The 121,896-nt window shown below is 41.0% G+C and overlaps 1 protein-coding gene across 1 annotated transcript; it reads left to right on the top strand.

Annotated features, from left to right (window-relative positions):
- Nucleotides 1-2,031: 2,031 nt before the first annotated feature.
- LOC308618412 (angiopoietin-1 receptor-like) lies at nt 2,032-113,013 on the top strand. The gene is made up of 23 exons (XM_081236212.1): nt 2,032-2,292; nt 46,178-46,489; nt 59,988-60,098; nt 60,963-61,115; nt 64,597-64,728; nt 65,429-65,569; nt 68,272-68,400; nt 71,458-71,609; nt 73,578-73,722; nt 78,931-79,092; nt 80,877-81,011; nt 84,713-85,000; nt 86,722-87,021; nt 95,062-95,216; nt 96,746-96,956; nt 99,532-99,642; nt 101,958-102,148; nt 102,696-102,809; nt 107,451-107,521; nt 108,490-108,530; nt 109,419-109,515; nt 111,059-111,158; nt 112,007-113,013. Exons 1-23 carry the CDS (start codon nt 2,241-2,243, stop codon nt 112,079-112,081), a joined length of 3,378 nt encoding a protein of 1,125 aa, XP_081092338.1. The 5' UTR covers nt 2,032-2,240; the 3' UTR covers nt 112,082-113,013.
- The last annotated feature ends 8,883 nt before the right edge of the window (nt 113,014-121,896 follow it).

Raw genomic sequence — 121,896 nt, 5'->3', positions numbered from 1 at the left:
GGATGATGCGGAAGGATGAAGCTGGACTGCTTTTGTGGATAACGGAGGCAGGCAGCGCAGGAAAGGACTCAAGGTAGCAGCACATTCAGCCCAGAAGAACCAGGAGGCAGCGAGAGCAATGACAGCTTCCTTGTTTGCCCATCAAGCACAAACAGGGGAAGCTGTGCCTGGGAAGGCAGGTGCCCTGGGGTTGGTTTGTTTCCAAGGTCTTCCTTCCACTGCTGCTCCACATAGCCTGGGGCCGGTGGACCTCACAAAGTCCCAGATACAATGTGCTTAAGTAGAGCACTTTGGTGACCCTCTCAGGCTTTCACAGTGACGGAGATACAAAGCTAGCGTCTTCTTTGAACTGCCCAGATGAAAGGTCCTAGGAATCAACCTGGAGATGCTGAGAGTCGGACAGTTTAGTCCTTTAGGCTATGAGGTGTTACTATCAGAAGGGAAATTAGTCATATCCAGTCTAAATCCTTCACTTTGCAGTTGAGGAAGCCATGGCCTAGAGATGGGAAGTGAATGGTCCAAAGCCTCACAGGCAGATCATGGCAGAACTAAAACTAGAACCCAGAATCCCTGACTCCTAGTCTGGTTCTTTACGATGCCAAACTTGAAGCCATCTCATAGGAATAGAGAATGGCATTCTGGAGGAAGCTTTTAGGACCGAAATCAGAGACAGAATGGAAAGACGAAAGGAAGTGAATACGTTAACACAATTAATGAAAGCCTTCTATGAATTAGACACAGTGGCAGGTGTTCTTACGGATTTTTAAACCTCATTTAATCCTCTCAAAAATCCCCTTGATGGAGAGATTATTGTCATTTTATAGCTGTTGAAACTGAGACTCACAGTTTCAGTAACTTGTCTCAGACCACACATGGCTGAGCCAGTATTTGAACCCAGGTCTGCATGAAAACACAGCCTGAGCTTTTCTACCTCAGTTGCCTGGAAACATCAATTGGTTCTTGAGATCATCACTGATTGATAAAACCTGGGACAGAAATCAGGCAACACTAGCAGCATCTGCCTTTTCCTGTGGTGAGTAGGAAAAAGGATCACACAACTCTTTCCTCCGGCATGAAGGTGAGGTGATGACTGAGGTATCGGCTCTCTATGCTAAGGTCAGAATTCGTATTTTGGTGAAATTGTCATCTGGATAAATTTAGGGTCTCTGATCTCATTGTAGGTATGGTTACCCCAGTGGTTATTTTCCTTTCGGCCTGTGTACTCTCTCTGCTCTTATGAATAATATTTTTATCCCAATCTAATCACTTATAGTATTTGGTTTTTACACAGGTTATTATTTTTTAAATTTTGGATACAATTTTCTTCTGAAAGTAAGTTGGCCAGTAACCACGAAATCCCTCTTAGTATTACTAAAACCCTTCTCTGCCAATTCTTTAAGAAATTAGATCATCTTCAGATGAATTGTTAATAAAAAATTAACGCGATGGCCAGTAGCATGGATATCTTTGGGCTCTTGGCCAAAAGATAAGCCATCTGTGTGTAAGAAAACAGGCTAACAATTTTGGACTCTGGTCTCTGTGGCCACTGTGAGCATTGACCTCACTGTTAATTACCCAAATTAATTGTTTTTAGGGGTTGTGTTCTCTCATCACGAAAACTTCTCTTCCCAATTCAAACCATGTGGGTTAAAACAAGAAAACAAAAGCCAAAACTGCTCCCCACACCCAAAAGCGCCTTCTGTCAGGGCTCCCAAGTAGACCCGGGAGAGCTGTTAGAGGGCTGAGAAGGGCCAGTCATCAGCGCATACCATACATAGGTGGAGGGCTTGTTATTCTCAGTTTCCCGCCTAGGAGAGGATACCCCTATTGTTTCTGAAAGTGCTGACCAGGACCCACACTTCCAACTAAAATTCCTCTATCCCTCCAACAGCAGCAAAAGCAGCAGCAGAAGCAACTGCAATAGATAAGTGTTTTGATGAATTGCAAGATGGATAGGGCTTACAGTGCCCCCAGCCTTGCTGATACCAAATGCCTTTAAGATACAGCTTTTCCCATCCTAATCTACAAAGGAAACAGGAAAAAGGAACTTAAAACTCCCTGTGCTCAGACAGAAATGAGACTGTTACAGCCCGCTTCTGTGCTGTTCCTTCTTGCCTCTGACTTGTAAACAAGACCTAGTAGGACATGCGAATGGAAAGTCACAAACCTCAGGGTGTTTGAAAGGATCCTTGGGACCTCATGCACATCTGTGGAAACTGGATGGAGAGATTTGGGGAAGCATGGATTCTTTAGCTGGTTTAGTTCTCTATGGAGTCAGCTTGCTCCTTTCTGGTAAGGTTTGGCTTTATTATCTTTAAAAAAATATTTTTAACAGAGTTAATGATTCTGGGCTCTCTCACCAATGCTTAGTGCTGGTTAACAAGGGGCAGCTGAGGCACAGGGACTGTTTCTCCATGAGTCTCCATTTAATATATGTAAGGATTGACATGGAAAGTCCTTGTGGTATGAACTGATTTTTCTAGAGTTTCTCTTCTGGATTATTGCCCGCTGTGTTAGCATAGACTATGTGAGGACTGATTAGGTCACTTTATTTGAAGAGACACGCTTACCATAGTGCCTTATTTTACTGTTCCTCATTCTAGATTGTTTCCTTACTCTATAGAAAAAGAAGAAACCTGGCTTTACCTGCTTCAAAGAAAACCTTCAGTCATTAAAAAAAAATCAAATTCATGCTGAGAATGATTCAGACCCACTTAAGGCATTGTACAGATTGTCATTTTTAAATGAGAACAAAAATGCTTTTCTATAAAGATTTCATATTTGTATCCTATTTTAATCAAAGCAGTCAAACGCTAGGCTTTTTGGTTTTTATCTTATAGCTGGGGTCAGGGAGATTAAGGCTATATAATTTTTGTTTTATTTAAAAAATATTTGGCACATAGTAATTTGTAAAGTCTTTATTGGCCCAATGAAATGAAAGTTTAGGCAGTTACCCAGATCACTGGGCACAGGAGAGTAAGAAAACCTATTGTGGGTTTAAGGAATGGTTGGCTTGAATGTTTTTAGATTTAGGTTGTCTGTTGTTCAGACTCTCTAGATGGCGGCATGGCTTATAGTTCACTCACCCTATGGGATACCTATGAAAGTGATATCAAATCACGAAATACAAATAACAACTATAATGGCCATCAATCTCTTCCTTTCAGTTTGAAAGCATTTGAATTATTGTAATGAAAATAGAATCGATATAGGGAATGAATTTGGGAAAATTTACTGAACTTAATGGTGTAGGCTATATTATATTAGTAGAATTTGATCCAAGTATACATAAGTATCTGCTAATTATTTTATATTTTTCATATGTTTGCAATATTATATTATTAAATAGTCAAAAAATTAATCCAATAAGATAACAGAATTCCATGTTTGTTTATAGCTCTTCAGTTTGTTTTCAGTGATCAATTGAGGATTTAATAATATTTTAAGACTAAGAATGTGTAAACTGCTGAAAATGAAAGATTATCTGAGATAGTTTCAATATTTATGTAGAAATGTTTTATATTCATGTAGAAATGTTGATTTCTCCAACAATATGCATCTTTAAGCCAAATAGTTATCATAATTCCATTTTCGGTTTGCTTTTTTTCTGTATGACATTTATCAGTAACATGAAATCTGGAACTGCTTCTACATCAGGGATTATAGTCATGCAAAGCCCAGGGGTCCACAGCTGCTCTGAGATACTTTTTAGGTTAAATAATATACACACACAGAGACACACACACTCTGTTCTAATTCATCTTTTTTCCCCATAGTGACCATGTTATGGCACTTTGCAATATAGGCTTAGAAAAGATGTCATAAAATCAAACAAAAAAGTTATGTGGCAAAATAGTTACTCTGTGTATAAACCAAAAGCACAGCACTAACTTAAGCAGGGTGAAGCCCTAAGAGAGGGGTTTCGTGCTCTTGTTGAAAGGAAGGGTAACACTGGCAAGGTTGGTTTCTGGAGTAGGTCTGTTGTGCTAAATCCTAACTTAGATTTTCCATCTAAGCCTCCGTGAATATGAATACTGAAGGCCTGATAATTGCAACAACAAGAATCCGGCATGATTATATCTACAGGCATAGGATCCCATTCTTCAAACCAAACTCCACTGGTAGACTACAGTAATGGAGCAAGGGGCTCATGACTTATGGATTTCTCTCTCTAGTCTAGTGGATTGTTCGTCATTCCTTTCTTCTGAACAAATAGAACTGAAAAAAATATCACATTTGCCTCAGTGAAGGTGACTCTGGGTGGTAGATGCTAACCCATAAAAGGGTTGGAGGAGGTATGTAGTTTTTAGAAGCCTTCCCTCAAATCCACCTAGATTCTGGTAGATTCCCCTCCCAATAGCAGATCATGGCCAATACCAGCTAAGAAACAAGTTCTAAGAAACATACTAGATTTTCCCTACTCTCTCATTCTCACCAAACCAGGTTGCTCTCCCAAAGAGAAAAACAAAATAAAACTAATCACTCTTTCTGCTTTATCATAATATGTCCTTTGTGATCACACACTGATCCAATGGGAAGCAGCATGCCTTCATGCCTCTTTCCTGTCTCATTTGACATTTTAAGTAACAACCTGGGTTCAGAGATAGTGAATATCTTGTCTGGAGTGGCAGAGGAAATTCAGTTATAAGGTCAGGGAAGTGGTCCCAGATGGAACCTCCTGATTAGGGTTGGTCTTAGAAGGCTATTATCAAGTCTGAGTAATCAAGGGTGGAGGCGTAGAAGCTGGGAACAGAGACACACCTGGGAATTATTCTCAGAAGGAGGAGTTTTGCTCTCTTCACAGATGCTCCCTCCTAAACATTGTTTTTGCTGGGAGCTCTCAGCATTTCCCTTTCAGCCTTACCCTGGGAGAGCTTCCTTCAAGAGTCTAGTCCTTCTAAGACATCTCTCCAGGAGGGAAGAACTCTTCTAAGTTCATCTCAGAAGACTACACTATATCCTCTGGGGGATTCAGATGGGTGGGGTCCAGTTTTTTCTGACATTATCAATTCATCTCCTGGAGCTCTATTCCTAAAAAGATATGTGTGTGATTGTGTCACCAGCTTATTCCCTGTAGATGGCTTATTGGTAAGAGCACAGAATCAGGATTCAAATAGATTTGTCTAGGCTGGAAGGGTGAACCAAACCCAAAAGATAAATAGATAAATGTCAAAATAGATAAATGTCAAGTTATGCATTTGGATTCAATAAATAGATGACGTATGTTCAATGTGAGAGAGACCTGGTTTGCTGAGAGTTCTAGTGAATGACATCCAAGTTTTGGTGATACACAAAATTTGATGAATTGCAAGGAGCCAATTTATAGGCGCCAACATGTGCTTTACTTGCTAAAAAGGTAACACATAAGCTGTAACCGTTTGCATAGTAGAAATATAAGGTCAGAATTAGAGGTGGTAATCACTTCAATCTGCTGCTCAAAGCACATCCATTAAACACTGAAGACACTGAAAAATTTGACAGCAAACATAGTAGGCAAATGGGAAAGTAAGTGCTTTAGAAACTTTGTCATATGGGAACATTTAGTCAGGAGAGAAGAGATGAAGGAGCAGCATTTTCATGGGTTTCCACATAGCAGACACCATAGATTGACACTGTATTTTGTCAGGTCTAGGATCCAGGGGTGGAGGGAGTTGCACAAAAGACAGAGTTTGGCTTTGTTGATGGAAACCTAAAAATTGGATCACTGTCCCCCTGGGGAGTGAGTTCCCACACTGGAGAGGGTTCGGGCATGGGTTGGGTGAACGATAGTCTTTAGGAATGTGAAAAGAAAATCCTTTTCATTTCACTACCTGTGGCTCCTCACCGACCACTTAGCAGGTGGATAAAGGTCAGAAGAGCCACCAAGATCTTTGCCCACTGAAATCAAACTGAGTTTGTTTTCTGAATGTGGACCCAGATATGGTCACTTTATGCTGAATTGTAACTCAGTTAACATGCCTTAGGAGAAGAAAAACCACATGCACTTGTGCTATTATGACTCACTTTTGAACACTGCTTTATGAGGCTGAGGTGGATCTCATCAAGAAGGCAGGAGAAGGAATTAAGAGTATGGATTGTGAAGTCACACACCTGGGATTAAGCTCAAATTGGATGACCATGGGCCAGTTATTTGATTGTTCTAAAGCACAGTTTTCTCATCTTTTACATTTGAGAATACTTTTTTCCCAGAGTTGTTATAAGCATCAAGTGTGATAATGCATGTAAAGTACTCAGCCAGTAAGAACTCTCTTAGTAAGTGAAGCTAGTGTAATCAAAAGAGGAGTGTTGCTCTGAGGACCATTGGGCTCATTCAAGACCAGCCTAATCTTTTCCAGGTGTAGGGGAGTCACTTATGACTCATAGAAGCATTCTCCTAAAAGACTTCAGCATAAGCCAGTTTCTCAAATTTTGTGCTGATCTCTCCCCACTTGACAAGCCAGAACACTTGGCCTACTCTCCAGTGCTTTCCCTCCCCATCCCTGCTCATGGCTCTTCTACTTCAACCAGGCCCATCTCCACCATCTATGCATACTTTCCCCTTGGCTCTTGTTCATGCTGTTCTATCCATTTGGAAATGACATCCACCATGTTCAGTCTGCAAACAAAATTCAACTTAGTTTGCCTAGGCCAACTCTTCCTCGTGTTCTTCCCCTAATTCTGAGTTCCCTTCCCACACAGGCTGTGCCTTTGAGCTTTAGACACATAGATTTAGCCCAGTTAACCTCTAACATTGTTGACAACAGATACTATTTACTTCTTATTCTCCGTAGTGCATGGAGTTTAATATGCCATAGTAAGAAAATTTTGGTATACCATGGCAGACCTGAAAAAAAGAGGGAAATTGTTTGTTGTTGTACAAAGGGCTTTTAAACATTGAAAGGATAACAATAATAATCAATTTCATATATATTGCAAGTAGTATTCACTCATATCTTAAAAGGTTGGCTTATGTTAAATATTTGGTGTAAATAAGGTCAAAAGAAAATCCCTTTTTTCCCTTAGGTGTGAAACATAAAAGATATACTCACGAAAGTGGGTTTAACAAGATTTTACATAATATTAGGTATTGTATGATTGTTGAATATTACTTTAAAGATACACATACTTTTATTCAATAGACATTTATTGAGTTATTGCCCACCTTTCATTCATTCATTCACTCACTTAACTATCATTTCAATCAATGAAGACATACTGAGGACTTACTTTGCACCAAGTACTGTACTGGATACTAGGAATGAAAAAAAGGATGAGTTATTTTTCCCCTTGCTAAACTCACATCTTAGTAGGAAGGATGACTATAGGCATATAAATTGTAAGATGCTATGATAAATAATGTAGTAGGGGTATATCAAAATCTAGCTTTTCAAGAGCTATAAAAATGTTTATTGGCTTCAATAATAAAAGCAACTTTAAAATCCAAATTAAACATAAATGGCTAAAAACATATAATGCCAACTTCATTAATTGCTAAATTTAGTATGAATAAAATTTATATTGAAAATAATCTGTAGGATAGATTTTCCTCACTTTGCAAGAACTCCTAAATAATAATGAATATTGCCAAAAATTATGGCTAGTGTAGTTATGAGTTACTCGTAGCCAAATGATTTTAAAACTAAGTAGATAAAAAGGAAAAGAGAAGAAAGAACTTCCCATCAGAGGGAGCAGGTGGTGTGAAATAGCTGGGCAAGCTCAGGGAAGTTGAGTAAGTCTGGAATGTAGGGAGGAGGTGGTGAATTAAGATTGGGTTCAGATCAGGAAGGGCCTCATAGGACATTTTAAGTCATTTGTACCTCTTTCTGTACACATGGAAATTTAGTATGGTGTTTGTTCTATCATATCTGATTTATGTCTTGGAAAATTCACTCTGATAATAGTGTGAACTATGTATTGACATAGCAGAGACTTAGGCCTGGACCCATTTGGCTTCCCAACACTCCAGGCAGGGAGGCTTAGATGAAGAAGGTGTTTGAAAGTGTTAGGAGGTGAAACTGTAGGGACTGGTAATTGGTTATATATTGGAGGTTGTGGGAAGTGGGGTGAATAAGCATTGCTCCCGGCTTCTGGTTTGGGTAATGGTGTTGCCATTCTCTGTGTTGGGAAACATGGCAGAAGGAACTGCTTGATGACAGGCTGGCATGAAGCAAATAATTATTTTGTACATGTTGATTTTGAATTTCCATGTTAAAGGTGGATATTTAGCAAAATTTGGCTCTCTGGGTCTGAAGCTCAGAACAAGAGGGTCGGGCAAGGGATTGAAATGTAGAAATCTTTGTTTATGGTAAGCGAAGACATGGGTTATATACCAAGATTTATGTGAAAGGAAGAGAAAGAGCAGAGAGCCAAGGGTTCTATGAAGAAGCAGTCAGGGAGTTGCCAGGGGAGGCAAACCCAATCAGATTCCTTCCCAGAGATTTCAGAGAATTGGTGTTGTGGTAGCTAAGGAAGGAGAAAGTTTAAAGAAGGGGACAGTAAGATGGGGACAGCAGAGTGACAGCCTCTGGGCTTGGCATGGGGGCACCAGACTGCAGGTGGGTTATTTTACAGAGAGCCAGCTGCACTGACAGCATTACCGTGCCGGAGCTGGAAGGATGTCAGAAGATCAGCTAGCATCACTCCCAGCTTTCAAGAAAGGCAATGTCTAAAGTTGCCTCCCTTATTTCTGGAATTTTAAACTGATAACCCAATTCCCACCGGTCTAGCCAGACTATTCCTCAACTCGTATCACACGTGCAGAATGTTTTTTAGATTGAGCCTTGTCTGCTTTCCTCTACATCCTTCCCCCACTGCCTCCTTTTGTCCCTTCGGGACTCTGACCATCCTTCTCCCTATGTTTCTTCCCGAAGGCTGCAGGGGCAGGTGTGGAGACATGGATCTGCCAGATGGGCAGAGTCCTGACTCTTTTCAACACATCTGTTGATTAGAGGGAGTGCGTTCCCACTGCCTAGTGGTGCCATGTCTAACATGGTACGCACACACATACGTAACAAAGAGAGGGAGAAAAGCTAAAGATGAGCAAAAGGAGCCCATTAGGCAGCCAGCTGAGGGGCATGTGGGTGGCTGCTGTTTGCTCTGCCTGCCCAGGGCTTGACCAGTGAGGTGTGTGTGGTGGTCACACCCATCTCAGCAGATCTGTCAGCTTTCCCGCTTTTGTTAGAGGGTGATATCATGCTTCCTGGGGGGAGCGCTGGAAGACAATGCTCGGCCACTTTCCTCCAGATACAATAGGCGGAGTCAGGAAGGCAGTATTGACATTGCTGGGGCTGGGAAGGCACTCGCTGCTCCGTGGCCGTCAGATGGTGAACCAACTTAACCTTGGCACACAGGGCCTGGGTTGTGCAAGGCGTCTGGCTCCAGAGCCAAAGGGGACTCCACCCTGGGGACAGGAGTACTTTAGACATCTGGGAGTCTGGGATGGGCTTCGAATTCTGATCCCTGTGTCAAAAACAACTGCAAGACAATAATAGTACCAGGAATAACAAAAATGGCTACCATCTTCTGAATGTCGCTATGTGCCAAGTGTTTAATATGATTTTTCAAAATTCTTCTTCTTTATTTTATTTTTACTTTTGTTATTATTTTTGGCCGCACTGCGCAGCGTGCGGGATCTTAGTTCCCCAACCAGGGATCGAACCTGTGCCCCCTGCAGTGGAAGCATGGAGTCTTGACCACTGGACTGCCAGGGAAGTCCTAATATGATTTTTAATATCTCACAACAATCTCACACAATAGGTATTATTATTTCTTTTGTTTTGTTTTAAAAATAGATGGTGAAACTGAGGCTCACAAAGGTTGTGACTTGACTAAGGTTAAAATGTTGTGGACATTCATTATTTGGGACTGCCTAACATTCCTATTTTTCAAAAACCACCATGCTTTCCCTCCATTGATGGGACTGCCAATCACTGATCAGAGTGTACTGTCCATCTGAAGAGAGCAGTTGGTTCAGATGGAGGGTGCATGACTCAATAGGGCCACATAGACTCTTCTCTGGGAATTTATGAGCAAGATGCTCTCTTTCTTCAGTGAGGACACTGTTTACCTGGAGCCGCCAGCTTCCCTTGGCACTGGAAGCTAGTCTTTGATAGGAGAGAATGATGACAGAGACAGAGAGAACAGAACCCAGACAGGCACTCTGAAATTATCTGAGCCCTGGATCCAATGTTTTTAGATTGGAGACCCATCCCTGCCCCTTCCAGTTATGGGAGCCAGTTGCCTTTATTTGCTTGTGCTATTTTGAGTTGTTTTCTATCTCTTGAAAATGAATAGTCCTCAGTGACCACACGATCTCCGTAGGAATGATGGCGGCAAGAATTAAACTGAGGGCTTCCCTGGTGGCACAGTGGTTAAGAATCCACCTGCCAATGGAGGAGACACGGGTTCGAGCCCTGGTCTGGGAAGATCCCACATGCCGTGGAGCAACTAAGCCCGTGTGACACAACTACTGAGCCTGCGCTCTAGAGCCTGAAAGCCACAACTACTGAAGCCTGTGTGCCTAGAGCCCATGCTCCACAACAAGAGAAGCCACCGCAATGAGAAGGCTGTGCACCACAACAAAGAGTAGCCCTGGGTGGGAGGGAGGGAGATGCATGAGGGAAGGGATGTGGGAACAGATGTATATGTATGACTGATTCACTTTGTTATAAAGCAGAAACTAATAAAAAAAAAGATAAACCAGAAAATCAAAATAGAAGGATGATGAAGTAACTAGTTTTAAGTAATAAAAACCCTGAAAGATCAGAATCCAGAAAATTAGATTCCGTCTAAAAGGCTATAGAACCTGGAAATCAGAATACAGGTCTAATCATGGCAGTGGGCTCTTTTGCATTTCCTGCTGAACTAGGATGGGATTAAATTTCTAGATATTTTTTTCAAACATTTTATTATGAAATTTTACAATATACAGTAAAGTTGAGAGAATTTTGTAGTGAATACTGTGTAATTACCATCTGGATTCTACCATTAATATTATACTATACTTGGTTTATCACATGTCTATTCATTTCTCTATCTAATCATCAATCCTTCTTATTTTTTATGCATTAAAAACTATCCTAAATAGTTCAGCATGCATATCATTAACTAGAGCTAAAGATTTGCTGATTTTTTTTAAGTTTTGAATTAAAATTATATACAATGAAGTACAAAATCATAAGTGTAAATTCTCCAGTTTTAACAAATGCTTACACCTTCATAACCCAAATCCCTCTTAATATATAAAACACTACTGTCCCCTGAGACACTTCTCATAATTTTTAAGAGGTTTTTTTGTTGTTGTTGTTTGTTTTGGTTTTTTGTTTTTTGTGAGTTTTTTTGGTGAGGGGAGGATGATAGAAGTGTTGACACTTCAGTGTGGTCTGATTACAGCTTAAAATAGCTAGAAAAAACTTAGTGGTGGTCCTACACCAAGGGGGGAAAGTAGCGGCAGTGGTGGTGTGATGAATTGGGAGATTGGGATTGACATATATACACTAATATGTATAAAATGGATAACTAATAAGAAGCTGCTGTATAAAAAAATAAATGAAATTCTAAAATTAAAAAAAAAAAAAGAGTAGCCCTAGCTCGCTGCAACTAGAGAAAGCCCACGCACAGCAACGAAGACCCAACGCAGCCAAAAAAAGTTAATTAATTTATTGATTTAAAAAAAAAGAGTTAAACTGAGAATGACCTGAACCCAAATCCTGGGCTCTTTCAAACACTTCACTGTGCTCCAACTAGTGTTTCATGGTCACCTCAGGCTGGTTTCCAGAAAACGAGACTGATAACAGTACTTATTTGTGTAGTTTTAGGGGAAGATTTTTTTTTTTAAGAAGATGTTGGGGGTAGGAGTTTATTCATTAACTTATTATTTTTTTTTAAATTTTTATTAATTAATTAATTTATTTTTGCTGTGTTGGGTCTTCGTTTCTGTCGCGAGGGCTTTCTCTAGTTGTGGCAAGCGGGGGCTACTCTTCATCACGGTGTGCGGGCCTCTCACTATTGCGACCTCTCTTGTTGGGGAGCACAGGCTCCAGACACGCAGGCTCAGTACTTGTGGCTCACGGGCCTAGTTGCTCCGCGGCATGTGGGATCCTCCCAGACCAGGGCTCGAACCCATGTCCCCTGCATTAGCAGGCAGACTCTCAACCACTGCGCCACCAGGGAAGCCCTATTCATTAACTTATTTATTTTTGCTGTGTTGGGTCTTCGTTTCTGTGCGAGGGCTTTCTCTAGTTGTGGCAAGTGGGGTCCACTCTTCATCGCAGTGCGCGGGCCTCTCACTATCGCGGCCTCTCTTGTTGCGGAGCACAGGCTCCAGATGCGCAGGCTTAGTAGTTGTGGCTCACGGGCCTAGCTGCTCCACGGCATGTGGGATCCTCCCAGACCAGGGCTCGAACCCGTGTCCCCTGCATTAGCAGGCAGACCCTCAACCACTGTGCCACCAGGGAAGCCCTAGGGGAAGATTTTAAAAGATACTACTTAAAATTACTTAGTATGGTGTGGGTACATGATGAGCACTCAATAAAAATCAGATGTTCTTAAATTGTTTACTTCTAAACAAAGCTGGAGGATCTTATGTCACTTTATGCCAATCTTTTCAAAGCACATCTCCATCCATGAAGGCAGGCAACTTCTATTCTATGCCAGATGGAGCTCCCTGGCTTCCCTTGGGATAACTCAGCATTGGTACCCTAAGCCTGGCTTTGTCTCAGGGACAAAGAGAGAAAAACTTAGAGCTGTGCGTTCTTGGGTTTATGCTAAAAATCTGGAGTGCAGGTGAGGGAATTCTTTCCCATGGCCCTACCAGCTGGCAGGATGGTGCTCCCGACTTTTCTCCTGCCAGCCCCCAATTTCCTGTTTTCTCAGGTCTTGACTAAACAGAGGCTCTAGGATGCTTTGCCCTAGATTGTTCCCACCTCATTTATTCCAAACCTATTAACTCCTAGTCCTTGAAAATTTTCTGTGGCATTGTCAATTCCCAGTGCAGTGTGGTTCACTTCAGACCAAGCCCATTATTGAATTTTTGGACCCATCCTGGAGTGCATGTGTGTATGTGCATGTGTGCGTGATCATAACTCTGCCCCTATTTCACCACCATCTTGCCTTTAATTCTTTCTCCTCTTAGTCTCAATTCCTCTTTGTGTCCAGCACCTCTTGAATCTGGAAAGCACTTTCTAATCTACCAGAGTTGATTTAAATACCCACCTATTTTGCTATTCATTGCTACCACTCCAGAAGCAAAGAGCAGGGTGGCAGTGGTAGTTGGTTGTGGTCAGCAACTTTTCAGGAGCCAGTCTTGCCTACCTCACCAGGCTCTTGTGATTCTTAGTCTCTCAGGCTATACTGGAGGTGTGTTCCAGTCATTCCAGGATCTTTTCAGTTTCTAAAACTACACCGTCAAGCATCCAGGCCTTTGTGTACACTGTCCCTTCTGTCCAGAATATCCTCTTCACTTTCTTTTCTTCACCTAACTTATTCATGCTTTGAGATTTATATCAAGTGTCATTTCTTCTAAGAAGTCTTCCCTAACCTTCTTGCATGGATTAGGTCCCTGCCTTAGCCTGAATTCCACCAAAACAAACAAACAAACAAACAAAAAACCCATGGTCTGAGGCAAAGGCATATGTGCAGGTAGATTATTGGGAGGTGATCCCAGGGAGCAAGAGTAAGGGACTAGTGGAATGGAAGTGAACAAGCATGTGTTATCACGTTGGCCACTGCCTCAAATGCCTGGTGCTCCAGACCTTTTGAGGAGCCTTATGAAATGAGACTCAAGGACAGTCATCCATTGCTCTCCTCCCCTTTATTCAAGGGTCATATAGATGCAAGAAGCTGATAAGCTACTGCTGGGGTCCTATGCTGTTGTGCCAGAGAAAGTCCCAAGGGAGGAAGTGAGATATCCTCCCATGGGCTCTGTGTGAGCTACTTTGATATTATACCTGCTCAAAGCTTGTGGAGGTCTGCTCAGCTGTGGCTGCAGAAGTAGCTGAAGCAAGACCTGGAATGGGGAAGATCTGCATTGGTGCCCAAGAGGTATTGGATACAGGCACCCTTGTGCTTGTCTCTGCCATAGTACTTAGAATATTAAATTACAATTTACAGTTTACTTGATGGTTTGCCCACTAAGCTATGGTCTGTGTTTTACATATCAGTAAGAGAAATGCTTTAATAAATAGTTTTGCATTGGATTAAATGTTCTGACCTAGTGCTTTCCTAAGTGTGCTACATATACTATTGCTGGCCTGAAAGATGATTTAATGTGGTGCTTGGAAGAACATTTTTAATTATAAAAATTATTTGTATATATAGATGTATGTGTGTGTGTATCATATCAATCATGTAATTTAATGAGTATTTTGGCATTATTTGAGGCTAAGGAAAAAATAGATGAGTTAATTTAAAGAGAATGGTTAATAGAATAATTGTACAAGTCTCCTGTAGACTCAGCAAGAATCATGAAAATGATGTATTCATCAGTGCAGTTTAAGGGACACCGCTCTAACTGAATGAGAGAGCCAATCCTTTTTAGAACTCTGTTTTGTGTGTGTGTGTTCAAATAAAAAATAGAAAAGTAATTTGGGCACATAATTAATACTATCCTAGTGACATGGACTAAGTGGAAGAGAGTCTCTTGGTGATCAACCTGTCTCAAAAGACTGTCTTGGACTCTAGTATTGCTCCTCTCAGGAAACCTGGAAAGTGGACATTTATTAATAAATTACAGACAAGACCTAGTTTACATGTTGGGCATACTGAGTGTTCCTCAAAAAAGGCCCAGTAGTCAGCCAGCAAAATAGTAGGCAATGCCCAAAGTAGAGGAATGGATAGGTCAGTTATATGCATTCATTCAAGCTAACATTTACTGAGCTCTTTCTGTGTTCTGGGAATCTGCTGGGCATTAGAGTTACAAGCATGGTTAAGAGAGGGCTCTGACTTCAGGTGGCTTTTAGTCTGGTGGGTGAGAAGCTCTGCTCTGTTAGAGGCAGAGAGTGCATGTTGGAAGCATCGAGGCTGGAGGGAGTCATTCTGGAAGAGAACAGGGGTCTCACTAAGAGGGTGACATTTGAGAAGGATGAGCAGAATTACACTTTGTGGAAAAGCAGGAGTGGAAGTGAGGAGGAAAGTTATTCTGGGCAGAGGAAAAAGCATGGAAAATGAGGAATAAAAAGTTTAAGAAATGTTTGTGCAGTGGTTCTATGTGGCTACCCTCTAGGGTACAGGGAATAAAGCTAGGGAGGTGGGCTGGGAAGAAGGTAACTTGGTTTGAGGTTGGCTGAGTGGGCAGGGCCAGAGTCAGTTATGGGAGTTGTCAGGATATAGGATGAAGCTGTGTGAGGGAATGGCATTGCCCAAGAAGAGGACAGAGGGTGGTTCTGGGAACACCTCTGTCAAGGGGTGATGCAGGTGGAGGAAGAGGAAACTGAAGGCATTCAAAGAGATAAGCCAAAGGAGGAGGGAGTTTCAACTACGTAAAAATTTACAGAGGCAGGAGCCAGCGTAAGGAGAGAGACTAGAGAATTTGGCAATTATTGTTGCAAGGCATTTTCAGTGGGTGGCAGGGCTTGGGTTGAAGAGTAAGGACGAGGTGAGGAAGTGGAATAAGTAAGCATAGATTCCTTTCTGAGAGATGTCCCATGTCACGGCAGCTTCCTGTTTCCATGTGCTTTTCTGTAAGCCTGATTCTAGGGTGATATGGTAGGAGAAGGGGTGAGGTCTTCTCTGCCATTGTTGGTTCAAGGTGCTAGGAAAATATGCTGAGGTTTGAAGGAAGTAGAGAAAAACCTCTTCCATCACCGACATTCTCTCCTTCCCATGGATGTTGTCCCCAAGTTGCCTGAATTAGATAATTATTTTAATTTCACAAATACATGGTAATGGAGGTACATGGAGGTGCCACACACTGTTACCTGGAATGAGGTATATTAGAATGGTCAAAGACTCAAAAGATGATTTAGTCCAGTGTTACTGAATTGTCTTCGCATAATACTAATTCCAGGAGAATCACTGAATCCCCCCCCTTTTTTTGAGTATCATGTGGAGCTAATGTTTGATACCTTAAGAAATGCTGGTTTGATTCAACCTGCTCATTTTATAGATGCCGACACTGAGGCCCAGGGAGTTCAGCACTTTGCTCAAGCTCACTCAGCTCATTAGAGGCTGTCTCTTCACTTTAACAGAGAGTGTGGAAGGCAATATAAATTAGAGCTTAATGCATGTACTGTCTGGTCAGACTGCCTGGGCTTGCATTCCAGTTTTATCATTGAATTGGTTAGCTATTGCTGTGTAACAAACTACTCCCAGAACCCAGTGGCTCAACCAACACTTATTATCCCTCATAAGTCTTTGTGTGATTCACGGCTCGCCTCATCTGTGTTGAGCACAGCTCTGAGGTTCTGCTTCAGATTGCAGCAGCTGGTGCAGCTCTGCTTCTTGATGCACATGTGGGGGTTGTCTGGGTGACTCTGCTCACATGTGTCTCATCCTTCTAGGATCAGCCCAGGGGATGTTGTTCTAATGGTGATGTTAGAAACACATCACCATTAGAAACAAAACAGCAAGTGAGTCTTCTTAAGGCCTAGGCTGTGAACCAACACACTGTCATTCCCAAAGTCAAGGTTCGGGAACTACACTCTGCCCATGATGAGGCCAAAGCAAGGGTTCGATACAAGGAGGGCTGAAGAGTTGGGGCCAACAATTCGATCTACTATAGCCGCTACTAGCTTTGTGCTGTGGTGCAAGTTACTTGACTTAACCTGTAAAATAAGCATCATAATAGCACTTACCTCTTGGGATTTTTTCGGCGGGGGTGGGGTGGTGGTGGGGATTAAATGAATTAGTTCATGTAAACCATTTAGAACAATACTTAAATTTAAATATTAGGTAAATATTAAGATTGTTACTAATTTTATCCATCCACTCATCACCATCCATGGGTGATGGAGGATATTTGGGGTGTTTGCCACCGGAGCAGCTATGGAAGGGTTAGGGTTGACTTGATAAACTGGCTCAGCATCAGCCATTCTCCACTAGCAGAAGGGCTCAAAGGAGTGACCTTCTGAAGGTCCTCCAAATCACTCATCTCTAAATTCCTTTCTTTTGCTTACAAGTGCTTAAACGGCAGCATGGGCTGGTTTTGTGCTGCTTGGTTCTCCCAGCCCCCTTCACCCTGTGTATCTCACACCCAGAGTCAGCAGACCTTTTCACACAGACCATCTGCCAAGAGGTGTGGAACTGGAGCCAGAAACACACAACAGCTGCAGAAGCTCAGCCATATTCAGAGGCCTGTAGTAATCTCACAACAGTCCTAGACACAGCCCTGACCACTGCCTGACTCTAGAGTACATAAACCATCAGCAGAGTGTAATTCCATCGTGAGTAATACATGAATTCTGCCAGCTGCTTCTGGAATCAAACAAAAAACAGTGTTTTTGCCAGCTGGAGGAAAAAAATCACCGTTAATTGCATCACTGTCTTCTCAGGAAGGCTGGGAGAGCCAGTGACTCAGGCTAACTTCTGCTAGAGGCCCTCTTCCTCTCCTAGAGGTCACTAACTGATGGAACTCATGGTTTACAACCCTCACCAAGCCCCTCTTTCATCTTGACCAGGTGGTGTTATGAGCACCGACTCTGGGGGCAGATGAATTTGGGCTGGAGCCCCATTCAACAATGTGATAGCTATGTGACCTCAGGCAAGTCATTTTCACCTTCCTGTGGAAGGGGGATAATAATGTTACCGCACTAAAAAGTTGTGAAGATTACATAATACATGTAGGTCAAATGCTTAGCCAAGTGCAGGTTCATAAAAAACGCTCAATGAATATTAGCTATCATTATTTCTTCTGTATCCCTATGCCACTAGCTATTGCTCCTAGGAGCATCCTGTCTCCAAGATGCTGTATAAACATTACTATGTTCCATTCCATCCCATTTCAACCTATCTCATTTCTTCCTAACCCATTCTAGTCTTTAATATTTTTTGAGCTCCTACTCTTTGCCCAGCCCTAGGTCAGCAAATATAAAGTCCGTGCTGCTACGGAGGTTCCTGTTGGGATGTGAGTGGCAGATAGACATATAGTAGATTCTTGTTATTCGTAGTAGTTGTATTCTGTAAACCACCAAAACTGGGTTAGATTTCTACTAGTTGCAACATTTTTGTCACCTGATCAATACATAACCCAGTTTTGTGTTTGTTTCTTTTGCCAAAAAAAGCATAAAAATGTGAAAAAGTGGCACCAAATATACCATCCAAAGGACACTGGTTTACAGTATGAGAGCCCAGTAGAGCGATGCGTTGTTTCACCTCAGTCTGGAACAGATGCATCTGCGGACTCAGGGCTTTCCCTGCTCTGCACATGTGTTCAAGTGACTGGGAAGGCACCGAGAGTATGGATTTTGAGGTTGTAAATAAATTATAGGCAAATTCACAGTATGGAATCAACAAATGATGAGGATCCACGGTTGATACAAATGCCTAAACAGCTCAAACTGCAATAACATTTCCATGGAAGTACAGGGGAAGCACAGGAGAGAAAGCAAGCACAGATTCAGTCTGGGGCAATCAGGGTCCTCTGACTGGAATCAGACTTTCAAATGCAGGAGGGCGATTCTGACAGCAGGCAGTAGAGGTGGAGGCGTGATGGGATGGAACCATGTGGCTGGGTGCAGCCAGCTCAGCCAGACGGGCTCATGGGTGCAGGATTTCTGCCCCTCCAGCACTATACTGTGTAGCCCAGATTTGACTGGATGGCCTCAAGCCTTTTCTCACCCACATCCTTTTAGAAACAAGACTCAGTACTCTGAGACACCAAACAAGGTCCTGAAACGATCCAACTTTGTCGATCAGCAAGTAACAAAGAGCTTTTGGTGGGTCAAAGAGGATGATTTGTGTTGTCTAGTGTGCAGAATAATAAATTCACGAGTAGATGACTCTGGTCCTCTGGCTAAATTCCCCTCCAGCTCCCAGCCTCCTTGTTTCTCTTCCCTGCCTTCCTCTGCCTCTACTCTTCCAGGCAATTCCACTTTCACTGCCATTTGCATACACCACTGCAAAACAACAGCCAGCTAGCCAACCGGACCCTTCTCCTCTGGAATCTTAGCAGAGGCCCTGTATTGTTACTCAAGCCTGGCTTTTGGGAGTTTTTACTACCCTCCATTCCCTACTCCAAGGGAATTATCCAAGTATTCATCCAGTAAAATATTTCCTCCATATTTTGGCACAAGCAATAAAGAAGTACGAGGTCCCAGATGAGTTACCACTCCCTAACACTGCCTCTGCCAGTCATTCCTGACAGAATAAGGATTTTCTTGTTGTGGACGTATGACTCATGGTTTCTGCAGTTTTTAAAGAGCCTAGTCCAGGTTGTAGCCACAGTAGATATTCAATAAATTAATAGATTTCTGCTAATCTGATGCTTTGGGGGAAAAGATACATTTTTGTCATGTTTTCTTCCATAAAACTGATATGTAATGTTAATTACTGTAGTTTTCTTATATATTTCACAGCAAGGTTTTGTAGTGTTCATCACATTAAGTTCTAAACATTTCTTCCTAATAATTCTCATCAAAAGATATTGTTTTCTAGAACCTACAAAAGAGTGGATATATGTATATGTATAACTGATTCACTTTGCTGTATAGCAGAAACTAACACAACATTTAAAATCAACTATACTCCAATAAATTTTTTTTAAAAAAATGGGATTAGCATATACTGGTCTACCCTGAGTTTGAGGGCCAAATAGAACTATTTGTGAAGATGCCTGTAAATGATACATACAATAAATATAAGATAACATTTAAAAAAAAAGATTGTTTTCAAAACTTAACAAAATAATTATGAATTTTATCATGAAGAATGAACAGGAGGAATAGTTGAGAAAGTTCTGGGGAAAAAAAGAGAATAATGTCTTGGGAATAGCTCCACTAGATCTTAAGGCAGAGTACAATAGTGTAATAACAGTGGGGTACAGTCCAAGGGTATAAGCACACACATCAACAGACTGGATAGGCCAGAACCAAATCTGAGTTTATATAAATTTTTTTAAATAAATTTATTTATTTTTATTTGTTTATTTTTGGCTGCGTTGGGTCTTCATTGCTCCACGCAGGCTTTCTCTAGTTGCGGTGAGCAGGGGCTACTTTTGGTTTTGGTGCCCAGGCTTCTCACTGTGGTGACTTCTCTTGTTGTGGAGCACGGGCTCTAGGCACGCGGGCTTCAGTAGTTGTGGCTCTCAGGCGCTAGAGCACAGGCTCAGTAGTTGTGGCTCGCGGGCTTAGTTGCTCTGCGGCATGTGGGATCTTCCTGGACCAGGGCTCGAACCCGTATCCCCTGCATTGGCAGGTGGATTCTTAACCACTGCGCCACCAGGGAAGCCTATATAAAATTTTAATATCCTATAAAGGACACAAATCAGTGGGGAAAGGAATAATAGCTCTTGGAAAATTAGTTTTCTGTTTGGAAAAAAAGAATTGTTTCAAAAAACCATCTGTTACCATATACCAAATTCCAAATGGATTAAAGAGTAAATGTAAAAAAAATCAAGCCATCAAAAGAAGATGGAAGTGAATATTTATTGACTTTTCATATGGGAAAGGCCTTTTTAAGTTTAAAAACAATGGAAGAAACCACAAAAATAGAAATCAATACATATAGCTTCATAAATATGTAAACTGTTAATCCAACAATAAGCAAATTAAAAGGCAAAGAACAAAAGAAAAATACTTGCAACAAATATGGTGTATAAGAGATTAAAATATTTCCAAAAAAGAAGCTTATTGGAATTGATAGAAAAATATCAAAACATCAATAGAATAAAGAGAGGAACAAATAATTCACAAAAGGAGGAAATGCAAATGGCTAATAAGCATGTGAAAAAGTTCACCCTGTAAATTAAAATAAAATCAAAGTAAGATACTATTTGTGTATATCAACTTAGCAAAGTTTAAAAAACAAAAGAGAATACTTAATAATGCATGGCTGGGGTTAGTTAAATGTTCACTCTCATACACTGTAGCTTTTTAGATAGAAATGTGGCACTGTAAAGCAAAATGTTGTAATAAGATCTAAAATATTATCATAGGATTAAGTAAAAATTCAAGATAAGAAATTGTATTTGCTTTTTACCATACAAAAAAATTATGTATGTTGGTTTCTGCAATTTCTCTTTATATATGTTCTGGGAAAAAAAGAAAGGATATATATCAAAATGTTAACAAGAGTAACAATGTTCCTTTCTAACCATTTCTCCTTTCTCACTATGTTTGGATAGGCCTGATCTGGTGTTTTAAGAAGGATTTCATAATAAGGAGATATATTTTAAAGTAATTTATATTCTGAATGGTCTAAAGGACCATTAAATATATTATTTTTGTGGTTTTAGAGATATTCTGTTGATTTTTATTATTAAGTTGTTATCACCTAACAGGATAAAAATAAATATTAAAGGACCCATATTTATCAGGACTGCAATCTATTTTGAGTCATAAAATGTTTATGACTGTAAAGATGTTAATTAATGCTGAGTTATTACAGAAAAGTGATTCCAGAAACAATCTCTTCCTTGGACATTTTTATTGGGACATGTAGATGGCTTATTGAAATAAGGCCAGGAAAGACAATGAGAAATGTTTCTTTCACAGTATTCAGTTGATTTTTAAAGTTTGGGAATAAAAACTACTATACAGATTAAAACTCTGGGTAGTTATTCCAAATTATGACATTTGCTTTAGCTTCCTTAAAGATGCATATTTTTCTGATCACAAAAATAATTCATGTTCATGTAGAAAAATTTGGGTACACAGAAAAACATTTTAAAAATACAGCCACTAGGGCTTCCCTGGTGGCGCAGTGGTTGAGAGTGTGCCTGCCGATGCAGGGGACACGGGTTCGTGCCCTGGTCCGGGAGGATCCCACATGCCGCGGAGCGGCTGCGTCTGTGAGCCGTGGCTGCTGAGCCTGCGTGTCCAGAGCCTGTGCTCCGCAACGGGAGAGGCCACAACAGTGAGAGGCCCACGTACCACAAAAAAAAAAAAAAAAAAAAAATACAGCCACTATAGTTAACTCGACACACTTCTTAATGATATATATATCATATCTCTCTTTCTCTCTGTATATATATATATGTATGTATGTATGTGTGTTTGTATATATACACAGAGAGAGACAGGGAGACAGATTTGATTGTTTGGTTTAACATCTGTTAATTATCGTCTTTAAACATAAACCCAGTTGTGCAAGGTCCCTTTGTCATGGGAAGTGAAAGAAAAATAAAGGTCTCAACCACGGGATCATTGACCATAAGCCAGAAGGGACCCCATGGAAAGTGAAGTCACAGAGCTAATCCAAGTCTTCTGATGCTGCCACATTACAATCAAGTAATGTCTGAAACAAATACTTTCCTCTTATCCCTGGACCTCTTCTCATTACTTGACTTAACCCTGAGAGATGGAGTGAGGATTCAGGGAAGTGTGAGGGATGAGGGTTTAAGTATCAGAAATGGGATTTGAGTGTCATACACACACTCTTTGTTAGTAAAGAAAAGCTATTATTTGTCAATAGAGAAAAGAGTCATGGCTTGTTTTTAGGGTCATGAAATAGTTGGGAATGTCCAAGAATGCCTGGTATCAAAGGGCATCTTTCAACGTAGTGTGACTTCTGGCTCTGTCTTTAGCTCTCCCGTCACCATCTTCCTTATCAACCTTGGGAGCCACAGTCAACTGAGATTGAGTAAGCTGAGGGATGCAGCCCACCACTGCTCTCCACAATCTTCCACCATGGCTTCCTTTGTAATTTTAGTGGCCATGTGACATGTCCACACCGGAGAGCCAGTGTTCTCAGCTTATTGCTGCTCTTTGGTATTTATATCAAAACTAATTACCTGAGTATGTCTGATTTTCTACAAATCTCCCACTAGACTGTAGGCCAGTGGCTTTCACACTTGTATTATAGAGCTCTGGGTGTTCCAAGGAGGTGCCATGCGGCTGCCATAGCTGGTGAGGGCGCGGACTATGCCTGTCCGTCTCTGGGTCCTATGCCTTTACTTTGCCCCAACTTCACCCAGAGTAACTCTACTCTATTTAGTTCACATATTATCTTCTCTATGATGTGACATTCATTAAAAGTATGTCTTTGCTTAAACAAAAGCACTTTAGGGAACTGCTGGCATAAGTTGTAGGATTTGCTCTGGCAAAACAGCCCAGAGCTGGGAGTGATAGACCGGTATCCTGTATGAGGAATTATTGGCTAAATCAGTAGTGGCTCAAAGTACAGTTTTTGAAACTGAAGTATGAGCTGTGGCAAGCTAGTTTGTTTCTTCTATTTGTTGTAGACTGGAAACAGGATAATCATGCCTGTGTAAAGGCTGGTAAGGTGTTGACTGGAGGTTTGAGACTCTTCTAGGAGTGAAAGGGATGCATCTTAAGTCATGAACTTTATAACATTGATGTTTTGTCAGTGTTATGTTGAAGTTTGTTTGCTAGAGAGCAGAGTTTTGGGTGGATGAACTGTTATTGCATGGATATTAATATTATGTATACTTGAATTAGAGAGTTAGCATCGTCTCATTTACTCTGTGAGATTTACTGCCTATAAACCTGAAGTTTGGGAATTCCTTGGAGGTCCAGTGGTTAGGGCGCTTCCACTGCAGGGGGTCCGGGTTCAATCTCTGGTCAGAGTACTAAGATCCCGCAAGCCTTGTGGCAGGGCCAAAAGAAAAGAAAAGAAAAACCTGAAGACGCTTGGGGGAGACTATTGAATGTGTGGTTGTTTCTTTTTAAGTTGACCATTGGAGTGTTCCTCCCTTTCAAATGATAAAATTTTGAAATTAGCCACACTAGCCTCAGCAATCAGGTTTTAATTTCAAGTACACACAATAGAGCAAACATTCTGGCTTCCTTTGAATACATTGTACATTCTACCGTCTAAGAACTAAAGTCAGTTTAATCCAATTTTTGACTCCTCTAGGAGCCAAAATTAGGAGAATCAAAAATTCTATTTGAAACCTAGGACTTTAGCAGATTAGTCACATTTTAAAATTCTGAATCCAGGGATTTGGGACTTCAGTTTGTAGAACACATGGTAAATCTTGTTTCCCACTGATGACTTTAGACTATAAATGTGTGTCGTTTTTAGATGGAGTCAGATTTCATCATTAAAAAAAACACAGATTAAAATTTTATGGCCTCTACTAGAAGTCAAGTCCATTTGAAGAGCTAACAAGTTAAGAGGATGGAAGCTTTAGCAGTGCAGCCCAGAATGCCAGGACTTGGATGGAATGTAGTTCCCAGCGTCCAGAGACCAATCAGGCTAACTGAGCTCATTTCTTGCCCATGTTTGTGTTGCTTCTCTGGTGTGTTACTACATGGAAAAAAGGATGTGAAATAAATTTTAAAAAGAATCCTTGTCCTACTCCACCATTATTGTGCTGGGTAGTATTCATTAGCTCACTCTCGGGACCTCATTTCCTTTGGATATAAGATGAAAATAATACCCAAAATGTTAGCTTTTCCCTGTGATTAGCTCTGCAGGCAGGATCACACCTCAGGAGGATACAGTTGTGACTACTTTGCAGAGGAGCAAACCTCTCTTCATTAGTCCCACAACTTTAGAGAATCATAAATCATCATCATTATCATCACTGTTTATTGACTATTCCACTATTTGCCACACACATCATTCATAAAATTTAGAAAAGATTTTTTCATAGTGTGTAGAACTATACATTTATTAATCCTCAGTGAAGTGCTTAGAGGTAAGTATCATCACCTCCATTTTACAGATGACCAACCTGAGGCACAGAAGGCTACGGAATTTGTATATGGTCCTGTATTATACAAGTAATATGTGGCAGATCTGGGGTTCACACCCAAGGTGATTGATTCCCTAGCCTCTGACCACATGCTGCATCTCTCTGCTGCTCAGCCATGCTAAGCTTCCCGGCACTCCAGGACTGCAATGTGATCTGTTCTGAGATAAATATAACCCTGTGCAGGGCACATGGACACACAGAAGGCAGTTTTAACACCTCAGTATGATGAAAGACACTACTGTAAATCCAAGACTTAGTGTGTAGAGCACAAGTCACTTGCTTTCCTTTCAAAGAATTCAATTTTTTAAATGTTTATCTTTTAACTTCGTGTATACAATATACCACCATCCAGAGATAGCCACCCTTAACATTTTCTAGATAAGATTGAATTTTATATCTCTCCCTGGGGAATTCAAATGCCCTCCTCCAGGTTTCCCCTGGAATTCCCAGTGCACTTACATTCCCATGGTTACCTCCTACACTGAGCTCTGGCTTCAGTTTTGATTTAAGTAAACGCATGCACTCCCTTGCTCACTTCTACACGTGTGGTCTCTGTTGAACTTGGTATCAGCCTCGACATGTAGCTCAGCTTTTTACTTCAATTAAAAATAAAAATGGCAACAATTTTTTCTGCATGCAGACACACAGGTGCAGACAGACACAATCACAAACACAGAGACATGCAGACAGATAAGGCGTTGTGAGTATAACGCACTTAACTCCTGAGTTGAGAAAAAGATGAGGTTTGCACTGTGGCAATCCAAACAACTCCACCACGAATATCACACTAGCCTATTTATTAAAGTCCTTCAGCTGCCCATCATACTGCTTGGCCTTTATCTTTTCTGCTCCTCTTTCCCTTTGTGTCACTCATTGGGTTTATGTTAAATTTATAAATTAATTTAGGAAGAATTATCAACTTTCCAAGATTGTGCTTTTCCACTGAAGGATACAGAACATCTCTCCATGTCTTTAAATTTTTTTTGTCCTTGGTAAAATTTCATAGATATTTTCATATAAGTCCTATACATTTCACGTTGGGCTGTTAAGTAATAAGTGATATCCTAAGGCAATTGTGATACACTAAACCATTCTTGCCTTCTGAGGATAAACCCATAGTATCTATAGAAGATTCATTTAATAAACTGCTGAACTGATCTGCTAATATTTTATTTGGGATTTTTTGCCTTTTCACAAGTGAGATAAGGAGTAGTTTTCTTTTCTCAACTATTTATTTTATATTAGGTAATAGGATTTTACTAGCTTAAAAGAATTGGTACCTTTCTATTAAAAAATTTTTTTTGTATTACATAAACTCATCAGCAAAACCAGCTGGCCCTGTGAATTTTTGATGAGATAATTCAGGCTTCATAATTTTGAGTTTAAGGATTTATATTTCCTAATCATTATATATATATTTTTCAAATTTATTAGCTGAGAATTATACATGAGATTTTCTTATGATTTAAAGCATCTTTTCCACAAGAGCTATTTTACTTCTTGTTTTACTCTCAGTTTTAGTTTCTAAATAGATTTTAGAGGCTTGCTGTTGTAGATTTTACCCACACCAAGGACCAGCTCTCAGAATTCTCATTTTTCTATTTTTAAGTTTATTAATATTCTTATTTAGCTCTATTTTTTCTTTCTCCCTGACTTTCTTAAGTCTTGTTAGTTCTTTCACAAACGTTTCCTGAGTACATTTCTTGGTTTTTTAAATACTCATTAACAAGAAAAGTATTTAAAGCTATAAATTTGTCTCCAAAAGTAGTTTTGGACTCATTGTAGCAGTTTTGAAAGTAGGGTTCTTAACAAATCATGTGCTTTTTAGTTATTTTTTTTTTGAGAATTAATGATTATTTAGAATACTGCTTTATGATTTTTAGCGGGTTGATTTTCTTTTTTGTTGTTGTTCAATGATATGTTGTTAAACTTGATTTATTGTGTGTGGTGTGGGATTGTTTTGTTGTGATTTGGGATTATTGCAAAGACAGTTTCCCTTTGTTGGACTTCACTGAGGGGGGTGTGTGTGTGTGTGTGTGTGTGTGTGTGTGTGTGTGTGTCTAGGATAGCATGAGTTACAGCAGGGCTGATATTCCACTGTGTTGTACTGGTTCATCTGTACCAGCTGTTAGAAGAGTGAAGTAATTCTGTGCCATCTGGTAAATAACTGCTGCTTGGGTCTCCTAAGTTCCCCTTGACCTGCTACTTTGGCCGCCTAGGTCACTCCCTCAGGACCTCTGGACCGCTTCACAATTCAGCAACTAAAGTGTTAATATCTGGCCCATCAGGGTCTTTCAGAACCTTTTCCACTACCCAGATCAGTGTTCATGGGCCCAGGTTGCTAAATATTTTGAATATCACCTCTGAGCCATGCCAAGCTTAAGTTAAGCAGGTTCGACTATACCTGTTTGATCTAAAAGATCTACAAATATAAAATAGTGCATGTGATTTCAGTTGCCCTTTCACTTCATAGACAGCTTGGGCCCTGTTCTGTGGCTTCTCATGCTCCAGTTGTGACCCCCGTGTTTGGAGGTAAATACTTTTTGTGCTGCCTGGTTCCTGAATACCAGCCAACTGCTTTATCTGGTTCTTATCCAAAGCAACAGTGATCTGTCCCAGTGCTGGAGGAAAACCTAGCTGTTATATTTGTGCATAGAAGATATACTTCCACATTATCCTTCATGACCGATTTAAAGGATTGTCAAGAGTAGTGTCATGTATACACAATTTTTACCTTTGCCACTGATCTTTAGAACTCTCACTCCTATTAAATGTGTTGCTCCATTGGATATACTCAGTTTTGATAAGTACTGCAGGAGTGATTGGGGGAAAAAAAGACGAATTCCGTATTTTAATGTATAGAGTTATATATATCTGAAAGATAAATATATAACTACACATATGTCTAATTATTACTAAATTGTAGTTTGATTTTTAGTCAACTTCATTAGTCAAACCAATTTTTTAAATTAGTTAATTTATTTATTTTTGGCTGCGTTGGGTCTTCGTTTCTGTGTGAGGGCTTTCTCTAGTTGTGGCAAGCGGGGGCCACTCCTCATCGTGGCGTGCAGGCCTCTCACTATCGCGGCCTCTCTTGTTGCGGAGCACAGGCTCCAGACGTGCAGGCTCAGTAGTTGCGGCTCACAGGCCTAGTTGCTCCATGACATGTGGGATCTTCCCAGACCAGGGCTCGAACCCGTGTCCCCTGCATTAGCAGGCAGATTCTCAACCACTGCGCCACCAGGGAAGCCCCATTAGTCAAAATTTGAGAGAGGTGTAAAGCACAGAACTATTGTGCTTTCCTCACATTCTTTTTGCTTTTACCAGTTTTTTTCTGTATTTGATTCTATATGATTTATAGCACAGTGATGCATAACCACTATGCTTTCATTATGGACTTTACTTTTTATTAGTGTAGGTAATAGGTTTTATCCCATTCCATGCCTTCTATCCACTTGGCTGAAACTAATACTGTTACCTTTGTTTTCTTCTCTTTCATCATTTTTTTCCTTTTCATTTCTTGATAAGTTCTTTGCCCATATCTTTGTTTTCAAGGTTTTGTTTTAAGCATCATCTTGGAAGGTTTCATTTTTTCTGAGAGTATTTGTCATTCTATAGGTGATTTTAAATATCTTTAAATCACAGATAATATGTTTAATCTTAACATCTGACATTTGGTTTTGTACTTTGATTTTTTTTATACTTTCCTGCTGTTTCCTTTTAGTCTTTTATTTTTTCCTGTCATTTGCTTACTTGGTCTACATTTTGTTTACATTTATCTTCTCTAGTCATTTTTGACGTATGCATCCTGTTTTTTATTTTATTAGTGGTTTACCCCTATGTTTTTAAAAACACTCTTTAACCTATACTTCTCTGTTTATAACAGTGAATAGTGAAACCATACTTTGAACATCAGTGTATCAGTGAGGAACTCAGCACATGTTAACTTTCTCTCCTCCTTCCTTTTCCCTTCAAATTCTTTGCCACCTTAATCAGGAATTTAAGATACAAGTTAATTTTTACAGCATATATTTTTAATTTTAAGAGGAATTTCTGACATTAAAAATATTTTAACAATGAAAATTCATTTTCTCTATCTAATCCTATTGGTCTTTGTGGTTACTAGGTGCTGACAATAGGTAGATTGACAATCTTGGTTAGCACTGTAGGTATTTGCAATTCTCTCTCTCTCTCTTTTTTTTCCCCCATGTCTTTAGGGGAAAGTTGAGAAAGGCTACATCAAAGGTGCTAGTCAGATGTCATTTTAAAGCTGAGATCCAGACTTCATTATTAAGATATACATTTCCATTTCATGATGTAGTTAATTAAATATCACCTCACATTTGGTGTATCTTAAATTCCTTCATTTTCTTTCATTTTGTTCATTACAAAAAACAGGTGTAGTGGGTTTGAATTTTCAGTTACAACAGTCTGCCAATTTGAACTTCATTTTTTGAACTGTGCAAAATAATAGAACATAAATTCCTATTACCATTGAGATTTGAATTGAATCTTGGAAGAGATTAGAATTGAACAGGTAAATATATGTAGGGAAGGTCATCCTCGGCAGAAGGAACAATGTCATCAATGGCTAGGAAAGGAAAGCCTGTAGAGCGTTTGGGGCTAAAGAGACAATGGCACCAAAATTTTGCAGGAGTTCAAGTGAGAGAGAATGAGGGCGTGAAAAGGAGTTGAATGTGGGAGATAGTACTGAGCTAGAATGGGCAGAATATGGTGATTATCCAACCACTGTAAACAGTGAGGGAGAGATAGTTGTTGACAATAACTCAGAGTTTTCAAGCATCTGTGGTTAGAAAGATGGAGACGTCAGAGATCAGGAGAGAGAGAAGGTGAAGAGAGGGGAAGATGCCGAGTTCATTCTAGACATATCGCAGTTGAGACGCCTACCTAGGTGAGCAGGAGGCCTGTTTATAACCTGTTTTATAGCTGGGAAGAGGTTGGAACTAGAGACCGAGACTTGGAACAGGTGATAACTGAAGTCTTGGGAGTTGGTGAGATCATTGTGAAAACGGAAATGGAGTCTTCCATAGTGCTGGTCAAGCTATAATCTCTGGGCTAAGGCCATGGCCACTTGCTGAGTCTTGGCAAGGAAGATGAATGGGAAATTAGATCCAAAGGAAAACTTCTATTTGAGATTCATAGGCTTGCACTTTTCTACTGGGATGATCAAGGTACTAAGGCAAATGTATACTCAGTCAAACAGTACATACATATGAAGAACCTACTGTGTCAGGCTCTCTATCAAGGAAAAGGAAGACATGAGTTCTAACACTGTTCCGGATGTTTTACATTTAAGATCTCATTTAGTCATCACTGTTGCTTATTTTGTCTAAGTCGGTTTCCTCATCTGTGATATGAGATATAAATGAATAATTCATATGGTCATTGTGAAAATGAGGTACAACAATGTATTTAAAGTATCCACAAGGTGGTAGGTCCTTAATAATTTATTGCTCTTATATTACGACTAATAATTTTAGGAATTATTTATGTGTAACTGACACACTGCTGTTGAAAAGCAGAACTAGCAAATACTTAATAGCAGTGATTTGCGAACTGTGCTTCTTAAAGAAATAGCCTGTCTAGGGAGGTGCCTGAGGAGCTGTGTCAAGGGTCGGGGGAGCAGATACCAAGCTGGGCTCCTGTCTCCCTGCCGAGACACAGGAAGCATGGTTTTATCTGGTTAATTCTCAGACCTCAACACAAAATTTCATTTACATAAAGGGAACGACTGAAACATGAACGATTCTTGAAACGTGTGTAGACCAGAAGGTACAAGGGGAAGGAGTGGTTCTCAAACCCTGATAGAGCAGTAGCATGAGAAGACTCCCCACCAAGTTGTGGCTTCTGTAGATGGCTCAGTGGGGTGGTGGAGACCTGGGAGAATAAACACCCTGATCACACTCACCTACCACCCTCCTGTCTCCATCTGGATCCCCCTTGTAGCTGAACCCAGCGGGTCACAGGTAACCTCCCTGGCCCCAGAGCTGGGTGGAGGAGGTTGGAGAGCAGCTGGCAAAGGGCACCCCTTGTCAAAATGAAGAGAAGAAATGGAGCATGTCTTGGGCTTAGAAAGCGAGACTCTTACCCGAGGACATTTACATTTTATACTAACTTTGACTTGAAAATGGACCCAGCCTATGCCAAGAGTATCTGACACAAACATGTAATGAAATTCCCTCTTGGCTTTCATGGTTTTGGACTGTTTTCCCTCAAGTGACTGCACAGACAGGCTCTGTCTCCTTGCTGCCAGAAAAGTCTCAGTCGATCTTAGATTGTCTACTTGGGAAGATAAAGGAGGAGCTGTTTTCCTAAGCCATTAGTGATAAACTCCCAGGCAGCTGCTGTATGTAGGATCGTGGCCTGTCACACTGCCATGCCTACTAGATATCTGTGCAGTCTGTAAGACAACAGCCTCTGCCCTGTGGCATCTGGGAGGCTCCCCAGGGTGTGTGAGAGCATGAACCAAGCCTTGGAGGCTAAGCAAGTGTTCGCCAGTTGACGGGGAAATAAAAGAAGCATTGGAGGAGGGCTCATGCAATGCAGATAAGGAGTATGGCTTGTTCAGATTCCAAGGACGATTCCTTGAGAAGAGCTCCCAACATGTTTGGAATGATGTCATTGCCACTGCGGCCCAAAGAGATGACACTAACTATGATACTCAGGGTTTCTCAAGAAGCCTCTCTTAACAAAGACACATAGATTAGCACCTCTTGAGACATTCAGGCCTGCAGTTCGATAGGGGAAAAACTGACATAAATTTTATAGTTGGAATTCTACCTGGCAAATGCATCTGTAGTTTGGAAGTATGCAAGATTTTTTTTTTTGATGGAGGGGAGGGAATATGGTTTCACAAGCTGCTTCCCAAGTAGGAGACTTCCAATCACAGAAATAATTCAGGTAATGCCCAGAGGACAATAGATTCCAGAATTGTAATAAAGGAATTCCTAAACTAAATGAAATGAGACTAGAGGGTCCCTGAGCCCTCTTTCACTACTGAGTTAAGATCATGACCCCATTGATTAGTCAGTGGTGGGGGTGATGCTTCAGAATGCAGAGCTACTGTCCTGCTCTAAGAGTAAAGTGAAGCAAAGTATAAGAACTATAGACTGTGCAGAGAGTCACTTTTTAAAAAAATTTTTATTGGAGTATAGTTCTCACTCTTATTTATTTTTTTAATCAATGTATTTATTTATTTATTTAATTTATTTTTGGCTGCGTCGGGTCTTTGTTGCTGTGCGTGGTCTTTTCCCTAGTTGCGGCGAGCAGGGGCTACTCTTCGTTGTGGTACACAGGCTTCTCATTGCGGTGGCTTCTCTTGTTGCGGAGCACAGGCTCTAGGCACGCGGGCTTCAGTAGTTGTGGCACGTGGGCTCAGTAGTTGTGGCTCACGGGCTCTAGAGCGCAGGCTCAGTAGTTGTGGTGCACGGGCTTAGTTGCTCCGCGGCATCTTTCCGGACCAGGGCTCAGACCCATGTCCCCTGCATTGGCAGGCGGGTTCTTAACCACTGTGCCACCAGGGAAGTCCCTAGTTCTCACTTTGAAAGACGAGGGAGAAAATGTAAGGAAGGTTCTCTTGTCCAGGGACACAGCGGGAGGCCTTTGGGCTATGTCAGTGGTCTTCCCGAGGGTTAGCTGGCAGAGGCCCATGGAATGATGGCTTGTGTCCATCTCTGAGTAGCCCCCTCATCTCTCTCTCCAAGGCTCCCTCCACACCACCAAGCTGGTTGTGAAACTGCTTTTCCAGAATCACTTGCATGTGCAGAGATTTGGTTTCCTGTTAAGGTCAGTCCTGTAAGAAAGGGGGCAGCAATCAAAGGATTTTAGAAGGAAACACAGGGAATCTTCCTTAGCTCATGATCAGCCTGTTTCCTGCTCATGTGGGTTTGAAGTGTGTGGGAGGGTGGTCACACAGCAGGACACAAAGCCATTAGAAGTTCTTCCTTCTTTGGGTGCCTTAGCTCCAAGATGACTTAAAAATTAAAAAATTAAAACCCTTCCTCTGGGGCTGACACAGACCATCTTTTCATACAGATTCACTTGATCAAACTGGCTTCATGTCATGCTAATACAAATAACCCTTTACACAAATGTCAGTGATTTAGGGCTTCCCTGGTGGTGCAGTGGTTAAGAATCCGCCTGCCAATGCAGAGGACATGAGTTTGATCCCTGGCCCGGGAAAATCCCACACGCCATGGAGCAACTAAGCCCGTGTGCCATAACTAACGAGCCTGTGCTCTAGAGCCTGCGAGACACAACTACTGAACCCACGTGCCACAACTACTGAAGCTCACATATCTAGAGCCTGCGCTCTGCAACAAGAGAAGCCACCACAGTGAGAAGCCTGCGCACCGCAACAAAGAGTAGCCCCCACTCGCCACAACTAGAGAAAGCCTGCGTGCAGCAATGAAGACCCAACACAGCTAAAAATAAATAAATAAAATAAATAAATTTTTTAAAAAGTCAATGATTTAGAGGTTATTTTCCCATTTTACAGATGAGGAAAATGAGACAGAACATCAAGACCGAAGCTCTTAACTACTCCACTATCCTGTTGATGGTGCCAGGCTAGTAACAATTGACAGAATTGTCACTTGGGTTTAAGATGTACTACTTTAACTATATATAAAATAGATAATTAATAAGAACCTACTGTATAGCACAGGAACTCTACTCAATACTCTGTAATGACCATATGGGAAAAGAATCCAAAAAAGAGTGGATATATGTATATGTATAACTGATTCACTTTGCTGTACACCTGAAACTAACACCAGATTGTAAATCAACTATACTCTAATAAAAATTAATTTAAAAAAAGAGTCAGTAAACAAAGATCTTTTCAAGAAAATTTATATCAAAATTTAGTCAAAGGGGGCTTCCCTGGTGGCGGAGCGGTTGAGAGTCCACCTGCCGATGCAGGGGACGCGGGTTCGTGCCCCGGGTCCGGGAGGATCCCACATGCCACGGAGTGGCTGGGCCCGTGAGCCATGGCCTCTGGGCCTGTGCATCCGGAGCCTGTGCTCCACAATGGGAGAGGCCACAGCGGTGAGAGGCCTGCGTACCGCAAAAAAAAAAAAAAAAAAAAAAAATTTAGTCAAAGGAGCATTCTTGGACTTATAATTAAAATTCCAAAAAGAAAAAAAAAGATGCTCTACTTTCAATTACTGTTGAATTCTTCAAATTCAACTTAAATATATTAAAAATATGCACAGTCTGTCAAACACAGTTCTTTGTGCTAGGAGCTAGAGATGAACAAAATAGAGGTCTTTTCTTCAAGGAGCTCACTGTCTAAGGAAGGAGACAGATGTGTAAATAATTAAGCAAAAAACTGCCACTAGATTGATTAGTTGCATGTGTTTTTATAATAAATAAAAGTCTTCATTTTAATATTACAAAAGATAGACAATACTAAATATGTAAAACAATAAGTGAACATCTGCCTTCCTCCTCACCCCACCCCTGATCCCTAAGCCTGGCAATTTCATTAGCCAGAAGTACCACTACTGGTGTGTGACTTTTAGGCTTTTCTCAATATTTTGACAAAAATGAGATCAAACATACTGTTCTGCATCTTTTCTTCACTTAATATATCAAAGGTATAATTCCATGAAACATAATATTCAATTAAATGTATGAACCATCATTTATTTAGCCGTGCTCCCATTCATGAACTTTGTGTTGTTTCCAGTTGAGGCTGTAGGCTGCAGTGAATATTCTTGCCATATCTTTGCATATTTTTTTAAAATGCTTGGCTATTTATGTATGTATGTATGTATGTATGTATTTATGGCCGTGTTGGGTCTTCGTTTCTGTGCGAGGGCTTTCTCTAGTTGTGGCAAGCAGGGGCCACTCTTCATCGCGGTGCGCGGGCCTCTCACTATCGCGGCCTCTCGTTGCGGAGCACAGGCTCCAGACGCGCAGGCTCAGTAGTTGTGGCTCACGGGCCTAGTTGCTCCACGGCATGTGGGATCTTCCCAGACCAGGACTTGAACCCGTGTCCCCTGCATTAGCAGGCAGATTCTCAACCACTGCACCACTGAGGAAGCCCCTCTTTGCATATTTTTATTGGTAATTATGGAGGATACTTTTTTACTATAATTTTAAAAATTAATATACAGTTAAGTTATGTTGTGTGTACAGCTTTATGAGTTTTAATGCAACTGCCACCACGTTAGAATAGAGAACAATTCCATCACCCCCTAAAACCTTTTTTGTGCTGCCCTTTTTAGTCACATCTCTCCTACTCCTAATCCCTGGCAACCACTCATCTGCTCTTCATCCTTATAGGCTTACCTTTTCCAGAATGTTATATAAAGGCATTCATACAGTATGTAGCTTTTTTATATTGGTCCTTTTACTCAGCATAATACCATATTGTTGCAAGTATTAATAGTCTACCCCTTTTTATTTCTGAGTAGTATTCCATTGTCTGGATGTACAACGGCTGTTTATGCATTTGTCTGTTGAAGAACATTTGGGTTTCTCCAGTTAGGGGTGATTATGAATAAATGGAGCTGCTATAAACATTCACTGTATGAACATAAAGTTTCATTTCTGTAGGGTAAATACATAGAAGTGGGATTGCCGGGTGATGTGATAAATGTATATTTAACTTTATAAAAAAAGATTAAACCATTTTCCACAGTGACTGGACCATCCATTTTACATACCACCAGCAGTGATTGAGTTACAGTTGCTACACATTCTAGCTAGCACTTGGTGTTGTCAGGGTTTTTCTGAGCCTTTCTAATAGGTGTGCAGTGGTGTCTCACGTGGTTTTAATTAGCATTTTCCTAGTGGATAATGATACTGACCATCTTTCTGTGTACTTATTTGCCATCCACATATCTTCTTTGGTAAAGTGTCTCTAATCTTTTGCCCATTAAAAAAATTGAATTGTTTGTTTTCTTACTGTGAAGTTTTGAGAGTTTTAAGATATATTCTGGATGTAAGTTGTTTGTCAGCTATGTTTTCTCCCGGTCTGTAGTTTGTATTTTGATTTTAACAGTGCCTTTCATAGATCAAAGTTTGAAATTTTGATAAAATCCAATTTATCAATGTTTTTCTTTACAGATCACAGTTCTGGTGTCATAGCTAACAACTCACTGCCTAACTCCAACATCATGAAGATTTTTCTCCCATATCCCAAAAGTTTTGTATTTTTACATTTTACATGGTCCATTTTCATTTAATTTTTGTACAAGGTGGGAGGTTTTAGTTTAGGGCTCTATTTTTTTTTTTTTTTGGCATATGGATGTCCAGTTGTTCTGACACTATTGTTGAAGAGACTAATCTTTCTTCACTGAATTGTTAGAAGATGCATTTTTGATATGAACCAGTGTAATATGTGTATAGTTTAATCATTAAAAGAGTGGGTTTTGAAATCAGTTTGCCTAAATTTGAATCTCAGTTCTACCACTAATTACTTGTATGACAATGACCAAGTATTTAACCTCTTTTTGTCTTAGTCTCCTTTTCTGTAAAATGAAGATAATCATAGTGCCTATTCCATAAGGTTCCACGAGGATTAAGTTATTACATGTTACACACATGGAAAAGTGCCTGACATATAATAAATGCTGAAATAGGGTTAGATTTTATGTAACTTTACAACTGTAGATTTGCAAGCATGTCCCAGAAATGCATTTCCAAGGAATATTGGAAATATTGTGATCATTTTTTCCAATTTATTACAGTTGCCTATTTGTTTATCTTCCTCTGTGAATTACTACTGATTTATTAATTTATAGAATTTACTTATGTATTATACATATTAACTCTTTAAGTTTTATCTATAACAATATTTTTCCCATTTGGCCTTTTTATCAATTACACCAACGGTGTAGACCTTCCTGTTTATCTGCTAGCACTAGATATTATGACCCTCTCTATTGTTAGTTAATTTGATAGACAAATAATGAGATGTCCTTTTAGTTTGTGTTTCGAGATTTGTAGTCAAGTTAATTATCATTTCATATGGTAATTATTGTATCAGTTAATTTTTGTTGAGTAACAAGTCATCTGAAAACGTAATGGTGAAACAGCAAACATTTATTATATCTTAGATTCTGTGGGTCAGCTGGAAAGTTCTTTGATCTAGGGTGGATTGGCCGATCTCTGTAGTCAGCTGATGGCTTGGCTGGGGCTGGATGGTCTAGGATTGTTAATGCACATATCTGGCAGTTGGTCTATTGGGCCTCAGCTGGAATGGCTCATGGCTGTATCATGTGGTCTCTCATCCTCCAGTAGATTAGTCTGGGCTTTTCCTCATGGTGGTCTCAGGGTCCTATAGAGCAGTAGGAGGGGCAGGCCCAGGGGAAAAGCACTTTTAAAGTTTCTGTTTTTGTCACATTTGCGAATGTTTCATTGATCAAGGATAGTCTCATGGCCAAGCCTAGATTCAAGGGGTAAAGAAGTAGATTTCACTTCTCAATGGAAAGAAATGCAAATTATTGTGACCATTATATTTCAATCTACTGCAGTTGGCTGTTTATTTTATAAAAGATTTTGGAATTTTCTATAGTGCAATTTGTCAGTGTTTTCCTTTATGGATTTGTGTATATTCATGCCTTTGGATGACCAGACTGTAAGCTTCTTGAAGGCAGAAACCATATTTTATTCTTTTCTTCATCCACGGAAGGCAGCATAGGGCCCAGCTCATAGTACTTATTAAGTCAGTGCTTATTGAATAAATTCACTCATCGAAGACCAGGCTTGCTTGCTTGCTTATTTATTTATTTATTCCTTCATCAGCGATTATTGAATAGCTGTTATATGCCAGGCACTGTGCTAATTGTTAGAGATACAATAGTGGACAAAGGGCAAAATAGAATTCTCTTGTGGTGTTTAGAGTGAAACGTTGTGACTGGTAATGGAACTTAGTGAGACATGGGTTCAAATTCTATTTGTCTGTTGCTGGGCATATTACAGAACATCTGTGAGTTTCTTTTTTTAACCTATAGAATGGAATATAAATCCCTTCCTTCAAGTGCACAAAGAATTCAAGCGCACAAAGTTTGTAAAACACCTTGCATAGTACCTGTTACGTAGTCTATAATAAACAATGTTGTCTTTCTTCCCGACACGGTATAATCTGAAGCCTGCTGAGAACACTCGCCCTCTTTCTTTGTCAGTCTCTTAGAAATGATCATAGTCCTGAACTTCTCCCATTACAGACTCACTTCTTTGGTTTGCTCTTCTGATAGTTCTCAGAGTTGTCACTTTAAGCTATTCTTAAATTCTTATTCTTATTCTCTTTTTTGTGCAAGCAAATCAACCCAAATTGCCTTCCTTATTGGGATCTGGAGAACAGGGAACTTAGGAGTTAAAGAGCTTGTTGAATTCTGTCTTGGACGATAGAGATATTTGGTTGTGGGAGTGAGTATGTACGTCTGTGCACATCTTTTGGCAGCAGAAGGGAGAAGGGAACTTGGCAGGTGATTGAAGCAGAAGAACCCAGAAAGAGAAGGTGGCCTGGCTCCAAAGATGGATTCCTCTCACACCAGAAAAATTTGCTGGCAGTGGACAAATACGATTCAATTAGAGAGCATCCCTCTCTCGGGGCGAAATGATAGGAAAGATTATAAGGCAACATTGTAAGGCTTGCGGGGATTTATGAGGTGGGCAAACCTCATTTCTGGGAATTCCCACTCTCTCTGTCCTGTACCCTTCCCAGCTTTTTGGCTGCCTCTCCTCAATGTCTTTTCTCTCTTGGCCCAGTTTCTGCCAAGCTCCAGGATTCTTCAGGTACCATCCTGTCAAAATGATGAACATTCCAAATTCCCTCACATTAAAGGTTTGTCCATTTACCCTGCTACCCTGGGGTGACAGAAAAGGCCCTGGGGAGAAATTCACACTTGAGGGCTGGCTTTGCCATTAGCCTTTGTGTGACCCGTGGCCAGTCTCTTTTCCATGGGCCTCAGTTTGCCCTTTATAAAGTGTGAGGCTTGCACCAGCCAATCTCTAAAGTCTTTTCCAGTTTAAACAATCCTTGATTTGATGGTGCCATGCCTCCTCCAGCCCCACCTTACAGAAATGGAGTTTTGCATGTAAGTGTGCATATGTGCTGGGCATTTAGTGAAGTCTCACTCTGTGGATGTTGGGTCTACTCCTGTGTAAAATAAAAACTTGCTTGCTAACTGACTGGTGGCCATCCTGATGTTCTAACTAGAACGTGCGGCATTTATCCTGGATGGAAACTTTCTGGCGTTCACGGAGTGGGGGGGTGGGATGCTGTCTCCTCCAGCAGTTGGACGAGGGTCCTGTTTGTCAGGGGGGCGGGGATGGGAAATGGGCATGCCCTTGGGGCGAACAGGCTTGGCGCAACTCCTGAGTGAGAGCAGTTTGTTGTGAGGGAGACCCAGCCTAGTCATATCAAGGGTGTCCTTGTCTAACTCCCAACTGTGCATGTAAAAAGTTAGAAACTTCCTTTGGTTATTTCCAGGCTTGTGCATGTTGGTATCTTTTCGTTAATTGCCCACTATCTTCTGGGAAGGAAATTTGAGGATGAAGTTATTGCTCAGAGACTTATTACATACATAAAAGTATCCTAGAAACAAACAAACAAACAAACAAAAGATTAAAATATTGGAAACATGCCTGGGAACGGGATTTCTTCTGGGAACACAAGAAGGGAGAGGAGACGCGAAAAATACTTTAACATAGAGTTGACACATAGAAATGGTGCCAGTAGTTCTTAGAATCCAATAAAAAGAAATTAGTGTCAACTTTAGGATGTTGACATTAACCAAGAGAGGACATTCTAGTGGTGAGTCCTATTAAACACTTACTCATTCTTCAAAATCCTGCTCAGTAGTTACCCTTTGGGGGAAAACTTTCCTGACTCTCTTCTCATATCCCTTTCGCTTTGTCCTGGTAATTCCAACTCTCCTTCAGGCCAAATGTCGCTTCCTCAGGGAGCCTTACCTGATTCACAAACCATTTCTCCTCTCCAGCCAAGTTTGATTAAGTTCACGGTTATGCTATCCCATTAGCACCTTATAATTCTCTCTCATGGTACCTATCATGGTTCCAGTGTTATATTTATTTATGTGATTGGTTTGCCATATCTGTCTTCTACATTTGCCTGTAAATTACGTACGGGTTGAGATCAGATCTGTTTTATTCATTGTTGTGTCTTCAGGGTCAAATATAGTACCTTAGCACATGGGAGGTGCTCAGTAAATTTGTTAACGGATGAGTAGACATATAAATAATTTAATGAGTTGTTTTTTTTTAACTGAAGAGAATTCTCCTCTTCTGGACACCATAAAAAATAACTAAACTAAAATCCAAACAGTTCCACCAAATAATCTTGGATAGTTTTGGGGATGTCTTTGCTTCTTTGCTCATTGTCAGGGCCTTGATTTCAGAAATGCTTTTGGCCAAGACCTTATCAGTTCATTGCCAATCCCCTGATTTCAAAAATACTTTTGGCCAAGTTAGTGCTCATTGCCATTTTACATATTTAGACTCTAAGATATCTGCTGCTGTTGGGAAGGTGAGACAACCAAGGACACCTTGGAAAAATTTGAAACATAGTCAGTACTAAACTTCCAAGAAATCATACAGACAGTCGTTCCGAAGATGTGATGCCTTATTCCAAACACATATCAGTGAAACTCCACCCAACACCACAATTCTGCGGTAATAAGAAGCACAAGGGAATAGCCACACTCTGCAGTAATTTAACCTGCTTTTTCCGCTTAGCTGGCAAGTGCTTCAAAGGTTGGGGAGCTGTGTTAATCAGAACTTGCCTCTGCAGCTGTGCTGAACTTGAATGTGGATGGAGGGGCACAGCAGACTAATTGGAGTCAGCACCTTGTGAGGCAGGGACATGTATTTTCATTGATACTTATTCATTTAACCTTTCATTTTCTCCATCTGTAAAAGTAAAATTGTTAAAAGTGATGACCTTTGAGGTTTTATATGTTTTATTTAAGCAAATTCCTTTCTCCCAAATGAAAATTTATGTGGAGCCGAAATATAAAACAAACAGATGAAAGTTGAGCTGCTCAGTGAGAGTGTGTGTGATTGGCTGTCATCCAAGCTTCTCATTAGGGGCTTTTCCAGGTAGGACCTTAGCAGAATCAGAAGTCCTTATAGGGTTTTTTGTGTGTGTGTTTTCTAAGAAGGAGTTACGTGACTCAGTCCCAGGTCTGTCGTGACTGCCTGGCTCCGTTTTATTTTTGGTCCCTGTCAGCCACACCTGGTCCATTTTCTATATTCTTTCTTAGGGGATTTCTCTTATTTTTACGTTTCCTCAGGGGGTGTTATTTTAGTTTTACAGAAGCAATACTGAGTATAAGAAAATCTATATGCAGGGACTTCCCTGGTGCTCCAGTGGTAAAGAATTCACCTTCCAGTGCAGGGGACGTGGGTTCGATCCCTGGTTAGGGAACTAAGATCCCACATGCTGCGGGGCAACTAAGTCCACGCACCACAACTACTGAGCTGGCGCGCCTCAATGAGAGAGAGAAAACCCACACACCACTAAACCACACCAACTAAAGAGAAGCCTGCGCGCCACAACTAGAGAGGAGCCTGTGCGCCTCAATGAAGATCCTGCGTGCTGCAACTAGGACCCAATGAAGCCAAAAAAAAAAAAAGAAAAAAAAGCTACTAAAGTTAAAAAAGAAAGAAAATCTATACTCAAAAAGAAGATTTAAGCAGCATTTTGTGTTCACCACAATGAGATTTAGTGAGAAAATGTTACTGCAAAATGTTAGATGCTGTTCAGTACAGCACACAGAAAACATAATGAGCAGAACAATGTTGTAGGATATTGTTATGCTTCAACTGTGATGAACAGTCATTTGTTAACCCAATGGATGCTGTGCTACATTGGCCAATATCTCCTTACAAACAAGAGACACTTTTATGCAAATATTGAAAAGTGTTTGTGAGATCTTTGCTGAGGAAAAATAATATCAATCCCCAAAGCACGTTAAGATGTATGAAATTCCATATGCATCTTACTTACAGCAGACTCTTAGTCTTGATGTTAGAAGTGTGAATTGAACTAATTAATGAAGTTGATTCAAGCTCTTCAGGCTGTGGTTGTGGTGAAACAACTCAAAACTGGTCTGCAGTAGGACTTGGAGAGGATAGTTTTGTAGTGGAAGAAAAGGTGTTGGTTTGGGGACGGATAGCTGTGCAAGCCCAGGTGGGCTCTGTCTCTTGGCATTTATTCTCAGGAAAATGTCCCCAATAGCAGATTCCTGGGTAGCATCAGTCACGCAGTAGCAGTTACACCTTTCACTGTGCCAGTAGCAGAACCCTTTTGAGAAGCCACAGGCTAAAATTGTACCTGTGGCAGGAGGGCCTCTGCTTCTTTCTTCTTTTTGAAAGGTGAAGTTTGGCCACTCTCCTCCTCCCTTTTCTTATATTTTATTTTAACCAATTTTTTTCAGCATTGTGGAGTGATGTCACATTTTCTATTACTAGTCCAAAGTTGAGAGAAAAAGAAAATGCGTTATATGGATGTGATCCAAAAAGATTTGGAGTGAGTGTAGGGATAAATGATGAGAGACATATATATTTCTCTGGTTCTAGATTCCCTTACAAATGCACCTTTTTAAGGGAAGAGCAGTTAACATTTACTTTTTTACATTTAATTTTTATGTGTAGATAATATTCCAATGGTTCAAAAGCATTGTATACATTACGTATACAGTGAAAAGTTCCTCCCATCATTATCCCCCCAATGACCTCATTCTCCCCTAATGGGTCACCCTTGTTCTTAGCTTCCTGTATCACCTTCCAGAAATTCCCTGGAGCATATGCAAACAAGAACAAATACTGGTTCTTGTTTTAGGAAAGCTAAACAGATGATTTTTTAAAATTCATTCCAGGAACGTGGTAACTATTTCTTCCTGTATCTAAAACTCATGTACAAAATTCTTCTGATATTTTAGTGTAAGTGGCAGTACAAAGGTCAGAGAACTCATGGGTGGAAGAGTGCTTCCTGAAACTGACATGCTGAATAAGGGTAGCAAAGTGTAGTGAGATCCAGACTCTCAGAGTATACAGTTTCCCTTTCTATCCCTGAAAGTAAAGGGAGAGAGCTGGGAGGAACAAAAGGAAAAAGAAACGAGACCCATACCTAGAAATAATTTACAGATGCAGTGTGGTTGTCTTTTCAAATCAACTGCTTTTTCTATTATTTCCTAAAGTCACTAAATAAACCACAGCCAGTGCTAATGCAGTTTGGTGAGTTCAGAGCAGAGCCCTTGGTTTTGGCAAATCACTCAGCTGGCCGTAGAAATGGGGGTGGATCCCACCGGAGCTGAAAGAATTACAGTGTTTCCTTCCTCTTGATGACTCTCTCTGGGAACATGCCTGGAAGGAGTGAGTGTGGGAGATGAGGTGGTGCTTACTCAGAGGCAGGGCTGGATGTGTGTGTGTGTGTGTACGGGTAACTGTGCTGTGGTGTTATTTTTGGAGGCTGTAATTCCACAGCTAGGTTTCCTAGCTCATTCTCTCTTGTGATGCTTTTCTTATCCTAACCTCTGTTCCCTCTCTTGAAATCCTAAAGTTAAACCAATGAGGCTAGAAGCAAGATAGATGCTTGAGGGTCAGGCTTGGGAACCCATTCTACTCAAGATTTCTTCCCTCAGCATACTGAGTTAATATTACAAGAAAAATATTGCAACACCAACTCCTACTTACATTAAGACTTGACTTTGAAATTCTTCCTAGTGAATCAGATAAAAATGTAGCTCCTAATAGGATTATCCTCAAAACATCACTGTATACATCAAATGTTGGCAAATGCTATCAAAAAAAAATTGTATGAGGACTTCATGGCAGGCACAGTGCTTGGCATAAGTAGGTCTGGTAAATGAATACCAGTCAGCTCCAAATCCTCAGCAACCACTGATCACCTTTCTATAGCATTTTGTAAAAGCGTAACATTTGCTTTCCCCCCTCATGAACTCAGTAATTATCAAAACAGTCTTTTAAATATGGGCAAAGGGGTCAGTTTAGACTCAGAAGAGCACTTTCATTTTTTAAAAAAAATTTATTGAAGTATAGTTGATTTACAATGTTGTGTTAATTTCTGCTGTACAGCGAAGTGATTCGGTTATACATATATATATTCTTTTTCATATTCTTTTCCATTATGGTTTATCACAGGATATTGAATATAGTTCCCTGTGCTATACAGTAGGACCTTGTTGTTTATCCATCCTGTATATAGTAGTTTGCATCTGCTAACCTCAAACTCCCAACCCTTCCCTTTCCCACCGCCCGTCCCCCTTGGCAACCACAAGTCTGTTTCTGTTTCATAGACTGGTTCATTTGGGTCATATTTCAGATTCCACATATAAGTGATATCATATGGTATTTGTCTCTTTCTCAGTTACTTCACTTAATATGATAATCTCTAGGTCTATCCATGTTGCTGCAAACAGCATGATTTCATTTTTTATGGCTGAGCAATATTCCATGGGGTGTGTGTATATATATATATCACATCTTCTTTATCCATTCATCTGTCAGTGGACATTTAGGTTGTTTCCATGTCTTGGCTATTGTAAATAGGAGAGAACTTTCATTTTTAACCTCATTTTTCAACAAGTGGGAGCCAAGTGAATTGGTGAAATTGAATTAGATCTGGTATAAAATGTGTCCATCTGTCCGTCCATCCATCCATCTAGCCAACAAATATTTATTAAGTCCTCTATATGCTGAGAATAGGTAGAATATTCATATGTAAATCAATGCAAATAAAACAGCTTCAATTCTCATCCTAATGGAATGTATCATCTAGGAGGAGAGAGATCAAATAAAATAATCACAGATTGTGGTAATCTTTATGAAGGAAACAAATAGGAGGCTGAATTGAGGGTGGTGGGATGAGAGTGTGTAGATATTGTAGATAAGACAGGTAAAGAAGATCTCCACAAGATAGGCATTTAAGCTAAGACTCCAAAGGATGAGAGAAATTAGCCATGAAAAGTATGGAAAAGAGCAGAAAAGAGCATTCCAGGCACAGGGATCAGCATGTCCAAAGGTTTTGAGGTAGGAAAGGGCATGGTATAGCTAAGGAACTGAAAGACCAGTGAGAATTTGAATTCCAGCTCTGACTTCAATAGCTGTGGAAGATAGAATAAGCCACTCAATCTTTTGAGCCCTAATTTCTTTCTATTTAAAAATGAGATAATGGTGCATACTCCCAGGAGAGAATTTGATGAATATTAAATGAGATAACATGGAACCTACTTGAATCACTTTACATCTACATAAAGGTCCCTGAGACTCCAGTAGCCCTCATCACCCGCTGTGCTTGACCTTTCTAGTCTCCTGATCATTTTACGTAGACTTGAGAATCAACCATCACTGGAGCCAGAAAACAACCTACATCCCTGGTATTTCCACATTCACCAAGAGGAGAGAATAGCCACAGATTCCATTTGCTTATCTTTGAAACTTTGGAAATGAGAAGAGAAGGGGAAAGAGGGAGAGGGAGAGAGAGAGAGAGAGAAAGTGAAATGAGAGGGTTTTCTTTTTGTAAATGTGCTTTATCACTTAGGAAATAAATCTTAAAAGTCAGGTAGCATTTTCTTTTTACATTTGGGAAGATTTGAGGTTTGGGGCTAGGTGTTCAGAAAACAGAATAAAGAGAAATGAAATAACGGTCATTGAGTACCCTGTATATTGCAGACACAGTGCTTGGCAGGTTATGTAGTTTACCTCATTTAATCTTTACAAGAATTCTGCAAGACAGGTCTTATTAGGCTCATTTCAAAGATGAGGGTCAGAGGGAAATGTAGACTTCACTCAGTCCCTCTCTTACCTTGTGGAATTTAATATGGAATCAGGCAATACTTTGATAATGATGAGAGTCTATAAAGTTAGCATATGGTGTATGTCATTGACATATTTATTTAGAATAGTTTATTATTGGGATAGAACCACATTATCATTAATTGATCAATAATTAATGATAAATAATGATAATTATTTATTCAGTTCATGATAATGATAATAATGCCATTATCATGAATTTGTCTCAATTCAGCAAACACTGAATACTTAACTATGTCTCAGGCACTGTAGTGTGTAAAGACAGCTAGTGCACATCTTGTTTTGGGAATGGAGAATAACTGATAGTCCATTACAGCTAGGGTGTGCAATGGGGCAGGAGTGGTTAGCAGGGTCTAGGTGATGCAGAGTCTTGATGCCATGCTAAAGAGTTTTGGATTTTGTCCAATGAGAGATAGGTACATGATCAGAGTAGCATTTTAGAAAGACTGCTCACACAGTTATTTTTAGACAAGGTTTTGTAAACACCAGCTTATCCTGTGGGGCCATGTTAATAACCTTCCTCATACATTATGTTCCCTCTTTTCCTTTTAGCAACAGTGGACGGTGCCATGGACCTGATCTTGATCAATTCCCTACCTCTCGTGTCTGACGCTGAGACATCCCTCACCTGCATCGCCTCTGGATGGCACCCCCATGAGCCCATCATCATAGGAAGGGACTTTGAAGCCTTAATGAACCAGCACCAGGATCCACTGGAAGTTACTCAAGATGCAACCAGAGAATGGGCTAAAAAAGTTGTTTGGAAGAGAGAAAAGGCCAGTAAAATCAATGGTGCTTATTTCTGTGAAGGGCGAGTTCGAGGAGAGGCAATAAGGATACGGACCATGAAGATGCGCCAACAAGGTAACATGCCCTTTGGTTGTGGGCAGGTGAGGTCCACTGAGCCGCAGACACCCGCCCCTTGTCTTGGCAGCTGCTCACTCAGGCTGGGTATGAGCTGCCTGAGAGCATTAGAGATAAGAGATCATCTAGTCCAACTCCCTCACATACAATCCTTTCACTAGACCTTGTGCCTAGTGCATGAGATGAAATGAAATATATCACATGTTCTACTAAGGGCTCCATGGTCCTGATGGAGATATGAACATGTTACGTGTATATAATATGATTCACAGCAATGAATACAAGTGTCCACCACCAAACTATGGGCTATTTGGAGTTTTCCCATTGATTTTTCATTTGATTCCTTATTTGTTTTCTTGGCCTCTGAGTATTCTTAATGGAAGTTAATGTTTTCAGAGGAAAAATAAGGTAGAAATAAAAAATTAAGGGAAACATCTCTCAATTTAATTAGTTACTTGGCATAGTGGTTATCTATTGACATAGTAATGCTGTGTAACACACAACCAAAACCACAGTGATAAGATGTACACGGTGATATACAGTGATAAGCCTTCATAGCTTGTGAGCCTAAGTCAGCTGGGTTGATAGGTGGCTGATCTTGACTGGGCAGCTTTCTCATGTGTATGGATATTGGCTTATTAGGTTGGCCTTGGTTGGGCTACCTTGGCTCTGTTCCACGTGACTGTTATCTGTTAGCAGGCTAATGTAGATATGTTCTCATGGAGACAGCAGGGGTGCAAGAGAACAAGCAGAAACACACACGGCTTCTTGAAACCTAGCCTTAGTACTGTATACTCTCACTTCTGCCTCACTTTTATCGCCCAAAGCAAGTTGAACAGCTGAGCCTAAAGTCAGAATGGGAGGGTATTACACAATTACATGGCCAAGAGTATGGATACAGGGAGGGATGAAGAATTGGGGCCCTTTTTTCAGGCTACATGATTTAATTTTAGAAGTTGAGTACCCAGGCCCAGCTCACAGAACACCAGAACTTTTGAAGGAGGACCTTGAGAGCCTTCTGTAAAGGAAGAGTATTACTCCTTTCTATGCCTCACAAAGCAGTGATGTGATGGAACCTTTCTCCCAAAATAGAAGTGGGTCCTAAGCTGTATCTTTAGGCCAGTCCACCACACTCATGGCAGTTGGAGGAAATGTCATTGTAAACATTATTTAATGACTCTGTTCTGCCCTAAGGCTCCCAAGCGTGGACAGGCAGGTAGACTTCTGGTGCTCTTGATGCTGTCTACTGGGAAGAAGGTACAGATTCCAGCAGAAATGACCTCTCCCTGTTCTGACGGAAATGATCTGGCCCCTCACCCTCAGTCCCTTTCTCTGGGTTGGTTATAACTAAAATGAAGGGGTCCTCACCAAATTAACATCATCATAACCACACGAGACTGTGGCCTGAGGATGTGTCATTTCATGAGACAATGACATTGTGAGCTCTTTAGGATTTGATTTTTAATTGTAAAACTGATCCAGATAAATAATGCACCTCTGCACATTTCTGATTGTCAGCTTTTTTTTTTATTAGTCTCTGCTTTTCAACAAAGTGAATCAGTCATACATATACATCTGTTCCCACATCCCCTCCCTCCTGCGTCTCCCTCCCTCCCACCCTCCCAATCCCACCCCTCCAGGCGGCCACAAAGCACCGAGCCCATCCCCCCGCGCCATGCGGCCACCCCCCACCATCCATCCACCCCACGCCCGGCAGTGTATACACGTCCATGCCTCTTCCCCGCCCCGTCACAGCCCACCCCCCCATATCCCCAAGCCCACCCCCAGTAGGTCTGTGTCTCTATTCCTGTTTTACCCCTAAGTTCTTCATGACATTTTTTTTCTTAAATTCCATATATACGTGTTAGCATACGGTATATGTCTTTCTCTTTCTGACTTACTTCACTCTGTATGACAGACTCTAGGTCTATCCACCTCATTACAAATAGCTCAGTTTCGTTTCTTTTTATGGCTGAGTAATATTCCATTGTATATATGTGCCACATCTTCTTTATCCATTCATCCGATGATGGACACTTAGGTTGTTTCCATCTCCGGGCTATTGTGAATAGAGCTGCAATGAACATTTTGGTACATGTCTCTTTTTGAATTATGGTGTTCTCAGGGTATATGCCTAGTAGTGGGATTGCTGGGTCATATGGTAGTTCTATTTTTAGTTTTTTAAGGAACCTCCATACTGTTCTCCATAGCGGCTGTACCAATCCACATTCCCACCAGCAGTGCAAGAGTGTTCCCTTTTCTCCACACCCTCTCCAGCATCTATTGTTTCTAGATTTCTTGATGATGGCCATTCTGACTGGTGTGAGATGATATCTCATTGTAGTTTTGATTTGCATTTCCCTAATGATTAATGATGTTGAGCATTCTTTCATGTGTTTGCTGGCAGTCTGTATATCTTCTTTGGAGAAATGCCTATTTAAGTCTTCTGCCCATTTTTGGATTGGGTTGTTTGTTTTTTTGCTATTGAGCTGCATGGGCTGTTTATAAATTTTGGAGATTAATCCTTTGCCAGTTGCTTCATTTGCAAATATTTTCTCCCATTCTGAGGGTTGTCTTTTGGTCTTGTTTATGATTTCCTTTGCTGTGCAAAAGCTTTGAAGTTTCATTAGGTCCCATTTGTTTATCTTTGTTTTTATTTCCATTTCTCTAGGAGGTGGGTCCAAAAGGATCTTGCTGTGATTTATATCATAGAGTGTTCTGCCTATGTTTTCCTCTAAGAGTTTGATAGTTTCTGGCCTTACGTTTAGGTCTTTAATCCATTTTGAGCTTATTTTTGTGTATGGTGTTAGGGAATGATCTAATCTCATACTTTTACATGTCCCTGTTCAGTTTTCCCAGCACCACTTATTGAAGAGGCTGTCCTTTCTCCACTGTACATTCCTGCCTCCTTTATCAAAGATAAGTTGACCATATGTGCGTGGGTTTATCTCTGGGCTTTCTATCCTGTTCCATTGATCTATCTTTCTGTTTTTGTGCCAGTACCACACTGTCTTGATTACTGTAGCTTTGTAGTATAGTCTGAAGTCAGGGAGCCTGATTCCTCTAGCTCTGTTTTTTGCTCTCAAGATCACTTTAGCTATTCGGGGTCTTTTGTTTTTCCAAACAAATTTTTGAATTTTTTTGTTCTAGTTCTGTGAAAAATGCCAGTGGTAGTTTGATAGGGATTGCATTGAATCTGTAGATTGCTTTGGGTAGTAGAGTCATTTTCACAATATTGATTCTTCCGATCCAGGAGCATGGTATATCTCTCCATCTATTTGTATCATCTTTAATTTCTTTCATCAGTGTCTTATAATTTTTTGCATACAGGTCTTTTGTCTCCTTAGGTAGGTTTATTCCTAGATATTTTATTCTTTTTGTTGCAATGGTAAATGGGAGTGTTTTCTTGATTTCACTTTCAGATTTTTCATCATTAGCGTACAGAAATGCCAGAGATTTCTGTGCATTAATTTTGTATCCTGTAACTTTACCAAATTCATTGATTAGCTCTAGTAGTTTTCTGGTAGCATCTTTAGGATTCTCTATGTATAGTAACATGTCATCTGCAAACAGTGACAGCTTTACTTCTTCTTTTCCAATTTGGATTCCTTTTATTTCCTTTTCTTCTCTGATTGCTGTGGCTAAAACTTCCAAAACTAAATTGAATAAGAGTGGTGAGAGTGGGTAGCCTTGTCTTGTTCCTGATCTTAGTGGAAGTGGTTTCAGTTTTTCACCATTGAGGACGATGTTGGCTGTGGGTTTGTCATATATGGCCTTTATTATGTTGAGGAAAGTTCCCTCTATGCCTATTTTCTGCAGGGTTTTTATCATAAATCGGTGTTGAATTTTGTCGAAAGCTTTCTCTGCATCTATTGAGATGATCATATGGTTTTTCTTCTTCAATTTGTTAATATGGTGTATCATATTGATTGATTTGCGTATATTGAAGAATCCTTGCATTCCTGGAATAAACCCCACTTGATCATGGTGTATGATCCTTTTAATGTGCTGTTGGATTCTGTTTGCTAGTATTTTGTTGAGGATTTTTGCATCTATGTTCATCAGTGATATTGGCCTGTAGTTTTCTTTCTTTGTGACATCCTTGCCTGGTTTTGGTATCAAGGTGATGGTGGCCTCGTAGAATGAGTTTGGGAGTGCTCCTCCCTCTGCTATATTTTGGAAGAGGTTGAGAGGGATAGGTGTTAGCTCTTCTCTAAATGTTTGATAGAATTCACCTGTGAAGCCATCTGGTCCTGGGCTTTTGTTTGTTGGAAGATTTTTAATCACAGTTTCAATTTCAGTGCTTGTGATTGGTCTATTCATATTTTCTATTTCTTCCTGATTCAGTCATGGCAGGTTGTGCATTTCTAAGAATTTGTCCATTTCTTCCAGGTTGTCCATTTTATTGGCATAGAGTTGCTTGTAGTAATCTCACATCTTTTGTATTTCTGCAGTGTTAGTTGTTACTTCTCCTTTTTCATTTCTAATTCTATTGATTTGAGTCTTCTCCCTTTTTTTCTTGATGAGACTGCCTAATGGTTTATCAATTTTGTTTATCTTCTCAAAGAACCAGCTTTTAGTTTTATTGATCTTTGCTATCGTTTCCTTCATTTCTTTTTCATTTATTTCTGATCTGATCTTTATGATTTCTTTCCTTCTGCTAACTTTGGGGTTTTTTTGTTCTTCTTTCTCTAATTGCTTTAGGTGCAGGGTCAGGTTGTTTACTCGAGATGTTTCCTGTTTCTTAAGGTGGGATTGTATTGCTATAAACTTCCCACTTAGAACTGCTTTTGCTGCGTCCCATAGGTTTTGGGTCATCGTGTCTCCATTGTCATTTGTTTCTAGGTATTTTTTTATTTCCTCTTTGATTTCTTCAATGATCACTTCGTTATTGAGTTGTATATTGTTTAGCCTCCATGTGTTTGTATTTTTTACAGATCTTTTCCTGTAATTGATGTCTAGTCTCATAGCATTGTGGTCGGAAAAGATACTTGATACAATTTCAATTTTCTTAAATTTACCAAGGCTTGATTTGTGACCCAAGATATGATCTATCCTGGAGAATGTTCCATGAGCACTTGAGAAAAATGTGTATTTTGTTGTTTTTGGATGGAATGTCCTATAAATATCAATTAAGTCCATCTTGTTTAATGTATCATTTAAAGCTTGTGTTTCCTTATTTATTTTCATTTTGGATGATCTGTCCATTGGTGAAAGTGGGGTGTTAAAGTCCCCTACTATGAGTGTGTTACTGTCGATTTCCCCTTTTATGGCTGTTAGTATTTGCCTTATGTATTGAGGTGCTCCTATGTTGGGTGCATAAATATTTACAATTGTTATATCTTCTTCTTGGATCGATCCCTTGATCATTATGTAGTGTCCTTCTTTGTCTCTTCTAATAGTCTTTATTTTAAAGTCTATTTTGTCTGATATGAGAATTGCTACTCCAGCTTTCTTTTGATTTCCATTTGCATGGAATATCTTTTTCCATCCCCTTACTTTCAATCTGTATGTGTCTCTAGGTCTGAAGTGGGTCTCTTGTAAACAGCATATATATGGGTCTTGTTTTTGTATCCATTCAGCCAATCTGTGTCTTTTGGTGGGAGCATTTAGTCCATTTACATTTAAGGTAATTATTGATATGTATGTTCCTATTCCCATTTTCTTAATTGTTTTGGGTTCATTATTGTAGGTATTTTCCTTCTGTTGTGTTTCTTGCCTAGAGGAGTTCCTTTAGCATTTGTTGTAAAGCTGGTTTGGTGGTGCTGAACTCTCTCAGCTTTTTCTTGTCTGTAAACGTTTTAATTTCTCCATCAAATCTGAATGAGATCCTTGCTGGGTAGAGTAGTCTTGGTTGCAGGTTTTTCTCCTTCATCACTTTAATTATGTCCTGCCACTCCCTTCTGGCTTGTAGAGTTTCTGCTGAGAGATCAGCTGTTAACCTGATGGGGATTCCCTTGTGTGTTATTTGTTGTTTTTCCCTTGCTGCTTTTAATATGATTTCTTTGTGTTTAATTTTTGACAGTTTGATTAATATGTGTCTTGGCCTATTTCTCCTTGGATTTATTCTGTATGGGACCCTCTGTGCCTCCTGGACTTGATTAACTATTTCCTTTCCCATATTAGGGAAGTTTTCTGCTATAATCTCTTCAAATATTTTCTCAGTCCCTTTCTTTTTCTCTTCTTCTTCCGGAACCCCTATAATTCGAATGTTGGTGTGTTTAATGTTGTCCCAGAGGTCTCTGAGACTGTCCTCTGTTATTTTCATTCTTTTTTCTTTATTTTGCTCTGCATCAGTTATTTCCACTATTTTATCTTCCACCTCACTTATCCGTTCTTCTGCCTCAGTTATTCTGCTATTGATCCCATCTAGAGTATTTTTCATTTCATTTATTGTGTTTTTAATCAATGCTTGATTCATCTTTAGTTCTTCTAGGTCCTTGTTAACTGTTTCTTGCATTTTGTCTATTCTATTTCCAAGATTTTGGATCATGGAAATAGAATCTTGGATCATCTTTACCATCATTATTCTGAATTCTTTTTCAGGTAGACTGCCTATTACCTCTTCATTTGTTAGGTCTGGTAGGTTTTCATCTTGCTCCTTCTCCTGCTGTGTGTTTTTCTGTCTTCTCATTTTGCTTATCTTCCTGTGTTTGGGGTCTCCTTTTTGCAGGCTTCAGATTTGTAGTTCCCGTTGTTTTTGGTGTCTGTCCCCAGTGGCTAAGGTTGTTTCAGTAGGTTGTGTAGGCTTCCTGGTGGGGAGGGCCTAGTGCCTGTGTTCTGGTGGTTGAGGCTCGATCTTGTCTTTCTGGTGGACAGGTCCACGTCTGGTGGTGTGTTTTGGGGTGCCTGTGGCCTTATTATGTTTTTAGGTAGCCTCTCTGCTAATGGGTGGGGTTGTGTTCCTGTCTTGCTAGTTGCTTGGCATAGGGTGATCAGCACTGTAGCTTGCTGGTCGTTGACTGAAGCTGGGTGCTGGTGTTGAGATGGAGATCTCTGGGGGATTTTCCCGCTTGATATTATGTGGAGCTGGGAGGTCTCTTGTGGACCCGTGTCCTGAAGTTGGCTCTCCCACTTCAGAGGCACAGCACTGACTCCTGGCTGCAGCACCATGAGCCTTTCATCTACCCGGCTCAGAATAAAAGGGAGAAAAAGTAGAAAGAAAGAATTAGTAGAAGAAAGAAAGAGAGAGAGAGAGAAAGGAAGAAGGAAAGAAAGGAAGGAAGGAAGGAAGGAAGGAAGAAAGAAAGAAAGGAGGGAGGGAGGGAGGAAGGACGGAAAGAAAGAAAGGAGGGAGGGAGGAAGGAAAGAAAAAGAAAGAGTGAAAGGAAGAAAGAAGGGAGGGAGGGAGGAAAGACAGTAGGGAGGGAGGAATGAAAGAAAGAAAGAAAGAAAGAAAGAAAGGGGCAGAGGGAGGGAGGAAGGGAAGGTAGGAAAAAAAGAAAGAAGATAAAGTAAAATAGAATAAAGTATAAAATATAGTAGCGTTATTAAAAATAAAAAAGTAATTATTAAAAAAAAAAAAACGGACAGATAGAACCCTGGGACCTATGGTGGAAGCAAAGCTATACAGAGAAAATCTCACACAGAAGCATACACATACACATTCACAAAAAGAGAACGGGGGGAAAGCAATCGAAAATCTTGCTCTCAAAGTCCACCTCCTTAATTTGGGATAATTCGTTGTAAAAAAAAAGGAAAAGTGGAAAAGATCTTAAATGTTGTCCTCAAAGTCCACCTCCTCAATTTGGGATGATTCGCTGTCCATTCATGCACTCCACAGACGCAGGGCACATCAAGCGGACCGTGGAGCTGTAATCCGCTGCCTCCAAGGCTGTACAGAGAGATTTCCCTGTCTCTTCTCTGCTCTCACAGCTCCCGGGTCTCAGCCTTGAACCTGGCCCCGCCTCTGCGTGTAGGTCGCCGGAGGGCGTCCGCTCTTCCCTCAGACAGGACGGGTTTAAAGGAGCCGCTGATTCGGGGGCTCTGGCTCACTCAGGCCGAGGGGAGGGAGGGGCACGCAGTGCGGGGCGGGCCTGCGGCGGCAGAGGCCGGCGTGACGTTGCACCGGCCCGAGGAGCTCCGTGTGCTTTCCCCGGTAAACCGTCCCTGCGTCCCGGGACCCCGGCAGTGGCGGGCTGCACAGGCTCCCTTTTGGGGGGTCTGAGGTCTTCTGTCAGCGTTCAGTAGGTGTTCTGTAGGAGTTGCTCCACGTGTAGATGAATTTCTGATGTATCTGTGGGGAGGAAGGTGATCTCTGTGTCTTACTCTTCCGCCATCTTCCTCCGGATCCTGATTGTCAGCTTTTTATATAGGAATCTGTCGGTTTTTTAGATTACTGGTTCTCAAGGTTAAAAATGCTTATAAAATCACCCTAAGGGTCTTGTTAAAATGCAGACTCTGAGTCAATAAATCCTTGGGGAGAGTCCTGAGATTCTGCATTTCTAACAAGGTTCCAGGGGATAAGATGTTGCTGGGCTGAGGACCACAAAAGCTTTGAGTAGCAAGGGGTTAGAGTCAGCCCCTAGCTGGGGTCTACCTGAAAATATTTCTTTGAATTTGCTAATGGTGTAATTTAAAAATTTGAAGGCAGCAAGCTTGTTTTAAGGTCAAAGTGATAAAATCATTATTCCTCACAAATGAGGGAAAAGGCCCTCTTAGCAAAACTATAACATTCACCTTTAAATGGCATCAGGCGAGTGGGAACAGTGCACAACAGAAATTCCCAGGAATGCAGCTCTCTGATGAGGGAAGAGAGGTTGAACAAAGGGATGTGAGGTGTGCCAAAGCTATCGTGGCTGAAAAGTCGGCTCTGTTATTTTTCACATGTGTCATTTGGGATCTGACTTGTGTAAAGAGTTATGTCCTTCTGCTGATATGCCCACATTCTGAATGAAGATGATCTGAGATTTGTGCCCCAATGGTCCCACAGGATTGACATGAGAAGTGCCCTTTCTGGGCTGTCCTGAAAATGTATAAATAAGAATCCGTAGAGCAAATTAAAACAGAATATTGGGAGTCAAAAACCAACCGTAATGATCCCTCCAAAGTGAGAGCCCAGGTCAGCACAGGTAAAGCATAGTTTAAGTTCAGTTAAATGAGGCTAAGGCAGGCATGGATAGTGAGGAACAGTGAAGAGAAGATGGCTTTTAGACTCAACTTCACCTGAGTTTAATTCTTCTCTACCACTTAGCAGCTGTACGGCCTTCAGCAAGTTATTCAATTTCTTTTGGTCTCCTTTTTCATCATCTGTGAAATGGGTATAATAATATCTTCAAAAGCATCCTAGGTTTTAAATAAGAGTAAGATGGTATATACAAGAAGCCAGCTCCCATGAGTGTAAGATTTGATTTACACAGTAGATATGTGCCTGAAAGCTCACTGTAAAGTGAGGCATTGCAGGACAATTTACATAATAATAACAATAGCAGTTTGTAAATAGTGGGAATAGGATTTAATGCCAAGTGGTCTGGCTTCAGAGTCTGTATTTATTGCACTACCCTCTCTATACCCTCTCATTTACTTTAACCACCCACCCCAATTCTGAGCACTTGTTTTTTTTTTTTTTTTTTTTTTTCTTTTTGCGGTATGCGGGCCTCTCACTGTTGTGGCCTCTCCCGTTGCGGAGCACAGGCTCCGGATGCGCAGGCCCAGCGGCCATGGCTCACGGGCCCAGCCGCCCCGCGGCATATGGGATCCTCCCAGACCGGGGCACGAACCCGTATCCCCTGCATCGGCAGGCGGACTCTCAACCACTGCGCCACCAGGGAGGCCCTGAGCACTTGTTTTATAAAGTACAACAACTCTAGTTGAAGCCCCCCAAAGCAAACTAGAGCACAGAGATATGGCAGTGGAGGTTAGTCAGACATGGGTTTGAGCCTAGCTCTGCAACCGCTGGTATAACCCAGCGCAAGTTACTTACGTGAAATCATAGTTTGCTCATTTGCAAAAATAAATGGGGATAGAGATTTTACCACGTACGTTTGAGAATCAAATGAAATCACCAACATTATCTGGCTCACAGTAAATGTTCAGTAATTGTCATTATTTAGTGCCTTGGAATGAGCAGTAATTTAGCGGGACTATTAATTTTGCTACTCAACTGTGGAAAATGTTAATATCATCTTTTAACATAATTATGGAGGTTTAGACAAAATAGAAAAATAGGAAGTACCTTCTCTCCTGTACTTGAATAACAGCATCATCTCAAGCTGTTGAACTGATTTTCTTTTGTTGACCATCCAATGGCTGAAATATGGTGTAAGGAAAGTGCTATTCTTTATGGTGAGTCAAGAAAACCTCCAACACTGTGTCTTCATGACGCTCTTAATTCCCTGGTAAAACATCACGGGAACTCAGGAGTGCCTGCCTAGGGACACAGCAGGATAGGATAAACATCACTATATCCCTGCTTGCTGCTGACTCGTGCATCTGGGGAGGAAGTGGAAAATCCATTTGAGATGTGCCAAAACACAGCTTAAATTGGCTCACATACTCCAAATGGCAAAAGGGATTTTTATCAATGGCATCATCCAAAAAAGTCAGAAGCAGTTTTTTCAAACCTCCCTGCACATTGCATTTGGGGGTAGGGAGGTATAAATGAAGTTTGGAACGTTTTCACATCCAAAGATCTATTACAGAGTGTTCCATCAGAAGAAACCTAGGTTATTTTTCTTCCTCTTTTTGTTTGAGAAATGACTTTGCTTTAAGAACATCCAATTTCCCAAACATGATTTGTGAAGTTGACTGAGAGGAGCCATTTGTATCTAAATAACTCAAATGAGCATGTTAAATGTATGAAGAAAATAGGAAAATTTGAAATCAGATTCATTCATCTATTCTTTCATTCCACAAGTATTCTTAAACCTCTGTTCGTGCCACACATGGGCAACACAATGAAGTTAACATTTCCTGAATACTTATTATGTGCCTGACATCTCCCTAAGCAATTTTCTATACATTGCTATGTAATTTAGTCATTACCAAATGCATATCTGATGAGGACTATTATGATTTCATATTAATAGGTAAGTCTTATAACTATTGTAACTTAGAAGCATTCATATCCCTGGTTTCCCGTGTTGGACCTGGGAAGGTAAACTTGGGTCTGATCCCTGTGCTGCCTTTCAAAACCGCCATGAGCCTACCCTCCTGGAATGCTCAGCCTAGTATGAGTGGGGCTGTAATGGGGAAGGGCAGGGTATATGTAGGGCAGTATGACAGCACTTAACCTGGACTCCAGGATTGTGTAAGGCCCCTGGAGAAAGTGACATCTAAGTGGAGACCAATGAATGAGGAGGACTTGGTGAGACACAGGGGAAAGGAAGGAGCAGAAGAGAAGGGAGAAAGTTCATGACTTGGACGTGAGTGATCACGTGATCTGTTCGAGGGACTGAGTACAGTTCAGAATGGCTGGAAGTGAGAGGTAAGAATGCCGGGCCCAGAGTAGGATGGCTCTGGATGGCCGATGTCTGGAACAAGTGTGGAGCTCTTGAGTTTGTGTCTCAACTTTCACACTTACTGTTAGGAGGCACTGGGAAGGGACTTGGTCACCCTTAACTCCATCTCCACACTGACAGACTGTGGATATCTGGTCTTCACAGGGCTGTTATGAAATTATACAAAATAACAATGGACATAAAATGACATTATTACTCTCAGTTTTTAATTATCATTAAATTAAAGGAGATAACCGAAATTTAGCTCAATTATTTTTCATCCATGAGAAGTGTCTTTGTTTATAACTTTTACTACCTTCTAGTTTCTTCTCCACCGTTTAAGGAATAAGTGAATTGTGTTCATAGTTAAGGTCTGTGAGTTAATTAATCAATCCAAATGATCTCAAGCAAGTCATCTTCTAACCTAGGCCTCAGCTATCTCATTTATAAAAGAAGGTGTTATATCACCTATGAAAGGCCTCTGGAGCTGAGCTACCTGCTTCAAATCCTGGCTCTCCTGTGAACTTGCTGTGTAATCTTGAACAGGTTACTTGACCTCTCTGGACCTTGATTTCCTCATTTGTAAAAGTAGGATAATTGTAGTGCCTATCTCCTAGAGATATTATGAAAATTAAATATGTGTGAAGTGCTTAGAACAATGCCTGGTCAATAGGGGCTTATTGTTTTCATGATCCAGTTGAGTCACATGACTATCAGTCTATGCGTACTGTGTATACAAGTCAGACTCCTGTGTCATCAGGAAGCCCAAGGTGCAAGGCTGGCTTGTGGATGTGCTTTGTTAGTCCTCAGCAGAGAACGATACACCTAGAGTCATGAATGTGGGAGGTGGCCAGCTGGGCGGCAGGGGAACTCTGGTGTGACTGTGTTCCGACACCCAAAACAGGGAGCTTAAGAGGCGCAAAGTCTGAAATAATAAAAAACCACAGAATGGGGAAAAAGTAAAGCCACACTGGAGTTGAGCCGAGTGGAGAATCTCAGTTCCTTTTCAGAATACAATGCTGAGCGAGAAGTCCCACGGTCAGCTAAACAATCTTCACACAAAGGAGCAGAAAATATAAACAAACCACAGAGAAAGGAACAACAGCCTGAAATGGTCAGATAGTTCTCACAGGAGCCTAAGGGCATGTCGCAGAGAGCAAGAGCTGTTCGGTTAGATTGCTAAATGAAGCGCCTCCTCAGGTGAGAGGGAGCCCCGGAAAGTGGCCCCTGAGGTCCCCTGCCTGCCTTCCCTGCCACTCATGGCCACACTGCACGTGTCACCACAGCGGTGTGGCCTTTGTTTATATTTGGGAAGGATCCTAACCTCTTCTAAGCACCCAGGGGTTTGGCATACATCATTTACTATTCCTAACAACCGTTTAAGGTAAATACTTTTACTCCTAAATTACAGATGAGGAAGCTGAGGTGTTCAGAGGTGAAATAACTGGGTCAAAAACGTTCGGTAGGGCTTCCCTGGTGGCGCAGTGGTTGAGAGTCCGCCTGCCGATGCAGGGGACAGGGGTTCGTGCCCCGGTCCGGGAAGATCACACGTGCCACAGAGCGGCTGGGCCCGTGAGCCATGGCTGCTGAGCCTGCACGTCCAGAGCCCGTGCTCCGCAACAGGAGAGGCCACAAGAGTGAGAGGCCCGTGTACCACAAAAAAAAAAAAAAAAAAAAAAGGTTCAGTAAGTGGCAGAGGGTGGCCTTAAGCCCAGGACTGTCTAATTCCAGGGCTCACGGTGCTCTTTGATCTCCACCACTCTCCTGGGTCCGCCCCATGTCACTATCTGCACCACGGTATCTGTGTGAGAGTCTTCCAGGGCACTGTGCCCAGGTCAGCAGGCGCTGAGGAAAACAAGCAGATGTACCTAAAGCTCAGGTCCTTCTGAGCATGGTTCAGAGGCATCTTCTGCCTTCACAGGGTAGCTCTCTAAGCTCTCATGAAAACCAGCTGACTCTTGCCAAGCAATAGGCCTCATCTTCTGATTCAAGGTTCATTTGTTCCTGGAAAAGATATATAACCTCATTTTCTCATTTGTTTTTTCTCTCTCTTTTAAAAGCTTCCTTCCTACCAGCTACTTTAACTATGACTGTGGACAGAGGAGATAATGTGAACATATCTTTCAAAAAGGTATTGATTAAAGAAGAAGATGCAGTGATTTACAAAAACGGTGAGTATGTGTTTTGTGTCATTCCAACACTGTTGTATGAGACATCAGATAGCATAAAACATACTGGGTCATTATCTTATTGCAGTCTTGGGGGCAGATATTTGAAGTAAAGCTATTATGATGCAAGCTAATCAGATTCTATGATAGAAACTGTCTTAGGTAACGTGTTTGGTTACTTAAGTAAATTAAAGTGGAGATTTTTATACATATATGAATGCACCTACCTACATTGTACATTTACAAATACACAATATGAACTATGAACGTACAAGAAAATCCCATCATGATGTAATACGTGGGGTCTCAAATTCTGCCATGTAAAATGGGATGCTGTTTGATTGCAAGGCTAAGGAAATGACCAGAGTGAGCCTGGAAAGCCAATTGGCAGTGGTTCTGCCCAAAATCTGTCTGGGTCTGACTACGGTTTGGCACCACCTGGTGGCTGTTGCCTGATGCCGCTGAAATATTGATGGAGACTCTTCTGAGTTCTGTGGATGAATGACTTACAGGTTGGAGTAGTGATTCTAGTTATCTCTCAATTGATTAGTTGGCAAGTTTACCTGACATTTTCCCCAGCTTTGTCGGTTTGCCTTTCCCTGCAGAAGATGAAAATTTAGGCTACCCTCACCTTCATCTGTTTGGTGGTAGATCCTATAGACTAACCTATCTGCTCCAACACCATACTTTTCTCAACTTTTGGGAGCGCATTCGATAGTTCAGCCTTTTCATTCTTCTCCCCCCATCTAATATGCTAGAGCACATTTTCTGTATCAGGCCAGGGAAAGCTGATCAAGTGGAGGGGGCAGACAAGGAAACAGCAGTGTTTGAGTGTGACCCATTGTTCTCCACTTTTCTCCCTTACAGGTTCCTTCATCCATTCAGTGCCCCGGCATGAAGTACCTGATATTTTAGAAGTGCATCTGCCTCATGCTCAGCCCCAGGATGCTGGAGTGTACTCGGCCAGGTACATAGGAGGAAACCTCTTCACCTCGGCCTTCACCAGGCTAATAGTCCGGAGTAAGTGATGGTGTGGTTGTTAGGATTTTTAGTTGGAAGTAGCAGAGACTGACTCTGGCTACTTAAGCAAAAACCAGGGATTAGTTGAAAGTATACTGAAGACTTTAAAAAATTGATGGAAAAGCTGATAAGCAAATTCCAGAAAAGATCTTCCAGGGAAGATCTGGGGCTCAGCACCGGGGAGGGAGGGTGGACTTTAGGATGCTACCATGACCCTAACTTAGCTTCAGTGATGTTTCTTTTACTTCTAAATGCTGAACTCTCAGGATGAACAATCAGATTGGCCAGACACGTGTCAGGTATCTACTCGCCTAGACCAGTGAGCTATAGACAAGGGTGGAGCCACATACTACATACAGAATGGTAATCACTGTGAGCTGGACAGTGTCCCCCAAAGGTGTCTGCTACAGGGAGATGAGTTGGGCCTTCTGGGTTGGCCTAATATCTAGTTAAACATTAAGTCTCCTGTAAATCCCAACTTTCCAGATCGTTTAACTCTCAAATGTGATTTCTGTTTTCAGGTTTGGAAAATGCAAGAGTTAGAACTGGTGTAAACTTCTCCCCCATTATAACTATCAAAGTGGGTAGTAACTGTCACCAGTGGTTTTTACAAAAAATTGATCTATAGAAAGCAAAAAATTTGCCCTGAATTTTCTCCGATTATGTTAGGTATTCATGAGATTAAATGTTCAGGCCTTCAGGTCTAAGTACTAGGGATGCCCTGTCATTCCTCTAATGATTAGCATCGCTAACTTGTGAAGAGTACTTATTTTGCTTTGCATTATATTTATGCATTCATTCATGCATGCAACAAATCCGTGTTGATTATAAATCTCTGCCAGGCATTGTGTTGGTGTTGAGAATACAAGGATAATAAGATGAATCACTGTCCCTGGGGTAATTCCCAAGCAGAGCAGGTACATACATAAATAGATAAACAGATACTGCGATATGACAATAGACATATGAAAAGTGTGGTTCATCTAGTTTGGGCAGGTGAAATCCCCTTTCATTCCTCTCTACTCTCAGACTGGCAAGGACACAATTTGCATTCATTTCATTAAGATGGTCTCTCCAGTGTGATATAGCGCCATGTACCAGGGGCACTCAGAGTCTGGGCTAACTTGGCAGATTTTCCAACAATATCAAAAACATCAAATGTCGATATATGGTAAAAGGTTTAAAGCTTTTTTTTTTTTAAATGACAAAACAAACATGACTTATCATAGATTAGAATTTTAAATTTCCCTGAAGTTTTAAGATAAAGCAAAAGACTTCAAACACATTTTGATCTCCAAGTTGTCTCCTTTTCAGATGGCCAGAAGCATATTTATTCTCTTTGGCTCTTATTTGAATAAAACTGTTTGAGAAGCACTGCTAATATCTAAAATCATTCTAAGAAAGTTTGAGTTGGGCCACAACCATCCTATTTAAAAGTACTTCCTTCCATTTGACCTCTGATGTTTACTAAAAAATGAGGTACAGGGCTTCCCTGGTGGCGCAGTGGTTGAGAGTCCGCCTGCCGATGCAGGGGACACGGGTTCGTGCCCCGGTCCGGGAAGATCCCACATGCCGCAGAGCGGCTAGGCCCGTGAGCCATGGCTGCTGAGCCTGCGCATCCGGAGCCTGTGCTCTGCAGGGGGAGAGGCCACAACAGTGAGAGGCCCGCCTACCGCAAAAAAAAAAAAAAAAAAAAAAAAAAATGAGGTACAGTTGAAGGCATTTGTCCATTTCTCATAGCTGTAAGGTATCTCTCCAGGTACATTTGAACCCTAGGAATAGTCAGTGCTTAAAGATGTGTATTAAAAATCATACTGGTTATATGTGTAGGATTTCTTTTCGGCGTAAATTCTCTCCATGGCAAAAGATTTCTCGAAAACATTTAAGTTTATAAGATTTCTCTCTGTATGCCACGGATCTATGGTTTCCTAAAATACAAAACCACGAGGCTTTTGAAGAAAATAACAGAAGCCTAACTGCATACTTGTTGCTTATCAAGGAACTCTTTTCCTGCCTTCTGCATCCCTAAGAGATCACCTTAATTATTTCCTTGAGCTTAATCCCTTCCTCTTTCCCAGGATTAGGAGTGAAGCTGGGACAGGTCTTCAGATAGGTGCCGGGTTAGAGACATACTTTAATGTAACAGGAGAACCCCTTTCATCTCCAGTGTCTGCTATCATTAGTTTTCATCATGTGAAGATAATCTGTGGTCTGGTCTCAAGAAATCACTAATTGTGAAGAAGTATTTTTCCCTTTATATATTAAGGCATGTAAATATTAGCTTTGAGACATTTTGTAGCTTTATCAATTAAGTGGTTGCCTGTAAGCCTGGGTCTGTGTTGACAGTCTTCCTGATTATTTTAGAGAAAATACTGATAACTAGGAGTTCTTGCCAAAAATATTATAAGCTGTAGGCACAGGTCCAAGTTTACCACCGTGAGACTAATATTCAGGGACAAAGACATTAGTTCCTTTCAGAAGAAAAATTAAACTAAATTCCTGACCACAAAGGGTCACCCTACCCCGCTCCTCCTGGGCTTTCCTTATCAGAAGGTATCCTAAATAACAATCTGAAATCACCAAGTGCTGGAGAGAAAGAGCCAGGAAATATGAATCTAGAAGCATTTTACCATTCTTGTACTTTCAATTTTGTATCTTGCTTCATTTCTTATATGTTTTCTACCTGAAAAATATTTGGGGGCTACTAGCTCCTGCTTCCCCTTTTAGCTGTCTTCTGTCTCCACATTCTTTATTTTTTTAATCTTTATTTTATCTTGAACTATTTACAATTTTGTGTTAGTTTCAGGTGTACAGCAAAGTGATTCAGTTACATATATACATGGATCTATTCTTTTTCAAATTCTTTTCCCGTTTGGGTTATTCTCCACATTGTTTACACTGGAGATTCCCAAACTCTGGCATGCCTCAGAATTATCTGAAACACTTGTGAAGCATAGGTTGCTAGGCTACCTCCAGAGTTTCTCATACAGTAGGTCATTGATGGGAGTCTGGGATTTGCATTTCTAACAGATTCCCAGGTAATAGTGATGCTACTCGTCAGGGGTCACACTTTGAAAACCACTGCTCTTGTCTCTAACGTAACTGCAGCTCTCCAAACATGCCGTGTTTTCCTCCCGACCTAGCCTTTGCCCAGAACACGCTCTCCAACCTTATCTTCTTTGTCACTTAGTGGGTCCTGCAGATTCAACGCACATACCACCTCCTCTGAGAAGCCCTCATTTATGCCCTATTCCAACCCTAAGGCAGAATTAGGTACTTCTGTCTTTGTCGTTATCATTATTTTCTATCACATGTCTGTCTCCCACATTGGACTCTTAGCTTTTAGAGGGCAGAGATTGTGTTTTATTTATCTTCGTTCACCAGTGCCCACTCACATGACTAACATGTATCAGGTGCTCAATAAAGCTTTGGGGAATGAAGTTGCTCCACTCACCATAGTCTTGTTTTCCTTAAAAAAAAGGATGTGAAGCTCAGAAGTGGGGACGTGAATGTAACCGTGTCTGCACTGCTTGTATGAACAATGGGATCTGCCACGAAGATACTGGAGAATGCATTTGCCCTCCTGGGTTCATGGGGAGAACATGTGAGAAGGGTAAGTCAAAAGTGCTTGACGAGGGGCTTCCCTGGTGGCACAGTGGTTGAGAGTCTGCCTGCCGATGCAGGGGACACGGGTTCATGCCCTGGTCCGGGAAGATCCCACATGCTGCGGAGTGGCTGGGCCCGTGAGCCATGGCCGCTGAGCCTGCGTGTCCAGAGCCTGTGATCTGCAACGGGAGAGGCCACGACAGTGAGAGGCCCGCGTACCACACACACACACACACACAAAAATGCTTGATGAGTAACCTGTGGATTTAAAAAGCCATTGTTGCCGGAGCTAGAATTTTTAGATCTGGACGCATTTGAGAATGGAAGCTAAATGGCCTCTGTGAGCCCATATGGTACCTTTGAGTAAATTCCAAAAAGGTGCCCTTTCTTAAAGGCTCTTTATTGTCAACCACTGAAAAGTTGTAATAAGTGTACAAATCTACGACATCTATGATGTGAACGCCACTCCCTAGGTTTGTGCAGTACGCAAACTGTACTACTGGGGGTTGTGCCTGCAGTGTCCTCTCTGTGAGGCAGTTTCATTATCTCTAAAATGGGCCATAAGGGTGTGTTTACACTGACAATTCCACAGCTTACATTGGATTATTTTCCATGTTCACTGGTCTAGGAGAGACCCTTAAAAAGAAGAATCTTGCATTTCAAAGGGCTGCCTATTTGCCTCTGAATCATCTTTTTCTCACCCACAGCTTGTGAACTGCACACGTTTGGCAGAACTTGTAAAGAAAGGTGTAGTGGACCAGAGGGATGCAAGTCCTATGTGTTCTGTCTCCCAGACCCCTATGGGTGTTCCTGTGCCACAGGCTGGAAGGGTCTGCAGTGCAATGAAGGTAGGCACCAGTCACACCCCTAAAGAGAAAAGGTTCTAGCAGGTATATCAAGGAGATCCAGCTTGCTGGAAATCATTGTTTAGGACATACCTGGACTGCTCACTCAACTGTCTATTGCTGAATTACAGGGTTTTGAATCAAAGATATCTTCATCCAAAGTTAATTATGCTTTCATGTTAAGACTCTGGACCTCATAGAAAGTGCTCCTTATATACATCACCTGGGGATCTTATTAAAACAGATTCTGATTTCATAGGTCTGGACTGGGGCGTGAGGGTCTGCATTTCTAACAAGCTCCGAGGTGATGCTCTTGGTTTTCAGACCACACTTTGAGTTGGAAACCCATAGAAGATTTGTTATCTTCAGTGCATCATAAATATCATTGCTTTTAGGTCAGATCCAGGTAGGATTTGGGATTTGAAAATCGAGGAAGTTAAGGTCTTATCTTCCGTGGACCTTACACAAGCAGTACTAACTTCACCTACTCGAAGATTCCTTCTACCCTTTTTAATATATATTTTCCCATTTGGTGAAGCTCAGAGGTATGTGTTTCCCATCTACTTTCCAATAAGCTTTTCACATCAACTATCACACAGTAACTTAACATGAACCTGTGGCCAAATATGCTAGACCTTCCCTAATGAATGCTAATCTGGTGAATTAGGCAGAGCTCAATGGTGTTTCAGTATTTGCCTCACAAAATCAGCTTTTTCCACATCTGGCATTCTTGGGAGCTGTGATGGGGTCTCCAGCCACTTGATAACAGTGCACTAGGACAGAGCAGTTCAGTAGAAATATAAACAAACCACGTATGTAATTTAAATTATTCTAGTATCCACATTAAAAAAGTAAGAGAAACAGGTGAAATAATTGTAATATTTCAGTTGAAATAATTGTAATATTTCAGTTAACCCAATATATCAAAAATATTACCATAGCAACATGTAATCAATAGAAAAAATATTAGTGAGATGTTTTACATTCCTCTTTTCATACTGAGTCTTTGAAATCTCAATTTGGATTAGCCATATTTTAAGAGCTCAATAGCCATCCATGGCTAGCAGCTACCATACTGGACAGCATAGCTCTAGGGGCTTAGAGTAAGAGGACAAAGAGGAGAGTTACACAAAAGTAAGCTTCAACTACCTGCAAAACCTCACTCAGTTCCTTCTAAATGCTGTATCTGCCCCCTGTGGAACACTGAGGGAGCCTTAGCTGTAGAGGAATCCCACATGGTCTCAGAAATGTACACCTTAAAGTAAAAGGTGCCTCCGAGTAGGGGTAGATCCAGTTCCTCCTTAAAGACTATTAAAAAATCATACACAAATTTTAAAAAACATGTGCATATATGAAAACTTTGCTAGGCCCCAGAAGGGATACATGCACGTGAGGAGTCTAGAACATAAGCTTCATTAACTTCATGGTGAATATGTCTCTAGACCCAGATTTATAGGAGTACCTTTATTAACATCCCAGTCCACATCTGGCTCAAGAAATCACTAAGATTTTATGAATTGAGATATTTTAGTGTTCTCCCAGACTCCTTCCTTGGACCTACAATTACATGTATGTTAGACCTTTTGATATTGTCCCTTAGGTCCCTGAGGTTCCAATCATTTATTTCTTTTTCCCTATCTGTATTCTTCAGACTGAATACCTACTGATCTAGCTTTAAGTTCATTGACTCTTCTGTCATCTCCATTCTGTTGCTACATCCCTACAGTGAAATCTTTATTTCAAATATTATGTTTTTCAATTCTAGAGTGCCTTTTTGGTTATGTTTTAGAGTTTATATTTCTCTGCTGAAATTTCTAATTGTTTCATTTGTTGTGAGCATATTTTCCTTTACTTCACTGAGCATAGTTATTGTAGTTGCTATTTCCAACATCTGGTTCATCCAGGTTGGTCTCTGTTGATTTTCTTTTCCCTTGGGAATGGGTCAGACTTTTCCATTTCTTCTTATGTTGATTGTATTTTGGGCATTGTGAATATTACATTGAGGAGACTTGGAATATGATATATTTCTCTGAAGAATGTTGATTTTGTTTCATTATGTCCTATCAGGCAATCAGCTTGGCATGACTCAAACTGCAAACTCTGACTCTCAGGCATCAACTCAAACCCAGTTCATTCCTTTTAGCCTTAGCTGGGTTGCTTCAAGTCTGCACTTAACATGTGTGGTTCTGGGGTCAGCCAAAGATTTGGGACTTCCTCCCTCTGGCTCTTCCTTTCTAGATTTTCCCTCTCACTTTCCAGAGGCTGTAGTTGCTTTGACTCTGTCCTCTAAGATTCCTCTGTCTGTAAGACTACAGGTTTTCTTTGGGGTCCTAGCTTCCCCACATAATGTCAACTGTACCAACCATTAGACTAAAAGCTGAAAAATGGGGAGCACACCATTCCCATCTTCCAAATTTCAGTTCCCCTCAGAACCTGCATGGTCCCCTCTGTCCCTCCTCCCATCACTCTTCAGTGCTTTCAGGTAGTTGTTTTTAAAATAGAGTTGTTATTTTTGAGAAGGGTGACCTGATAGGAGCTTATTCAACTGTCCTGGAAGCAGAATTCCTCAACCCTTTAACTTCTTGGTAATTCAGATAAATAATACTACTTGGTAGCTTGGAGAAAAGAAGTAAAACTAGCCACCTATAGCCTGAGTTTTCCTCCTTCCCTATCTTAACGCTGGTTTTTGATGTCTTTGTTTACAGCATGCCAGCCTGGTTATTATGGACCAGACTGTAAGCTTAGGTGCAGTTGCACCAATGGGGAGATGTGTGATCGGTTCCAAGGATGCCTCTGCTCTCCAGGACACCAAGGGCTCCAGTGTGAGAAAGAAGGTAAAGCAAGGTAACACGGTAGTCAGGGCCAGGTTCAGCATGTCTGAACCAAGCTTTCCTGGCATAATTCTTGCCCCACTAGCCCAAGATTCTTAAACTCCTTCTGTTTCCATCCTGAAGTAGGGAAGAATATATACCATGTTCTAAAGGACAGCTTTCTGAATCTTTTCTATGGACTCTCACACTGGCCTTTCCACTACGGAATAAACCATATGTTCTTTGTAGCACATTAAGTGATAACTGGCCAGCTGAGAACTCTGCCTTTTGCTTTTGCTCTCTTCTCTAGGACCAGCCTTTTCCCTGGATATCCACAACAGTGGAAGAATTATGTGGAATGGATTTGGATAAAAGATATTTTTAAAAAGAAAGATATAATGAAAGGAAAAAATGAAAAGTATTATCCTCAAAATGAAGTTTTAAATAATTCTAGTTCAGAATTACTGTAGGGCAGAAGTCAGCAAACACTGACCCACAGACCAAATCTGGTGTACAATTTCTTTTTAATAAATTTATTTTATCTATTTATTTATTTTTGGCTGTGCTGGGTCTTTGTTGCTGTGCATGTGAGGCAAGCGGGGGCTACTCTTTGTTGCGGTGCATGGGCTTCTCATTGCAGTGGCTTCTCTGGTTGCAGAGCATGGGCTCTAGGCATGTGGGCTTCAGTAGTTGTGGCTCCTGGCTCTAGAGCTCAGGTTAAGTAGTTGTGGCGCATGCGCTTAGTTGCTCTGCAGCACGTGGGATCTTCCCGGACCAGGGCTCGAACCCATGTCCCCTGAATTGGTAAGCGAATTCTTAACCACTGTGCCACCAGGAAAGTCCCTTGCGTACTTTTTTTTTGAACAGTTTTATTGAGGTATAATTTTTATACCATGAAGTGTTCATCCCTTTAAAACGTAAAATTGGATGCTTTTACAGAGTTGTGCAACCATCACCATAATCTAGAATGTTTTCATTTTACCAAAAGAAAGTGTGTACCTATTAGCAGTAACTCCCATTCTTTCCTCCTCCCAGCACCTGGCAGCCATTAAGTTACTCTCTGCCTGTACAGATTTACTTATTCTTGATATTCCCTATTCTATAAATAGCATCACACAATACATAGTCTTTTGTGGCTGGCTTTTCTCACTTACCATACTTTTTTTGAGGTTTATCTGTATTGTAGCACATGTCAGTATGTATCTCATTCCTTTTTATTGCCCAACCATCTATCTGTTCTCATAAAAAAAAATTATTGGAATACAGCCATGCCCATTTGTTTACAATATATCGTGTAAGGTTGCTCTTACACAACAGGGTTGAGGAGTTACCACGGAGAACATATGGCTTGCAAAGCTGAAAATATTTATTATCTTGTCCTTTCAAGAAAGTTTGCTAATGCTTACCCTAGAATATACTTTTTAAAATCTGAAGAAGCATACTTTCAAAATTTAAAAATAATAAACATATATTACTTTTTCAGTCAAATATAAATAACATATGTCCAGTGAAATCTACACTCAGAGTAATAAGACATTTATGGTCTTCTGCCTGTGAGTTTTAAAACTCAGAACAAATATGTGGGGAAATAGCAACTGTTTTCTCAAAGGCTTTAGCTTGTCAGCTTTATACTTTCTCCTCTTCCCCAGCGTTTGGACTTTGTTACAGGGCGGGAATCTGGGAGGGTCTAGGAAGGGAAGGAAAGGCTATGGGCCAGAACATGGATTGAAAGTGGGCAATAAACAAGCTTAATGATTTGGATTTTCTGCACCACTTCCTCCTTTCTGTTCCAAGGCTGATGTTACAAAAAGTGTGAGAATCTCAAACTTAGAACCAGGTTCCGGGCTTCTGGGGAGCAGCTCCCTTTCCCTCACACCCTCTTCCACCCTCTAGCTGTTCCTCCACCCCCATCCAGCTGCAGAAACTGCAAGGGGACAATGAAGGAAAGATATGGTGTGAAAATGTCAAAGCACGTTGAAGAATTCCGATGGCAATAATTATGTAGGCTGAACAGTCTGGCAAATTTTCTAATCACAATCTCTCCAAGTCTGCAGATACATCAAGGAATTATCTTTGTGGCTATTAGATCTTTTTCCCTCCTGTTCCATACACTTCACCTGTTTCATTCGAGGCCTGAGAAATAGGATATCAATATAAAATATCAATATTGATGTGTTTACCTTGACCCACCGCTGATATGGAACAGCATGTAGGTGACTGCTGTTCTTTTTTGCTGGAAAGGACTAAGCCACTTTTCCAATGTTTCCCTTATTTGCTTTAAGTGCATCTCCGTCTCCTACATTCTTTACTAAGTGTTGGACTGTTTTCAGTCACGTCTTACATTTAGTTACACATGTTCCAAAATTCTCTAAGACCTTACAGTTCAGAATAAAATTGTTACATTTCAGGATTATTCATTCTCTACTCTGCAGATAATAAGCAAGGGCTCCTGATACCTTTGTTGATACCAGAGACATTTTTTCCTTTCCATATTGGCAGCAGTATTTTTTATTTGGCTATTGATGGGAAATTGATTTGGGGGAGTCTTATTCCACTTTACTTCTTCAATGTAAATGTGAATATAATTAATCATCGGCCACTTGCAGACTTCCCAATTAATGAGACATCTCTCAGATATCAAAACTTGACATATTGTTGATCGGCAGTATTGGGGGCTTGCAGAGTGAAAGAAGAACTAGTTTTTGTTTTTGTAAAAAAAATTCCCTTAAAAAGCAAGAGGGGGAGTGGACAGTAAGATCTGCAGAGATGTGGTGCTGATGATTTTTTCAATATTGAGACTGTATCTCCTAGGTCCACTGAGAAAGTACATCATTATGGCCAAAGAGTGTGAATTCTGGAGTCATAAAGATCTGAGCTTGAACCTGAACTCAGAGCCTCAGTCTCCTCATCTTTAAAATGGGAATAGCACCCACCCCGCAAGTTTATCATGTGATGATAAAACAATATAATATTTGCCAAGTTCTTGCCCAGTGCATGACTTACTAAACGGTAGCTACTTTTATTATTTCTATTTCTGCTGTGTTAAAGATTAGATTTCACAGTGCTCTTTCCTTCATTCAGGCATGCCAAGGATGACCCCAAAGATAGAGGATTTGCCAGATCACATAGAAGTAAACAGTGGTAAATTTATCCCCATCTGCAAAGCATCTGGCTGGCCGCTGCCTGCTAATGAAGAAATGACCCTGGTGAAGCCAGATGGGACAGTGCTCCATGTAAGAGTTATTCTTTTTCTTTTCTTCTGTAGAACAAATTATAGCCTTTTTATAAATTGAAGTATAGTTGATTTACAATGTTGTGTTAGTTTCAGGTGTACAGCAAAGTAATTCAGTTATACATATATATTTCTTTCAGATTCTTTTCCATTATAAGTTATTACAAGATATTGAATGTAGTTCCCTGTTATACAGTAAATCCTTGTTGTTTATCTATTTTATATATAGTAGTTTGTATCTGCTAGTCCCAAGCTCCTTATTTATCCCTCCCCTTCCCCCTTTTCCCTTTGGTAACCATAAGTTTGTTTTCTAAACCACAAGTTTGTTTTCTATGTCTATGAGTCTGTTTCTGCTTCATACATAAGTTCATTTGTGTCATGTTTTAGATTCCACATATAAGGGATATCATATGATATTTGTATTTCTCTGTCTGATTTACTTCACTTAGTATGATAATCTCTAGGTCCATCCATGTTTCTGTGAATGGCATTATTTCATTTTTTTATGGCTGAGTAATATTCCATTGTATAAATATACCACATCTTCTTTATCCATTCATCTGTCAATGGACATTTAGGTTGCTTCCATGTCTTGGCTACTGAAAATAGTGCTGCAATGAACATTGGGGTGCATGTATCTTTTCGAATTGTCGTTTTCTCCAGATATATGCCCAGGAGTAAGATTGCAGGATCATACAGGAGCTCTATTTTTGGTTTTCTAAGGAACCTCCATACTGTTCTACGTAGTGGCTGTTTTCTTAATCTGACCTCCTTAGACTACTAGATATTTTCAGTGTAGCACTCACCCTGCTAAAGGCTGGATTCCATTCATGGCTTGCATCCTCCTAAGCTAGGGTGTTGTTAGCTTTGACAGAAAGCAGAGGAGAGTTCAGCATAATCCATTTGACTCTAGATAGACCTGATCCCACACCTCCACTCCAGAACCTGTGACCCACAGACTCCCTTCGGTCTGAATACATACCCTGGGTCTCTGCCTCTGCACTTTGTCCTCACTGTTGGTGTCCACCACTGGTTAGGGTGCTATCACAGCGGTCTTCTTTGCTGGAAAGGAACAAGCTACTCTTCCGATACGTTTCCCTTCCCTGTCCCAGCAATCCCAAAGGCAGCAGAGACAGGAACTACCTCAAATTTCTCTGTGTCACAAGTGATCTTCAGGAAATGGATGTATTTTCTTATCTAAGATTTTGAAATAGTCATCTTATTTTTCTCTCAAAGCTGACTGAAAATCAACTTGACCAGAAGGCAGATCCAAATGACCTCTTGAGGGCAGGATATGTAGAATGTTCACACATCAGATGTCCCTGATTCCACTCAAATAATCCATTAGGTAGTAGAAGCCAACTGACAGCTTCCAAAATCTTGTTGGCGTATCCACGCGTCAGTGGAAGTCACAGCTACCATCTAGTGAGGGCTGACCATACTATACACATCTTACTTTACATTACCTGTCCTCTTTTTGCAGAAGTGGAAACTGGCTGCGTGAAGTTAAGTAACTAAGGAATTGGTCAAAAGTGGCAGAGCTGGGATGTGAACTCAGGTCTGTGTGTCTGCCGAGCCCTGACTTTTTCCACAATACCATACTCGGCAGCCCCTCAAACACTTTAAGAAGCCATTTTGTCTTCTCACCCAACCATCTCTGTATTGGACCAGAAAGGAACAAATGTTACCAGAAGCAGTTTAGAAGGACTTAGACTCTTTGCTTGGAAGTGTTTGCCCCACACTCCCAAACACATAAATACAACAGCAGGATCTGCGAGGGCATCAATCCAACGTAAACTTTCAGGGCTACTACAATAGCTTTGGAAATAAGCCAATGCTTATACAAGCATTGCAATGATCTTCTTGATCTCCCCTAGAAAACTCCTTATTTAACAATGCGATGGGGTCAGTGTTAAGAACCTTTGTGTTTATACATATCTAGAAGCTTTTTTTTTTTTGACCTTTCCAGCCGAAAGACTTTAACCACACGGGTCATCTCTCAGTGGCCACCTTCACGATCCACCGGATCCTGCCCCCTGACTCAGGAGTCTGGGTTTGCAGTGTGAACACGGTGGCTGGGATGGTGGAAAAGCCTTTCAACCTTTCTGTTAAAGGTAAGGTCCATTTTCCAGGGAAAGAGGTTGTAAACTTGATGGTGCTGTGTTTATGTATCACTGGGTGCTGCTTCTAAACAGAAATGCTCTCTGACCACTAAAATGCCTTTTGGATGTTCTCCAGGATACTAAGCCTTAAAAAAAAATTATGTGCATTAAAATGGAAAGGAGGGATTAAGTTTATGCCCTTTGGAGTTACATAGACCTGGGTTTGATTTTCATTGCTAACAGCTAGTAAACTTGGGTGTGGCCCTGAGCAAATGAATTTGACCTCTCTGAGCCTTTCTTTATTTGTAAACACAGCTTAGTTTATCTACCACTGAGGGTTATTGAGAAGATTTGTTAAATAGTGGAATTGTGTCTGGCATAAAGTGTCTGGTAGTGATTTTATTTTGTAAAAAGTTTAACCTTATCATTGTCGTGACTTCCTATTCACTGTAGAGAATAATTTGGAGAATCTTCATTTTGAGGACTACTCACTTAATATGAAGCCCAGGCTATGCTATACAATTAACATGAATGATTTTCTCCCATATTCAGAGTTCTGAATATTCTTCCTACTATGAATTAGTATTTCAAAATTCAGAGTTATTCTAAGTGGATGCGTGTACCTTTGAGGCGTGCAGGGAAGAAATAAAGTGGAAGTAAATCCAAGTTAGCTTGGTTGGTGTACAAAGATACAACAAAGAATTTTAAATTTGGAAGTTACTTTTTAATCCATTTAGACAAAAACACCTAACAACTCTGTGGTATATACTCTAGAAAGGCACTGAGCTAAGTGCTTATTCATCTTATTTAAATTTTATGAGTACAATGTACAGTAGTATTGTTATCCCCACTTTATCTTTCAATAAACAGGTTCAGAAGGTTTAGGTGACTTGTCTAAGGTAACACATCTGGCAAACAGCCAATCTTAGTTTTGAACCTGGTCTTGACTCTAAACCCTGCATCATCTTTTGTAGATCATTTTGCTTTCTGAGACTCTTGTGTTACAGATAAGGAAGCAAGATAACAGAAGCTGATTAGTATGTAAACTATTTCACTACCTGATTAGGAATCTTTGGGTGATCCCAGAGGTAATTTCTGTAAATGAACTGAATGTAATCACCCAGAGCATAATTTTTTAAAAAAAGGTCAAGAATAGTAGGAGCATAAATACAGCCTCATAGAGTTGGATTCTCTGCCCTGAGAACCCATATAAAACACCTCAGAATCTTTAATATTTTTTTGGATTACTGGAAAATCCCAGATCTATTTTATTCAGTAGAACATTAACACGATCAAAATAATTTCTTACATCACACATGTTCTTGGAAGAAAGGAAATGATATACAGACAAGACAAATTATGTTATTTTTAAGCTTCTTGAAATGTTTGCTGCCCATAGAAAGTAAATAATAATAAGTAAAAAGCCATGTTGCTAAGATTCAGAAGAGGTACTGATTCTAATTTTATTTATTTATTTATTCATTATTTATTTATTTATTTTGCCGTACGCGGGCCTGTCACTGTTGTGGCCTCTCCCGTTGCGGAGCACAGGCTCCGGACGCACAGGCTCAGCAGCCATGGCTCACGTGCCCAGCCACTCTGCGGCATGTGGGATCCTCCCGGACCGGGGCACGAACCTGTGTCCCCTGCATCAGCAGGTGGACTCTCAACCACTGCGCCACCAGGGAAGCCCCTAATTTTTATTTTTTAAATAAAAGACACAGCACACAACATCAGTGCACAGAAACCTCTCTAGTTCTAAGTCACTGATGCCTCTTCACTGTCATATTGACATATAAAATGGAAATAGCCATTAGGTAAATTAAGCAGTGTCTTTAATCATAGTATTTAAAAAATATATAGATACAGAGATACAGTTGCCCTTCAGTATCTGTAGGGGATTGGTTCTAGGACCTCCCTGTATACCAAACTCCATTGATGCTCAAGTCCCTTATATAAAATGGCATAGTATTTGCGTTCAACCTACGCACATCCTCCTGTATATTTTGAATCATCTCTAGATTACTTAAACAATAGTCCCCCCTTATCTGTGGTTTCACTTTCCACGGTTTAAGTTACCCACGGTCAACTGCAGCCCAAAAAATTAAATGGAAAATTCCAGAAATAAACAATTCATAAGTTTTAAATTGTGTACTGTTCTGAGCAGCATAATGAAATCTCACACTGTTCCACTCCATCCTGCCAGGGATGTGAATCCTCCCTTTGTCTCGTGCATGCCACCCATTAGTCACTTAGAAGATGTCTAAGTTACCATATCATCTGTCATGGTATCACAGTGCTTACGTTCAAGTAACGTTTATTTAACCTAATGTGATGCTGGCAATTTGAATATTCCCTTACTGTGCCTAATTTATAAGTTAAATTTTACCATATGTATGTATGTATAGGAAAAAGCATAGTGTATATAGGGTTTGGTACTGTCTGCAGTTTCAGGCATCCACTGGGGTCTTTGAATATATCAACTGAAGATAAGGGGGACTATTGTAACACCTAATACAATGTAAATACTATGTAAATAGTAACTATAATGTAAATACTTTGTAAATAGTTGCTGGCACATGGCAAATTTCAAGCTTTGCTTTTTAGATCTTTCTGGAGTTTTTTAAAATTTTCCCCCTGAATGTTGATCTGCTCTTGGTTGAATCTGCAGATGCAGAACCTGAATACAGAAGGCTGACTGTACTAGACTTTACTACCAGAGTACATACTGGAGCAACCACTTTGGAAAACTGGCAATATATATTAAAGCTAAGCATACACCTACACTGTGACCTGATAATTCTACACCTAGGTTTATGCTCAAAAGAAATGAGTGCATATGTTAAAAGCAAATACACTTCAGTAATGTTCTGAGGAGTTTTATTCCTAATAGCCCAAATATCCATCAACGTTAGAAAGGATAAGTAAATTGTGTTATATTCACATGTAATAGTTTGCTAGGGCTGCTGTAGCAAAGTACCCTAGACTGAGTGGCTCAAACAACAGAAATTAGGGGCTTCCCTGGTGGCGCAGTGGTTGAGAGTCCGCCTGCCGATGCAGGGGACGCGGGTTCGTGCCCCGGTCCGGGAAGATCCCACATGCCGCGGAGCGGCTGGGCCTGTGAGCCATGGCTGCTGAGCCTGCGCGTCTGGAGCCTGTGCTCCGCAACGGGAGAGGCCACAACAGTGAGAGGCCCGCGTACCGCAAAAAAACAAAAAAAACAAAAAAACAGAAATTAATTTTCTCGATGTTCTGGAGGCTAGATGATCAAGGTAATCTGACCTTGATCTGAGATCAAGGTGTTGGCAGAGTGAGTTTCTTCTGAGGCCTTGCTCCTTGGCTTGTAGACAGCTGTCTTCTCCCTGTATCTTCTCATGGTCTTCCTTCTGTGTGTGTGTCCTAATTTAATCTTCTTATAAGGACAACAGTCATATTGGATTAGGAATGACTGTAGACCTCATTGTAACTTAATTTCTTCTTTAAAGACCCTATCTCCAAATATAGGTGCTGTTTATAGAGTGCAAGGGAGAAGGGAACAAGTCAAAAGAGAAAAGTGATATTGGATGAGGTAGGAAGTATCTAACGTGTCCCTTAATGACCCCTGCCTTGTGGAATTCATGACCTTGTGTAACCGCTTCCCCTTGCATGTGAGCTGGACCCAGCAACCCTCCTCTCATACAGGAAGAGTGATGTGCAGGGCTGGCTTCATGGGATTATGACCTGTCCACACAGGGCCCTGCACTTGGTTTAATGTTCTGTTGTCTTCAACTTGAAATTTTATCTTTGACTTTCGTAAGTGAAGTCCAGTGACACAATGGAGTGTGCGCATGAGCAGAAGAGATAGACTCACTATCTGTCTTCTTTCTTGGCCACCCCATTCCCATAAGTGTTCTTGATGACCCAGGGCACAGGATTCTGGTGGACCTCTGATTCACAGGAGCTCAGTTAAGACTCAAAGCAAGTACAAAGTTAGTTGGGCTACTTCTACAATTGAATAAATGGGGATACTGACAGCCTGACAAGATGTCCTTTCCTTTCAAACCAGAACTTGCTTAATATTGTGGACATACTATAAATCTATTTATATACTGTGGCCCTTAGGAAGGCCACAAACCATTGTAATATCCAAGAATTTTTCTTTCCCCAAGAACCAATTTTCACCTTGTTGGGAGTGCTTTTTCAGTCCCATTGGGAATACATGGTCTTTGAGATGGGTAGATGATTCTGGATTATCTGGGTGAACCCACTCTAATCACAGGAGTCTTTAAAGACTGTCAGAAAGTGATCTCACAATGGAAGAAGGGTCAGAGACACATGACTTTGTTGTCTTTGAAGATGGAGGAAGGGACCATGAGTCAAGGAATACAGATGTTTTTTAGAAGCTGAAAAGAAGGAAACAAATTCTCCCTTAGAACCTCCAGAAAGGAACACAGCCCTTGTTAACACCTTAATCTTAGCCCGGTGAGACCCATGTCTGACTTCTGACCTCCGGAGCTGTAAGAGAATAACTTGATGTTGTTCTAAGCAGAGAGAGACAGACAGACAGAAGGACAGACTTAGTCTGGTGGCCTAGTAGGAAGACTGGTATTCAATAATCACACCAAATCACTAAGAATAATAAATTCTGAAAATTGCAGTGAAGGAAAAGGTTCTGTGGAAGGGTGTGACACGTGAGCCTAACCAAGGTTCTGGGATAGCCCCTGTGAGGAAGTCACATGAGAGCTGAGAGATGAATGATGAGTAAGAGTTAACTGCAGAATCATGGGAAGTCTACACCATTCCTTGCAGGAGAACAGCCTCAACAAAGAACCGGAGACAGAAAGGAGCCTGGTGCGTTGTTAGTTGAATGAACTGAAAGGTCACTGGGACTGGAGGGTATTAGGTGAGGGAACGAGGAAGCTGAAGAGGAGGCAGGGGCTCTATCGTCCCTGGCAGGTCTTGGTATGAATTTTAGATTTTATTTGAAACATAGTGGAAACCCATTGAAAGGTCTTGAGCAGAGGAGTGCTCGTATTTTAAGAAAGCACTTTGTGGATAGTGAGTTGGAGGGGCAAGAGCAAACCAGGAGATCACAGAGACGGCAACTACATGGAACCTGAGCAGAGAACGCTAAGAGGGCTTTGTTGGGAGTGTAAAGGTACTCATCCTCTACCCCCATCTCAGAACAGCAGTAAAACCCCAAAGTGTAAGGACTGATCTGATTCTTGACACTTTATTTAGTTCTTCCAAAGCCCTTGAATGCCCCAAACGTGATTGACACCGGACATAACTTTGCTGTCATCAACATCAGCTCTGAGCCTTACTTTGGGGATGGACCAATCAAATCCAAGAAGCTTCTCTACAAACCTGTTAATCATTATGAGGCTTGGCGGCATATTCAAGGTAAGGTTTGGAAAGGAAAGGCTCCAGCTGGAGATGGGGCACCACGAAAAACTAATTTTTCCCCAAATATAGAAATCCTCTCTCCCAGTCTCAACCCTCTACCCCAAGGTAGGGGCTGTAGCAGTGGATTCCATTTCAGAGTATTCAAGAAGGAGTTGGGGGGCAGGAGGTGGTCCTCTGAGTTCTGGGGCTATCTTTTCGGAAGTCATGATGTAAAATGGGACACAGAACACGCCTGTGTCAGGAGTTACTATCTGCATCAATATTTTCTTTCCAGGCTTCTCTGGATCTCTAATCCCTTTTTGACTCTATCTTGCTTGGTCACGGTGAAAGATACAAGCTTATGCCATGAATATGGTAAGAGGAAAATCCAGGGCCTGCTGGAAAGGCAGAGACTTAATTTGCTTACATCTGAAGGGTGATTGTTCCTGCTGTATCAAGTTTATTGTTTTTAGTATTTGAGTCTTGCCCTGCCTGCAGGCTCCTAACTCACAGAGGTTTTGAGAGGACTTTGGACCAGAGTGTTTGGGCTGTGGCAGGAAGAGGAGAGGATGTGGGCAAAGAGAGGTACATGCCCCTCCCCCAACTTTTGGGAAAAACACCCCAAAATGTAATAAAATGTCAAAAGTTCATGCAGTTAAATTTATTTATTTGTAAATTAAATTTATTTTGAAACACAAATGACAGTTCTGTTTGTTGCATGATGATGTAAAAATCACATTTTTTAAAAAAAGAAAGCTGAGCATCATCTATTGAGCCAGCTGCTTTAATTGCACCATCTTATAGCGAGACCTGCCACTGTCATGCTTGTAGGGAATGTGCAGCCCTCCACCAGTACTTTAGTCTCACTATGCCTGTGACTTCCTAAAAAGCGCCCTCTACCCATGAGATGTCGATAATCAAAGTTACAAAAAAGGAGAAGAAAAAGAGGGTTTTTGGCTTAATAATACTAGCTGATTTGGGTATATTGAATAATGTCTTGGTATCATTACTGAGCTCTTCACATTCTTTTAAAGCTTCAGCCAAAATTCAGAATCCCAGCAACATAAGGCTAATTTAATGGATTGCTGTTTCTGTTGTGGATGGCTAGGTCTTTTTAAAAAAACATGGTGTTAATAATCCATCATCTCTTTGTGGACATCTATGAAGTGGTCTTCTAAAAAACCTTAAACACAGTCCAATACGTTTTCTTACCGACTAGGAATTTATCATATGGTAAGGCAAAAATCTACCTTTGCAATATCCACGGAGAAACAGGGTGGCAAAATAGAATAGCTAAGGAGAAAAGAAGCATATGTCATTTGCTTATGGGATCTATTTTCAAGTACTTCAGAACGCTTCATTTGTTATGACATGAGTGTCACAAGTTCACTGTCTAGTCCTTGTAAGCATACCGTCAAGGGTCTCTTCTCTTGATAGCTTGATTGCCATCACTGTAAGTACTTGAAAACAGAAGTTATTTAATATTATTCTAATTGAGTTTTTCCTCTAAATCTGATTGGTATTCCATATAGTTGAAGATTTGCGTGGTTTTACTCTACAAATGAAAAGACAAACACACTAGAGCAGAAATGTGTAAGTGGCACAGAGATACTTACATGAAAAAGCCTTATTTTCCTTATATTAGGGACACTGAGGCCCTGAAGATGGGATTGCCTCTCTGTTCTACTCAGACATTGTATTTTTAAAAACCAAACATTAGTTCACCTCACAATAACAACATTCCAGTTTAAAGAATGTAAAAGATTGCCAACTGAAGTTTCCTGAACTTTCCCTCTTCTCAGTGACAAATGAGATTGTTACCCTCAACTATTTGGAACCTCGGACAGAATACGAGCTCTGCGTGCAGCTGGTCCGGCGTGGAGAGGGCGGGGAAGGGCATCCTGGACCCGTGAGGCGGTTCACAACAGCTTCCATCGGTCAGTTGAAGCAAACAGGCATTTATTCAGGAGCTGGGTGGGTGGGGGAGGAAGGGGAAAGAGGAAGGAAGACCAGGAAGGGTGGTGGTGGGTGAGTGGGATGGTGGTGGAAAGGGGTTTGCTTTTGAATGGGTGGGAAAGTGACAGGAAGGCTAGCAACTTGGAGCCAAACCGGTCCTTTATTTGGGCTGCACTCCTGGTCTGTCTCCCTGGGGGAGGGGGTCTGCAGCAATCCACTGGGACAGAGAAGGAAGCAGATGACCCTTCAGGAAGGCAGGGACATCCCTTAGGAGTTGGGATTTACTTAGCAGCAACTGTGCTCCGTCTTGGCTCCCGAGTTTTACCACCAGCTTCCTGTTTCCATCTTAAGGGCCCAAGACAGGCTCTTGCCGCATACATACTCCAGAAATCCCAGTTTATTTACTTTAAAAAGTAATTTCTAGTTTTTCGAAGTCATTCACGCACATAGTGAAAACATCAAATAGAATGAAAGGCTTTTACCTGTAGAACAGCAGTTCTGGGCTTCCCTGATGGCGCAGTGGTTAAGAATCCACCTGCCAATGCAGGGGACACAGCTTTGAGTCCTGGCTCTGGAAGATCCCACATGCTGCGGAGCAGCTAAGCCCGTGTGCCACAACTACTGAGCCTGCACTCTAGAGCCTGCAAGCCACAACTACTGAAGCCTGTGTGCCACAACTCCTGAGCCCACGTGCCACAACTACTGAAGCCCATGAGCCTAGAGCCCGCATTCCACAACAAGAGAAGCCACTGCAATGAGCAGCCCACGCACCGCAATGAAGAGCGGCCCCCCCTCGCCGCAACTGGAGAAAGTAGAGTCCCAGAGTGGTTAATAACTTGCCCATGGTAATGCATTGGGTACATTGCCATACTAGATCTTCAGACTTGATATCTTTTTGTTTCTCCTGGGAGAAACAAAATATCCAGGTATTTTTTACCTGGGAGTCCAAAGGCACGATGTCCTTATCCCAGTTGATGAGTTTTCCTATTTTTAGTCCATTTACTAAAAGCAGAAGGATATGGAATGATTTACTGAGAAGCTAGGAAGAGCATCAGGCTCTTCTGCAGGGGTTGTGTATCCCTAACAGAGACTCTCCCCTCCACACTCCCCACCTAGGGTGCATCTGACCAGCAGCATCCTTAAAGAACCAAATGAAACTCAGTAGCTACTCTGATGCTTGTAGAAGCATTGCACAAGTAAGGAATGGCTTCCTGGGAACCCACCAGGTAGTAAATACCAAAAATAACACTGGAGACTACGTATGACTTAGAGCATAAAGGAATCTCCATGACTATGATCCAAGGGGCCCCTAATATGTCATCAGGTTGCTGCTAAAAGGCAAATAGTAGTTAATTCTCTCTTAGAGCAGTGCTGATGAATCAAAAGGGGAAGGCCATAATCTGACTCAGATGGAAAGTGTTTATGGAACAGAACATCAAACACTTCACAGACCCGTCCTGTGCTGTCTTCAGCTCTCAGAATATGTTCCAGCCAGGATGTATTTAGAGATGTCTTGGAATATATTTCAAAGTAGTTCTCAGGGGTGGGCGGGAAGGGAATTCTTGAAGGTTCATCTTTTCCCAGCATTTGAATTTTGCTGATGTTTGTTTTTAAATTCATTTGGCAGCTGCACTATTTATAAATGTGTTGGTTGAGTGATAAAGGCTGGGAAGGCCAGGAGGGGAGGGGAGAGAAGATACTCTGAACACATGGCAGAGAGAGGGCAGGTTGGGAGGGGTGAAGGGTAAGTCATGCTCCCAAAGGGAAGGAAATGACCATTTATGGGCTTGCTTCTCTGTACCAGGCACAGGCTTAGAAGGTTTACATGTTTGCTGCACACCATCAGTCCGCCCTCTGTCTGCTGTCATCGTAAGCCTATCTACCCACTCCAGGTGGCTTATTTTGGAACTTCAACTTTAGAGAAGAGCAAAAGGAGGTGACATCACCTCTCTCAATTTGCAAAGGTTATGGAGAAAAGACCAATAAGACCTGTAGCATAATGCCCAGCAGGTGGCAGGACCTGATTGCTGGTTCTCCCTCATCTAAGGGTGGTCAGAACTGGCCAGTGAGAGTCCCTCTCCCACTGGGTGGAAACAGACCCTTCCTCTCACCTCTAACCAAGTTTCTCAACCTTTTTATTTTTAATTTTTTTTAAACTTTTTTTTTCATTTTATTGGAATATAGTTGATATACAATGTTGTGTTAGTTTCAGGTGTACAGGAAAGTGATTGTTATACGTATATTCATTCTTTTTCAGATTCTTTACCTTATTGTAATTTTTTAAATTATCACCCTCTAAAGAGCTTCTTAGATAGTTTTGTCCTTAAGACAAAATCTCTGTTTTGTCTTAATGTCTCTTCTGCCATGAATTGTAATACCACAGATCTGTTTATATATTGTGGCCCTTCATAAACAATTGTCATTATCTAAAATTTTCTCATACCCCAAGAACCAATTTTTGCCCCCTTAGGGGCAATAATGTCCCCACCAAGAATGCATGAGTAGAGGATCACTATTCTATGTTTTGAAAATACTTTATATCTGAAGTTTAAAATATCAATATACTATTATTAGCTGAAAATTTACAGATTCCTCCACTGTCCATTGGCCCAATATATTTTATGAAGGAAGGAAGGAAGAGAGAGAGAAAATGTTGACAGAGCCCCTAACACCTTCCAAGCATTTTCACCTTCACTATCTCATTTCTCTTCCTGAGTCTGGAAGATGAGTATTTTCATTTCATGCTACATGTGAACTCGGAGAGGTTATGAATTTTCCCAAGGTCACAAAACTAAAGGGGCATGATCCTGCCTCCTTGATTTCAAAACCCATATTGTTTCCATTCAGTTACCTCTCTGGTAGCCCAGGTTCTTGGGGGTGATTATGGCCACACGGCGTGTGGTCAGAGCCAAACCTTGCTGTGATCAGAGCAGTGTGGAGCCTGGCCCAGCCATCACAGTGTTGTCATGTCTGAAATTGTCCTTGCTAAGGGGAAGTAACCCTGAAATTGCTTTACAATATATTACTCAAAATGGGAACAGAAACACTGAACCTACAACCCCAGGACCTTGGCAAATCCAGTGTTTCCATTTTCATCAGTTTCCTTCCTTTTTCACCAGTTGTAGACATGGCTTTTACCAAGTGGTAAGCAGAGTTTTTTCTCGTGTGTTATAAGTTTTGGAGAGGCTTTTGTACTTTTTCCAATAAACTTTTAATCCCTTGGATGGCTATATCATAATTTATTAAAGCATTTTCCTATTTTGAGCATTTTGGTTTCTTATGAGTGTTTGTTATTATAAACAATGTTGTAATGGACATCTTCATGCACCTAGCTTTTCGCTTCCTTTGAGTTGTTTCTTCAGGATAAATCCTTGGTAGTCAGACTCTTCTCCCAAAGTATATGATCATTTCTAGAGTTCTTGGAAAATATTCCCAAGTTGTCCTTCAAAGGGGTTGTATTCCTGTCTTACAATTACTCAAGCTACATCCTAGAATATTTTAAAGCTTTGCTGTTCTGGTAGGAAAAAGAAAACGTATTACCTGGCTGGTAGCGTGTGTTTCTTTGATAGCTTGTGAAAGTCTATATTATTCTAGGAGCCAAGGTTATCCTATAAAGCTGTCCTTCGGGGCTGTTGTTACCTTCACCCTATATAAAAACAATGATTATTCTGGTTTCTCCTAGGTCTTCCTCCTCCAAGAGGTCTCAGTCTCCTGCCAAAAAGTCAGACCACTCTAAATTTGACCTGGCAACCCATATTTCCAAGCTCAGAAGATGACTTTTATGTTGAAGTTGAGAGGAGGTCTGTGCTAATGAATAGTGATCAGCAGAATATTAAAGTGCCAGGCAACTTGACTTCAGTGCTCCTTAACAATTTACAGCCCAGGGAGCAGTACATAGTCCGAGCCAGAGTCAACACCAAGGCCCAGGGGGAATGGAGCAAAGATCTCATCGCTTGGACCCTTAGCGACAGTAAGTACCTCATGATGCCCCAGCCTTGCCTGAATGACACTTGGCTGCTGCTGTTTAGACTTAGCTCCCGTCACTTCAAGTCTGCTTCTTAGAAACCATAAAAGGTAGTTAGTTGTGAATGGAGGCTCATTAGTGCCCCCCACCAACACATCAAATCATTTTAGCAACCTGCAATATATACCAACTCTTCATGTGTTTGGATTTGTGATAATTCAGGCAGGACTGTGCTAAAATTTACCTTTCCTTTCTATAGAGTTACTTATTAAGTAAATTAATAACATGAATAAGGTTTTCTAGGGCTTGTTGAATCTGTTATATGACAGTTTTTAGGATTGTTGCACACAGATGATGATTCATCTAATTCATCTAATCTTAAAAGCCAAAGAACTCTGCTTGAAAAATCTTCAAAACAGACAATTCTTGGCATTACAGTCTATATTTGAGAGTAATAAAACAACTTTTCTTTCAAAATATTCTTCAGTTCAGGCTTCTCTCAATCTCATATTGGTCATTAAAAATTAGTTGGAACTTCTAGGATTTCTTTGTAGAATTGAAAGCTTTTTCATCATGAACCAGAGAGTTCTATTTTGATTCACTGCATTAGAACTGTCTGTGCATTTTGGAGTCCTTGGAAAGATTAGGTGTTTCTGGGTCACACCAACCGTCACTTATGCTAGCATCCTGTGGTCTCTTGTCAACTCCCAAAGTCTGAGGTTCTTTTCTGCAGCTGAGTTGCCACCTTGCCAGTAACAGGTGTGTAAACTGGCTCTTGTTTTTCCAGGCACTCTCTTGTATCAATAACATGGGGAAGTCTCAACGGTTTTGTCTGTGTTTAGGGATGTCTTCTTCATCTTTAAAAAATTCTGACATTTAGAAGTTATAGGACAATGCAGAGAATAATACAACAAAAACCTACATTTCTACCACATAGAATTAACAACTCAACATTTTGTCATATTTGCTTTCAGCCTTTTTGTGGAAGTAATTCCACAATACAGATATATCAAAATCCTCTTTGACCATCATCCCCAATCTAATTCTCTCCCCTCTCCCCAGAGACAACCAAAATTATGAGTTTATTATGTATCTTTCCATTCAATGTTGTATAATTTTAATACATTAAGTACATCCATAAGTGTGCATATGCATATATAGTCTCCATCTTGCTTTTTGAATATGTCTGCTAAGTGCTTAACATATTTTCTAACAAGTGCTTAATACGGATAGGCCCTATGGACCAGTGGCTAACTGCAGACTAACAGGAATCTTATTTCTTCTACTTGAATCTATTTCTTAAAAGCTGTGTGACCTCAGCCAAGTCACTTAATCTCTCTGAGCCTCAATACTTACAGTAAGATTGTTATGAGGAGTCAATGAGTTACTATATGGAAGGGCCTCTATAAATGTCAGCTCTCAACATTTTTCCTTAGTATCAAAAACAGTGTAATAGCAGTTTGTGGAGTAACAGAATTTCCGAGGTCTTAATTTAGTTTAAGGATGGCAAATATGTGATGTGTGTGTGTTGCCGTTTTCCTGTCTGCAGCCACTTGTCAAGTCTGCGTCGAGTCCACTACCAACTGGTTGGAGTTACCCTCTGAGATAACACTTACTAGCCATTCATGGTTTATGAGCTGATATTAACTCTCTCTCAAAAGCATATTAATCATAGAGATGGTAATATATCTTAAGTAAAATATTGTTTGTTTGTTTTAAATTTCTAGTTCTCCCTCCTCAACCAGAAAACATCAAGATTTCCAACATCACAGACTCCTCAGCTGTGATCTCTTGGACAATCCTGGATGGCTATTCTATTTCTTCTATTATCATCCGTTACAAGGTTCAGGGCAAGAATGAAGACCAGCACATTGATGTGAAGATCAAGAATGCCACCATCACCCAGTATCAGCTCAAGGGCCTAGAGCCCCAAACAGCTTACCAGGTGGACATCTTTGCAGAGAACAACATAGGGTCAAGCAATCCAACCTTTTCTCATGAACTGATGACTCTTTCTGAATCTCAAGGTTGGTAGAGTGGACAGGTATTTACATAGAATTATTTCTGGAGAGTATCAGAAAAGCCCCACTGTCTTACGATATTTACCCCATATTTGCATCATGTGACATAATGGGCTGGTAGGCGTCACCATCTCTAAAGAGGTCCTTGGAATGAAAATGCCCCTTGGAAGGATAGCCCGTTGATCTGTTATCTATCATGAAAACTTAGGTGAACTTAGCCCATCAGCACTCCCCACCCAGCAATTGAAACTCTGAGGGATATGAATGTGATTCCATGCAGAAGGAAGACAGAGGACCCAGCTTAGTGGAGACAGCCCTGCGTGGTGCTTCAGTGGGCACTCCAGGAACCACACTCCACTCTTTCTCAGAACGAACCCTCTTTTAGCTTGGATGACACTATGCTAGTCCGAGTTTTCTTTTACTTTTCAGATCCAGGTTATGATGTCTCCACGTCCACCGCTAACCCCCACTCCAGAGAGAATAAGCCCTTTGAGATAGAAATCGCTCAGAGTGCCAAGCACACGAGGCGCAGTGTTTGAGATTTTTTGAAATTGAAATATAGTTGATGTAATGTACCATATTATGTTAGTTTCAAGAGCACTACATAGTGATTTGACATTTGCATATATTATGAAATGATCACCACAATAAGGCTAGTAATCATTTGTCTCCATACAAAGTGATTACAATATTATTGACTACATTCCATATGCTGTATATTACATCCCCGTGGCTTATTTATTTCATAACTGGAGGGTTGTACCTCTTAATCCTCTCCAGTGTTTGTGATTGGTAAAACCTGTTGAATGTAATTAGTGAACAAGGACCCCGGGGGGTGGGAAGAACTGCAGCTCCTGGAGAGCCTTCCCTCTGAGTTCTGTCTGAAATTGCACTTCCTCGCGCTCTGCACTATACAGCTTGTGCAAGGCAATGTACCTAGAGGGACATTAGAAGGAAATGGTGATTTCTGCAAATTTATAATTCAGACCAGAGTATTTTTACAGAAAATGTTATAGCACTAAAAACTTCTTGGTTCTCTTGAGGCCTCCCTAGGGCTTAAGAAATAAAATCAAGCAAGCCCTGTTCTCAGTGATGATTCTTTGGAACATGTTTGAAATCTGCAAGGAATGATGGGTCTGCCAATTATAGAGAATTGTATGCAGTAGTTTTCACATGACACTCTTAATAAATGCATAATTTCTATAGTTACTTGTGTTTTGGTAAAACATGTACAGGCCCTAAATCCAAGTTATAAATAAAACACAAAGAGAAAAATTTAAAGACAAGATGTAACAAAACTAGAAAGCCCTTATCATCCCATTTCAGACATCTCTTTATGCACATATAAAACGGAGATAGAAGGAAAGGTAGCTAATCACAAAAGAATAATTGTTAAAAGATAGGATCATGCTCTACATGCTATTTCTCATAAAAATACATTGAATTTATCTTTATTTGAATTTAAATAAGGGAAAGAAGTGGAGAGGTTATACCATAGTCTTTAATAGTTTATTTTGACCTGAGTCCAAAACTTAATGGTTTTTCTCTCTCTCTCTTCTTTCCTTCCTTCTTTCCTTGTCCCATTGGTATCCTCAGGTTTTCTCCATCAGCTCTTTTTTTTTAACATGTTTATTGTAGTATAATTGCTTTACAATGTTGTGTTAGTTTCTGCTGTATAACAAAGTGAATCAGCTATATGTATATATATATATCCCCATATCTCCTCCCTCTTGCGTCTCCCTCCCACCCTCCCTATCCCGCCCCTCTAGGTGGTCACAAAGCACCAAGCTGATCTCCCTGTGCTATGCAGCTGCTTCCCACTAGCTATCTATTTGGTAGTGTATATATGTCAAGGCTACTCTCTCACTTTGCCCCAGCTTACCCTTCCCCCTCCCCATGTCCTCAAGTCCATTCTCTACGTCTACGTCTTTATTCCTGTCCTGCTCCTAGGTTCATCAAAACGATTTTTTTTTAGATTCCATATATATGTGTTAGCATATGGTATTTGTTTTTCTCTTTCTGACTTACTTCACTCTGTATGACAGACTGTAGTTTGTTTGTTTTTATGGCTGAGTAATATTCCATTGTACGTATGTGCCACATCTTCTTTATCCACTCATCTGTTGATGGACACTTAGGTTGCTTCCATGTCCTGGCTATTGTAAATAGTGCTTCAGTGAACATTGTGGTACATGTCTCTTTTTGAATTATGGTTTTCTCAGGGTATATGCCCAGTAGTGGTATTGCCGGGTCATATGGTAGTTCTATTTTTCGTTTTTAAGGAACCTCCATACTGTTCTCCATAGTGGCTGTATCAATTTACATTCCCACCAACAGTGCAGGAGGGTTCCCTTTCCTCCACACCCTCTCCAGCATTTATTGTTTCTAGATTTTTTGATGATGGCTATTCTGACCAGTGTGAGGTGATACCTCATTGCAGTTTTGATTTGCATTTCTCTAATTATTAGTGATGTTGAGCATCCTTTCATGTGTTTATTGGCAATCTGTACATCTTCTTTGAAGAAATGTCTACTTAGGTCTTCTGCCCATTTTTGGACTGGGTTGTTTGTTTTTTTGATATTGAGCTACATGAGCTGCTTGTATATTTTGGAGATGAAACCTTTGTTAGTTGCTTCATCTGCAAATATTTTCTTCCATTCTGAGGGTTGTCTTTTCATCTTGTTTATGGTTTCCTTTGCTGTACAAAAGCTTTGAAGTTTCATTAGGTCCCATTTGTTTATTTTTGTTTTTATTTCCATTTCTCTAGGAGGTGGGTCAAAAAGGATCTTGCTGTGATTTATGTCATAGAGTGTTCTGCCTATGTTTTCCTCTAAGAGTTTTATAGTGTCTGGCCTTACATTTAGGACTTTAATCCATTTTGAGTTTATTTTTGTATATGGTGTTAGGAAGTGTTCTAATTTCATTCTTTTACATGTACCTGTCCAGTTTTCCCAGTGCCACTTATTGAAGAGGGTATCTTTTCTCCATTTTATACTCTTGCTCCCTTTATTAAAGATAAGGTGACCATATGTGCGTGGGTTTATCTCTGGGCTTTCTATCCTGTTCTATTGATCTATATTTCTGTTTTTGTGCCAGTACCATACTGTCTTGATTACTGTAGCTTTTACCTGTACTGAAGTCAGGGAGCCTGATTGCTCCAGCTCCTTTTTTCCTTTCTCAGAATGGCTTTGGCTATTCAGGATCTTTTGTGTTTACATACAAATTGTGAAATTTTTTGTTCTAGTTCTGTGAAAAATGCCATTGGTAGTTTGATAGGGATTGCACTGAATTTGTAGGTTGCTTTGGGTGGTATAGTCATTTTCACCATGTTGATTCTTCCAATGAAAGAACATCATATATCTCTCCATCTGTTTGTATCATCTTTAATTTCTTTCATCAGTGTCTTATTGTTTTCTGCATACAGTTCTTTTGTCTTCTTAGGTAGGTTTATTCCTAGTTATTTTATTCTTTTTGTTGCAATGGTAAATGGAAGTGCTTCCTTAATTTCCCTTTCAGATTTTTCATCATTAGTGTATAGGAATGCAAGAGATTTCTGTGCATTAATTTTGTATCCTGCAACTTTACCAAATTCATTGATTAGCTCTAGTAGTTTTCTGGGAGCATCTTTAGGATTCTCTATGTATAATATCATGTCATCTGCAAACAGTGACAGCTTTACTTCTTTTCTGATTTGGATTCCTTTTATTTCTTTTTCTTCTCTGATTGCTGTGGCTAAAAATTCCAAAACAATGTTGAATAATAGTGGTGAGAGTGGGCAACCTTGTCTTTTTCCTGATCTTAGTGGAAATGGTTTCAATTTTCCACCATTAAGGATGGTATTGGCTGTGGGTTTTTCATATATGGCCTTTATTATGTTGAGGTAGGTTCCCTCTATGCCTCTTTATGGAGAGTTTTTATCATAAATAGGTGTTGAATTTTGTCAAAAGCTTTTTCTGCATCTATTGAGATGATCATATGGTTTTTCTCCTTCAATTTGTTAATATGGTGTATCACATTGATTGATTTGCATATATTGAAGAATCCTTGCATTCCTGGGATAAACCCCACTTGATCATGGTGTGTGATCCTTTTAATGTGCTGTTGGATTCTGTTTGCTAGTATTTTGTTGAGGAGATTTGCATCTATGTTCATCAGTGATATTGGCCTGTAGTTTCCTTTCTTTGCGACATCTTTGCCTGGTTTTGGTATCAGGCTGATGGTGGTGTCCTAGAATGAGTTTCGGAGTGTTTCTCCCTCTGCTATATTTTGGAAGAGTTTGAGAAGGATAGGTGTTAGCTCTTCTCTAAATGTTTGATAGAATTCTCCTGTGAAGCCATCTGGTCCTGGGCGTTTGTTTGTTGGAAGATCTTTAATCACAGTTTCAATTTCAGTGCTTGTGATTGGTCTGTTTATACTTTCCATTTCTTCCTGGTTCAGTCTCAGAAGATTGTGCTATTCTAAGAATTTGTCCATTTCTTCCAGGTTGTCCATTTTATTCACATAGTTGCTTGTAGTAATCTCTCATGATCCTTTGTATTTCTGCAGTGTCAGTTGTTACCTCTTTTTCATTTCTAATTCTATTGATTTGAGTCTTCTCCCTTTCTTCTTGATGAGTCTGGCTAATGGTTTATTAATTTTGTTTATCTTCTCAAAGAACCCGCTTTTAGTTTTATTGATCTTTGCTATCATTTCCTTCATTTCTTTTTCATTTATTTCTGATCTGATCTTTATGATTTCTTTTCCTCTGCTAATTTTGAGGGTTTTTTTTTTGTTCTTCTTTCTCTCATTGCTTTAGTTGTAAGATTAGGTTGTTTATTTGAGATTTTTTTAGTTTCTTCAGGTAGTATTGTATTGCTGTAAACTTCCCTCTTAGAACTGCTTTTGCTGCATCCCATAGGTTTTGGGTCATCGTGTTTTCATTGTCATTTGTTTCTAGGTACTTTTTGATTTTCTCTTTGATTTCTTCAATGATGTCTTGGTTATTTAGTAGTGTATTGTTTAGCCTCCATATGTTTGTATTTTTTACAGTTTTTTCCCTGTAATTGATATCTAGTCTCATCGTGTTGTGCTCAGAAAAGATACTTGATATGATTTCAGTTTTCTTAAATTTACCAAGGCTCAATTTGTGACCCAAGATATGATCTATCCTGGAGAATGTTCCATGAGCCCTTGAAAAGAAAGTGTATTCTGTTTTTATTGGATGGAATCTCTTATAAATATCAATTAAGTCCATCTTGTCTAATGTGTCATTTAAAGCTTGTGTTTCCTTCTTTATTTTCATTCTGGATGACCTGTCCATTGGTGAAAGTGGGGTGTTAAAGTCCCCTACTATTAAATTGTGACTGTCCATTTCCCCTTTTATGGCTGTTAGCATTTGCCTTGTGTATTGAGGTGCTCCTATGTTGGATGCATAAATATTTACAGTTGTTATATCTTCTTCTTGGATTGATCCCTTGATCATTATGTAGTGTCCTTCGTTGTCTCTTGGAATAGTCTTTATTTTAAAGTCTATTTTGTCTGATATGAGAATTGCTACTCCAGGTTTCTTTTGCTTTCCATTTGCATGGAATATCTTTTTCCATCCCCTCACTTTCAGTCTGTATGTGTCCCTAGGTCTGAAGTGGGTCTCTTGTAGACAGCATACATACAGGTCTTGTTTTTGTATCCATTCAGCCAGTCTGTGTCTTTTGGTTGGAGCATTTAATCCATTTACTTTTAAGGAAATTATCAGTATGTATGTTCCTATTACCATTTTCTTAGTTGTTTTGAGTTTGTTTTCGTAGGTCTTTCCTTCTCTTGTATTTCCTGCCTAGAGAAGTTCCTTTAGCATTTGTTGTAGAGCTGGTTTGGTGGTGCTGAATTCTCTTAGCTTTTGCTTGTCTGTAAAGGTTTTAATTTCTCTGTTGAATCTGAATGAGATCCTTGCTAGGTAGAGTAATCTTGGTTGTAGGTTTTTCACTTTCATCACTTAAATATGTCTTGCCACTCCCTGCTGGCCTGCAGAGTTTCTGCTGAAAGATCAGCTGTTAACCTTATGGGGATTCCCTCGTATGTTATTTGTTGCTTTTCCCTTGCTGCTTTTCATAATTTTTCTTTGTATTTAATTTTTGATAGTTTGATTAATATGTGTCTTGGCATGTTTCTCCTTGGCTTTATCCTGTATGGGACTCTCTGCACTTCCTGGACTTATTTCCTTTCCCATGTTAGGGAAGTTTTCAACTGTAATCTTTTCAAATATTTTCTCAGACCCTTTCTTTTTCTCTTCTTCTTCTGGGACCCCTATAATTCAAATGTTGGTGCATTTAATGTTGTCCCAGAGGTCTCTGAGACTGTCCTCAATTCTTTTCATTCTTTTTTCTTTATTCTGCTCTGTGGTAGTTATTTCCACTATTTTATCTTCCAGGACACTTACCCATTCTTCTGCCTCAGTTATTCTGCTATTGATTCCTTCTAGAGTATTTTTAATTTCATTTATTGTGTTGTTCAGCATTGTTTGCTTGCCCTTTAGTTCTTCTAGGTCCTGGTTAAACGTTTCCTGTATTTTCTCCATTCTATTTCCAAGATTTTGGATCATCTTTACTATTATTCCTCTGACTTCTTTTTCAGGTAGACTGCCTATTTCCTCTTCATTTGTTTGGTATGGTGGGTTTTTACCTTGTTCCTACATCTGCTGCATATTTCTCTGTCTTCTCATTTTGCTTAACTTACTGTTTTTGGGGTCTCCTTTTCACAGGCTGCACATTCGTAGTTCCTGGTTTTTTTTGGTGTCTGCCCACAGTGGGTGAGGTTGGGTCAGTGGCTTGTGTAGGCTTCCTGGTGTAGGGGACTGGTGCCTGTGTTCTGGTGGATGAGGCTGGATCTTGTCTTTCTGTTGGGCAGGGCCATGTTCAGTGGTGTGTTTTCTGGTGTCTGTGAACTTAGTATGATTTTAGGCAGCCTCTTTCCTAATGGGTTGTGTTGTGTTCCTGTCTTGCTAGTTGTTTGGCATGGGGCGTCAAGCACTGGAGCTTGTTGGCTGTTGGGTGGAGCTGGGTCTTAGCGTTGAGATGGAGATCTCTGGGAGAGCTCTTGCCAATTGATATTACGTGGGGCCAGGCAGTCTCTGGTGGTCCAATATCCTGAACTCGGCTCTCCCACCTCAGAGGCTCAGGCCTCACACCAGGCCAGAGCACCAAGACCCTGTCAGCCACGTGGTCAGGTATGGGGGGGATTTTCTTGCCTTTTGGGAAGTGTGAGGTCTTCTGCCAGCGTTCAGTACGTGTTCTGTAGGAGTTGTTCCACATGTAGATGTATTTTTGATGTATTTGTGGGGAGGAAGGTGATCTCTATATCTTACTCCTCCACCATCTTGAAGGTCCCCCTGCAATAGGAGCCTCCACTGAAGATGCCAACCTCCACAAGAGCTAGAGGTGCAGAGGCTTTTTTTTCAGAGGTTTTGCAGATTGTCTTTTTGTTTTGTTTTGTTTTGTTTTCCTTTGTGCTTCGTCTAGTTTCAGTTGTTCACAGGGTGCTTCATGCAGAGGCCTTGCATCTGGCACTTCAGATCAGAGTGCGTAGTAAGAAAATCTCCATTAGCTCTTTAAAACAAGAAAAAAGCCAAAGCCAAATATCTTACAGACGCTATGCTCCTTAGAGTTGCAGAGCTTTAAAGCTTTTCTAGGTGGTTAAATTGTGCAGGGAGGTTTAGTCACTTACCCAAAGTCATAGATCTAGTTAGTCATTCTCACTATTACTTGATAATATTCATCTGCTTGGGCCTGTACTTGGAAGTGAAAGTTGAACAAAGGACAACAATTAGTGATTAGCATGTTGCCATTTAAAAAGGTCTTTTGCACATTTCTTTGAACTTATAACAGCCCTGTGAGTCAGACTCATCTCCACTGAGTTCCAGAAAATAAATGAGTAGCCCAAGGTCACCTAGCAGGGCTCAGGCTGGGCTCAGGCTGCCATTACTTTCCCATTACACTGTGACTTCTCCTGCAGATGGTCTTGGCCTCTCTCTCTACCTAGACTAACCTGCTCCTTCTCCTGTGTTCTCCGGCACAGCCCCAGCAGACCTCGGAAGCGGGAAGATGCTGCTGATTGCCATCCTTGGCTCAGCGGGAATGACCTGCCTGACGGTGCTGTTGGCCTTTCTGATCATGTTGCAGTTGAAGAGGGCAAACGTCCAAAGAAGAATGGCCCAAGCCTTCCAAAACGTGGTATGTCTCATCTTCCTAATAGTAATAAGTGCAATTCCACATATATGCAGAACCTTCATTTTAAAGATGTGGGTCAAAAATTTTACCTGTAAAGCAAATATTTCCCTTAGGCAAGTTTCGTCTTTTCTTTGTCTTCCATTATGAAATGGGAGATAAATAGCATGACTATATAATTTCTTGTCCAAATCAGAACAATTCTAAGAGTGAAAAGGCTGCTCTTAATAAGTATGCAGGAAACCAAGCCTAAAGCAGGACTACTGCCCCATCAGAAAGAGAATACAGTCATGCTAGTAATAAGTCACCAGCAAGGGTAATCTTGTAATATAAAGAACTGAACATTTTTGGTAATGAATGGCAGAAGGGTAACCAGACCTCAGAGTGATAGGTAATGAAGATTTGCACTAGACCAGTGTTCCCCACGTTTCCCTGTTTCCAGTTTCCATTTTGTACTTCTAATATCTCTTTCAATTCTATTATCCCTCCTATATGTATGGATTACCTATACGTGTGTATCTCCATTCCTGTGCACCCTTCGGTCTGCAGCCATAGTTCATGGTGCTTGGCACGGCCTCTTTCTTTCATCTAGGAATTTTGACCAGTAAAAAGTTTAGAAAATCATACTTTACCTATAGGCACCCCATTTGAGTCCTTTGCTATACTACAGCCTGAACATTTCTCTAGTTTGTGGTTTCAAGCTCTGTAAAATTAATCTGTACCCAACTTTATTGATTCTGTATATGAAACATTGAGTACAATTACATATTCCAAATGAAGTATACCTTCCTGTACATGAGTCCCTGAGATTCCCTCCAGTACAGAACAAGGGAAGCTCTGTAATCCGACTCCTTGCCAGAGCTGGCTCAACTCAGGCTGTCCCTGTAGAGGAAGGACCAACAAGGTGGTAGAGAGTGCTAGAGCGCATCATGGTACTACTGATGCTTTGTTCTGATACCATCAGCAGCCACTGAAACTCAGGAGAAAAGGAGACACCCTGTTGGGTTTTACTCTAAGCATCAGTCATCTTGGGGCCAGTGTCTGCGCCAGAGTGGGCTTGAGAGATTCTGAGCTTTAGGACAAGTTGAGTAAGAGCCAAGAATAGACCAAGATGACGCTAGGAAACAAAGCTCTCACAGAGGTGTGTCCTGTGATTGACTCATATCGATCTCTGAGTTCTTCTCCAGATCAGAACTCAACACCTGCTCATTCCACAGCAGAGTAGAAACTCAAGTGTGACTAACTCAGGAATATGCTATTTCGTGGCATACATGCTGTTATCCTCCCCTCCCTCACCTCTGCAGACATAACTAATTGATTGTGGCGTGCTTTGCCACTGAGGCCTGTGATCGTGCCCATGCAGCTCTATAGGCAGCCACTTCATCTGAGTGGGCCTGTTCAATGAACCCTATTTCCGTTTTCATTCTAGAATTGGATACAGTATTTCTTTTTTTACCCAGTGTGGGTACAAATCAGGAGGTATTATGTACCTTAAAATTACGAAAAATCCTGACACAAAACCATTATTTTTCTAGCGGGAAGAACCAGCTGTGCAGTTCAACTCAGGAACTCTGGCCCTGAACAGGAAGGCCAAAAACAACCCAGATCCTACAATTTATCCAGTGCTTGACTGGAATGACATCAAATTTCAAGATGTGATTGGGGAGGGTAATTTTGGCCAGGTTCTGAAAGCTCGCATCAAGAAGGATGGGTTACGGATGGACGCTGCCATCAAGAGAATGAAAGGTCAGTGCTTGGACTGCTCGAGTCAGCATTTTATTAGGGTGGGGGGACAGCTTGACTTCCTGTTGAATCTTTCCTCTAAGGTCTTACGCTCTTTAAAGAAAAAATTGGCGTGGTGTCAGATAGAGCTGTTATGTGCAACTGAAGGTGATGTTTCCTTTGAGGGTCAGGGTGTAAACATGAAGGCATAAGCTATTTAGATACCACTGTCTTGATTCCTTGGGATGTGAGAATACAGATTCTCTGTCATACCCTGCTGACTTTGGGGGAGCATTATTTTTCTTAATCCAGTGGTCCTCAAAATTGAGCATGCATCCGAATCACCTGGAAGGCTTGTTAAAAAACCAGATTCTTGGGCTTCCCTGGTGGCGCAGTGGTTGAGAGTCCGCCTGCCGATGCAGGGGACACGGGTTCGTGCCCCGGTTCGGGAAGATCCCACATGCTGTGGAGCGGCTGGGCCCGTGAGCCATGGCCGCTGAGCCTGGCGTCCGGAGCCTGTGCTCCACAAGGGGAGAGGCCACAACAGTGAGAGGCCCACATACAGCCAAAAAAAAAAAAAAACCAGATTCTTCAGCTCCACCCCACAGTTTCTGATACAGTAAGTCTGGCGCAGGGCCAGAGAACTTGGATTTCTAATTAGTTCCCATGTGATGCTGATTCTGAGGCTTGGGAGACCACACTTGGCAAACCACTATCTTCATGGATTATCTGCATCAACATTCCTAGAAATATTGTTAGAAATGCATCTACTTGGGTTTCTCCTTCTCATGGTTCTACTGTATTCTAATTTCTGGGATGGTGCATGAAAAATCTATGTTTTTAAGCTTGCTCAGTGGCTCTTCTGTACACTCAAGTTTGAAAACCCTTGATGTATGGTCACAGGAACTAGATCTTTTCCAGTTGTGTTCAAGACTGCTTGGGGGAAGAAAAAGAAAAAAAGACTGCTTGGGGCCTATCCATTTAATCAGATCTTCTGAGAAAGCAGAATGACTTGTTCCCTGGCAATACTAGCTGTCTTCTCTTCCGGGTGAAATGGCAGTTTAGAAATGACTTGATTGCAAAGCTGCACTGTTGCTTTTACAGCACACAGGCTTGAAAAGTGGCGTATTAGAGCCAGCAATGTAATTACTAGTTGCATTGGGCAGCTCCATTGTAAGGACTCTCTGAGGTTGCTGATGGGTTTTCCTTCTTTTTGACTGCAATATTAAGCCTAAGATGACAATTAACCCTAAATCTTTTTAAATCATCGCTGTTTTCCACATTGCTAGAAAACACTATGTCAGAAAATGAACAAAACAAAATAAACACAGTATTATTTATGCTTAGAGACAGTAATGTTTCAAACCACACACACACACACACACACACACACACACACACCCCTTGCTTAGCATCCAGAAATCCCTTTTTCATTTTGCTACTTTAGTTACAGGGAGCTTTAGGAAGCAGTAAAAATAGTGAGAGGAGAGAGGGTGTAGAACTTTGTAGCATCAGTTTTTATTGGCATCTGACCTGAGCTGATTGTCTATCTCATGCCCATGTGAAGAGGTAGAATAGCTTAACAGGGCACCAGGGCAGACAATTTTTGCAGGAAAAATCATGCATGCAAAGAGGGCAGCTACTGACAACCTTATTATAAAGAGCTTTGCTTTTTAAATGCTTCCAAGGTATTGACCCTCAGGTCCCTGTGGTATAAACAGGGTCCTCGACTTGGAATTGCCTACTTATCAGCCTTATGGGTACCCTTAGCCCATATGAAACATTCCCATAATTTCCAAGCATGTTCAGGCATTCACATGGCTACCAGCTCCCTTCTCACCCTTTCCCCCAATGTTATTTCTTCAAAAAGCCATAATAGCATACTGTCACTGACTCAAGGCTGATCAGCCAGTTGTGCATCAGCCAAAGAGCTTTCTCTTCAGCCTGACTGGTGGTTCTCCCTCTGATCAAAGTGCTAGCGGACAGATGGAATGAAAGGAACAGAAATAAATGCAACTGTTTCCTGACTACCAAGCAACTTCTATGAAAATGACATTGAGATTTGAATTTTTTCAGTAGGACTGGTTTATGAAAAAAGTAAAGTTATTATAATAAAGCAAGGTGTGTACACTACTGCTGATGTTTCACTACAACTTTGTTTTTATCCCTGAGCATATTTGTCTCTGGACGGTAGAGTTAGCTGGGAGAGCCAGAGTCTAAGAATGGATGCAGCTCCATCTCGACCAAATCATTTCCCTGGATATTTGAGAGCTTCAACAGGAAAACTTCAGAGCAGTGGTTCTCAAGCAGGGGTGATTTTTCCCCCAGGGGGGACATTTGGTGATTTCTGGATACATTTTCAGTTGGGCTACTGGTATCTAGTGGGTCAGGTCAGAGGTGCAGCCAAACATCCTACTTTGTACAGGACAGCCCCCAACAATAAAGAAGCATCTGCATTATAGTCATCTCTGATTTCTATACAGTTTTCCAGACCTAATGGTGGCTGAGTGTACCTGAAGGTTCTGGGAAGCAGAGGGGGGACAGTTGTTTCTGAAGAGGTGTAACAGAAAGGGATCACTACTCTTTACTTTCTTCCCAGAATATGCTTCCAAAGATGACCACAGGGACTTCGCTGGGGAACTGGAGGTGCTTTGTAAACTTGGACACCACCCAAACATCATCAATCTCTTGGGAGCGTGTGAACATCGTGGTAAGATGTTCTTTTCCTGTCTTTCCTGCCAGATTTTTTTTTTTTTAAAACAGGCACATTCCATATTGAAATTAGGAAAGACAGTCATCTAAGATTGTTATCTATTTTTTTTTAAGTTGCAGTTTCAGTCTGAATGTCTGGTCCCATTAATAGATCATGCTGAGATTTAGTACCTTTTTGAAGGTAGATCCCAAGGCTGAATCTTTTGGCCTCTGATGTGGTTCAGCTAGTACTGCCCCAAAATATCCATGGCTCCTACATGCCTCCACCTTTGCTAATCCAGAGGTTTTCTCAGCTACTACTAAGTGGATTGAGGCAGCCCTCAGCACCAGGAAGAGTGAAGTAGATTGGCTCTTGTTAGTTGCCTACCTTTTCATTTTCCCTCCAAACCCAAGGAACTGATATTCTGAATGTTAAATCTGTGAATGCCATTAATCTACTGTAATGTGAAAGCACTGGTGATGCTTAGGTTAAAATAATAATAATAAGCTTATATCTAATAGTATCAATACTTTGTTTTTATCCAAAACAATGTCCTGTACAATAACACTGAAGTTTTACAACTATCCTATGTCACACATACTCTTAAGTCCAACTTACATTATTAATTCAAGTATTTATTGAGTATTTCCTATTGTAATGCATGTAATTAGCTGTGAATGAGTAGGTAACAAGAAATCTTTCATGGCTTTACCTCTGCTTGCTACCTGGGTTTGTAGGTCTAAATCTATGCTTAATCTTAATTTCTCGTGGAAAAATTTGCTCCAACAAAAAAGCTCCACACAGTAATTATTTACAGACTTGACAACCTCTTGTTGACTTTGCAGCACAAATACCAACAATGGAAAAGAGACTCCTTCCTTTTCCTCAATTTATTAAACTAAAAATACTGGTACTTCAAACAATGTATCATTCTGTGATCCAATAAGGGTGTAATTCTGAAAGCCAGATCATGTCTCTTAGGTTAGATAATGAAGTAATGACATTTATTTTTGAGCTATTTCCTGAGAACAGTAATCAGCATGGGACAGCAGTAAATGAAAGTTAAAAAAAAAAAAAAGAAACCGACAACAACAGAAGAATGTATATCTTTTAATATTTTGCTCTATCGTCACATTATTGGTTGGCTCTTAAAATTTATAATTCAGTAAAGAAGTGAGAAAGCACATTCATACCAGAATTGAAGTATATCTTTCCTTATAGTACAACAGGATTCAGTGCTAGATTTTTTTAATTTTTGAGAATTTCACTTCCTTAGAATATCTTTGAAGTTTAAATTCCTTCAACATTAAAAAAAGACCAAATAATTCACCTTTAAAAGACAGTAAAACCACTTTACTTTTCATTGGCTCCAAAGATCAATGTTTTTATCAAAGCAGCTTACATTTTATTAAAAAGGGAAAAGGAGAAAGCAATTTGGAATAAAAATAAGACACTGCACCATAGTTTCCTCTAGGAACTATTTTGTTTTATTTTTTTCCTAAAAGGTTGAGTTTTCTGGTTTCTGTAAGCAAAAATGCAATCCCTGACACTAGGCTCTGCTGACTAGTGACCTACTCAGCAATATAGTGACTTATTCCAGATTTTAGGGAGGAGCAGAAGGCAGGAGAGAGAGAAAGTTACCTGGTGTGGGTCCTCTTCTGCTATGGATATTTTATCATTGTTTTTTGATTAAAAAAATATAACCCCGGGCTTCCCTGGTGGCGCAGTGGTTGGGAGTCCGTCTGCCGATGCAGGGGACACGGGTTCGTGCCCCGGTCTGGGAAGATCCCACATGCCGCGGAGCGGCTGGGCCCGTGAGCCATGGCCGCTGAGCCTGCGCGTCCGGAGCCTGTGCTCCACAGCGGGAGGGGCCGCAACAGTGAGAGGCCCTCGTACCACAAAAAAAAAAAAAAAAAAAAAAAAAAAAGCTAGATTCATACTGGAATAACATGCCTGGCTCATATTAGGTTCTTGATATTCAATATTGATTGAATAAAAAAATGACAGGTGATGTGGACTAGCTGTCTTAGATCGTCTGGAAGCAAATGCTTTGATTTCATTCTACTAGTGTCACCGAGTAGGTGACAGGAAGCCCTCTATGTTTGGTAGAGGTGGGGAGGGGAACCCTGAGAGCAAGCACTTTAAGTATTGCAGGAATGATGTCACTTGTCTTCCTCCTGGCCCCAGCATTACCGAGGTCGGTACCACTAGGTGTGTAACTTTACGATAAAACAGAGGTGTATAAGCGGTTCCTGAGAATCATAGCACATCTCAGAAATATCACGGCAGCTTAGGGTTACCGATAAAGTGGTGCTGTCTCCCTTCCTGCCCAGGCTACCTGTACCTGGCCATCGAGTATGCCCCCCACGGCAACCTCCTTGACTTCCTGCGCAAGAGCCGCGTGCTGGAGACGGACCCTGCGTTCGCCATCGCTAACAGCACCGCCTCCACGCTGTCCTCCCAGCAGCTCCTCCACTTTGCAGCAGATGTGGCCCGGGGAATGGACTACTTGAGCCAAAAACAGGTTCGTCCTGAGGATCTTGCTTTGGACATCTTTCCTCTGAAAGTCTCTCTGGAATCAGAGTTTAGATAAGTTTGTACATTTGTTTTTGGTCGCTGTCTCTTCCTTAATTCCTTCTTACAATCTTCTAACTTTCATATCTTTGCTAATATGTCATCTCTTTATATAGAAGTTAATGCCCAACACTGACGGTATGTTTATCTAGTGACTCTTATCATGTATATTTGGTGAGGTGCCTTCACCGATCTAAGCTTGGTGTGGCTCTAAATAATGCATAGTAGCAGAGGCCATTCACGGCAACTGGAAGATTTCATGACCTGGTTTTTCTTCCAGGTTGCTCCTCCAGAGACATGTGGGTCATTTGGCAGAATCCACTCACTGAGCATTTAGGAGAGGAACTTTAAGGGAACTGGATTCTGGTGACTTTTGAAAACCCCTTTTCACACTGACCTCTCTGTTTCCCAAAGCTCTTGCCCCTACGCAAGAAACAAAATGGAGTGAAAAAGCAAATGCGATGCTGAAAATACATGATTTTTTTTTTAAATTTCAGTTTATTCACAGGGACCTGGCTGCCAGGAACATTTTAGTTGGTGAAAACTATGTAGCCAAAATAGCCGATTTTGGATTGTCCCGAGGTCAAGAAGTGTATGTGAAAAAGACGATGGTAAGTTCAGAACAGACACTGATGAGATCCTTTCTGGGGCACCCCTCCCTCTCCTGATGTTGTTTCTCTTAGAATACCATCTTTCTGTGATGACTGAGGCCTCTGACCATTTTCCCCATTGGATAATGCCCTGGCCCAGCAAACATCCTTTCTCATTTTTGATTCCTAAAATGACTGGAGGGTCGACATTTACCAATGAAGAAGGCCCTGTCACATGTGGCCAAGTAATTGAACGTGCAAGCCTAGTGCTGCAGGGACTCAGGTCTACATCCAGCCCAGACCCTGAGGTCTGGTCTCACTCAGAAACCTCTGGAGAGCTCCCACAGTCCCCTTTTGCACAGCAAACTTAGGAGGGGGGAAAAGACACTTAATATACCTTCTAAAACATCAAGGAAATCAATTAATGAGGTTCCTAAATCACAAGGATGCTCTAGAGAGAAACTCATAACTTCTAAATGCTCATACAAAATTTCCCTCTTTGCCAAAAGTTCTCTGCTCACTCTTCAAGCCCCAATCAAATCCACTTTCACCTAATGATACCTAGTCTCCTAAACATTCATATTTTATCTTCAAATACAAGCTCCTGGGAGAACCTCACCACAGTGTTAGAAGAGAGAAGCTGGACTCATTCTGCTACTTTTGTCCACCCTAGAATCATAAAGCCCTGGACATGCCACATTCCTGGACATTAGTGCTGTGCCGACAACATGCCACCACCCTCTGCTTTCCCTGAGCGGGTGGGCAATGTAGGGCGTTGGGGGTGACACACCCTGTAGTCTTTGCACGTGTTGGGTAGGTCCACTCCACTGGCCTGGCTCTCCCAGCATTACCTGGGCTCAGCTTTCTTGGGATGACTCCAGTTCTTATAACATATAGAGGGTCCTTTTACTTTTGTGGGTACCAAATTGCCTCCTAGCAAGGCTCAGGCTTCTGTGTTTATCCTCAAGCTCAGGTTTCCTTTCTCTTCAATATACTTATTTTAGTTACTGACAAGATAACACAGAAATAATACTCAAGAATGCTTTCAAGAGGAAATGGTCCACAGTTCACAACCTGGACACGATTAATTTATTTTATTCTTTACTTATGGCCTTCCACAGGCATACATTCTTTTCCATAGTTACAATCACAGTGAACCTAACCACTTTGGAACTTCCCACTCTCTTTTTGGATGAGGTTTTGAAGTTAGTCTCCTTTGGTTCTTAGAGACCACCATGCCCCTGGTCCTGTATACTTATTAACATCAGCACTTTTTGGAAGCCAGAGATGCCTCCCTGAGGGCTGGTTTCCAGGCAATATTTTTTTTTCCCCTAAACTCTTCAGATTTGCCCCACTCAAAGCAGACTTTTCTCTGGGAAGGAGCTGGGCTGGTCTTAAAGAAGCAGGACCTACCACCACTCACCCATCTACTCTGGCTCTCCCCACTCCTCCTGGGAGCATCCTCCTTAGAATCCTCTTATCTCCATCACAGAATCCCTCTCCTTCCTTCACTCTGGAGTGGGCGGGGCGGGGGTTTGCCCCAGATGAGGGGCAAGAGAGGTTAACACAGGTTAGCCCCGTAATCCACGCATTTTATTTGGTTGCTTTCCTTAGGCCCCCAAAGCTAAGGTTGGTTTGCTCGACATTTCATCAAGGGTAGGGATTTCTGTATATTGGGGAGCTTAGGAGGAGTGCTTAGAGGGGCGGAGCACAGGTAGGGCTCAAGTCTATCTCCCAGTGGAAGGGCAAAGTGTGCAGTGGCAGCATGGGGTCTGGGGAGGAAAAGGACAGGGTGAGGGTAGGGGAAGAAAAGAGAAGGGACTGGAGAGGAGCAAGCTCCCGGCAAGAAGGGTGCAGTATAGCAAGACACCACCAGAGGGCAGAGGAGCCACTTTCTCTGGCCTATTATTTAAGTCAGAGAGATTCAATTCCTATTGTACCTAGAGTCGTCCGGGGAAATTAAAAAAAATACAGATGCTGAGTCCTATGGCTTAGATATTCTGATTCAGTTATTCTGGGGAGGGCATCCTGCATCAGTTTTTTTTTTTAAATTCCCCCAGGCGATGCTAATACTGGAAGTGTAGCAAACTAACGTACTTAAGTGATTTGGGGTTTTACTATCATTGATTAATATATCGATCCCGTCAGCATGGATTTATTTATTACTATAATGTTTCATGCTTGTGCTAGGTTTGGGGATAATATAATTCAGACACAGCTCCTTCAAAGAGCTCAGAGACCCATAATGAACAATCGTCACAGTGGATGAGGCTGAGGATGAGGAAAGTGCCAGTGCCATGGGAACTCAGAGGAAGCACACTGAAGCTTTACAGTAAATGTCAAATAGATATTGGAGATGTCAGAATGAAGTGGATGACCTGGAGGATGTGGTATATATAAAAATCGAGAGGCAAAGGAAAGCATGGAACCTTTGGCCATTAAGTAATTCAGTATGGCTGGAGTGTGATGCAGAAAAAAGGGAGAGTTAAAATGCAAGGCTGGGACTTTCCAAGGGAGTGTGGAAAGTTCCAGAATGGTTAGGTTCACTGTGATTGTAACTATGGAAAAGAGTGTATGCTTGTGGAAGGCCATAAGTAAAAAATAAAATGCAAGGTTGGAGTTAAAACGCAAGTGGGGATAAGGTCCTGAAGAGCTTTGGATGCCAGCTAAGGATTTGGGGACTCATCTAAGCATTGGGGATCTTGGGACATTAAAGAACTTTAAGGAAGGGAACCACATGGTTGTACTTGCCATTTAGAGTGATTGTGGTGTGGAGAACAGGTCATCGGGGTGAAACTAGAGGCTGGGAGATCCGTGGAGAGGTGGTGGTTTCATCAGGCAGGAGATGATGGTGGCCTGCACCAAGGTGATAGCAGTAGGGACAGACACATGTGGGCAGATCCAAAAGCAGTCAAATAAAACAGAAAGGAAGAAGTGTGCATGGAAATCAGTCATTAGGAGGTACGAGGTCAGAGGTCAGCTGGTTGGGAGTAAATGAGAGCAAAGACCCAACAGGAAATGGAGACAACTCTTTCCGTTCCATAGCTGTGAAGGGGAAGAGAGAAAAACAGGTGACAGATGGGGTGGGGTGGACATAGAGAGAAGGGAGGCGTGGATGTTGAGGAGAACACTGAAGATGTAGATGTGAGAAAGGATCCTTTTTTAAAAGAAGACTATTTTTTTTTAGAGCAGTTTTAGGTTCACAACAAAATGGAGAGGAAGGCACAGCGATTTCCCATATACTCCCTACCCCACACATGCATACCCTCCCCCATCATCAACATCCTCTGCCACAGAGGTACCTTTGTTACAGCCAATGGACCTGCATTGACATGCCATAATCACCCAAAGTTTATAGTTTACATCAAAGCTCACTCCCAGTGTTGTACATTCTATGGGTTTGGAGAAATTTATAAGGACCTATGTCCTTCATTATGGTATCTTACACATTTTCACCGCCCTAAAAATCCTGTTTTCTGCCTATTCAGACCCCAGATCCGACCCCACCCCTAGCAACCATGGATCTTTTTTGAGAAAGGATACTTTTATATTTAAACCTTAAAGTACAGGACAACCATTTGGGATTTATGGTCAGAAAGAGCTTCAAAATAGTGCCAGTAAATACAGAACTGGGAGAGAATTTCACATTCAGGAATAATCCTTGGGATCCAGGTCGGGGCTGGTCTCATGGAAGGGGAGTCTGGGAGAATGCCTGCTCTGGTTTTGAGGGGGGCTGAGAAAGATCCCCTAAATACTCCTGATTTTGCCCCACCCACTGGCTAATGTAAGCTGAAATGCCACTGTTAGAGCTTGGACAGATCTCTGGGAGGGAGGGATCCATCTCTCAGTAGGGTTCATGTATTCCTGGGGTGGGTCGAGAGGAAAGGAACCCAAATTCATAGCAAATTTGAGGAAACTAGGAATAAAACTCAGAAGTCAAACTTCACATTTTCCAGTCCACATCTCATTTTCCCCAGCCTGGACTCAATAAGCCAAGAAATGGGGCAAACCTGGAGGGAGTCGGGGCCAGGCACCCAAAGGGTGGGCAAGTGTCTCTCATCCTGTCTCCAAACCCAATGCACGTGGCACTGGCTAGAAGTCATCACCTTCTCTGTGAATCACGGGCATACTCTTCCCTTTGGCCTGAAATGCTCTTTCCTCCCCCATACACCTGATGGTGCCTACACATCTTACAGAACCGAACTCATGTGTCCCCTCCTCTGGAAACTCCTGCACAATCCCCTCCAGGCACACGCGGTCTCCTCCCATCACTTTAGCCTTTCCTGCATTACAGCTTACTTCCTAGGCCTGTCTCTCCTTTCACACCTCTGAGTGCCTCTGACAGCCACAAAGGGAATAACTGAGTGACTAGCGAAAGGACACACACATCCACACACACACGTCTGCACACATCGTTATTTTTCTTTATGTGAAACTGTGGTAGGGGCCCCTTGAGGTAAGTGGGACTCACACAATTTGCAAGTCTTTGAATTTAAAAGCACACTTGTGGGTGGGACATGTGCAAAACAGTTCCTGAGTCTGCCACGCCTTCTGTCTGGGGACCTCCCCGGGGACTTGGGTGAGTCCCAGCTTCACGCCAGCGGCGAGCCTTGGGAAGGGGCCCTGTCCAGCCTAAGCGGCATCTCACCTCGTTCTCTCCAGGGACGGCTCCCCGTGCGCTGGATGGCGATCGAGTCACTAAATTACAGCGTGTATACAACCAACAGTGACGTGTAAGTAAAGCCTCTCACTGCTGAGGGATTTTTTTTTCTTTTTTTGTCCCAGAAAAATATCCATTTGACAGAGGTTTTAAAGAGAAGCAGAAATATTGTATCCGTCTGGGGAATAAAGCTAATCACTAATCCCAGGAAATCACAGACTAAATGAAGCCACAGAGGGGACAGTTTTCCCTGGTGGCAGGCTTTGGGTTTCTTTCTGCATGTCGAGGAGTGACCTCAAGTGGTGAATCCCTCATCTCCAGAGGAGCAAGGGGCATCCCAGCCTTCCCATGGCTCCACTCCCCAGACTGACCTCAGCACGAGGACCTAGATCAGAGGAGGTGGCCCCACAGTAGCTGCTGGGGATCAGAGGTGGCAGGGATGGAAAGCAGACAGACACAGTGGGAACCATCTCTGCTTGCAGCCTGCATGACAAGTCTCAGGCTGGCGGGGGAAGGAAGGGTTGGGATTGAGGCCTGAGCCCTCTTGCTCAGGTTCCCTCTTTTCAGGAGGAAGAACTGAGGCCCCGAGTGTTCCTGTGTCTTCAGTGTGTGCCTTTATATGTTATCTCACATCATCTCTGCATAACTTTAAGAAATTGGTGTCCTCACTTTTGGAAGAATACACTAAGAGGCCTCAGGAGTTCTAGTCACTTGTCTCAGGTCACACAAGTATCAGGTGGCAGAGATGGGATCTGACATAGGTCTGTCTGGCTTAGAATCTCCTGCTTTCCAGCTTTCCACCTTGCATTCGCTACCTAAAGCGAGTGGGAGCTCTGGCAGAGCTAACACTCTTTCCCTGTTATAATCCTTCCACTGGCCGAAGAGGAGATAAATGCATGCTGTGTGCAAGGCCCTAGCCTAGGAAACAGACATGTAACTTTTCCTTTTCTGACCTAGGCTTAGTCGCCCTGGCTTTCTGGGCAGAAAGTTGACTGGGCAACATACGTGCTGGTTATTGGTTTCTCTTTTGTTCCTCTGCAGATGGTCCTATGGCGTGTTACTATGGGAGATTGTTAGCTTAGGTGAGTATCCATGTCTACCTACCAGGTGAGGCTCTAGGCAAAGCGAGTGGGCCCCTCCCGGACTCCTTTACCGTATAATCTCATGGGTAACGTGTACTCAGTGCCAACAGACGCCACTTGGGAAAAGAACCTTACGGGTTTCCATGTTTGAGTGTGTTTATTCCCATGGTTCTCTTTATGAAAGCCCTGTGTTTAATGTCATATTTAATACTAATAACCTGGTGGTCAAGAACTTCATTCTGAGTTGTCTCTGCTTGTGCACAGATGTCACAGAGCTGTCATAAGTTTACTTCTACAACTTGAAGACAGTATATTATGAAAAGTCACATTTTCTAAGGCCATTTAATACCACGTGAAAATGTGCATGCCAAAAACCAGAAAAAATTCCCATAATCCCGGTTTTATAAATATTACACATGAAAAAAACTGGGAGGACCACACAGAAGGATTTTTTAAAATGTAGTTTTTTTCTGCATTATTTTTTGTATTTTCCACAGTAAACATGTATTGCTTTTCTAATTAACATTGATAGATAAAATAGGAATTGCATAACATAAATACAGACTTCCAATTAGGAAAAAGATCCATGTCATTGGTACAATAGACGTGCTGTGTGTAGACAGACTTGGGGAAGAGGAATAGCACCAGAAGGAAGGAGACTGTGGTGGATCTCTGCACTAAGGAGTGGCCGCACGAAAGCACGGTCTGTAGCCGAAGTCCAGCTGTGATGTGCGGTAGGCTTGCTCCGGAGGAAGATCACCACGGGTGCTCAGCATCGCTTGACACACCCCGTCTTTCTCCCAGCCCCTTGGCTGTATAGCCTCAGGGCAGGAGATGCTGACTTCTGCATCCGAGGGGGCTTAGGGTGCACCGTTTCCTGTCTTCCAGGTGGCACCCCTTACTGTGGGATGACGTGTGCAGAACTCTACGAGAAGCTGCCCCAGGGCTACAGATTGGAGAAGCCGCTAAACTGTGATGATGAGGTGTAAGTCAGGCCTCACCCGGGGCCATTTTATCCTGACTTTCTCCCTGTACCTTTCTTGGACTGACTCTAGTGAAGGAGCTATCTGATACATACACGTATGTTTACCTATATGTGCACACACGCACGCACACATGCACACCCCATATAGTCAGAAACAAGGGGGTTCTTGAAACTAAGACTGTGATGCAATGGGCAGGGAATAACAGCTTTCTAGGCATAGAAATCCAGGAGGAATTTAAGGTGATGATTCTTGGTTGAATCTTAAGGTTGAAAGGAGAAAGGGCAACAAAGGCAGAAAAGATCTGAAATAAATTCATGAAATTATCCATGAATTAAATGTATGAAACCTTGAGACTAACTTTGGGGACAGAGATTTCAGAGCTGTTATATTAAGAAAGACAGATTTTTCTTCATAAAATCTTACTTCTATGAGGATTATTTTCCAGGAATAAGTATTCTTCTCAGGGGAATAATGATTATCTTTAGCGATGTTGCCATTCCCAGAACTAACCAATGTAGTTGCTGCCTAACTGGCATGATTTGAAGAGTGCAAGGCTCTAGGCTGAGCAAGTAATTTATCATCCAAACCAAGCCACTTCTAAGAGTGAAATAGGGTGCTGTTATTGTTATGGTACAAGAGATATAAAACTAGACCATCCTGGGAAAACCTGGATGTACCTGAACCATCATTGGACAAAGTCCCTAAAATGTCATCTTTTGAGATTCATTCCATAAGGAGTGATATTTTCAGCCCTTATGAAACTTCTGTTAAAGTACAAACTGTTCTATTGATAGAATCTCTAACACCCCAGGCTGATGGTTGAGAGCCCTCTGTGCACTACAGGTCCCCTGAGTCACCTGGTCAGCATGTGAAATCTTGAGCCCCATTCCCAGACATGATTCTATACATCTAGGGTGCGTCCCAGGAATCTGCATTTTAACAAGTAGTTCTGGCCACATTTGAGAAAGTACTGACTTAGACCAGCACTTCCTAAGCTAGGTGGAAAGTGTGAGACGTAAATAAATGACACAGAGTTCTGTGATCAGTTATGTCTGGGAAGCTTCTAGGTTAAACCTGGTTAAAAAGGTAGCTTGTTTTTAATGGAATGACTTCTCAAGATTTTTCTGGGTCGATCCCTAAGAGGAAGATGCCATGGGTGGCATTTTGCAAATTTATTTGAGCATGGGGCCATTTAAAAAAAATAAAACCCTGACATTTTGAGAGGTGTGGTATTCCAAGGGACATGCTGCCCTAGACATGTAACTCAGTTCTTTCCAGATAATCAGAATAGCTGAGACCAAGATCCCATGGGAGTGGTAACTAAAGCAGGCACTAGATCTAGTGGGAGAAGAAAGGGGACTTGGATGGGGAGATGGGAGGCCTAACAGAATCTTCCTAGGTGCCGTACTTTTGTCTTTTGCTGGCTAAGCGTGATGACCATGCGTTGGGTGGCTACATTCTCTTTTTTGCCATACCCTACACCTGGCTGTGCGCAGGCCTGAAGCACAGTTGTAGACTTAACCCTTTCACTGTTTTCAAAAGGTATGATCTCATGAGACAATGCTGGCGGGAGAAGCCTTATGAAAGGCCCTCATTTGCCCAGATCCTGGTGTCCTTAAACAGGATGTTAGAAGAACGAAAGGTGAGTATGGAGATCAAAGCAGGGGTTCTTTAAGTGGAATTCCTCATGTGTCTATTGTGGTTAATAAAAAGTTGATACAAGTCAACAGGTTCTCCTGAGCATGACCCTAGGTGCTAGAGGGACATAAGGATGTGGACCCAACTTTGAGGAAGTTACAATTTTGGAGGACATAAGATTCCTATATAAGATACAGTCACACACAGTAGCACAACATATACAACTGGCTTATTCGAGCTAGAAGCAATCTTAAATCTCATCAGTCATACAGCCTGACCCTTTAATTTTATAGAGGAAGAAACAGACGTAGAAGGGTGAAAAGTGACTTGCCCAAGGACAAACAGCAGGTAGACAACATAGCGTGGTCTACAGGTTACTATGGGGAGGGTCAGGCATTCTATCAAAATTTCTAGAAAGTAGTTGACTATACAGACCTGAGGTTCGAAAGACAAATCTAGGTTAGGGAAGTAGATGTTGAACGTCATCAAAACCCAGTTGGTAATTAAACCAAAGATGTGGGTGAGGTCACACAGCAGGAGGTGAGAAGCAGACAGAGGAAGGGGCCTTAGAGGATGTGGGGCGTGTCAGGAGGGACCAGTGAGAGACCATGAGAAAGAGAAGCCGGAGACTGAAACAGGTGAGAGGAAGCAATCCTACTTGCAGAAGTCAGGGGATGCTTTTCAGGAAGAAAGTTGTTAAACACAACAGAGGGAATAAGGATAGAAAACTACCCCCCAAGTATCCGCATCTGAGTTGAAACAAGCTAAGGAAACTGGGGTATTACTGTAACTGCCCCTGGCAGAGGCAGGACTGAGCCAGTTTGTGTCTCTGAACCACTCTTGTTCTTCTAGACCTACGTGAATACCACGCTTTATGAGAAGTTTACCTACGCAGGAATCGACTGTTCTGCCGAAGAAGCAGCCTAGGACAGACCATCTTCAGCTGTATATTCCGTTTTCGCTTCACCAGCATGAGAGACCCTTGAGAACTTGATGCCAAGCAAGCAAGTCTCTGTCAAGAGAGGTGACATAGAATATGGACGTGTATATAGATTGCTGTCTGTCTGGGACATTCACCGTAAGACCCCTGTGTGTGAATCTATAGTACCCTCTATTAGGACTGTATATATACTATTTTGAGTAAGAATGTGCTGGAATCAGAATGCCTGTGGTTTCATATGCAATAATATATTTTTCTAAAAACATGGACTTTACAGGAAGGTGTGAGAGTACAATTACTGTAGTGCATAACTCATTATTGTCCCAGATATTTTTGATATTTACCTATATATTGGATGTTATGTCTTGCTGTGTAGAAGAAAATATTGTAAACCTGACCCTGATAGCACAGGTGAGAAAAGTAGGGGAAATGTATGAATTCTTACAGGACATGGATTTAAGTCTGTACCTAAGCAATATAAAAGAGCTTCTTCTATCTCTAAAATTTCCCCCTCACCTGTGGAAGCCACCCCAATTTCATTTCATAATTTGACAACTTTGTCAGGTGTTTCCAGAGCCCACAAGTCAGTCCAGAATGCTAACCCTGAAAAACAGATTTAAATCTCGTTCCTTAGATGCCTAAGAACTTTGAGAGAAGTATAAGTTTGATCAATTAATAGGATTTAGTTTTAGTTTCTTTGATAACATTGATGTGTTTATTAAGAAATTAAAATAGGAAGCTTGGAGTTAGTTAGTTATATTTGGGAGACATGTGACATCATATCAGATTAACATCCCTACCTGTATTACACATTGTAAAAAGTTTTAGTTTTGATCATTTGTGAGTTTACCATTTATACTGTAGGCACATGCTACACTGAGATCATATAGTAAGTGAATAAATGTCTTGCCTACCCACATTTTGTCCAGGAATGTGTCTCATAGGTATTGCCAAATGTCTGTATTATACTTTTGAGAAAAACACCTTAAATTATCATCCTCTACCTTGTTGGTAATATGCAGAGAGCAGTTGGTGGGTATATGCCACCAGACGTATCTCAAGCTCACAAGATTAGAAATGTCTTCCAGAAGTATCCTACTGTCTAATCTGTTTTCTTGCACCTCTGGTAGTATTCCCATGTGAACTGAGGGCTTAGAACTAGAATCCCTTTTAATTGTGCTGCAATGTTAACAGTTCGCCATACCGCATAATGTTCCATATTCCTGCCATCTGCTCAACTTTATGCATCAGAAACAATGACCAGGAAATTGTATTTGTCCCAAACGCTCTTCATCCACAACAGCATATGCAGTGGAGACAAAACAAAAGCAAGACGGCTGTCGCAGCGTTTATTGCATCAACTAAGTAGGGGCTCAAATGAAGAGCCATTGAAAGTAGGTCCAAATATATATATATATATATATACACACATATATATATATATACACACACACACATATATATACACACACATATATATATAAACTATATATATATATATATATATACACTATTTATATATACATATACACTATATATACATATATATACATATATATGTATAGATAGATGTGTATATATGTATATATATGTGAATAGTTCCATTTTGCTTTTTACCCAAATGTTGTGGAGATACTCCTGACAGCTCTTGGTTTGCATGTACATGGAACTGAACAAGAACAAGGATGATCTGAAAAATGTAGATAATGTCTTCAAATTTTGCATGTGGCTTTGGAATACATAATAACAGCTGCTTTTTCTATAGCAGCCTGACCTTCTTGATTACATATATTTAAAATACTTTAAATTTACATCATTACAAATTTACTTCATGTCAAGTATAAGAGATGACTAAGGAAGTACTTACGGTATCAAGAAAAAGGAACTGGACTTCCCTGGTGGCAGAGTGGATAAGAACCCGCCTGCCAATGCAGGGGACATGGGTTCGAGCCCTGGTCTGGGAAGATCCCACATGCTGTGGAGCAACTAAGCCTGTGCGCGACAACTACTGAAGCCTGCGCGCCTAGAGCCCGTGCTCTGCAGCAAGAGAAGACACCGCAATGAGACGCCCGCACACCGCAAACAACGAAGAGTAGCCCCCGCCTGCAGCAACTAAAGAAAACCCGCGCACAGCAACAAAGACCCAATGCAGCCAAAAATAAATAATTAAAAAGAAAAAAGAAAAACGAATTCAGTGATACTTAAGATTTACTTGTAAATTCAAAGTACCAAAGCAGCAAACCTGAGGTGTTCTTACTGAGGGCACATCATCACCATCAACTTGAATTTACTCCTGGCACGGAGACCATACGATTGACAGCTCTGGGTCTCATCCCTACCATTGGCAGAGAAACCTTTGTAGTTTTGTAGCATGTTAACAGCATTAATATTAAAGATTCATACTTACTCAAAGGTCGATAGTCAAATTGAATAAAGTCATGTCATTTCCATGGGCCAGTTTCCACATCATCAAAAAGCAATTAAGAAGGAAAGAACCAACGCCTTAAAGGAATTAGACAATTCCAGTACTGGGTATATAGATTAGATTTCAGTGTGTTTAGAAGAGCCATAGGACACTGCCTTAAAAAAAAAAATCAGTGAGTTGTTGATATCAAGTAAGAATACACCAGTTAGATTAAAAACACATTACACAGTAGCCAAATGACCAGAACTTTTATGTTAATAGTACACTGAAAAGTTTACATTTACTTCCATATAGTTTGTGAGGAAAATCTCCACTTCTGTTTCTATATAGATGATCTAAAGAAAACTTACAATTTTGTTAGGTAAAGATGTTTCTATCTCCAAGCAGCATAATGGTTCTAAGTATTTAGAGAGAAAAAGGAATTTAAGTAACCTGAGAAACGACCTTTGTGAAAGTCCTGGACCCATTACTTCAACTTCAAACCATCTTCCACTGTTATTTGTACACTGCCTACAAAGATGAGTCAAATTCCAGAAAACTTAATTCCTTCCCCCGCTCGTCCCCAGTCACAACTTTAGAAATCACTGTGGAAATTTAACCTTTAAAATGTAATAAATAGACCTCAACAGTGCTTGTCCTTCTCCTCTTCTCTTTGAAAGCATGGAGAAACCTCATGATATTATAGACCAAACTCTACTGCCAGCAGTGGAGGCCAAGTAGTCACGGAAGCAATGCAGAGGTTTAAGATATTCTTGGGCAAAGTGGTTACTTCTTTCCTTTCAGGTCGTCTTTTACCTTCCAGAGTACCAGTTCCATGCAGGCGGTTGCATTTTCACTTGAATTGTGACCTTCAAATAGTATAGAATATAAAATAGCACATTAGACATAGACAACTCTGTGCTGTTACCCACGGATGGTCTCAAAACGAAGTCTTGAGTTTGAAACAAAATTACCACTGGCCACTTATCAATATTTCATTATTTCATACCTAGGACAACCCCTACTGGTTGCTTTAGAAATGTTTTACATAAATCCAGATGAACAAGCATCTCCCTTTCTCTATGTAACCTGTCCTCAGTCATGTGGTCACTACATTGCTATGACTGGATAGCACATCAGTACTTTCTCCATGAACCTCGTTTCCAGGGAGATACAACAACAAAGTGACAGGTACCACTGAACGACAGAGATCTGACAAGAAGCCAGAAATGGGCTTCCCTGGTGGCGCAGTGGTTGAGAGTCCGCCTGCTGATGCAGGGGACACGGGTTCATGCCCCGGTCCGGGAGGATCCCCCATGCCGCGGAGCGGCTGGGCCTGTGAGCCATGGCCGCTGAGCCTGCACGTCCGGAGCCTGTGCTCCGCAACGGGAGAAGTCACAGCAGTGAGAGGCCCGTGTACTGCAAAAAAAAAAAATAATAATAATAATAAAAAAATTAAAAAATTAAAAAAAAAAGAAGCCAGAAATAAGGGACGCTAGAAAAAGTACACCTCTCCAGACAAAGAGTGACCTTAGATACAAAATGACATGGTTTTAAAAAGTAGATGAAATCTACCCAAAATATCAAGCCTACAGTTCTGGTGAAAATAATAAATGACATCCGAGATTAAATGAGAAAAATCATATGGACCACAATTCTAAAATGGTATATTATTGTTTACTTGTGTTATTCTGAGAGAACTGTGGTATTATATAGCTTTTCGAAGATTTTGTTTTACATAGGGTATTTTTTGTTAGGTGAAATATTTTTGTGTCCATGGTTCCAGATTGTTTTCAGTAGAACACATTACAAATTTGATAAGAGCATTTTCTGGGAATTTGAGATATGAATATTTTTAACAAAGCAGATAATGTAAATTAAAGATTTTCTGCAAGATGGTATTGCGTAGTGTCTAATAAACAGAGAATGAAAGAGTAAAGACCATAAAGTAAAATCTGTATTTTGTACAATAAATGGCATGATCAGCGGAGCATCTGTAGAAACATACAGCATTATAACATAATTTTAACATACTCAAAATTAACTTTCTTCTCCCTCTTGTGCAAAAGTGGGGCCTATATGGGTATACATGAAATGTACAGAGTAACTAACCTCCATTCCAAGCCAGACACATATCTCATGCATATCACAATGCCATAACAGGATAGTTGGTGGCTGTACTTGTTGTATTAGGTTAACTTGTTTAATGTTGGGTATTTTTCATCAGAAAAACCAAAAAGAAAAAAAAGTTCTGAGAGCAAAACCTCTGTACCAATCCACTACAGAGCAAGTGCACGCATGAATGTATTGAATTTGAGCTATACTTCTTCTTACGCAATGCACACTATTTACCCTGGGTGAGAGAACTTGGACCCAAACAATTTTAGAATCTCTTTAGGCTTAACGAAAATCACATATGAAAGGAGGTACACAGCAAAATTTAGAATGGAATTAGATCTACACCAACAAAAGTTTTTTTTTTTTTTTTTTGAGATACGCAGGCCTCTCACTGTTGTGGCCTCTCCCATTGCGGAGCACAGGCTCCGGATGCGCAGGCTCAGCGGCCATGGTTCACGGGCCCAGCCGCTCCGCGGCATGTGGGATCCTCTCGGACCGGGGCACGAACCCGTGTCCCCTGCATCGGCAGGCGGACTCTCAACCACTGCGCCACCACGGAAGCCCCAACAAAAGTTTTATGCATGAATTCCAAGGTCAGGCAACTTGCTGAACCATGATGTGGTCACCAGTCTCAGTTTAATTGCTATTTTGATGCCTGTGGAACATCTAGGACTATACCAGGCAGTGAGCATGGAACACTTTTTACTTAAGCAGAAGCTTTGGGATTCTCTACCCAAGAAGAGAACCCACAGGGCAGCATTTCAAACAGTAGACCTTTACCATGAACCTCATGGTTTACTCAAGTCAGACTTAGGATCCTGATATTTATCACGAACAAGCAGGCTCTTACCATCATCCTGAATGATTCTCCGCAGGTAGTCGGCCACTAGACTTTTAAGGGATCTTTTGTGAGGCAAGCCTAGCCGATGAGGAAACACAACTGTCGTGTCCACAATTGAAGTATGAATTAACTGTCAAAGGAAAGAGGAAAACTCTTTAGACGTTCTTCCCAAAGAATAAGGAAACTGATGGCAGCAACAGTAACTGTAGCAGCAGTAACTAGGCTACAAAAGCAAGTGACATGAGCAGTTACAACAGGCCAGTCACTAGGCACTTTACTTGGATTATTTCACTACAACCTGCAGAGTAACCTAGCAAGGTAGGTATTTTATTGTCCCTTTTTACAGCCAAGGAAACTGAGGCTTCGAGAGGTTAAGAAAGTTGCCTAAGCTGAGTCAGCAGGGTAGAAGGAAATCCAGTCTCAGCAGCCTGACTTCCAAGTCCACTTTCCTACCAAGGGAGCACCACCAGGGGGCAGCATGAGCTCAGAGCAGTTCCAATAATTACTGGCGGGGTGAGGGGCGGTAAAGGGTGAGCCAGGCTCCTCCCACCTTGTGACTCAGCGGAGGTGCAGGCACACCTCACTCTAGTGCAAGGCCCATTTCAGTGGTTTGTCTGTCCCTGGGGAGGGGGCATGGACAAGGATTAGTCCCATCTAGGTCCAAATCCCCTCTGCTTACACATGGAAGAAGGTGAATAAATTTTTCCTGAGATTTAATAAAGTAGGAAATAGTGATACAATAAGAGAGGGGTCAGATAACTGAGAGCCTGGACTGTCAGCTACCAGTTTGGATTCCTCGTTAGAAGAGCTGTACTTTGAAAAAGCATTGAAGAAGATTAGCCTCAGGACAAGAGTAATTTAAAGACTGATCAAGAAGAGAGGGGGTTGGGACTTCCCTGGTGGTGCACTGGTTGGGAGTCTGCCTGCCAATGCAGGGGACACGGGTTCGAACCCTGGTCCGGGAAGATCCCACATGCCGCTGAGCAACTGGGCCTGTGCGCCACAACTACTGAGCCTGTGCTCTGGAGCCCGCAAGCCAGAACTACTGAGCCCACATGCCACAACTACTGAAGCTCGCGCACCTAGAGCCAATGCTCCCCAACAAGAGAAGCCACCGCAATGAGAAGCCCACGCACCGCAATGAAGAGTAGACCCCGCTCTCAGCAACTAGAGAAAGCCCGTGCGCAGCAACAAAGACCCAATGCAGCCAAAAATTAAATAAATGAATAAAAAAGAAGAAGAAAGGGGTTGGAAGTTTAATGTTTAGCACCTACTACGCCCCATCCATAAACGCTTTAAATTCTCACTTTTAATGTGTCAGCCACCTCCTAGACACTGGTTCCTGGCTGCAGAATACTGAGCACATAAAAGAAGGTGGTGGGGGAAATAGAGAAATCTACGAGTAATCTGGGTGAAAGAAACAGACTGATTACAAGGAATAAAAAAACACAGTGGTTTCAAATTTTCTGGTCTGGGAGACAAGTGAAACAGAACGGTTCCTGGAAAATGAGAGACAGGAAAGTCATGGTGAGAAACTGAGTCTGAGACAAGCTGTCGCTGAGGTGTCAGAAGGACACCCCTGTGAAGAGCTTTCTTACAGAAAGCTTACGTCCCCAGCTCTCTTTGCTCACACTTGGGTGGGGTCTGGTGGAAGCACATTCCAGTCTCATCTGTCACATGCACAGACAACAGTGCTGTGTGAAACAACTATCTATACTATGGTACCAGCTTTGCAGGGAAAGAGGTGGATACTCAGGAAAATTAAATGGCCTTACTTACATTCTTACACTAAAGAAGAACTAGCCCTTCTCAGCATGAAGGTAAGTCCTAGGGGTGGCTGAAACAAACAGTCAAGGTCCCCAAAGTTCTAGAGTTGCGCTGTGCAATGTGGTAGCCACCAGCCACATGTAACTATTGAAATTAAGTAAGCAAAATGAAAAAACCGTTTTCTCGGTCACATTAGACACATTTTAAGTGCTCACTAGCCACATGTGGCTAGTGTCTACCATATTGGATAGTGAACATGTAGAACGGAGAGTTCTGTTGCAGAGCACTGTTCTAGATCGGGGGTGGCCACCAAACTCTCTTCCGAGTTATAAATAGTTTAGGCTTGCAGGCCATACCACTTCTGTTATAACTACTCAACAATGCCACTGTAGTATGAAAGCAGCGATAGAAAATACATCAGTGAGTGGGTGTGGTGGCTCTGTTCCAATAAAAATAGTTGCAAAAACAGGTGGCTAACATGGACCATAGTGTGCTGACACCTGTTCTAGGACATGGAGCAAAGAACAGACCATTTTAACCTGGAGTATTAAGGGGGAGATTTTCAAGTCTATCATGCCAAGAAAAATGAACATGCCATTTGATTTTGAGCCTACCTTATAGGTAGGCTTTATAAGTCTACCTGACTTAATATGAAAAAGTTATCTTCCAGGACGTGACTATAATAACCTATTAGATAAACGTAGTTTTACCCACTTGAATATTAAAGACAATGATCTAAGACCATGTCAAAACAACGATTTTGGTTTCATCACAATTGATGATGGACTTTCTTTCTGACCTGTTTAGCCAAATGACTTGGGCATCTTATACTGCTTCTGGTTTACAAGAGTCGGACAAAGTCATCAGCACAGTGATTCTTATCTTGTTTTGTCTAAAAGGGCAAATCAAGCAACAGTGATAACACAATGATAATGACTACCACATTAGCACATAGAGCTTTGTTTTGTTTTTTTTGCAGTACACGGGCCTCTCACTGCTTTGGCCTCTCCCGTCTCGGAGCACAGGCTCCAGACGCGCAGGCTCAGCGGCCATGGCTCACGGGCCCAGCCACTCCGCAGCATGTGGGATCTTCCCAGACCGGGGCACGAACCCGTGTCCCCTGCATCGGCAGGCGGACTCTCAACCACTGCGCCACCAGGGAAGCCCCCTTTTGACTTTTTCTTTAAAGATTCAAGTTTTTATTTTTAAAGCAAGACCTGCAGTTCTCATTTTGTTGCTATGAGTATCAGTAATTAGCAAAGCATTTCCTGACTTGTTCCAAAAAGGAGTTAGAAGATTCCGCTAAACCCATGGAAGAACAAGAACCAATAAGAGTACAGTAACTTTAAATATAGTACAATTTTGTCAGTTATAGCTCAATAAAGTAAAAAAAAAAGAGTAAAATATAAAATAGCTGGGGCTATTAGGATATGGCCAAAATGAGTAGGAAAAAAAATCAAATGAGCTCAGGAGAGAGATTAGTAACAAAATGCATTTTCTGATAACAGCAACTTTTACTGAGTTTTTACGTATTCAACCATTTTTATGAACCATGAGGAAATTCAGGTTAAAAAATTCTTGTTAGCAGAATTCTTTACAATTATTCTCAAAATTTATCACAACAACTTTTAATTCACTTGACCACCTTGCCTTACTGTGCTCCAAAATTATGGACGTACACATATATAATATATATTATGTATACTATATATACTATAATACTATAAACTATGTACTATAGTATATAATGCATGTAATATACACGTGTATATGTGTATCAAGTCATATTTGTTCATATATACATATACAAATGTATGTATATATGTGTGCATGTATACACACACATGTCATATTAAGTACCATTGGAGAATTTATTTAAAGAAGATTGAATAAATACAGTCACACCAGTAATTAACACTTCTAAATTTTCATTGTAGAATAAGATCAATGTCTTCTATTTTATATTTAAATAGATATATTTAAATAAATATATAAATATGTCATGTCATATGGCTTATATGCCTTTAGGAAATCCAATTCAATTAATCAATGATATTATCGGGTGTTTTATATGAGCTTTTTAAAAATTAAAGGCACATCTATATCACACTATCTCAAGTTAGCATTGAATTTGGATCAGAAACATGTCCTACTTTAATAATAGTAAAATAGAATTTGCACTGAACCAGTGTTCTGTATGCTATATCAAAGCTATGTATACTCAGCGACATGTCTACAGGATTATAGAAAGTTTCATCCAATGGGAATAGTATGGTATTTTCAGAAGAAACTGATTAATGATTGAATGAATAAATGAATGAATAAATAACGTGTTCAATATTTTTGTCTGTCTCTCTAGCCTCCTACCTACCATTCCAACATGTAAACAACATGAGTGCTGAGGCCGTATCTCTAATTTAGGGTTGTTACCCAGGGCCTAATACAGTGTCTACATAATTTTAGCAAGGTACTCAACAGAACATGAATAGTTTTGAATAAACAGATTAATTAAAAGAAAACAGTGTTAACTCATGCGCTAAAGTTGAATCAAATAAAAGTACCTAGGCTAAAACTCAAAGTACATGTTCAATGTTCTATAATTTCAAAAACAAACCCCTGTGTATAATGCATACCTACTGTTACAGTCAATGACTTCTTCATCTGGTTTCACA

This window comes from Mesoplodon bidens (genome assembly GCF_964165515.1).
Source record: "Mesoplodon bidens genome assembly, chromosome: 6".
Classification (NCBI taxonomy): domain Eukaryota; kingdom Metazoa; phylum Chordata; class Mammalia; order Artiodactyla; family Ziphiidae; genus Mesoplodon; species Mesoplodon bidens.
Note: the sequence above shows the minus strand (reverse complement) of the source record. Positions and strands in the feature narration are given on the sequence as shown.

Bases quoted from the DNA above. Each gene is read 5' to 3' on its own strand.
- LOC308618412 (XM_081236212.1), top strand. From the start codon at position 2,241: ATGGATTCTTTAGCTGGTTTAGTTCTCTATGGAGTCAGCTTGCTCCTT. The intron at 64,729-65,428 runs GTAAGTCAAAAG...TCTCACCCACAG, and splicing joins GGGGAGAACATGTGAGAAGG to CTTGTGAACTGCACACGTTT. The intron at 79,093-80,876 runs GTAAGGTTTGGA...CCCTCTTCTCAG, and splicing joins GGCTTGGCGGCATATTCAAG to TGACAAATGAGATTGTTACC.